Source organism: Ailuropoda melanoleuca, chromosome 1 (assembly GCF_002007445.2).
Source record: "Ailuropoda melanoleuca isolate Jingjing chromosome 1, ASM200744v2, whole genome shotgun sequence".
Classification (NCBI taxonomy): Eukaryota; Metazoa; Chordata; class Mammalia; order Carnivora; family Ursidae; genus Ailuropoda; species Ailuropoda melanoleuca.
The window spans coordinates 191,249,182-191,393,360 of NC_048218.1; the positions used below are offsets into that span (position 1 = coordinate 191,249,182).

At 44.5% G+C, this 144,179-nt stretch overlaps 1 long non-coding RNA gene and 1 pseudogene across 1 annotated transcript; one reads left to right on the top strand and one right to left on the bottom strand.

The window, feature by feature from the left end:
- Positions 1 to 25,196: 25,196 nt before the first annotated feature.
- On the bottom strand, positions 25,197 to 107,870 carry LOC117802303. The gene is made up of 4 exons (XR_004625426.1): positions 103,804 to 107,870; positions 92,295 to 93,032; positions 77,023 to 77,083; positions 25,197 to 28,458 (listed from the first exon to the last, which is right to left on the bottom strand). It is a non-coding gene; the product is annotated as an uncharacterized LOC117802303 (long non-coding RNA).
- A 33,533-nt stretch (positions 107,871 to 141,403) lies between these two features.
- On the top strand, positions 141,404 to 142,257 carry LOC100479964 (annotated as a pseudogene).
- Positions 142,258 to 144,179: the final 1,922 nt, after the last annotated feature.

Genomic DNA, 144,179 nt, shown 5'->3' on the forward strand with positions numbered 1-144,179 from the left:
CGAAAACGAGTAAGCTGAAACATCAATAGGGGCTCCTTCCTTCTCTTTCTAGGATGTACACAGGGAAACGGTGACAGCGACTGACTCCTTAACTTGGGTGAAAAAGTATCTGCTTACTTGGTTGAGTCTTTCAGTGACATTCAACGACCAGGAAGGATGGTCATCCATGAACACAGGCTGGCTTCTGTTCCTCTGTGTCCTCCAATCTCCAACAATCAACCTGATTGTTCTGTATTTTTAGGCCAGGATGCGGGGAGGGCTGAATTTCTGTAACTCAGGGTGTTGCTATTTTAACCATCAACAATTTTAAGGTCCTGCACCTTAAAATTGAAAGGAGTCTTATTTTTTGGCCAGTTCTTGCTCACACACAGAAGACACACCTAGAATTGTTCAACTCTCCATCTCCAGCATTAACATAATCACCATTCAAGAACAAAAATCCTTTCTTGGCTTCTCCTGGCCCACAGGCCCTAAGAATGGGTCTCCATTTCAAAATCCAGTCTGTACCCACATACTTCACGCTGTTTTGGAGCAAGCTTGCCCCTTTGTATTTTTCCTTCCAAATCTGATAGGAAAGTTGGAGCCCGAAAGCTGAATCAATAAACCACACCGCTAACTCCTGTGTGACAAAAGCAGAACCGAGCAAGCACATTGTTTTCACTGAAGTGCAATGCCAGTCCGTTCTTGCATGAGCAAGCTGGATTAAGAGAACTCCCCTGGAGGCTTCAGGATTTCACAAGAAGACGGTATCTGCCCGGGACACTTCTTTAAGAATGTGGCTGCAAAATGTTGCGGACATCAGGACACGGCAGTCCTGACTGGAGTACTTAGGCCAGACTGGAGAGGCGAGCTGGATCACTCAGTTCTAAGTCATTCTCTTGTTGACTTGCACGCCTTTAAAGAATACTTTCTTGCAAGAACAGACGAACGAGCAGGGCAGGATCAGGGGCTGGGGTCCTGAGCCAAAGTCCTGGCTGTGCTATCTACGAACAAGGGGGTCTTGGGCAATCCTTGAATTTTTCTGAGCCTTGGTATCCTGAACTAGAGAATGGAGCTACACATTCGTCTACTGGAGTGGTTGTGAGGGTCACAGGGAATTCGGTACATGGAAACAGTCTATAATTTTTAAAGCACTACACACATATTAATCATTTTATTAGATGGGTCAGAACTCTGGAGTGCCTTTCCAGGGTAAAGGCCGAAATAACCTCAGGAGGAGATGGGAAGGCATTTTGAGAAATAACGATAGCTTCCATTTTGGGAACGCTTCCTCTGGGCCAGGCCCCGTGTGCTTCCTCTGGGCCAGGCCCCGTGCTTCGTGCGTTCTGTGCATTCTCTTGACCTTCCCAACCACCGAACAAGGCTGGCGGTTTCTCCCTTCTCCTGTGAGGGAACAGATTCGGAGAGGGCACACGACCTGCTCTTGGTCACCAAGCTTATGAATGGCCTGATTCCAAGCCTGGGCTTGTAGACCCCGTTCTTTCCTGCTCAGTGCTTTATAAACGTTGTCCCAGCTCATCTTCCACGGCCACCCGGACCTCTGAGCACACACAGGTTCCCAGGTCCGGGGTTTTCATCAGTGAGCACACAAGCAGATCAGTAAAGCCAGCGTTGGTCCGGAATAGCAGAAGCAGCACCAAACAGCCCACCAAGAGGGAGGAGAAAACTTGGACGGGCAGGACCTGGCTAGCACCGAAGGGCCGGGGGGCCGGGACTGCAGCTGCACTTCTGATTTGCGGTATGGCCTGCAACAAGTCCCACATTCTCGGAAACTTTGTTTTCTCATTTATCTCAAGGAAGCTCAAGTCCGAAGAGCATGGTGGACTAGCCCAACAGATCCTGCATGCGATTGTGGACAGGGCTAAAAGACCGTCTCCAAAATACAGCCCCGCCGTTTCTCCTTCTGCTGTTCCCATTTCCGCAGGGCAGTGGGGCGGGAGGGGCCGTGCAGGCTTCTGGATCGGGTGTTAAGCTCTGCAGCTAGATAGCTCCCCACACCGCCTTGGGGGAGTTACTTTGACCCTGGGTCTCAGTCTCCTCACCTGTCGAATCAGGGTTAACAGCAGTACCTGCTGCCCAAGGTTGTGAGAATTAAGATACAGAAGGAAAAGCACCTTGAATTAGAAAGAGCACATGGTAAACATCCAGTCAATGACTATGATGCTAGAAATAAGAAACCACTCCTCCTTCGGCACATCATAGGCAGAGATGTGTCTAGGAGAGCTGCCACGGTTTGTAACGGCAGGGCTCACGGGTCCCGCTTGCCTCCGTTTTGCCGTACGTGGATGTGTGCCAGAGTGCAGCTACAGAGGTGTCTGGAGAATACTCAAACCTGAAAAGATGCCCCAGGATGTCCAGATGGCATCTCCAGCTGAATTAACTGAAACGAGTGTTTTTAGTATTTTCTAACTTCTCCTATTCCCATTCTAAGACCCCGGTATGGGATCAATACTCTTGCTTTTAAGCGGGAGTTCCTATTATATACTTTTTCCAATAGTAAATCGGGAGCTGAGTGTTTAAGAGAAAAGGTAGAGAGAGCAAACGCTGGTGACCACTTAAAACAATTTTACTGGGGAATCACCCGGGAACAAAGGCTGATTTATGAGCACAAGCCTTACTTACACAGGGATGGAAATATCTGTTGACAGATATTTTCCAGACACAGAAGTCCTCAGGAGGCATTCGTTCACGAGATCGGCACCTGGAATTTAAATGACAGCGTGAACCCTTAGGAAATATCCCAGAGCAACAGAGGAAGTAAAAGTCAGTTGTCTTCTCTTATTGCTCCACCAATGTTCTAAAGAGATGAATTAAAAAAAAAAACAAAAAACAAAACGAGAAATAAACAGCACCTTCTCTTTCCTGCTTAAGACACAGAGCTTGGGGAAGTTCCTGTGCCGTGAGGGGCCTCATGCTGGTGTTCTNACAAAAAACAAAACGAGAAATAAACAGCAACTTCTCTTTCCTGCTTAAGACACAGAGCTTGGGGAAGTTCCTGTGCCGTGAGGGGCCTCATGCTGGTGTTCTCTCTGTCCTGGGGTGGCCGCTGCTATGGAAACCGTCTGCCGGCGCGAAGCCGTGCATTTTGCAGATTGTCAGGGTTTGCTCAGCAAGAATGCGTACGAAATAATATACGGAATAAGCCTCTAATTCCAATCTCGGGAGAAGGCATAGGAGCAGCCTGCCCAGAAGACGTGAGGAGGTTTCTATTTTAGAAGTTGACTCTGCAACCTCGCGCTGCAGAGCACGGGCTCCAGAAGGGCCAGCAGAGGGCAGCGCGAGCCTGGAAGCGCCACCCCACGGCTTCAGAGGCGGGCGGAGGGCTATTTAAAACAGAAACCACAAGACTTTCTCCCCTCCGTGGTCTCACTTTAAAGCTGGAATGCACCTTGCACCACATCACAGGACAGGAAGCCCATGAGAGGTCTTGGCTTCTGAAAGCCAATCATTCAAGGGCACTTTAGTCTTCTGACATGGGACCTGCCACAGCAAAGGGTGGGTGGAGGGGACTGCCTTTGTAAGAGCTCCAAGGAGGGGTCCTCACGCGGGGCTTAGATCCCACAAGCTCACACCGCACCCGCGAGAGGCTGAGTGACTCAGCAGTGTGATGGAGAGAAGTCCGTCTTGTCAAGCTACCACCTATTGCAATGTCTAAGTTAATGATCACACCCTCCACAGATGAACTTAAACATAGCTGAGGCCACAGAGCAGGCCGCACTTATCAGCAGACGGGTGATACGGCCTAGGTCCAGGCATCAGAGCCCGCGGGGGAAGGAAACCGACTGTGGTTCACGGGTGTGCTCTTTAAGCCAAGTGCTCCTGACCATGGTCTCGGAGTGACTGCCTGTGCACTTGAAGATGCCATCAAAACAGGGACCTATTATGTTGGGAGCATTCTTGAGAGCTGGGGCTGAAATTCAAGATCTTGACAGGAGAAATGGTTGAGAGAAGCCATAGCTATATTTGATACTGTCTTGCAACAGAAAAATGAATCTAAAAAATTCAATCGGAGAGATACAAACGAGAAGGAAGAGCTTTCAGGGTTAAACCTAACATTCAAACCAATGTGGACTATAAGATCACGGACGACTCTGAAATATTTAAATGCTGTTATAAAATAATAGCATGTTTCCACAATTGTCTGATCACAAAAACGAGGACAGGACCCAAAGTCAGAGAGGAGCTCTCTCCCTTTTTAACAGTAACTGAGATGTGCATCAGATGGTGAGGCCTGCCAGGCTGCTGTTTTCTGGAGCTGTTCAGTATTTGGAAAAGCATCTGACATGGCCCCGCTTTAACTGACCGTGTCCTATAAACACACATGATAAAGCCTGATTCTGAGCATCTTGCCCCCAACCCCAGCCATGGCTCCTCTGTGCACACGGTACCTGAGGCCTCCTCAGGTTTAGGTCTGCGCATTATTTACAGACAGGAAGACCGGAGCACAGAAAGGCTTGGTTAAGAACACCGCAGGCATTAGTGATAAGGTTTCTCAACTATGAGGATAGGAGTTTGACAAATGCATTTTCAGCTTCCTACTAGCATCCCTGCCTCCACTTAGGGGCACTGGAAATCTGTGCCTTCCACAGTGGTTCTTGGTGGTTCTAATGCAAGTGCAGAGCTCAGGCCTGTACCAAACCTAACCCCACAGGCGAGAGCGGCGGCCAATGAGCATGCTTCACCACTGGGACTCCTGCAGCTTTCTTGAAAGAAGTCAAGGTCAACCTGCCTTCTCATCAGGACAGCCTTGGTCCTAAAGGGCCCCCAAAGGAGTCACCCCACCTAAACCTGTAAGGTCTTAAAAGCAGACCTCTATCAATCCCTGCTTAGAATCAAAACTACCAATAAGCATCTTTTCCTTATCTTTGCCTTTCCTCACCGGCCCCTGCTTGTCTGAATTAACGTGCTTATTACATGTTGCCTATTTATTATTTTTTAATTTTTTAAATTTAAATTCGATTAATTGACATATAAGGTCTTATTGGTTTCAGAGGCAGAGGTCAGTGAATCATCAGTCTTATGTAACACCCAGTGCTCATTACATTGCGTGCCCTCCTTAATGTCAATCACCCAGTTACCCCATCCCCCCACCCCCCCTCCAGCTGCCTTTTAAGTGCAATGAAGTGACTGCCTATTTAATGACACATTTATTTTTAAGATTTTATTTATTTGACACAGAGAGAGTGAGCCAGCGAGAGAGGGAACACAAGCAGGGGGAGTGGGAGAGGAAGAAGCAGCCTCCCAACGGAGCGGGAGCCCGACTCGGGGCTCGATCCCAGGACCCTGGGATCACGCCGAGCCGAAGGCAGACGCTTAATGACTGAGCCACCCACGTGCCCCTCAATGGCACATTTAAACTGGAAATAGAGACAAGCAGCATGAGGTTGGGGACCAGAAAGACCTGGATTCAAATTCTCCCTCAGTCCTCTGTTACACAATTTACCCCTTTCTGAGCTTTGGTTTCTTCATATTTGAAGTGTAAATCATAATGTTCTCAGAGTTGTGAAAATAGAACTAACTCAAATAAAACACAAGGGACATAGATCTTCAATAAATGTTAACGCTGCTCCCAAATTCCCCTGCGAGGGGATCGCACATCTAACATTTTGGGTACAACTTCCGAAGGTAGATACACCAGTGTGTTACATTTGGTGTGGAAGACTAACCTAACGTTGGACATCAGCACACAGAGGCTCTGGGTCCGGAGACTTCAAGCTCTCAGGGGAAAGGGTAGCATGTAGGCCAAGGATGTCCCAACAGGGATTCAAGAGTCTAGGAAAAGACATACAGTCTGCAACTGGGATGAGGATGTTCCAACATTTCCATCTGCCTATTCCCGCATCACTGATCCGTGGAGCTGACAATGTACCAGGAGCCGTATGAGGTTCAGAGGGTTCAAACGTGTGCAAATAAGGCAGATGAGTCTAGTGTAAGTAAACATATAAATAGATGAGGACAGAGCATAACAGGACTCCAAAGGAAAATGGCACGCAACAGGGCAAACACAGGAAGCCCAGTATGGGCGTGGGGCATCACACTGGGACAGTCACATCCTTCACCGAGGGACCAGCCAACAGCACTGCAGCAGAGCCTCAAGTCCCTGCTCAACACTACTGATAAAGACAGATCTGTTACAATCAATGGATTGGCATTCCCTAATGGCCTCCTGAGAGCCCAAGCTCTGTGCTAGACACTACCAGAAAAATACGTAAGTAAATGATGGGACTACCCTTGCATGGGACCTTCAGCCGTGGAATGAAGTCTAATGTATTCCACAGTGCTGAGGCATGTCATGCTGACAGAGACAAGGGTCATTTAGGATTAGGTGAGCTTGAGATAGGCTGTCTCGTGCGGGGGCTTCCCAGAGGAAAGGGGCCTCAGCTGGGCTCTGCAGGGTGGTCTGAGCAGGTGGAAAAAAAGGGAGGGCTTCACGGAGGAGATGGTACATTGTGTTAAATGTACCAAGGAGGTGAAGACTGATGGGAACAGGGAAGCCACTGCCATTTGGTGGGGGTGGGGGGGACCTTCGGGGAGTGAGACTGCACGGGGACTTGAGAGAACACTGATTGCAGGAGAGAGACAGACGGTGCACTCACGGGGGAGTTTGGGGATCAGGGATGGTGCAAGATGAGAAAAAACATGAAATGTAGGACAAGCAGGAGAACAGAGGTCTGTGAAGACCTAGCACGTGGGGAGCACTGGAGACACAAAGGGAGGACAGTCCTCAGGCAGCTGTCAGGCTGACAGGGGCACAGACAAGTCAAAGGCCATATCAAGACAACGTGAGAGGTACCAGGAGATAGGGAACTCCAGGGGCTGTGGGAGCCACAGGGGAGGCACCAGACTCTGGGGTCAGGAGAAGCCTTCCCAAGGGCCCCCCATTCTCCATCTCCAACAGAGGAATGGGCGAGAAGAGATGGGGTGGTCATTTCCCATGGGTTTCCTAGCGGGGCTGGGGGCCCCTTTCTCAGGATGCCTGGACGAAAGGAGTCTGTCTCCAGGCACCCATTTGTCTGGAATGCAGTTTTGGCTAGGGACAGAAAAGACTGAATGATACCTTGTAAAATGCCTTTCAGCGGGACTGGAGTCCGTTCCCTGACCCCAGGCCTCTAGAAGCCCAGACAGAGACGATCATGTCCCAGGATGCTGAACTACACTCGTGCTCAGGTGACGCACACGTGGGCCGAGCCGAGCCGGTGCGGCAGGCCTGCAAGTGCAGGGGCCACTCACTAGGGACTGCCCAAGAACAACCACAGGGAGAAGGGGGCTCTCGCACCCTCCCCCCGTCCCTACCGCCTCCCACAAGCAGGCTCTGAATCCAGCACCACCCCAAGTAAGAACCAGCAAGCGCAGGCAAAGCGAACACAGAAGTCTCAGGAAAACACCACAAGCTGCTTTCTAGTCCATGGTTTCCAGTTGCCTGTGGAATGTTGTCAGGAACATTTTACCCACGGCTTAAATCTCAAACACTTGCTGCATGATAATTTTTTAAGTACACACAAATATAACAAAGCAAGAAAAAAAAAATCCAAAGTGTAATTTAAGTCAAAGCACAGCCCGCACACCGGCCCGAGTTACTCAGGCAGCGCCGAGGTGCAGAGCGGGACAGGCCCCAGCTCCCAGCACGGGCGGCCCCCGGCCAAGGCCACGTGGACACAGGGCACCCGCACAGCCAAACACCTCTCCGGCCCAGCTCTGTACAAAACGAACAGTCTACCTTACCAGTGGAGATAAGATAGGTGATGCAGGAGAAAAGCATTGTTACTTCTGTCCAGAATCATGCTAAGAGCTGAACACGGATGATTTTCCCTGCACATTGTCTCCATGGGCCGGAAGGAGGGAAAGAGTGGCTTTTGCTGTTACTAGGACTGAGAATGGTTCCCTCCTATGCAAAGATCTTGTTGGGAGATGCTTCACCTATGACACATTTTAGTTTACACTCTTAAGGCAAAATGCGTTTTGTAACACTCAGGCCATTAACGTAACAAAGCAATAAATGACAGGTGCTTGACTGCTTCCTGGAAGAGCCCTGCAGGATCTGCTCCCTAGAAGGGCTCCTGGGCAGGAATCTGGGGCACAGCCCTGCTCTCTGACTGGCTTTCCGCCCTTGAGACAGATTCTTTCATCCCTTGGTTCAGGCTGTTGCTCTTATACAGATAAAGGCAGCAGCCTATTCCTAGGCACCTGGGGAAGCGGCTGGGGGAGAGCCGGCGCGGTGGGCGCAGTGACCTGCCTGCCCTGTGCTTTTCCGGCTCCCGTGGACAGTGCAGGTGGCCTGGGGGCCTCGGGAGAACCGCCCTGTGTCGGTGGGCCTGGCAGGGTCACCCACTGGCTCACACCCTGGCTTCTGGGGAAATGAGTCTTTCCTGTGGGCTTGTGGACACCCTCAAGTCCCCCGCCCAGCAGGAGCAGGGTGGGCCAGCGTCTCTTCCAAAGCCCTCCTCCTCCAGTCTGTCCCGCTTCTCTACCCCGCTCTTCCCCCATGCACCCCCTTGATTCTACTACCAAGAGGCACCCTCAACCTTCTAGAGCATCTTCTAAATATGACATGTACTCAGTGCCCAGAAGAGTACAACATGTTCTTAGAACACTGCTCAATTCTTTCTCCTGTGGGAAGGATTCAGAGTTTGTTTTATTAAGATCGAATGTGGCATAAGTTAATTCTCACCCGAGAGAGAGAGAGAGAGAGAGAGAGAGAGAGAGAGAGAGAGAGATGTATCAGGTCTCTTACTCTGGCATAGAGATAGAAATGTTATTGTTACTTCCTCCCGGGAGCTAATAAATTCACAACTCTGACAGAAGAGATTTTGAAACCGCTGCTAATGACAACTAAATAACCAATTTGTTTCATTTTGTAAAAAATGAAGTTCTCTGTTCCCACCTAAGCAGTTTTCTAAACATTCCTCAAAGGGCAAGCGGCCTCTCCTGGCTGGGAGGCCAAAGGCACCTGGGAGCCTCCTCTTAAGGCTTGGACAAGGGGCTGTGTGGCCTGAGGAAGGAGGCCGGGCGCAGACTGGCCTCTCCTTCAGCTCTGCAGAGCCCCTGGTTCAGTCTCCTGTCTGAAACAAGGAGGCTGTATTTGATCATCTGCCCTTTGCTCTAAAATAAGGTGATTCTGAAGTATGACATTCAGTGTCAGGCTGGTTCCTGCTTTGGACCTCACCTCAAGGGGTTTCAGGCGTAAGTCCGTGTGTGGGGAGAGAGGAACATTCTGAATCATTCAAAACCATTAAGAATGTTGGCGCCGACTTCTGAAGGGCAGGATAAACAAACCCGTGCCCAGGCGGGAACTCACTTACTGGATGTCTCTGCCTTTTTAACTCATCAGCGCCCGCGTGCTTCCCAAGTACCTTCTAGTGGCTTCGATGCTTCCTGCTGTCACGCTGGTCCTACTACGGCACCTTTCCAAAGGCTGGGTATTCATATGTCTCGGTACTGAAAGCTCAGACATGTCTCCCTATGTTCACCTGATGGGCTTTTTTGCAACCTTTATCCAAAAGCAGGTTTGTTCTCCCACCCACATGGGTCAGGGAATAAATCTCTCTCCTTAAAAAATCCTCTTTCCCTAAACTGCACTCCAAACCCAGTGAGTCTAGACATTCTTTTGACTGAAATGGATTCTAGTACAATCAACGGACCTCTAACCTCCAAATGCATTTGGATGCAGCCTTTACCGATCTGAAATCACAAAGGCCGCAGGGATCAGCATGTACTTCTGGTTTCTGGTAGAACCCGCCTCCATTCTTCTGCCTTACAAAAAGCTAGGAAAGCTTTCAATGTTCCATATTTTTCTGTGGCTAATTTTTTAGACATCCAGTATTCGTGGCAAGTAAACAGAAAAATAAAGGAGGAAACCTGAGTGCTATCTCTCTGGGCCCCAGGGAGGCCACGGCACACGTACATAAACTCAGAGGACACCCAGGTTAGGTTTTTGCCCTCAGAGACACTCAGCTGTATAGAATTAACTGGGCACATGATGGGTGCAGTTAAAAATAAATAAATAAGTAAATAATTCAACTTTGAGGCTAAAAAATCCCATACCCAAAAAGTGATAAATGCGATGCTACTTTCTGTAAGTTTGAAAGCTCACAGTGGTGACGGCAGAGTCAGGCACACACGACATCTGCAATCAGACAACTGACTGATTAATTGTCACCAGACTTTTTTATGGCTTCATAGGAACTGAGTAAGCTGGTGGTATTTCCTAAGAATTATTGTTCAGTTGTGAAAACAGAGAGCTTTTTGCTTTGTTTTTTGGAAAATCCTGGCCGGATGAAATGATGACTAGGGAGCTGACTTGCACGTCTTTTGCTACTCGATAAAAGCTTATTCTGCCAGGCAAGGAGAGATATTAGAGTTAACTTGTTTTTCATTTTTTCTTTCTTTCTCTCTCTCTCTTTTTTTTTTGACTGAGGTCATCTCTATTCATTGGTGTAGTAAACAAGCCAGACTTTTTTTTTTTAAACCTCCTTTCAAAAGCAACAGTACATTTTTATCCTCCCTGGGAATGAAATAAAAGCATCATCATTTTAAAAAACAACATCCATCGAGTATCTACGAATAATAAAAAATGTTAAAAAAAAAACCACCCTACATCTCATTTGATCATTTCCTAGAATATTGACAGCTTACGTAGCTCTCCATTTTTGTCCTTAAAGCTCTCTTAATTCACAAACTCAAACAGAATTTTAAAACATCATTTTAAAATCCTCTTCATTCCGTTTTTAAAGATATCCGTAAATGGATAATTCTGGTGTGTTTAAATAAAACCACCATGGGCCATAACTGTCATTGTGAGAAAAACTCTCTGTGCTCTGCCCAAGGCACCAGCTCGGGACTCCCACCCATTAGGATCAGTTCCTTTTTGGATCTTCCATGGGCTTTAAGTCCCTTTCTCATCAGCTCGGTGACGCGCCCGACGCAAGAAGGAATCCATCTCCCCTTGCTCCCGCGGCCGCGCTGAGAGCCCTGACAGCCGGGCGAGGTGCAGAGTTCCCGGTGTGCCCAAGCCGGCCTCCCTAGGGCACCGTTCCCAGGCTGGTGACTCAGCTCTGGAGGCCACCTGCTGCGTGGGTGCTGCCACCTTCCGGGTCATTACCAGTCACGAGGGGAGAGCAGCAGGGTAGAGCTGAATGGACCCAAAGGATCAACAGCTCAGAGCCAGGTCAAGGGCAGCGCCAGGAGGAAAACCTTTGTTTTACGGAAGATCCGCCCCCTCACAGGTGAGGCATTCAATCACAGAGGGGCTTCACACCTGGATCCTAAGTTCTCCGTCTCCGCAGGAGCTTCAAAGCCGTGACAGAAAGCGAGGGCAGGGCCACAGGGCAGCTCCCACTTTCAACACCACTATGATTAAGTCACCACTGCATTTCAAGAGCAATAAATGGCGCCCACTGCCCGCAAGATACCCGAGTGCGTTTGAGGCCTTCCCACCAGCCGAACCCAAACCGCCTTCAGGGCTTTCTACTTCCTTGAGATACCCCCCCCCACCCCCAACTAAAATAAGCTGCCTCCACTCCCCTGCTTTGCAGGGCTCCCTTGCTAGGGTGTTTTGAGAAAACAGAGGAATTGTTAGCAGTCACAGACACTGAGCTACTCCACCTGGGATTCTTTTTCATTCTTTGCCCCTTGGGAGGATCCGTTAGCTATTGCCCACTTGCCCCGAGGAGCCTCCCTGGACCACCCCCCCGGACCACCCCGGCGCGCACCACACTCCTGTCTTAACCGTGTACAGTCCACGGACGTTACAGAGTCCTGTACTGTGTGAAGCCCTTTCAACCACACACGAACATTTAAGGGACACGTTCGCCTGTCAGATGCTGTGTCACGTGCTGGGAGCATGAAGAAAAAGGCACGATCCCTCCCTCGGAGGGATGAGAAGGGCAGCGCCTTTCGGCACACGTGGGCAGCCCCGGGGGACAAGGGAGCTGGTTGGCGAGGCAGGGGGAGTGGCAGGTCTACTGAAGAACTCGAGGCTGAATCTTAAAGGGAGGGCAGTTTCAAAGGAAGAAGAGGTTAGACAAGGAAGGGAGATGAGGAGGAGAGATCCCTACAAGGGCGCCTTCTCCTCAGCATTGCTGCAGCTTGGGGTTCAAGGGTGGGGGGCCCACGGGTCCGTGGGAGGGAGGGACAGCCCTGGAACTGGGAATTTTACAGCGAAGAGGCACTTCCACATTCACTACCTTGTTTCATCACCGCCACATTCTTGAGCCATTTATTTGGCAATGAATCACACACCTCCCTGTGACATGTTCATTTCTGCTATCTCGTTCCTCAATGTCTCCTGCATTTTTTGTCTTTGCCCTTCTCCTGGACTATCAGCTCTCTGCAGGCACACAACAATACCTTCTTTCTGGATGATTCCAGAGGGACCAGCACAGCAGCTTACACCCACCAACATTCAATAACACGGGTCTTAACTGAAACTTTAGGATGGGTGTTTGCCGTACTGCCTGTCAAGCACGTCATTCAATCTATCAGCAAATAATTCTCGAGTCCTTGCATTCAGATGGCCCTTAGGGCACATATAAGAAAGGGTGTGAGATATCAGTGAGGTGGGGTCATGCCGGGAGCTCCTGGACTGCCAGGCTAAGGAATCTGGAACCCCTGCACAGAAGAGTTTTGAGTAGGGAAGTGATAATGATTGAAACATGCTCAGAAGAGATTACTCTGGCAGTAGGATGGGCTAATGCAGACAGGGAACAGAGGTTAGTGTTACTTACCAAGGTGGGAGTTTCTCTGCCATCTGCATGGACACGAGGGCCTTTGTTCTAGGGCTCCTTGGGCTTAACTTTGTTCTTTCCTGAGCTCTATCACCCCTAAGAGGAACACTTGCTGATTTGGCTCTTTGCCTGCTTTTCTTCCCCTTCCCTTTATTCTTTTCTAATAATTGGTGAGCAACAGTTATATGCCAGACACTGTGATATAGAGATGAAAGTCTAACATCTAATATAGGGCAGAGGGTTTCCTGGAGGAGGTGAAACAGGAGATGAACCTTCAGAAAGCGTAGGCATTAGCAGTTAAACAGAAGAGGAAGAGAGAAGAGCACATGCAAAGATGCAGCCCAGGGCAAAGAAGCTGGGCTCGGGGATCTCCGGACAGATGTGCTGGAACCTGGAAAAGGAGGAGCCATTAGAGGGCTCTAAGTAAGAGAAAGATGGATACACATTTTAGAAAGACTGGTCTGGAGCTCGAAGGTAGTGTGACCCTGGAGTCAAAGACAGCACAACGTACAGATGTGACAGACGCAGAATGGTTAAGCCCTGGAGATGGAACACGGGCAGGGAAACGGTGACTGAGAAAAGTCTTTGTAAAACCTTTAAAACGGATTCATTTCACACGGGGGGGTCCAGCAACAGGTAACACACACTGCCTGCTGCTGGCCACAAGGTGGCAGCCACACACAACCATTCTTGCGGCCGGCCCTCCCAGGTTTGTTTGCAAAAACACTGAGGACATTTGGTTTTGACCACCAGAAAGTGGCTGGCCTTTTCTGGGCTTTCTGGATGAGCAATTATGAGTGATAAAGAATACTTACCATTCTCATAGCTTAGTTCACTGTGAAGTCAAGTTTAAGACATTAGCTATTCGGGGTGGCTTCTCCCCGCCCCGAGAGCTGACAAAATTTCAGGTTTGTGACTTGCAAGACCATCACAGCACAACTTCACTGCCCTTGTCTTGTGTTTCTACCCCCAGACTGGTCACCTGGTTAGCCCCACCCTCAGACCTGTAATGCCACCTGCCAGTCCCCAAGCCTCCGGCAGGGTAGCACTATAACCTTGTCTTGCCCGGAGGTTGGCCGGGGGGAGACATCCTTTAACAATGTGGTTCTTAGCAGAAGACTGGATGGAGCCACCCAAACTGAAGAGAACAGGGCTCTCCACCACGCAGGGCAGAACAGCGAAGTACATTCTGGAAAGGAGCCACGAGCTTTGTAAGCTTGCCCCAGAAACACACTTCTCCTCCCTCTGTAAACCTTTCACGGCAGAAGCCATAAGTATCAACCGACTTGGGGGGGAGTAGCATGAAAACTAGTGCTCTTCTTCCCTCCCGGTGGGGCTATTGTAAGGGCGGCCAGCTGAGCCCTCGCAGAAGCGTGCTGAGAGTCTGAACAGGGCAGGTTGAGAAGGAAGTTTCAATGAAAGCGTTTTCATCCAGGAAACCAGTGAGTGAAGAGCGTGGCCGCCATGACTGAGTCTGACGGGGACCCTCGGAAGCGCAGGAAAACTGGCGAATGCCACCTGGGGAATCCAGCAAGCGTGGGGGGCACCACCATGGCCTACCTGAGGCCCCTTGTCTCCACAGCATGGAGGTGATCTGAGGGCCGTGCTGGGACGCGTGTTCCCCGTGGGACTGAGTGCGGCCGCTGGTTCTGCTCAGGTGAGGGCTGTCGTCTAGGCCTCCGGGGGAAGGAGGCGCCAGCCTGAACACTGCTCCACAGCCGGAAGGGCCCTGGGCTCTCACCTGCCCCTTCAGCTTCCCTGGGCCACCACTAGCTCTGAAAGGCTCTCTTGTGAACACGCTGGCCACTTCCTATCTGCCGCTCGGAGGTGGAAGAGCCTGAAGAGCCGGGAGAAAGCCGCAGATTCTATCACCTGGATCACTGCGCCACTTTGCAGCGCCTTCCAGGCATCTCGCTTACTGCCCAAAGTCCTGGCAGCGGCCCTGTGGGGTGGGGACTATGACCACTCCCATGTCATGGATGAGAAAACCGAGGCACAGAGACATGAAGTAATAACTTCATGTGCCCAGAGTCACACAGACCCAGTGGCCCGACTTCAGAGCCCACGTGCTGTCTGCAGTCTCATCTCATCAGCGGTGGGGGGGAGAGGCCAGGCACCCTGGAGAACCACAGCGGGCACTCCGGGGTGGGATGCATGTGGGGCGTGGGAGGGAAGAGGCCAGGCTCTGGCCTCCTAATCCCACCCCAGGGCTTCCCCTCCATGCGTCATTCTTCCACGCTTGACGGCCGGGAGAGGCAGATGGGGCCTCAATCGCAACACGGACCAGCCAAGCAGAAGCTCCCCAAGAGAAGCTTTCCCTGGTATGGAAATCAACTCACACTTCCCTTGTCACACACAAAAGCCCTTCGGTTCTTCAAAGTGATTCTGGGGAGGGCCCCCCTCCACCCGAGACAGGATCCCTTCCATCAAGTCCCCTTAAGTTGTACTTGATCTATCACCTAACCGAAGTTTTTAGTTGATTCAACATCGCCAGTGGTTTAAATCCGCGCACCGAAAGTTAGAAGAACCTCACTGCAGAGGTCACGCTGCTCTCGACATCAGAACTGCAACGCCTGCTTGAATCACCTCACCGGAAAAGAGAAATAGAGTGAACCATGTCCTTGGGCCCCAACTTCCAGGGAAAAACCACACCTGTGAGGCAGAGGAGTGGTCCCCTGGCCACACTGGGGCACGGGAGCCGCCCCCAGAGGCCCTCTGCAGTAACGTCACACATTCGGGCCGCATTGAGGGGCCCTGAACGCCGAGCCCCTAATGCGGGTTTCAAAGCTACTCCTCTTTCAAGTCAGCAACCCACCAGCCTCATGAACAGTCTGAAGTACGTAATGGAAGCGACACGCGTCACACACTAAATTAGAGCAGATGCACTTACCGCTGAGCACCCTGATGGAATGACTTGGGGAGGGGGTGGCGGGAACCGTGTTTCCAAGCAGCCCTGACACGCTAAAAATACCTCTGACTTCTCCTTTCATGGTCTGGTCGCTGTCCCAGACGCAAGCTCAGCACCGCCTGGTCCACAGAACCCGTTACAGCGCCGTCTACCTCCGCTTCTGGACAGAGGGAGGATATTGTCAGGCGTGAGCACGAGGTTACAGATGACCGTACAGCAACCTCGCACCCAGACACAGCTGCTGGAGAGAACTGCTTCACACTGGCACCTCAAGAAAACTTGGAAAGGAGAGTCCTTCTTTTAAGGGGGGAGAAAAAGAAGGAAAAAAAAAAAAGGATTGATCACTTTCACTCCGGACTGGCGATAACAGCTTGCTCCAGAGATCCAGCTACACGCTGGCACCGCAGTTCCTGACGATACTCAAGCAAATTAGATCCTACAAAGGAAGCCTGTGCGTAATATGCCTGTGGACAAGCCTCTCTGACCTCCTCCTGCAGCTTCAAAGATATTCTGCTCTATTGCATAACCCATAGCCTTGAAAAAATCAGCCTTTCCTGCCAGCAGCTTCGCTGCATCCACCTGTCCCTACAGGTAGTAAAAGATTAGAAAGATCAGAACCACAGTGTTTACACAACACTTTCCAGTGCTCTCTTCCTTCTAGCCCCCACCCCACCCCCAAGTTCAAAGTTCATTTCTTCTAAACTAGAGGCAGAGGTGGTTCACAGGACACACAGGGAAAGAGTGAAGGAGATGAACGCCTGCTACCAGGCCTGCCCCCCCCCCCGCCCTGTCACAGGTGGGGAGGGGTCACAGGCTGAAGGGAGGCCCTGGGGACCTTCGGACAGCACCTCAGCAGGGGAGGGGAGAGGGGCTCGTGAGGCAGGCAGGCTCCGAGGCCACCGGATACTCACTTGGGATCCCCAAACTTGCGGAAGTTTAAAATTAGAAAGGGGGCCCGATGAGGGTCCCTGAGGAAGCAGGTTCAGTGAATTCAGTGGATGACCTTCCCCAGAACTGCAGGGGGCGGGGGAGCGGGGAGAGCAACTCTGCAGGTTTCACTTTTCAGAAGAACCAAGATTGTGTTTTTTACTCCTATTGCCTTGCTGTGTTCACCACCCAGTTCTCGAGCTCACAAGACCTGCGTGTGGGAGCCACAGCAGAGCTAACCCCATCCATTTAAAGTCATTTTATAGTCCCTTGGGCCTATTTTTCATGCTTTTTAGCACCTGAAATGACTCCTGGTTTCAAGTTCACTAAAATCTGCTTTCACTATTAGTCCTTATTCCCCCTGACAAGTGACATGAACAGGAGAGGAGAGTGGCAGGCAGTCTCTTGGGGATGAGGGCTTTCCCAAGAGCCTGGGTGATGCCCTGGGCTGGGGACACTTACAGGGGTTGTGAAAAGACCCCACGAGACTTCTGAGATGGACAGATGCCTTCCAGAGCAGGGGCAGACCAAACGGAAGGCCGCCAAGGGGCAGTACCTGCTTGCCCCTCCAACCCTCATCCTGGGCCACACCTGCCTCCTCGATTCCCAAAGGCCAAACGTCCCCCCCCACAGAGCCTTTCAGATGTTCTCTATGCTTGGAAACTTCACCCCCAACTCCTCCACCCACACACTCCTTTCTCAACCTTTGGCTCCCACCTTAGAAATTACCTCCTCAGAGAACCACTCAAAAGGAACCCCCCCTTTCATCTTAAAGCACCTTTTCCCTCACAGCACATAGCCTGAGTGTTTTGTTTTATTGGACTGCTCTTCTATGCACCTACTCAGCTTCCCCGATAGGACAAGAGACCACACTTGTTTTAACCCCCACCACCACCATCATCATCCCGATGCCAACCAGAGCCTGGCCCACAGCGGATGCTCCCGAGAGCTTTGATGAGTGAATGAACAATGATACGAGCCCCCTCTGACCCCCCCCCCCGAGTTGCTCTGATCTCTTGATAACCTAGAGAAGGTCCCTCTAACCACATCTCCATCTGTTCCTGACCTTCCCCACCTCCCCCACCTCGCCCAATAAAACCGTAGTAAATGCTGGTATATCTTCTGACTGCAAATAACCAGGTATAAAAGGAGAAGTTCATAACTGACACTCCCAAACAATCGCTGAAAGGATTTATGAACTTGGCCTAGAGTTCTACCCTGGTGGCAAAATTAACTTCTCTATGCAATTAAACATTCCTCCCTTGGTCACAGTGCTGGGAGGACCTAGACCAGAGCAGAGCTGAAGATGAAACCCTGACTTTGACAGCTTAGGATATGCTGCCCCCAATCTCTCTCTCTCCCTCCTCTGATTGTGCCCTAGTCCCTGGGCGACCTGCTTGTGGGAATGACCCAGGCCCTGCATCCCAGGTAAGTCATTCCCATCTAGTTCTGCGTGTCCAAAGATGCTGCCCACTCACTTGCTTCCACTCTGCTCCCCTGCAGGCCTGTGGAGAGCACCCCAGTCTGTTATTAGGATCTGTTCAACTGTTTAATTACACTGCCCCTCCAGCCAGCAACCTCTCTGCAGCCTCTTCCTTGCTAACCCAGTCAGCCCCCAACTCACGTCCTCTTGCGCACTTTCTCGCTGCCCGGGGAACACACACCTCTCACCCAACTCAATTCTCACTCCCCAACGCACCACGAGCTTACATAGTCAATATGCTCAGGGACTTCACCTGAACTCCTCCAGCTCACCACTTTTCCAAAAAGCTCAAACCCCAAGGAAAGAAGGGCTGCAGCTAGCCTGAGCTAAACACAAACAAGAGATTCACCGTCAGCACCTTGAAACTTGGAAAGAATCCATCACATGTCAGTGTAAGGCCCTCACTGAGAACTAGTGGGAGGTAGGAAGATGCCAAGGGGGAAAGGGAGAAAAATTAAAGTCTGTCAATCCTCCCTCTGGATCTTGTTGGTTAGGGCAAGAATGACACTGTTTTGTTTTGTTCTGTTTTTTTTTTTAAAGATATTTATTTGAGAGAGAGAGAACGCACGTGCAAGCAAGAGCAGGGGGAGGGGCAGAGAGAGAAGACGACTCCCCGCCAGGGAGCCCGACATGGGGCTCAATCCCAGAACCTGTAGATTATGACCTGAGCCATAGGCAGACGCTTAACCGACTGAGCCAGCCAGGCGCCCCAGGGATGATACTGCTTTTGTTACAGATTCTAAAACCTGTTTTACCTGGAGGTAATACTCACATGGTACCTTAGAGCACAAGATCTGGGGTGAGAAGATGGAAGCTCAAATCCAGTAGTCCCCACCCTTACCCGTGGTTTCACTTTCCAGCTACCCATGGTCTCAGTTACCCGTGGTCACCCAAAGTCTGGAAGCTGACGATCTTCCTTCTGACTTATCATCACAAGGTCAATGACAGCTGAAGGCTACGTCACAGTGCTTATGTCATTCACCTCACTGCATCTCACCACAAATCCGTTTTATCATCTCACGTCATCGCAAGAAGGGTGACTACAATACAGGAAGATATTTTGAGAGAAAGACCACATTTATGTGACTTTTACTATAGCATATTATAATTATTCTACTTTATTACTAGTTATGGCTGTCACAATCTCTTACTGAGCCTAACTTACGAATTAAACTTTATCATAGGCATGTACGTATAGGGAAAAACAAAGTATTTATAGGGTTTGGCACTACCTGCGGTTTCAGGCATCCCCTGGGAGTCCTGGAACACATACCCCCAGCAGAGAAGCAGGGACTATTCTACTGACCGTGTATGCACACCAGGGCAAGCAGACATTTCCAGCTTAGTACAATGGGGATCAAGAAATCTACTCCCCAGAGCGGCTGTGAGGATTCAGTAACGTAATGTATATGAAAGTACCCTATAATCCGCAAATATCAGACACTGTATCAGTTCCCTTTGTCACCATGTATGTCATTTCTACCTCTCTCTCATTCAAACACTTGTTGAATGTCTGGCATTGTCAGGCATGGGTCAGGGTGTTTAACCAAAAGTAAACAGAACCAATTCTGGCTCTTACGGTGCCAATGCCAACCAGGGAGGACAGACAAGAAACAAGAAGTCAGAGCCTCCTATGTACGTGCACAAAGGGTAAGCAGAGGGTGCTGTGGAAGCATGCAGTGGCCCTCACCTGGTCCTGAGCAGTCAGGGAAGGCTACCTGGAGGAGGGTTCATCTGAAAGGAACAATAGTGGTTGGCTAGGAACAGAGCAAAAGAAAGAGCTTCCATGCAAAGGGCAAGCATGACCAGCTTCATTTGGCTGGTCCAGAGCCCACTGAATAGGGGTAAAGATGGGGGACGGGGGGAGAGATGAGGGCGGAGCACCAAGGGCCTTTGTGCCACATGCTGGAAAAGCAGCTTTCCCTGATGAGGAACTTTGTAGCCAACCCAGCAACAACAAGAGTATCACACAACAACAGAGTCCGGGGTCCTGACAGTGGGCCTGAATTTACTGGAAGGCACAACAACATTAACGAGCTTCTATTCACTTCCAAAAAGAAAAGAAAAGGGATTCCATCATGGGCCATGCCAAGTTATTTGTTCAGTAGCTGGGATAGCTGCTTTGTTAATGACCTTTTTTGGACATACTCTCTAATAACCAGCACGTTTACTGGAGCCGTGGGGGTGGGCTGTGGTTATACGCACCATTCGTAACAAGCTGTAACCGAGTTATCCAGAACAAGGTGCGGCGCCAGAATGCCCCGCTTTGGGGGATGCACCACAAAACATAACTGACTGCATGACACTGGCCCACAGGATAAAAATGCCTCCAAAATAGGAAACATTTATGGAAACAGAAAACGATACAAATTAAAAACTTGGGCTCAGGAGCCAGACTGCTGTGATCCGAACCCTGGCGCCCCCACGTACTCACTGCATAATCTTGGGAAAAACGACTTAACTCCTCCGAGCCTTAGTTTTCCCATCAGGAAAGTGGTTATGACGACAGCACCTGCCTCACAGGATTGTGTCTTAAAAGAGACACACGGTGCTTGGCCAACAGTGCTAGTTACGGTCGTTACTACCGTGTCATCGGGCATCTCCCGCACCCGTGCTAGAGCAGGTCTCCTCTCACCTACAGCTGATGTGATGAGAAGTGCAGACCTGAATACAGGAGCGAATTATCCCTGCTGACCCTGACCCCAGAACATGGAAATGTGACCGCAGTGCCCTGGCCTCCCGGGTTAGTCACGGTGGGTACAGATGAGGTCAGACACTCTCACACAAGAAGAGGGCTCCTTCAGCTTCGCGGGAGAGGGCTCGCGGTTCAATCAGCCCGTGAGGAACGCTACACGGGAAACTCCTCCTCACCTATCCCAAACCTGGTTTCTGGGCCCTGTGTTGACTTTTTGAAGAAATCCTTCAGAGTAACACCATGGTGTGTTTCATTCGCGCTTTCTCCTCGAGGTAGCTATCTTAGAAGTTCAAGGATGTACCTCACCTATCTCGTGTGTTCCTTCCTAACCTGTTAAGTAATCCCATTGGCTGTGAACATACCCAAACTTTATTTTATGTTTTAACTTAAACTCATCTTAAAGCTATCTGTATTTCTGGCATGTTAACACCTTTGCAGACAGCAGGTTCGATACAGGCGTGCCTCACTTGCGAAGCGGCCTCCCCAAGACTCCAACGGCTAACTCTGGGGTCTGGTAAATTAACTTCATACTCACTCTGTAGCATTTAGGATCTCGCCACCTTATTTCCTGCAGATCTAGCCTGGAAGCGAAATTTTAAAAAGAGCTGTGGATTGAGGAGATGATTCAGAAACCCAATGCATAGCTCGGTAGCGACTGGTGGGAAGAGTCAGTCTTCCTCACATTTTAACTGGAAGGAAAATAACAGGTTATAGGAGTGCTTTCCAACTACCCTCCCTTGCTCCTGGCAAATTCGGGAACGCCAAAGAAACTCAACCCGCTAGCCCTGGCGTATCTGTGGCGTGAAAAGCAGCCCTGGGCTGGGAGCGGGTAGCATGGTGGGGCTCCTCTGGGCCGGAGAGCGGGACACGAGTAAGGATGGGGGGAGTGGCTTCTCAAAGACAGAGCAACAGGAAATGGCCCGGCAGGTTTGGGAAGCAACAAGCCGACTCTTGCTGGACCACAAACACGTGAGAGGGGACAGCGGCAAGAGAAAAACGCAGCTTATTTCATTGTTCTTCTGAAAATCATTCACTCGGGCGCCTGGGTGGCTCAGTCAGTTAGGCGCCTGCCTTTGGCTCAGCTCATGATCCCAAGTCCTGGGATCAAGCCCCACATCCCTGCTCAGTAGGGAGCCTGCTTCTCTCTCCCCCTACTACTCCCTCTGCTTGTGCAGGCACTCTCTGTCAAATAGATAAATAAAATCTTAAAAAAAAAAAAAAGTCATTCACTCAAAGAGGATGCCACTTTTGAATGCTGATGTTATAAGAATACCAATTTAGGTTATGTTAAATTTTTTCTGCAAAGCTATCCTTAAATGCCTAAGCACTTACGTTGGCTAGACTTCTAAAATCCCACAGCATTGCTCACTTAGAGCGGGGAATTTAGAACAAAGGTGACACTGGACCACCACAGAGTGAGTCTCCTGGAGGTCAAGGGGGAACGTGCTCCGTAAGCAGCTAGTCAGCGAATCGGCTTCCTGTGAGTAAGGCTTCCTCTGAATGATCCCGGGAATGCTCCCTCATTCCTTGCACAGGACCTAACGGCTTTAACATCCTAGTCCCAGATCCAGGGTCCAGAGACCTTCATCAGTGGTCCTACCCCCTGGAAAGTATTATTCAGAGAAACTGGGAAAAAAAAAAACAACAAAAAACGGTCTTCCCAGATTTCTGAGGAAGGGGTGGATACTGACCTAGATTCAATGTTCTAGATTAAAATCACAAATTTTGAATAAAGAAAAAAATGTTCTACATAATCTAATAAAATCAACTTATTTTACAAGCAGGAAATTGAGGCTCAGATGGTGAGAAAAACCAAACCGGTACAAAAATTAAACCACCATTAATGTCCAGTGGTGGCCAAAGACGAGTCTTTTAATCAGGCTGTGCATTTTCCGGTCAGCCAGTTGTATGCCACGCTAAGAGGCAGCTGTGGTGGTCAGTTTACTGGTAAGACGCAGCTGCAAACCCATCTCTAAGGCTGGGATGCAATCCGTCCTCAAAACTCATGGGAATTTAGGGAGCTCAACAGTTAGGCTGGGAAAGGTGATTAAGGTCCTTGATAAGGTTTTATCTTATCACTCACTGTGAACCAGGGACACTCAATGCCAGACATCAGTAGGGAAGGTCTGGGACGATACGCTGCCCTGGGCAGAGCAGTCTTCATGCTAAGGGTTCCCATGGCAGAGCCTGATGGCAGCCATTTGGGAAGGCGACCTGACTCTGGCAAAAACTTTCTTTCAAAGCCCACTGCTCCCAGGCAGCCCCCCTGCTGGCTCGGCCAAGTCCCACTCACCGGACTTCTACAAGCATGTCGGTGCCCACTGTGTGCCTTTCTAGTCCTCTCTTAAATGTATTCTTCAGCTCCAACCAAAAGAACAAAAAGCAAGTCTAATGGGAGGACGGAGCCTTAAGAGGGAGTTACGTTTGAAAAACGAATTCATCGTATGTGAATATAATCATAAGCCTTAATAAATAAAACCATATTCATAAAATTAGACCAAAGCGTATCTTGGAAAGCAGCTTCTCTTGGTATTTATTCTGATGTTCACTATTTTACTGTACTAGTATAAATACTGTACTAATATAAATAGCTAAAAGTTTCTTGGAAATCAAACCTACAAATCAGAGAAAAAACAGAATGAAAGAAAATGTCTTTGATATTCCACCTGAATTCAAATCATGACTCAGGAGTTTTAAAAACTGTCACACGAACAGATACATGATAAAGGGAAAAATGGCAAAATATTAATTAGAGAATCCAGCTGGTATATAGGTGGTGGGAGTCACTGTAAAATTATTTCAACCTTACTGTATACTTGAGGCTTTTAATAATAAAATGTTGGGACAAAAGTATTATCACACCCTCCACTCAGGTACCAATATGCCCCCAAATTCATGGACTCTTACAGTTAGATATAACAGGGAAAGGTCTTCGAGTATAAAATAAAGGAAGCACTAAAAATTAACTGGGGAAAGACAAGTGACTCCATACAGGATTCTGGGGGATTGACTACATGAAAAAAAAAATCCTTTACGCTATAAAAAATGAAATTATTTTTTTTAAAAAATCAGAAGAATATCTTCTAACTCCTGGGCAGGAAGGAATTCCTAAGACCATGTTAACAGGAGGGTCACAAAGAAAAAAAAAAAAAAAAACCAGACAAAAATCACTTATTTAACTACACAGAATGTAAATGTTCTATCTCGAAAAAATCATAGACAAAATTAAAAAATCAAAGAAGCCGAGAATAGTATCTGCTCAAATATCACTAACACACGCACGCGCACACACGCCCCTCAAATAAATAAGAACAGCTGCACTTTGACAGAAAAGTTGGTAAGGGACATGAACAGAAATTTACAAAAAGAAACAATGGATTAATAAAGACATGAAAAAGTTAACCTTTCCTGAAAGCAACTACCGAATGCCATGTACCTCGCACAGAGTGGGAAGCCATTAAACAGCTGCCAAGGGGCACCTGGGTGGCTAAGGCGGTTAAGCCTCTGACTTGATCTCAGCTCAAGAGCGGTCTTGATGTCAGGGTTGTGAGTTCAAGCCCCACGTTGGGCTCCACACTGGGTATGGCATTACTTAAAAAAAAAAAATAGCTGTCGAATAAATGAGCCAAAAATAGTGTAACATTTTTCTCTAAAAGATAATACTCAGTACAGATGAAGATATGGCGGGAGGTGCATTTCATTCATTGCTAGAATGTGGGTAACTTGGGGGCGCCTGGGTGGCTCAGTCGTTAAGCATCTGCCTTCGGCTCAGGGCGTGATCCCAAGGTCCTGGGATCGAGCCCCACATCGGGCTCCTCCGCTGGGAGCCTGCTTCTTCCTCTCCCACTCCCCCCTGCTTGTGTTCCCTCTCTCGCTGGCTGTCTCTCTCTGTCAAATAAATAAATAAATCTTAAAAAAAGAAAAAAAAAAGAATGTGGCTAACTTGGTACAAGCTTTCTAGGAAACATTTCAGCAAGGGTTATCAAGAACCTTTAAAAAGTTTAATTCTGGGGTGACTGCCTGGCTCTGTCGGTAGCGCACGTGACTCTTAGTTTCAGGGCTGTGAGTTTGAGACCCATGTTGGGCATGGAGCCTACTTAGAATGAGAAAAATGAATAAATAAATAAAAAGTTTTAATTCCTTCAACTTAATAAACTCACTACAAGGAATCTATCCCAAGGAAGTATTTTAATATATTATTTAATATTAATATGTTGTTATATGACATTAACATATTATAAATGTTTTACCAATATATTAATATTACATTATTTAAGTACATTTTAATGAAAAATGTCCAAGATTTATGTATTTAAAAGGACAATTATTATAATGTAACACTGGGTTTTAAAAAAATGGAAGTGCCAGGCTCCTGGGTGGTTCGGTCGGTTAGGCATCTGACTCCTGATTTGGGCTTGGGTCATAATTTCAGGGTCATGATTTCAAGCCCCCACATCAAGCTCCCTGCTCAGTGGGGAGTCTGCTTGTCTCCCTCTCCCTCTGCCCCCCCCCACCCGCATGTGCTCTTGCACTCTCTCTCTAAAGAAAAGAAAATGGAAGCTAACTAAACACGCTCCAATTTTGCACTGTTAAATATGTTTTTAAAGCATTTTTAAGCACGTGGAGAAAAAGCTCATTTAAGAAATGGGATATAAAAGCTCCTACACAGGATGATGCTAATTCTGCAAACTCTGTGTGTGTGCAGGAAAATATTGAAGGAAATACACACCAATATTAAGAGAGCTTTGGGTGATGGGATCAGAGATAATTCAAATTCCTTCTTTACACTATTTCATATTTTCAAGAAGTTTTACTACACATGTTAGAAAAAAATAACAAATACCATATAAAAAATTTGGGAGAGTGATCCACTGCTTTAGAAACAGGTCTCACACAAGTCAAGACCACCAGTAAGATAATGACTTTGAGCTGGACCCCTGGATCCAAATCCATACAAGCCACCTGGCCACTCTCCTGGTGTCCTACACCACCACTTGTCCGTGGGCATTTTGCCACGTCCAAACACTGCCTTACCTTCCCTCAGACCTGCTTCCCCTCTCATGTTTCGTCTCATGGTGAATGATCCCGCTTCATCACCTCAGCCACCATCCTTATTTCGCCTCTCCCCTTTCCCACCTCACTAACGCCCTCTGAATCCACTGTCCTGGGCATCCCTGTCGTTCATCTCCACTGGAAGGCTCCGGCTGGAGCAGCTCTCTCGCTGTCTGGTCTCCCTGCCTTGCCTGACCTGGCCTGTTCCTCACCAACTCATTCTCTTCACTGCAGCCATGGCCCCCTTTCCAAGGTCTGGCCTCCTCACCCTCCCAGACAGAGACCTTCAGGCAGACGGGGTGTGGCGCCTTGGGCCTGTTGTCAGGGACTCCCCTCCAGCTTCACCGTCTCTCGCTGTTCCCCCCACACCCTCCACCGGACCTCACAGCCTCTGACGCTCAGCGCCTCACCACAATGCTTGCCCCCGCCCCTTGTCTGGCTAACTCCTCAAAGGCTGTCCTCCAAGAGTCAAATCAGACATCACCTTCGTCAGGAAGCCTCACGGACGGCGACTAGGTGTTCCCAGGTCCCACAGCAAGCTGATTCATGCAACTGCAGCATCCACTGTGATCTGTGTTTTTGTACCTCGGCCTCCTCTCCCAGAATGTGAGCACCTAGCAACACAGGCCCTCAGTGTTTGTTGAATGAATGAATGAAGACATGTTCCCACCATCTCATAGTTACCTATTCTCACCTTGGGAAAGATCTCAACCCAAGATTTCCTCACTTCCCTCGGCTCGCCACTCATCTAACTTGACCATCGTGGCAACTGAGGTTGTCTTTCTTATCTATTCATTAGTCAACACATTTATTTATTACAGACCTTATGTCCCGACCACATCTCTTTGGTTTTATTGGAATCCATTTGCTCCTGCCCAGACTATCAAAGGATGGTCATTTAAAGCACTGCAATTTACTGAAAGTGAGGCAGTGGGTGACCCACCAGGGATAGAAAGATAAATCAGACTCTCACTACTTGAAGACTATTAGCAAGAAATCCCTGAACCTTTTTCAGACTGAAACTCTGTCACTTTATCTTTTGCTGGAAGGGTGTACAAAACTTCTGTTGCTTGTGTATCTGCTCTTCACAATTACCCAAAATCTTTTTTTCAAATGTGACTCAGGCTGGACACAATAATGAGTGTGACTAATGCAAGTCTTGTTTTCTTACCCTTTCATGTCATACTTCTGTTAATACACCCAAGATTCATGTCTATTTTTTTCCACAACAGCCTTACAGTACTGACTTGAATTTACCTGATGGGCAGTTAAGGGCTACAGTTCTTCTAAACGGTGGTTTTCTGCACTCAACTAAACTACCTTCCATCTACCCCCACCAGAGTTCTTGTGCTGACAGAGAATCATTCTCCAGTTGGTTACAATTGTTTTCAATTATATTTCTGGAGTTCGGATGATTTGTAGTCCTAATTTGCTAACATACACAATAGAAAAGGAAAAAGAAAGAAAAGAGATTTCATTGTGTATGAGAAAAACTCGCCCCAACTGTTAACCATGAGTCTTAAAGTCTCTACCAGCATTCATGATGCATTATACACATTTCATAGTTAAATGTTTGGGAATCCTGGGGTATCCGTTTGGAGGTTCTGAGAATATTATCCGTTCTCTTTATTTATTTAATATTAGTCACCTATATTCTCCACCTTTCCTTTTTTTTAAAGCATGCTCCCCCTCCAACCCCTGCCCCCGCCCCCAGAAAACACAGAGTGACTTTTTTCTGACTTGGATGCCTCCTCTTTGAAATCAGAGTGTTTACTGGGAAGTTCAAGAATGGCAGGATCACGTAAGGTTTGGCTCTGGGCTGGTGTCCTTAACCTGGGGGCCACAGATGAGCCTTACTGAGCTGCAGATGTCCCCCAAAACGCAGGCAAATGTTTATGTGTGAATGTGGCAAAAGGATTCATAGCTTCCATCGTAATCTCAAAGGTGCCCAACACCCCAAGAGGGTGAAGAACCCCAGCTCTAAGGCACTCAGACATAATAACGCAGTAAACTGAAAAAGCCACATCAGAATGACTGATTCAACTCTCTACTCTGACATTTCCAAAGAGAAAGAGAAATTCTACAATAATTATATATTAAGCATCTTCTGCATTAATGGAGAACATGACTTAAGGGTGTGATTTGGGAAATCCGGCATATGCAAAATAATACAGAGGCAATAATCTAACCCTTCGAGTATCAACCACTTCAAATATGAGTTTCTACTTCTCACAAAGTTTGATATACTTTGTCTTCTTTTGATACCTTTAGCTTATTTAACTGCATTATTTTTGCTAGAATGTATACTGTTATCTTCCATACTTGTGTTTTAAAGAACATCACAAAAACCACAATACAAATATGTCAAAATCCAAACTGCCTTCATGGCAATATGCTGCAAAAATCAATGTATCTTAGCTTGTAACTTCTATTGTCATCTATAGGTCATGCCATCTTTTATGATTATCACCACATCCAAAGTATATTCTACAGGTAAATGTGAAGTGTAGCATAAATGGGTCAGGAAAAGATGCTCTTTAAAAGCTTATCGTCCAACGAAATGCCATTTAGAAATTCAGAAGCAAGAACCAGTGAAAATCAGAAACTGCTGTCATCCATACTCACCACTGGGCAGAACACAGAGGATCCTGAAGCACAGGCTGGACTTGTCCTGGAAGGAAGGGATTGAATTCCATTAGGAGAACAGGCAAGCAGAGACAGCGAGTGGCAACACTACCTTTCTCCAGCTCATCTTATTTGCAGACACGCAGATTTTGGAATCTTCCAGGACTAACAATGAAAACCACACTAGGTTGTTTTCCCAATTCCTATGAAATGAGTCAGTAGGTCAAACAATTTCTCCACTTGGGAGAGAGAACAATTCCTTCAACTGCGCTCACTGTTTCCAGCGAGCGTACTCCTTCCCTGCGCCCCCTGGATAAAAGCGTGGCCAGGAAGCCACAGAGAGCCCACCACATGAGACATGTCATAGGTACTGCCGGGAGGTTAGTCTTTTTCATGGGATAATTTCTCCTTGTGAATATTGAGGACAAAAATCCAGTTAGGAGGAAGATATGGGTGAAGTCTCTTCATTTAAAAAGAATTGGCAGAACTTTTTCTCTGTTGAGACCGTGCAGTCATTTACTTCTCTTTCATAAGATGACAGAGTGATACGTTAAATATAGAAGAGCAGTAACTGCACCTCGAAAAGCCCCTCACAAACCGATTCCCTCTGTAAAACGTCCTTCCTCCTCAAAAGGACTGCGATACTCAAAAAACCCAATGATTATCCAATCAATCCACATTCTGAAAAACCCTTCACAGGCTGCTGTGAGTCCCGTGGTGCCGTCCATGAAATCATATAAAGCAGAAGTATTTAGGAGCTTGCTAGCAGTCTTTTGAATCCACAACTCAAGAGGGTGAACACTGGTTTATCAATAGTCATCGGAATCTACCACCTACTCACCGGAGAGAACATTTCTTGTAGTTAGCGACCTTCTGCCCTGGAAAGCACCAGCTACCAGCAATGAATCCATAATTCTGAGAACTCACACATTCAGGAAAATACACGGACATGTGTCTCTAAATACAGGTACAGAGATCTTCTGTGACAGTTCTTCATTAGGAGACTGGAAATACTTTTGCTTTCTGTATCGAGAGTACTTTCTTTCCTTTTAAAGAGGAGGTTTCGTTTTGATCTTGAGAAATTCTGATAAAACCACCAACTGAAAACCTGCCATTATAAGCGAGGGATTTCACAACGTTCATTCCAAAAAAACTGTGGCTATTCATTTCTGGAAGTGATTCACTGCGAAAGAATCGTTGCTGGCGGTGGAGGGAGCATTCATTTTTAGAAGGCAGCCTGCCCTCTGAGCAGTGAGCACAGAATCCTCAGACACAGCAGCCACGTGCCTTGCTGACCCCATCACGGCTCCCTGAATCACCGTCCCTCAAGATGACGCGCAATGACCAATTTCCTCTTCTAACTCCCTCGCGATACAAAAACCCCTTTGGTCTGTACACCCTGAATTAATCCTCTGCTCTGGTGGAAATGTGCAAATAAATCTGGGAGGGCTGCAGCCGTATTCTCCACCTGTCAACGCTCAGTCGCTGGCGAGTAACCAGCATATGGATACTCACTTCCTGTGAGTATTTCTAAAAGAGCTTATGATATTTCCTTTGGAAAAAAAAAAAAAGTGGGGAGGCAAGCAACACAGGGAGAAGTAACTCCAACAAGCAAAACTAAAAGCATGCAACGTGATCACTGTTTACCAGCCACGCCTAATTTTAATTTGGTTTCTCAACCCCCGTGTAATTAAGACAGCCAAGAGAACAGCATCAGGAGAAAGAAGAAAAAAAAAAAAGACATTTCACAAATGCTTAGACCTTCAGTGCGCGTGACCAGAAAAGTAATTTTAGGATTCAAGTGAACCAATCCAAAGCTGGTTAGAGCATTAACCCTTCAAGGAAAAAGAGAGTTCTTTTCACTTGTTCCCAAATTTCAAACACGGAAATCGTCTCTCCCTCTGGGTGCTGAGACGCTGAAGGACAGGCTCTGAGTGCCAATCCCAGGGTCTGTGAGAAGAAAGAAGTTTTTCAGATTTGTGTGTGATGGGGCAGCAAAACAGTTATTTATAGGACTCAGTCACATTCACAGGGTGGCCATGTGGCTTTCACACCAAAGCACCCTTTGAAAACGGGCCACGAAGGGCTAAAATAGGACTTTTTGTATTTCTTTGGTGTCGGCCAAACCTGATCATTTATGTCAGAGAAGAGTAGAATTTCTTAACAACTGGGCAGATTGAGAAGGACTGCTTTTATCCCACCTTAGGGAGTATCAGTGGTGACAGAGCTCATTTTCTGAGGGGACTAGTAGACATTTTACTGAAAGAGGAGCCTAAAAAAAAAAAAAAAGCCCGTCCTTTATTTCCAGGCTGTTAATGTGCTTCTGTCTTGGGTGGAAATGGTGGGAGGGCGAGCTCCTGAAGGTCGGAGGAGAAAAATATAAGCTTCCAGTCGGGGCGAACGGAAGCCTAGAGACCAATGAATCAAATGCAGACACACAGCTGTGACATGGTGCTTCTGGCCCTTGATTTCTGACATGGTAACACTCTGCCACTTTTAGCCCGACTCCTCTATTTCTCATCTTTGAATGCTCAAGGTAAACATGAAGAATACACATGAAATTTTTAATAAAGCCATCTATATTTAATACTATGGAAGGAAACTTTCACCAATGTGATATGTTTTTATAATCTTCGCCAAACCGGTATTTTAAAAAGAACAGTATGGGAACCACTCGCATGATAGGCACATAATCTTCAAACTGAGAATGAGTAAAAACAGCATCGATAATTGGTGTTAAGAATTTAATTCACACCAACAACACCACACAACAGTCGTCGTTCTGCCCTCACTCCCAGACCTTATGAACCCCCTCAATGGCTAAAGGAACATTCTGTAAAATGTCAAAAGAACAGAAACCTATCTATTATAGGGAGAGCAATTTTAAGTATCCACAGTTTCAAAAAATCCTGTTGCTCCTGAGCTTGGCGAAAGGAAAGCAATGATCAGAGGCCTGACAACTACTCAAGTATTAGTATATCTAATTTCCTCACTTACTAAAAAGTCGGCTTCTCTCTCCCACTGGGTCATGGTCACACACACATGCCCGCAGGTCTCAAAGCTTCTGTGCACTTTGTTCCTGTTTCAGACCGTGCTTTATAGGCAAGTTCCTCTCTTAAGGCCTGTGTGGCCAATGCAGACATTTTAAGAAGAGAAAGGAAAAGCAGAGCAACGCAGAATAAAGATCATGAAATACATGCTTGGGTGGGGGGCAACACACAGAACACGAACCCAACAGATGTGGCCACTGCCAAGAAGCTGCTGCCCGTTAGGACAGCCTGTGCACTGTGGGGCCTGAGAGGGTGACTTCTCAGGTTGGGTATTTTGAACGTGACTGAATTACAGAGACTCTCCAGGTCTTGCTGCAGGCTGCTGTCCTGTGGACATGACTCAAGCGTATATTTACAGATCCCGTGCTCCCTCTCCAGACCTCTGGGCCCGCCGTCCCCCACCCCCACCCGTTCTCCCCAGACAAAATAAAACTCTGGGACAAACGTTCTTTATGTTCAACTTGACTCAAAGTTCTCTTTTAAGCAATGCAAAGGAGTGCACTCTCTAGTGGCACTTTTATAGAAGGGGGCGTGGCTTCACGTGGGACGAGCAACAAACTGCGGGTAGTCAGAGGGCCCATGTTTGAGTTCCGGCTCTTCCTTTGGCTACGCTTTGCTCTGGCCCAGATCACCCAACCTCTTTTAAGCAGTTTAATCATCAGTGGTAAGAGCAAAATGACAGGCCGGGCTGGCTCAGACACTACCAGGAGCTAGACACAAACCTACTCACTGAATTTTCACCGAGACCCCAAATTCCATTACTATCCCCAGCCTACAAGGCAAGGAAACTGAGCCCTGGTGAGTTTAAGGACTTGACCAGGGTCATGCAATCAGTAGGCAGTGAGGCCAGGATTCAAAACCAGGGAACCTGATGTTGGCCACTCTGCTCCGGAGCCTTCCATGGGCATGTCTGCCGATCACTGCCGGTGGGGAGGAACCTAGCGCTTAGGAAACTACCCAGTAAGCTATACCTCGAGGCAGATTTTTCATCATGCCACATGCAAATATTTTCTCTGCAGATTTTAAAGGAAATTAATGACAACTAAGCCCCGGTAACGCTAACACGTTTGTGTGTTCTTTGAGAACAGCTTCGTATATCTGCAAACTACTTTGCAAAATCTGTGATACTCAGTTTAGGGGTAGAAAGTATTTAGAAACCATGTTTTCAATCTGTGCAGTTAAGGGAGGCTCATGGTCACATGGTTAAAACTTGAATCTCCATCCAATTAACTCCCAGAGCGGTGCTGTGTCACAGCCCACGGGGGCTGGCGGTGCACGCGCAACTATGAGACACTTCCCGGGCATTTTCATCTGACTGCTTGGCCTCCATTCATTCATGAGATGCATGAGTGTGTGATACTGATTCTCAAAACAAGCATCGGTTACAAACTTTCTTCTTACTACAAACTCCTCAGGCTTTAAGAAGAAAAGAGAAAGATGAGGAAAAAATATTTTCTTTCTATTATTATTATTATTATTATTATTATTAATTTAAGTCAGGGAAAAACAAAGCCTCCACTGAAGGTCTCCCTATGAGGAACATAACTGAAGTTCTACCCAATTGTTTTTCTTCTTTAAACTAGCTCATAGGCAGACTCTTTGGTGTTAAACAAATTGTCTTTCCTACATGCTCACTGAAACGTGGCCACAAGAGTAGGAGAAGTTGGGGGACCCCTCTGCTTCGGTGGTAAATGATGATTTAGTCATTTACTCTTCAAGGAAACAGAAATTTCTTATTCAGGGTCTTCAAGGATTTTCATGCTATATATTCTATAAAGTCTGGCCCTATTACATTTACTCAGAACTTTCTGAATGGTTCCACATCATGTTGGGTCACACCGAAATACTGAAAATGCCTATTCCTAAGACAAAGACATCTGTTGACAAGAGAAGTTAAGAAGAGAAAGAAATAAGACCACATTCTGGTGTGATTTCCATTTCAGACAGCAAAGATTCTGGGAAATCTACGTACATTAGATTTATAAGCCAGCATTTTTCCCCCCAAAGACTTACCTGGCATGAAAAGCTACTTCCTGTACTATAATCATAAAGTCAAATGTTATTTGCTCCTATCATAACCATTCACATACTTCCTGTCATAAAAACTTGAACTTTGCTGGAATATTAAATAAAACATGCCAAAAAACTACAGGTAGGAAGTGACCGTATGAATATATACTATTTAAGTTCATATTCCAATCTAAGCAAGGGACGAATCATCCTTTCTATAAACCAGTATCATATATTATCATCTTGGGTGACTAATCCCATTTATGGTCCACAGAATGAACTTTAAGTGTAAAGAGAGCCTTCTTTATTTACTGAGCTTAATCAATAGTATTGTGGCAACGTGAAGGACATCTCTCAGAGGTACTGTGTGTGTACTGGGCTGCAAGGTCCTTGCAGAGTTCCTGGCCTGGAGCTAAAATCAGGAAGATTCAAAATCTTATATAGGGTAGATGTGCACACTTTAAATAAATGCACATGCACATTTTTCTTTGATGCCTTCATACTTCTAAAAGAAAACAAGCTTCTAAATTCCTAGGCTTCCGTGTCGTTGGAGGGAAAAGCAGAGCCAGTTGCATACACACAATGATAGAAGAAAAGTGTGCACGAACAGATTTGTTTACAAAACAGGGCCCGGCAAAGTCTGTCTCTCAGTGCCACAGCAGGATCCAACCAACAAAACAAACACACAAATGCAGAAGAATCTATGGGGACAACTCTTCCTGCTGATGAAGGTACAAGGGTCAGGGATTTACAATGCACCAGTGTGGCCTGGTCTTGAACTGGGAATATGTCACAAAGAACAGGTGCCTACAACTTATACATAGTACAATGGTTTCAATGCGTCTTCTTTGGAATTTAAAAGTCTCAAATTTATTTCTTCAGCGTTGGCATTTTCTCCTACTTTGAATCCTACGTATTTCCACCCGGACAGGGCAGTTCCTTTAAGCTCACCAGGAAACAACAAAACCAACACATTCTACTTATTTTACTTTAATTGTATAGCCATCCAGCCAGGTTTGCGAGTTCAGCCTTTGACTCCCTTCTTCATGGAGCCAAGTATAAGCAGCACCCATTTTCAAAGTCTTCCCCCTCCCTCTCCCACTACCAATAAACATGGTGACCTTTATCACTTTGTTCCTGGACAAGCATGATGGCCTCTGTAATGGGTTCCCTTGCCAATGAGCAACTAGGTGATGGAAAGGCACAGTAAAGAGTGAGAAGATGGGGCTCTGGGTTCAGGTCTGCCAGATACAAACCATGTGATCCTGAGAAAATTGTGTAATTTCCTTAAACCTCAGTGTTCCCATCTATAGCATGAAGAAAATGGCTATTAAATCATAGGATATAATCCATCAAGTACAGAGTCACCAAATATGATCTTCGGAAATTTAGCTTCCTCAGACCACTGTACACCTTAAAAATCTTTAGTGATTTTGCTAAAATTTAAGTTCTTCAGCCTGAATTAAACGCGAAAGTCTTCTACAAACTGGAAGGCACCACACAAAGCAACAGGAACCTTAACAGGGGTCATTTCTTGAGTTGCACGCACAAAGTATTATCCAGGACTTTTATATATTTTTATACACATGGGTTCTAAGTCCCATGGCCATTCTGAAAGGTTGGTTTTATTGCTCTACATTTTATATCAAGAACTGGAGGTTCTATAATAACTTACCCAAGGTTACATAACCTCGTTATGTGCCAGGAAAGTACACACAGACCTACACTGGGTTGATTATCGAGCCTACTAAGCCATACTGAGTGCTTTATTTGTTTTTTAAGATTTATTTATATATGTATCTGAGAGAGAGAGCACGTGCACACAAGTGCAGGGCGGGAGGGGCAGAGGGAGAAAGAGAATCTCAAGCAGACTGCCTGCTGAGTGCGGAGCCTGATTTGACTATAGGCTTCCATCCCATGACCCTGAGATGATGACCCGAGTTCAAACCAAGAGTCAGATGCTTAAGCGACTGTGCCCTCCTGGCACCCACTGAGCGCTTTATCTATAACATAATATGAGGGGGTTTCTCCCCTAATTACTTGAGTCATCATTTCTCTGAGTCCCTGGAGTGACCAGGCTGTATAGGGAAGCACAGGTCATCATAATATAAAAACACTGACAAATAAAGTGATCACCTAATGCTTCGTCCTCAACACCAGCATCTACCTTGCTCACTTTTTAGGTTGTTAAGTACCACAGAACATACACGCAAATGCAGTGTTGTTCACTTGTGACAGCTAACTTGCTCAACAGTTAACAACAGAGGAACTCAAAGTCAACAGAGATGATCTCATGAGCGGTAGTCTCGTCAAGAGAATGGTCTCTATATCCAAAGACTACGAGAAGCCCTTGGGAAAATGTGAATGCTCTCACCGAAATCATTCTGATTCTGCCACAGAACTCGCCGTCCAATCTTTGTTCTAAGAAATAACATTACTGATNAGGGGCGCCTGGGTGGCACAGCGGTTAAACATCTGCCTTCGGCTCAGGGCGTGATCCCGGTGTTGTGGGATCGAGCCCCACATCAGGCTCTTCTGCTATGAGCCTGCTTCTTCCTCTCCCACTCCCCCTGCTTGTGTTCCCTCTCTCGCTGGCTGTCTCTATCTCTGTCGAATAAATAAATNGATTCTGCCACAGAACTCGCCGTCCAATCTTTGTTCTAAGAAATAACATACTGATGAATCATATCCCAAATTTCTGTTCTATAATGTAAACCAAACTTAGATTCAACTTCTTAACTTTTCAAGACTTAGTCCTAATAAAATCTCTTAAAAATTTTTTACTGTTTGTTTTAAATGTTTGATTCATCTGAAGTTGATGCTCTTAGTTTTCTGGTACCAGTTATCTTCAGATAATAAAGACCTTCTGAAATGGTAGTAAAAGGAAGAATGAAAGAATTACTGATAGGCAAATGGTTGTCAACAAAAAAAAGACCGGACTAATTTTCCGGTCCATAAACAAAAAGTAATGTCCCAGTTCTCCTCTCACTTGGCGATTCTCTGACTCATCTGGTCCAAAGCACCCACGAGGAAGCCGTGCATCAGCTCCACCACTATATCTATGGGGGCACAAATGTGGCAAGTCTGACTGTCTAGCAAAACCAGACTGCAGTCCAGCGAACTTGGTGTAAATCCCAACTTTACAAGACTCACTACAACCATTCCATCTCTCTCCAGTTTCCTGATGATCTCTACTTTTTTTTACCCCAGAAGACAATATAATCTGGAAGAATTTTGTCTTACAAGACTTCACTTTGAAAAGGCCCACTGTATCAAGATCCTTCCCAACATAAAATGTGCATATATACTCATATATAGAACTAAATGGTTTTGCACAAGAAACGGCAAGTGTTGGCAAGGATGTAGAGAAAAAGTAACCCATGTGTTCCGTTGGTGGAAATGCAAACCGGTGCAGCCACCATGGAAAACCATATGGAGGTTCCTCAAAATATTAAAAATAGAACCACCCTACGACCCAGTAACCACACTACTGGGCATTTAGCCAAAAAATACAAAAACACTAATTCAAAGGGATATACGCACCTATGTTTATTGCAGCATTATTTATAAGAGCCAAATTATGGAAGCAGCCCAAGTGTGGATAAAGAAGAGGTAGCATATATGTGTGTGTGTGTGTGCATGTATACACACACACACACACACACACACACACACACACACTCTGGAATACTATTCAACCATAAAAAGAATGGAATCTTGCCATTTGCAACAACACGGACAGAGCTAGAGAGTATAATGCTAAGTGAAATAAGTCAGTCAGAGAAAGACAAATACCATATGATCTCACTCATATGTGGAACTTAAGAAACAAAACAAAAGAGCAAAGGAAAAAGAGATAAAGAGACAAAGCAAGAAACAGACTTTTAACTCTGGAGAACAAACTGATGGTCACCAGAGGGGAGGTGGGCGGGGGGAGGGAGGAAATAGGGGATGGGGATTAAAGAGTACACTTATGATGAGGAAAAAAATACAACTAAATGGTTTTGGTTCCTGCAAATATCCTTCAATCAAAGGTTCAGAAAAGGGCTATTTTGAGAATGACTTAATGGGATTTATACTATAAAACTTCAAATGCATATTGACTTAACCAAGACGACTCTGGAAACAAAGTGTGATTATTATGCCTTTTCTAGTGACTATAATGTCCACTTCCAAGAATCTAATAAAATAATGTCTCCCATGCCAGAAAGAAACCCAAGAAGGCATGTCCTCCGAAGACTGAGTCTCAAATTGGTAAACTCTGACCGTAAGCAATCAGAACACTGTTGGTGAGCTTTTCACCTTGCAAAATTGTTGTCTGCTGTAGGGATCTCGGCCTGTTCCTAGGGACTGCAGTTCTCTTTATAGCTCCCTCCCTCTGAAAAGCAAAAGGTGTTACTCTTCATTAAGAAAAATCACGAGCCTGTGATCTACACAGCACGGTAGAGACTCTTTTTCCTATAGGCAAAGCCTATCTAGAAGCTCAATAACGCACAGTGCAAAATTAATATGTAAGTATACACAACAGCCTTTTGAGATTTCAGCAATCTGAAACTCGGGAATGGAGTGAGCAGAAGTGGGATGGGAAAGAAGAGGGGGCAATTCACTAGTTCTGAAGTCTTATGATTCCGAAAGATGTTTAACACAGGACTGGCTTTCCAAAAGGGATTTTCTAGCACTGACCCCAAAGGCGGCACGATGACGTTGTTGCAGGGTGTATCACCGCAGGCCACTGATGAGGACATTCTCTCTTTTAAGACAAAGCAGAAGCTGAAGATACAAGCAGGCAGTGTGGAGCAATGCTGCACCTGCATTCATAGTCCTTGGAAGCAGTGAAGCCCGTGCTTCAGAAGCTCGGGGTGCAATGCTTGTTTTGGAGAGCATCCAGCAGAGAGCATTTGGTTTCCTCCATTTAACCAGGTCACCCAGGCATGGAATGCACAGCTCTGCCAGACAGAGAGCGTTTTGGATGCCTGAGAAACAACAGCTTGTCCGGGCTACTGATGCGAAGAGAGGCCATGGTTTCCTTTTTCTCTGCTTTGAATGGCGGCCTTGACGTCACAACAGCAAGGAACCACTGGAGGGACAGATAACAAGGCGCAGGCCAAGAGCGTTCGGCTCTGTTGTAGGGCTGCTTTAATCTCATTCTGGTATCTTCTCTGGCCACAGAGAGTCGGCACGAGCAAAGGTGAAGGGCTGATGCTTAAAAGTAAAGGCAGTCTCTGGGCTGAGGAAACAGACCTTTAGCCACGCTAATCACCACCTTCAAGAAAATTCCACGTGTTTTGGACAGAGTAGACTTCCCAGGGGATGTCTGCAGTGATTTTGCTGATGGTGTGGACATCTGCGCTTTCCCTGAATATCAAAACAGAGCTCTTCAAAGAGGCGTGTTAAGTCCTGGGAAATGCAAGGAGCTTGTAAGAGTAGGCAGACAGTCCTTGCAAGAGATTTGTCCTGTGTTCTGGGATAAAAATACCCTTTTGGGGATTTTATAATTTAAGTTCAAGCAATTAAACATGCGCATTAGTACCCAACTGCAGGTGTTTGGACAAATGGTGAATGCTGTTCAAATGCTGGCAGTTCAACTCACCGTTATTTAAAATGAGTTGTCTCTGTTAGTCCTCAGAGCACTTTGAAAAGCATGATCTTTCATGTTTCAACCTCACATCAAAATTATAAATTATATTTAGCTACGTGAGTGTCAGGATCATTTATTTCCAGTATAAATGCAATGCTAACTACAGACATACCAGGCAATGTGCAGACAGGATGTGAGAGCATCACTCCACTGCTTTCATGAACAGAGAACAGTCTTCTGCTGCCACAGCCCTGCCTACGGTCAGTCCTCTGCCTTGGCAGCACCAACAGCTCTCACCAAGCCCAAGTCCTAGCCTAAATCCACAGTGCTTGGGGTCCTTCGGGACAGATGAAGCTAGAAAACCAAGGGCTGAGGGGTTGGTTCTGAGGGTGTGTGTGTGTGTGTGTGTGTGTGTGTATGTGTGTGCGCGTGATGCATGGCGGACAAAGCATACGGAGAGCAATGGGAACACCTGCTCCCATGACTTCTGTGCTCGTATCTGGAAAAGCAGTTCAGCAGAAGGAACAACATTTCTGAGCTACCTGGCCCCTTTTGTCAGCTTTTTCATTTCTTAATTAAGATGAGCTGCACTCCTAATGTGGCCACTGGGTCAATCCTGTTTCAAGAGAATAATCTGCTACAAAGACTTACTTACTTTCAAAGGTGAAAGAGGGTAAAATTCTGATCTCCAACTCTCATTTGAGATCCCTACAACAATACCACCACCCTTCTGCCTCCGGGCTGTCCTGAGCAACCCTCACCCTCTACAGGTGTCTCAGGCCTGTTCTGGAAGCTGGTGTTTGGACTCAAGTGATCTTACCTGGGTAGATAACAAACTCTGTCTCTCATTGCCAGTTAAAAAACTCCCAGTATGTTCAGTGATTAAATAATGGAGAAGATGCAGCAAACATTACTTTTTACCTATGTATTTTTTCCCAAATGCTGGTTATACCAAGAGATGAAACTTACTCTAGCCCTACCTGTGTTTTTATTTTGTAAGAGCTCTTTATGATTTAAGAACCGTAATTAAATCTCCTCTGACTTATTAAACCTAAGTTTTCAGGAAGAGAATGAAGAGATATCTCAAACTTAAGGAAGACGATTTATTTCTGTCTAATGTAAAGGACGAGAGAATGAGAGGGAAAAATAATTTTTTGCCATCGGTATCTTGATTAGAATCTTCTAATGTTCAAATTCCTGGTTATAAACCACAGTAAACAGTCAGTCATTCATTAAGGAGCAACTATTGAAAAGGCGATATTTAAAAGAGGAAAAAATAAAACATGACGTGATTAAAACCCTATGCACGTCTTCACTTCAAGGCAAACACTGTGCCCATCTGGGTATTTAGGAGGTGCCAAATATCATCGGGATCTAGATTTAATTCATGTCATAAAGAAAGCACCCTATTTAATTTGTTCACAAAGGACCTAGAACCTCATGGAAATGATGGTGGTGATAAGGACAGTGAAGTGAACTATTATTAAAATGAGGTACTCATTTTTAAATTATTTAAATGCAGGATCAATCACAAACGTGAACAAACTTTCAATGACCTAGTGTTCCACTCCTAATGAGAAAGAGTAATTTTGAAGATAATTTTCAGCTTTAATAGGTTTCTGCTCTAATTTGCTCCTCTGTTAGGAAATCTTTAAAAATTAGTGGGTTTAAAAACCCTGGCTGCGTTTAGTCGGGAGGCCAAAGAACAAGAGACAACATTTGTTCCCAGGGGCCTCAAAGACAGAGCCTGAGAATTTACAGACACCAGACACATGACCCGAGCTGAAGGCGCTGCTTTCGCTTGTTTTAGCAGATGTTCAGGACTGTGGAGAACCCGAGTCCACAGCCGCCTTTTCGAGTGAGAGGAAACCAGACACGCAGCCCCCAGTACAGGTGCAGAAGCACCTACGTTTAGAAGTGAACGCTGAGCTCCCCCCACCGACCTGCCTTCCAGGGTGGCCAGCCACCTTCAGGGCTGGCGGCTTCCTCACGTCCACACTCTCTTGCCCACTGAGTCTTGCAATGAACCGCAGACCTGATCCCTGTTTTCAGTCCAAGGACACTGATGGGATGTCTCTCCAAATTTTCCTTTGAACCGACAGCTAGAAATGACCTCTCCCTTTTCCAATCCCCCTTTGAAAAGTGACAGAGAATATGTATATCCTAGCTCTAACTGTATTTGCAAAATTAAAATTCAGAAAGATTTTTCTCCTCCAGTCTATCCTAACTCCACCTACAGTCGTCACCCAATCCTGTAATGCACATGTGAGAAATTCGTTTTCACAGACTGTCACTTGCGCTTGTTAGAAAAAACTTTCCACATGAGTAGTGATGTCCCTGTGTACTCTACGTATCTATGCATCAATGTATCTATCTGCCTATCTGTGCTCTACCTATGTGAAAACAAACTCCTAATACTAGTGTCCAAGAGGGATTCTGTACTAGATACTTTATAAAACCAAGGTCTTTATGCTCACAAATCTACCCTCTAAAAGGCAACAACAGAACGGCTCTGTCGTCCTTAGTTTCTGAGCATGTACACAGAGAGTTACAGGCAGGTGTTAATCCAGATTCTTCACTGGATGTGTTCTTTTCCTTCAGGGCGCATCATACCCTGCAGCTGCCTTTGTGTGCTTCCACAAGCTCCCTGCTCCTTCCACTAGCTGTACATTCCGTGAGGGCAGGATTAATGTCCGTGTTATCCTTATATCAACACTGCGGACCCATGGAAGGAGGGGGGGAGGGAGGGAGAGAGAGGGGGAAGGGAGAGGAAGGGGAGAGGGGGAAGGAAAGGAAGAAGAGAGAAGCAGCAGGAAAAGCGGGGGAAGGGAAGACATCGTTCCAGCAGCAGCTATGCTGGTTTTGGTAAACAGACGGAGGCCTTCCACAGTTTCATCAGATGTTACATTCACAGAATTTAAAATTCTTTGTAACTATAACCTCATCAAGTCTCATTACCTCAAGTCATCTTTTTTTTTTTAAGGTTTTATTTATTTATTTGAGAGAGTGAGAGAGAGCACAAGCAGGGAGGAGAGGGAGAAGCAAGCTCCCTGCGAGCAGGGAGCCCGACTCGGGGCTGGATCCCAGGACCCTGAGACCATGACCTGAGCTGAAGGCAGATGCTTAACGGCTGAGCCACCCAGGTGCCCCACCTCAAGTCATCTTTTAACATTAAATTAAATTATTACTTTTGACACGGAGGCATGAAAGTGAGGAATAATTCGCTTCTAGATCTTTTGTGTTGGGTCTATACAACAGCCACTGAAGCAGGTACTTCTGCTTACTGACCTTTTCAGTTACCTGTTCACAAACGCAAAGCCCTTTCTCTAAGTGGATGGTTTAAGGATTGTGATAAAGGTCCAGCATTTCTTTCTTTTTTATTCATTCAATGTATCTTGGAAACACAAAGCCTCACTTTTAACTTTGGACACGTTTATGTACAAGGAAGAACTAGTTCTCAAAAAACCCTTCTCATTTTTACCACTCACGTAACAATGTAGTTTCTGGTAAAAGGACACCAGTCCATGAAGAAACCATGTGCCAGTAATAAGCAGGGTCATGGGGTCAGGGCAACCTCAGACCCGACAGCCAGGAAGGCAGGTGTGTCACTGACAGGATTCTCATGAGCCCTGATCGCCTGGCTTGGGGAGGGAGCGCCCGAGGTGTTCCTCAGACAATGTATCCCACAACGGGCACTGTCATCCACACAGGACAGATAAGGACTTGCCCAAGCTCACACAGCCCCAGCTCTTAAAGGCTGTGCACGCCTCCCCGCGGGCCTCCCTGCTCAGTCTCTGCAAGGGACACGGGTTGCAGAAGTGGCAGAATCCCGTGCCCCGCAAACAAAGTGTGAACACTGACTTTTTCCGAGGGAAAGAACAGTCCAAAGAGACCAGTATGGTTTTGAAGCATCTTGTCCAGGAACAGTTATGGCAGGAAATTTAACCTGCTGACCTGAGAGCAGCCCCCATCTGCTCCGTTTCTGTCACAACTGCGTAAAGCCCTCCCGTTGAGGCCGAAGACAAACATAAACTTGCATCCTCAGTGGCCGCCCTGGGAATCGTGAGAATTAACCGAACTAACACGTGCCTTTTGCATCTCAGTATTGTGGGAGGTCTCCTGTGATCATCACCTTTGTGAAAAATACATCCAAACCCAGCTCCGACCCGAATGTGGTCAGACCAACCTCTCAACGTGCTGAACCTTTCGCTCAGTTGCTTCCCCATCAGCTTATCAACATATATTACTAGCTGAGGGTCCATAGTATGTCTAGCATTCTTCTGGTGACAAAAGTAATACATCACTCCCTGTACTTTCTGCACTCAAGTCGTTTATAATTCAGACATCTGTCTTCCTTCTCCTGGATGCCTACATCTTTTCCTTGACTGACGTGGCTTTAGAAAATACGGCCCACTCACAAACCCAGGGAGCTACCTGCACGGCCCCCGTCACGCAGCAAGAAAGGCAGACAGGTCTCCCTCCTGACAGCTGGGTTCACCTGGGCCCTAACCTGTTATCACCCGTGTCCTAGGAATGTAACCTTCACCATCACGCCCTCCTGATGGCAATCAGCTATAACTTGCTCACTCTGTGGGTAGGACATCGTGCATTCCAGCTTCGTGTGTAAGAGTATTTCCTGGTCCAGCTGTGGCCCGTGGCCACAGCCAGTCTTAACCCCTTCAGCAAGCCCCAGTGGGAGATGGACTTGAAGCCAATGATCTATAATTAATCCTAGTGCCAATGTGGGTTTGTCAAAGGCCCCCAGAGCAAATCGTGTTTTCCCTGGCTAGGGCTTGGCTTCCTTGCTTTAAAAAGGATTCTTAGTATTTACTGCAGTAAAATTAAGCACTTTCAAATTTCTGCCAGATCCCCTGGAGAAATATGGTTTATTAATACCAAACAAATGTGATGCTTGAAAGGCAGGAGACCCAGATTCTAGTCCCTGGCCCACTACTGACTCACTGGGTGGCTTCGGGCAAATCCCTTAAATCAAGTAGACATCATAATCAACAGGCACAGAATGGACACTTGGTAGGTGGGCAGTGCACTGTGAGGTCTGAGGCCAGATTCAATGGTGAAACTAAGTCAGTACAGAGAAAGCCCTTTGCTAGGGGGCGACTGCCCAGAGCACCATTTCTGTAGCTGAGATCAAAGTGGCCACCCTGAAAAATGACCCTACAATTTTTTTTAACTCTTAAAACTGAAGAAATTGGGTGAAACTTATTTAAAAGAGGGGCAGTCCAACATAGTAAGTAGCCAAGAGCACAGCTTTTAGGTGCCAACTCTGTGGATCTGAATCCCGGGTTTACCATTTGTGAGCTTTAGTTTTCTCATCCGTAAAACAGGTACAAGTCATATCGACTGGTCACACAGGTGGGTGTGAAGATTACATGAGTTAATACTTGTACTGGGGAGGTGAACATTAGCTTTTAGCTACAAGTTAACAAAGCAGTAAAATCAAGTAAAATTAAGCATGTATTCTTCTGGATTACAAAGCAAATTTATATATACATGGTTTCGTTTGCAACTCACTGCATTTGCAAATAACTTCTACACTACCAAGCTCGTAAAATACTTTTCCCCCTATTTTCTTTGAAGCTCATATTCTCATTTATGCTTTTACAAGTCACACTGCAGCAAAGTTACCAGGCAGATTGGAAAAAAAATAAAAACAAATAGAAGCTTTAAGAGGGAAAAAAAATTCTAAAATAAAAATCTCAACTGATGGATTAAGTAGCATTCTAGGAACAGCTGGAGAAGTAACGATTTAGATTCCATCCACATGCTGGTATCTCTACCTCAGACCTCTCTCCTGAATTACAGGCTTCAATATCCACCCGTCTAACCAACACCTCCATGAGAATTCTAACAGCCACCTCAAAGTCAACAGGTCGACAATAGAACTCCTTGTTTTGCTCCCCTCGCCCCATAAACCAGGTAAGGGGGAAAGCAGGGTATATTCACACACACTGGAATACTGTAGCAATGTATACAAAGGACCAGCTGCATCCCCAACAACATAAATGAATTTTTTAAACATAATATGGAGGAAAAACACAAGCTGCCAAAAACCGCACACGTTTACATGTCTCAAAATACCTTTAGCAATGCACATTTATGTGACAGAATACATATATTTGTTTAAAAAAAAATCAAGAGAACCTTAAACACAAATTTCAGAATTGTGAGGAAGCCAGAGAATGGTCTAAATGAAGAACAGAGAGATCCGAAAATATTGGCAATGTTTTGATTCTTACATTGGGTGGTGGTTCACTAGAGTGCATTTTTTTTATTGTGCTTTAGAGCTATTTATATATATATATATACACATATATATATACACACACATATATATACACATAATCTTTTATACATATAAAATTATCAAATTAAAAAGAAATACAACCCATAAAAATGAATTGTGTTGAAAGTTGTACTTCAAAACAATAAACTACGCAGTGCAGGTAGGTAAACCTCCTAAAAATAGGAAGAAATTAATGTATACTAGTAGCACTGGTTATGGAATATAAGTACTTAATCAAGGTGACTAAAACACACATGTAGCAGGCGGAGCAAATGCCAAGAAAAAAATATTCTGACCAGGTTTACAGGTCAGAGCAAATTTATTCATCAGGAATATCCTTCCTGGGGTGCCTGGGTGGCGCAGTCGTTAAGCGTCTGCCTTCCGCTCAGGGTGTGATCCCTGCGTTCTGGGATCGAGCCCCACATCAGGCTCCTCCGCTGGGAGCCTGCTTCTTCCTCTCCCACTCCCCCTGTTTGTGTTCCCTCTCTCGCTGGCTGTCTCTCTCTGTCAAATAAATAAATAAAATCTTTAAAAAAATAAAAAAAGGAATATCTTTCCTATTTTGCTAGGCTTGCTTTCTTAAAAACAAGATGAGTTAGTGTTCCTTGTTCAGCGAGAGGACAATCTGAGGCCGCTAAGGATGAGGCTGTCTCCCAGCCCTGCCCCCATCGAGGCTGAGGTTTGTATAGGAGAAGCTCAGAGCCACACCCGATGAGGGTCTATGATTTTAGACTGCTCTTCTTTCCTGCATCAGTACTGATAGCAGACAGTTTGTTGGAGCTAGACTCAAAATACGTTTTCTTCTGTCTAGAACATCTAAGTTGCAAGTCTTAAATGAACACGGTATGAGAGTCTGTTTTAGAAGGAAGTGACCGAGCTCAAAGCAACACTAGGCATGACGTGCCTTGTTTATCTATCTGTTCAAACAGGTATAAAACAAAAAGAGGCCTGTGCATTTCTTGTCCTTATTTTCAAATAAGAGCTGGATCTATTTGAATGGCCAGGGAGGAGAAGATAGTTTGATTTAGAGTTGGCATGGGTTTAGGGGAAGAAATGTCTTTGTAGCTGGTCCTAAATATTATGGTAACTTGGACTGAGTTAGTCTCTGAGGGAGAAGTCGCCACATGTTATAACAGAAGCCACTGGGCTTGGCAAGGAAGGGAATGAAAGAATTGCAATTAAAGCAAAACCACTTCTCCATCATGGCAAAGATGTGCTGGCCAGGACGATTCCCTGTCCTCTTTTTCCAAGGCCGGTCCCATTAAACACTGCCCTTTTAAATCAGCCTTCACCATATTCTAGAGTACTAAATGCTGAGATGAATTTTAATTTCTAATGAATTCTTAAGGAGAACTTTTTATTCCTTCCTACTAAAAAAAGAATAAACAAATCAACAGACCGATTCAAAAAGAGGACTGCCAGAAAAACAGTTTAAGAAGGTTGCGAAGGTACATTTTTCAAATTTATCTCTCATTTTTGTGGCTCTAATAAGACTGTGTTCTTTTGATGTAAGCTCCACATTTAAATTTTTGAAAAATTATAAAATTTAAATTTTGAAAAATTACATTCTTGCCTATATCTTGCCTTGCTATTTTGGTGGGTCATTCCCAAACATAAACTGCCCTACTGTGAAGCTTTCCAAAGCTACAAGGAGGTGCATTCTGGGACAATGCAGGCTGTTAATGAATTTTTACTGAGTGAATCTGCATTCTTTCCTGGCCTTGATTTGGATATAAATCGTAAGGCTTCTTATAGTAACAATAATGGAGTTTCCAGCCAGCCAGATTTCTTTTTAAGGTGAAAAAAAATTACAAAAGGCATAAGCCTTGATTCGTAGATTAAGTATGTACACAGACCCATGTATCTTATGAACTATATAAGTCCAGAGGTGACTCTGCTAGGCCATACCATTTGTTTTATGAAGAAAGAAAGAAAATTCACACTATTTACTCCAGGTCTCCAGAAATCATCTTATACTTGCAGGATTAAAGGCAAGAATCTGAGGTTAAGTATTGTATGCTGCTTATTTTTATATTTTTTGATCAAACTCATCATAATTTAGTATTTCCAAGAGGAAAAATAAACTTATATAATGGTGCTGACTACAATATCTAGTTTCCGGTTATGAGAAGCAAAGGAAATGAGCTTTGAGAAAAAAAATGGGACAAAATACAAATATAAATAACACAGTGTTGCTTTACAAAGTGGCTTTCCATCTATTTCATTTGAAAAGAAAGGAGATATGTTAACTAGATAAGTGAGGAACTAAGGGGGGTGTGTGTGTGACTACGTGAGTGTGAGCGCCTACGTGAGTGTGAATAAACATGGGTGGCTATGAAAGTGCATGCACGAGTGTGTGTGAATATGAGTGCACATGTGAGCGTGAGTTCACATGTGAAAGAGAGAAAAGACACAAGAGAGAAAGAGAGGGAGAGATCTGGAATAATGGAAGAAACGGAGACTTTAGGAATGTCTTAAAAACATATAATTCGGCATTTCCTTAAAAAGCACCAATATTATTTAGGTGTTGTCCTAGATCGGTATAGAGTACAAGCTATGAAACAGCAGTCCTGAGTGCTATGACAGGCATGGACAGAACATCATTTAGAGGCCTTCGGGGAGGGAGATTTATCAATAGAGCCATGCAGCACCTTGCTGAAGGCCAGGCTGATGTGCTCATCGAGTAAATGTCCGCCACCAGGTGCCGGAGGGCTCACTCCACCGGAGTCAGAGGACCCCCAGCAGGTCCGGGCTCTCTCCCTGGCCCACAGCTGGTTGGTGGTGATCACGGAGAACAGAGTGAGTTCGTCACTCCACATCGTGCATGAGGTACCTACTGTGGTCAGGTAGTGCACTTGGTAGATGCTGAAATATGGCGGTGAAGCCAGTGAGGAAAGGTTCCTGCCCTCATGGAGCTTACAGTCCAGCAGGGAGGAGCGGAGAGTCCCAGGGAGGGACAGCAGGGAGACTGGGAGCATTGGCTGGCGTCATTAAGATTACTTTAAATCCTGCTCTGCTACTGACCTTGGAGACATTCTTGAACTCCCTAATCAGGGCTTTCTTTAAATGCGAAATGGGATGATAACGTTGAGAAGACTCCATGAGGTATGTCTGTAAAGCACTTGTACGAGTTCTGACAGACACCGGGCCCAGGAAATAGCAGTTAGGAACCCAGGGACAGACACACAGAAGTTTGCTATCTCCTTCCCCAGAACAACCCTCAAACTAATGGACAAGGAACTAAACCACATCACCACTTTATCACATTTCTGTATGATCGTGGCAAATCAGATGGCCACCAGCACTACTAGGCTAGACAGGAAACTCTAGTTGCTAAAAATAGACCCCAGCAAGAGGCCCAAATTGCTGCTGTAATGGGTATGTTTTCTGTTTCTTAAGGAAGTGCCAGCAGGTATTATCAGATGGCCTCTTATAACTTAAATAACTTATATGCATTTTCTCTTTTAAAGCAAACCCCATTAAGGGGCGGGTGCCTGGGTGGCTCAGTCAGTTAAGTGTCTGCCTTCGGCTCAGGTCATGATCCCAGGGTCCTGGAATCGAGCCCTGCACTGGGCTCAGCAGGAAGCCTGCATCTCCCTCTGCCTCTGCTGCTCCCTCTGCTTGTGAGTTCTCTCTCTTAAATAAATAAATAAAATCTTAAAAAATTTTATAAAACAAACCCTATAAAAAGTACCACTACCACAACGAATGTTCTGGATGATGACTCCACAGGAGAGATGAGGAGCTATGCTCAGGACATCCATGCTGAGAAGCAACAGACGGGGCGGTTAGGAGCACCAGCCCTGGAGCCAGGCTGCCCGGGGCGCCAGGCGCCCTCTATCACTCACTACCGTGCAGCAAGGACCATGTTGTCCACTGGGACTCAGTGCTTAAATCTGTCACATGGGGACAGTATTAGAGCCTATCTCGCCGGGTAGTTGTACGGATTAAAATCACAACCACCTACAAAGGAATTAGATTAATACCCAACATACGGAAAATAGTCCATAAATGTTAGCGACAAATACGCAAGGCAAATCCAGCAGCTTATTATCTTGCTAATAAAAACATGAGAGCCAACTACTGAGACAACAACTGAAACACAGCAGAGGAAATCAAGTTCTTTCTTTGGTTCTCCCATCAATTTTATGCATCACCATGAATACACCACGTCCCCTCTGCAATTCGCTTTCCTCATCTACACAACAAGTTATATACAAACAGAAGCATAAATATGTATGTGTGTGAATGTACGTATATACACATACACACCAAGAATGCCTAGAGAGACCTGGGGCAGTTTTTCGTTATATCACAGCAGCTGAACTACTTAAAGTCTGTACTTCCCCATCTATGATAGGGTTCTCCGGAGAGACAGAAACAAGTAAGATGCGCGCACGTGTGTGCGTCTGTCTCTGTGCAAGTATGGCGGAGAGAAAGATGGAGAATGACAGAGAGATTTACTTTAAGGAACTGGCCCAGGTGATTATGGGGGTTGACAAATCTGAAATCCTCAATCACGCTGGTGACCCAGGGAAGCGCTGTGTGGCTGTCCGAGCCGGAAGGCCGTCAGGAGACGGAATTCCTTGTTCCCGGGCGGGGTGGGGGGCGAGCACCAGTCTTTTTCTCTTAAGGCTGTCAACTGCATGAAGGTAATTATGGAAGACAATTTGCTTTACGGAGAATCTACTGACTTAAATGTTTAACCTCATCTAAAAATACCTCCAGGTGACATCCACACGGGTGTTTCACCAACTATCTGGGTACCGCGACCTAGCTAAGCTGACACATAAAATTAATGATCACACTCTCCTTACAAGAGAGAGGATGTTCAGATGGTTCTCTGATGCGGGAAAAGCCCCTAGAACGCACAGCAATTTCACTCTTGGCGATCAGATTAAAGCAAGATATTCGGATGAGGCACCCACATCTCTTGAGGTGAATTCAAAGTCTGAGCAAAACCTGTAAAGTAGGGACGCCTGGGTGGCTCAGTCGGTTAAGCGTCTGCCTTCAGCTCAGGTCATGATTCCCAAGGGTCTTGGGATCGAGCCCCACATCGGGCTCCCTGCCCAGCTCCCTGCTTCCCCCTCTGCCCCCTGCTCCCCCTGCTTGTGCGCTAACAAATAAATAAAAATCTAAAAAAAAAAAATAAGCACAAAAACCCTGTAAAGCAGACGTAGAAGATGATGGCATGGGGACAGCAGAATGAGTCAGTCCACACAAGGGACAAGCCTTTAGAACAAGGGCTGTAAACTCCGTCAGAGCCGAGCCTCTGTAACACAGAGGAGTGACACAAACAGGGTGGGGGGTGCGTGGAGGACACACGGCACACCACATCCACAGAGCGGCCCCTCCGCTGCTTGCCGCAGAAGCCTCCAAGTCCAGCATTCTTTCTGCAATGGCCCAAGGATGCAGCGTGGCTCAGGGGGAGGGCCGTCGACTTCCGGTCAGTAAGGGGGCCCCAGCCCCAGCTGGACAACTCGTCAGCAGCATGACCTGGAATGAGTCACCTATGACACCCCAGGCCTCTGTACTTACATTGCAGAGTTAAGGTGAATACTCAGGGAATCATGCTTAAAATGTGATGGCATGTGTATGTTATATATTACACAGGATATACATGATTCGTTATTTTAACATGTCTTCGTTCTCATCTTCGCTTTTATTAACCATCATTCGTGTCTCACTTACTGTGCCCACGGCACTGCTTTACGACTCACGTAGTACTCACAATAACCCCAATGAGGCAGGTACTCATCGTTTTACAAATGAAACACAGAAAGGGTAAATAATTTGACCAGCAACAGGACACACGGTAGAGAATTCTAGAAGACTGTCAAAGAAATACCAAATAGGGGTGCCTGAATGGCTCAGTCATTTAAGCGACTAAGCCTTCAGCTTAGGTCTTGGTGCCAGGGTCCTGGGATCGAGCCCCGCATCAGGCTCCTTGCTCAGGAGGGAGCCTGCTTCTCTCTCTCCCTCTACCCCCCACTCTCCCTGCTTGTGCTCTCTGTCAAATAAATAAAATCTTCAAAAAAAAAAAAAAAAAAGAAATACCAACTAGTAAGATTCATTATTGGATGTTACAATAGAGTCACTCCTCGAGCTACCATAAGCCTCTTTCTTTCCACCAAAAGTGTGCTGCAAGTGGGGGTTATACTTGCTGCTCTACCTGATGATCCCCATACGCCCCCCAACTTCTTGCCTGCCCTTCACCTCCGTCGCTCCAGGGAGCTGCTCTCTCACAGGCACTAATGACTCGGGGCTCATCGAGTGAAGGTCGCTCCCCATCCTTTCCTCCTGAGCCCTGCATTAGCGGGGCGTGGCTCAACACCTCCTTCTTCGGTGCTGACCTTCTTTGGTCTTCCAGTACTCTGAACTTCCATGTTTTCCTCTCTGAAACCACCTCCCTGATCTCCTCCCACCCCTGAACTCCTCTCAGAGGTCCGGCCCTGGGTCCTACTCATTTTGTCTTTGTGCCCTTGCTTTTCTTCGCTCGCTAATGCTGTCTGTCACACCATCCGTGGAAATCACATTTTCAGGGCACACCTCAGTGCCCAGCCTCTGTGCTTCCTCCACACGTGGTGACTAACCTCCGCACTGACCCTCTCTGCTCCGAGTCCAGCCAACAACCTTTGTCGTGACCCCCACCTCCACGTGAAAGCCCCCTCATCTCCCACAGCCGGCCTCCACCCTCCACTCCACCCACCTGCTCTCACGACCTTGTTCTCTTATCATCCCTCGAACACCCTCACTTGGGCAATAATAAATCTGGACATCCCGCTCTCTGGCCGCAACCTTCTCTCCTTCAGCTCTCGATTACTGTATTCACCAATTACGCAGGATACCAGTTACTCAGGATAACCAAACCTAACAATTCTAAACCCCAAATCTGACCCTCCCACCGTGGCCTCTAGTTAAGTACCAGCAACAACTCAGCTGTCTGTCAGAAATCTGCATGTTGGGGCACCTGGGTGGCTCAGTCAGAGAAGTGTCTGACCCCTGATTTCGGCTCAGGTCGTGATCTCATGGGTCATGAGATGGAGCCCCACGTCAGGCTCCCCCATCGGCGGGAGTCTGTTTGAGATTCTCCCCCTCTACACCTCTCCCTACCTGTGCTCTCTCTCAAATAAATAAGTCTTAAAAGAAAAAAGAAACCTGTAGGTTGACTTTTAGTCCTCTCTCTCATCTTCCATATCCCCAAATTCCAACATAGCTACCACCCTCAAATATCACCCAGCCTCCCTCTCTATGCAGATCACCATCATCTCTCACCCAGATTCCTCTCTCCAACGGTCTCCTAACCTGTTTTCCTGCTTCCAGTACTTGCTTCCCTACAGTCTATTCTCCAGCAGACAAAACACTCTTTTATTTATTTATTTATTTACCTACTCGTTTATTTTTATTTTAAGTAATCTCTACCCCCAACGTGGGGCTCAAACTCACAACCCCAAGACCAAGAGTCGTATGCTCTTCTGACCGAGCCAGCCAGGCATCCCAAAATGGTCTTTCTAAATATGAGTTCTAATCATGTCACCCCAGTGCTTAAAATTAACCAACACTTCCCTGCATTCCTAAGATAGTAACGTGGGGGGGCGCCCGGGGGGCTCAGTCAGGTGAGTTCTTGATTTCAGCTCAGGTCGCGATCTCAGGGTCACGGGATCAAGCCCTGTGTTGGGCTCTGTGCTCAGCGCGGAGTCTGCTTGAGATTCTCTTCCTCTCCCTCTGCCCCTCACCCTCGAAAATAAACAAATAAAATCTTAAAAAGAAAAAAAAGAAAGAAAGAAAGAAACTGGCTTCCTCAGCACAGTTTCTGGGGTGTTTCTAGTGACTGCCTGCCTCTCTAGGCTTACCTGGGGTACTCATCTCATTCCAGTCACATTACGTCCATTCTTCAGATGTACTGTTTCTCTCCTGCCTCTGGGTGTAGTACATTCCATTTCCCCTGCCTCAAATATGCCTTTTTTCGCTTTATCATGGCACTCATCGTTGGGTTTCATGTTAACTACTACAAGCTCTTCAGCAACCTTCTGTGTCCCCAGACTTGGTTACGTCCCCTGGATGGCTTTTCCTACAGGGAATCTGCACATCCCCCTACATTATACTCAACCCACAGAGTGGTGACGCCCTCACTAGCCTGCAGCTCTGGGAATCAAGACTGTGGCTCACTCACTTCCCACTGTATTCCTCTCCCATGTAGCACTGGTCCAAACGACACTCAACAAGTATTTACTGAATAAATAAACATGCAGTTCATTCTTAAACTCCAATCCTCCTGACTTTGTCCTGGAGATTCAGTTCCGCGTCTCCAGTCACCTGATGGGACACCTTACCAGCACCTAAACTTCATCATGTACAAAACAACAGAGATCACCTTCTGTCTCACGTCTGTTCTCTTCCAAACCGAGTTGGGTAGAGAGAACAAGGGCGTGGAAATCAGGGATGTCGGCAATGCCCTGTTCTATATCCTATTAGCTGTGCAACTTTAGACAAATCTTTCTCCAAGCCTTGGGTTTCTCATCTCTGCAATAAAGACAAAAATAGAACCTTGTAGAACTAGATACGACTGAATGAGGTAATGCATGTGAAATGCTTGGCAAATGGCAGAAAGTAATAAATGGCGCCTGGGTTCTAAAATTTGAAATTAGTCTTGCTTCCATCCTTCCTCCCCACCGGCCAACCTCTGTTATCCGGGCAGTTCTTAAATCTAGTTTTCTCCATCCCAGTTGTCCCCCCTCATCTGGGCCCTCTTCCCCTCCCCTCCCTGGACTGTCTCACCAGCTCGCGTGGCTTCACGCTCTGATTCTCTCACTAGCTGACCGCCCCACATACTGACACCAGACGAGGCTTCCTCCAGGAGAGCTCCCACTGTCACTCTCATGACCAGAACTCTTCCACTGCTCCCCAGTGGCTTCAGATTAAGTTTAAATCATGTAGTCGTCTGACATTCATGGCCTTCCCGGATCTGGCCTCAACAGACCTTGGCTGCCTTATCTTCTCATTAGTCACTTTTACACACATGGTTGCCCGGCAACAACAAATCAGTTACTACCCACTCTGTCCACTGGAATTTCCCATCCCTGTCTCTAGGCCTTTGCTCAGCTTTCCTTGGACTTGGACACTCTCCCTCTAAGTCTTCAAGTCCAACACTACCCTTCCGTCAATGTCCAGCTCAAATGCCCCTTAATCCATACAGTATTTCTTGATCATCCTGGCCATAGCAAAGCTTTCTTTTTTACAAACATGTGGTGCATTTAGTTCACTCTCTATATTCACACATTTATCTCTCACTCTACATTCATTCTGTCTCCTGTGCACGGAATCTTAGTGCAAGCTCTTCAAGGGCAGCCTTGTGGCCACGCCCACAAGGCCATGCACAGAGAAGCACCCAGGAAGTGGCGGCTGAGTGTACAGCCCCACAGAGTCCTACTGGTAGCACCAGCACCTGCGATCTATAGCCAATCAGCTCACCTGATCAGCTCCTAGAACTGTGCCTGGCATAGAGGGACATTACACAGGAAACTGCTAAATGAACTTATCCACAGGGAGATCAACTATTGTCTACAGGACAAATTCCGTCCCCATGGCATAAAACATGAAGAAGGACGTGAAGAAGACTTCTCTCTCCCACAATACTCAGAAATGCCAGTGAGCTTCAGGTCTCCCACAAGCTATACGGCTGTCCTTAGCAATAACTATGGCACATCACGCTTTGGTATACTGAGTATTTCAGAAGTACCTAGTTTTAACATGTAAATAAGAATCATTCTTCAAAACGGTCTCCTTTGGAGAATAACAGAGCTATTCTAACAATTTCAAAATATATAGAGTCATAACTTTTGGGGGGGAGGGGCGGAGAGAGAATCTTTTTTTTTTTTTTAATTTTTTTAAAGATTTTATTTTTATTTATGTGACAGAGAGACAGCCAGCAAGAGAGGGAGCACAGCAGAGGAGTGGGAGAGGAAGAAGCAGGCTCATAGCGGGAGCCTGACGTGGGGCTCGATCCCATAACGCCGGGATCACGCCCTGAGCCGAAGGCAGACGCTTAACGACTGCGCTACCCAGGCGCCCCCGGAGAGAGAATCTTAAGTAGGCTCCACACCCAGCTTGGAGCCCCACTCAGGGCTCGATCTCACACTCCTGAGACCATGATCTGAGATGAAATCAAGAGTCGGACACTTAAATGACTCAGCCACCCAAGTGCCCAAGACACCTTTTTTTTTTTTTTTTAACCAGAAGAAGTTTTAGCTACAGTGGCGCCTGGGTGGCTCAGTCAGTTCAAGTGTCCGACTCTTGATTTCAGTGGTCATGATCTCAGTGTCATGAGACTGAGCCCTACATTGGGCTCCATGCTGGGCATAGAGTCTACCCCACATTGTTTCCCTCCCCCTCTCTCTCCCTTCTGCTCCTCCCCCTGCTCACGCTCTAACAAATAAACAAAATCTTTAAAAAAAAGATTATTACAGAATGAACACCTTTTCTCATAAGGCTCTCAACTGGCTGAGAATTTATTTCGGAAATAAATTCCAATCTCCTCATCCTTAAAATAGAAAAGGGTTTTTTCAGGGCTTTCATTTCCAAAATTCTATTATGTAAGCCCCTTTATAAATCATGTGTATAATTATTCTCATTTTTCCATCAAATTTTATTGTAACCCCACCATGGGCCCTAGCAACACCACGTGGGCCTCTATTAAGAGTACCTGTCAGGATACAGTGTTACGTCTGTATGTGTCATTTATCCCACTCAACTGTGTCTTCCTAGAGGGCCAGGGGCATGGCATGCTCATGTTGGAATCTGCAGTCCTTACTACTGGAACATAGTAGGTGCCTCAGTAAATGTGTACATGAATCAATGACTCAGGTCAGTTATTTGATCATAAGTCTGTTCATCAGACCTAATGTCTGGCTCCTTCCTCTATCCTCAAAGGACAGAGAATTTCTACCACAGGGGGTAATAAAAAAAAACAAAAAAAAAGGATGGAAGGCTCTTAAGGCAATAGTGAACAAAAGCTTCTAAGTGTGTCTTTGGCAAAGATGGCACTGCTGTAAAAGCAGCTTAAATTCTGCCCAGTTGACAGGGTACTTTAAGGAGGCAGAATTCATTGTCATGTGTGTGTGTCCTTTGCTATGTGCGTTAAAGTATTAATCACGTTACTTCAGAGTCACACTTTATAGATGTGCTTCATTCAATCTGTTTATTTAGTTCCCCTGAAATAAATACAAGACGGGTAGAACCAAATTAGTTTTAAATCACACCTTAGCAACGACAGCTGCCAGAGCACCTCGTCAAGATGCTACAGTTATTACATAAAAAAGACGAAAAGACCTGCCTGACCAGCATGGTGTACCCTTCAGTGACTGGGAAACGGGCTAGTTTTCATTCCCCTCCAATCATGCAGACTGAAGTCAGTGTCTTCAGAGCCTACATACTGCTCTTCCCAGATTCAACAACACAAGCACATCTATGAGAAAGCTCATGAGAAGCTGATGACAAACTGGGGGGAAAAAACTTTAAGTAAAATTACAGACATGACTCTCACATCTGGGCTTTCCAAACATCAAGGGCTTAAGAGACATAACATTTCCTTGTCACAGAAAGTACTAAAACCCAGAATATTCTGGAAAGTCCAAATCTACTGCCTGGGCAAGCTAAACAGACTGCGTCAGGACTGAATCTTTTTAAATGACTGCTGACACTTTGCTTAAGTACATAAAAACCGAAAACAGAAACATTTTAGAATTTTTCAGTTATAATAAAGCTTTTATCAAAGACGAAGTATTACTTCATAGTCTCTTAAATATTTCCTGAGAGCAGCACGTATTCCTTCCCTTTAAAGAGGTGGAAACTGAGGCAAGAAAGCTGAATCACTCGGTTAGAGCACTCTACCATTTCAAAAGCAACGAAAAGCCATAACCCCAAATTAAATTCTCCAATAACCTATTCTTATGAGAAAGGGGCTAAAAGGCTTACTGCCTAACTAAAGGATAAACAATGTGAACTATTTCAATGACTGGGCCAGTAAGCCTTAGTGCACACTGAGTAACAGGGACACAGGTTAACACCCTTGCCCACAGTCTCCCTTGTGATGACATGTGTGTATCATAGTTAACGGGTGGCCTTGATTTTGGTAAGAATAGTATTTCTCTAGATCCCCTCTGGACAGTGACATGCTGCCATCTTCTGATTATGCCCAGTGAAGTGTAAACATTTTTTCATGAACAAGTAAAATCAATAAAACTAAAAATCCCCACTTTTCCTGCCAGTAGCGTCCTCAGGAACAAGAGGGGCAAAGACACCAACACAGAGATTACAACGCTCTCAGACATAATTCGAGCAGAATTCTAAATGGATAAGCACATGTTATAAACTTTTTTTTTTTTGCAAGTGCCTTGCATGCTTATGTTACTATTCATTCTGAGATAGATCATCAATGACCTTCTGGGTCACTGACTAGGGAGAAAGCTGACTATAAAAAAGAGTGGGAGAAAAAATAAAGGGGGGGGTGCTTCCTTCCACCCCAGGCCCCCTACTGCCTTGAATGAAAGAAGACAGATGGCAGCCACCTTCCCCTTTAATTAGGAGGGGCAGCTCAGAAGGGGACAGCCCTGTTCACTTGGCACCATCCTTTAACAAACCTCTTCGATGGTAATGCTCTGCTCATTCACCCTTGTTTCAAACTGTTCTCAATCTTTAATTTACAAACCAAATCTCGGTAAATTTAATTGTGATTAAACTACAGCTCTGAGCACAATACTATACATAAAGAAGGTATTTAAAGAAGTTTGCTGAATTAATAACTCACAGACATTCACATTAAGGAGAATGGAGTGTTTTAAATGAAAAACAAGACACCCCAGGCCCTACCACCACCACTTTGGAGATAAAATGTGAATTCCCAGAGCACAGAAGCTCTAACTTAAATTCACAGTATTCCACACTAGATTTAGAAATAAGATCCCTGATTTCTGCTTCCAGGGCCGCACCATAGTTACACTGCCTCCTTCTACCTTTTAAGTGTCATTGTCTGAGTTGAGAGAAGTCAAGAAAACTCTACGGTAAAAACAGTCCATTTTATGAGGAAGGATAATCTAGTTACAATTCGCAAACTACTCTGCATTTCCATTTGTACTGCATTTTCAAAACCACAGAACTTGGAATTAAAAATGTATTGAGCCATGCAACCGCTCTGGAGCTAGGATCACGTAAAATGCAAACAAACGAAACTGGAAGATAGGGGTCAAGGGTCAGAATTAGGCTGGTGTCCTAAAGCCTTCTGCAGAGGTGATGATGCCTCTGAATTATTTGCTGAAAGCCACACATTTTCTATAAATCTATAAGGCATGACCCTTTTTAACATGAAGGAAAACTTCAGTTTCTGTTGACAAGTTTAGGTCTTTCTTTATACGTTGTTATCCCATTCTTACATGAAGTCTGTTTTTTGTTTTTTTCCCAACATCATTAAATAATTTGTAATCCTCAGCCCCTTTCCATTTCCTGACAGGTTTTTAAATTACAGCCTCTTGTCCAGGCACCATTCCCACCCAGTGTCTACAGTTCCCACAGGGGACTCTCTGTTTTCACGTGTGTCTCCTCCTACACGCACTCTTTCTGCTTCCCAATGGAAATAAGGACAGTGGGATGTGCTCCTGGCCGTACCACTTAAAAACCTTTGCCTCTGTCATTGTCATTTAATTAGTTACACCAAAGTTCTTGGGCTGTTTAGGAAAAAAAATAAAAAACAGAACTTTTTGTTTTCTAATTGATAATAAATTTCAATCTCTTGCTATCTCCTACAAGCAAGCCAGCACAGCGCTAGATACAGGAAGAGAGACAGAAAAGATAAAAGAAGCAATCAGCTATTTAACAAACTTCATATCCTACTTCCCAATGAAGGGGAAAAAACCCTGGCATTTGCCAGATATTGAGTGTCTAATATAATGTCAGCAAGAGAAAACATGTAGGAGCGATTGGCTAACAAAGAAACAAACAAAACTTACTCTGTTTTCCAGCACAGTGAGCAGGTCGGGAATGAGACGAGGGTAATTCCTTCCTCGAGGCCCCTGCTTTCACTTTGAAAGCTGTGTTTATGCTTACGCCCAGATTTGCTGTGGCACTCCAAAATGCCTGCACTTTGCAGGACGCCCCAGGTTCACAGTTCATCTCAGAAGCCCCAAGCAGGAGTCCCCAGGACAGATGGTGGTGACCTCTGGGCACCACGCGGCATCACCACTGTCGTCAGCGCACACACACCCAGGACACCCACTTGTTACCTCAGGAACCGGGCCACCAGCAGATAACTGCTCAGATGAGTGTCCAGAGTCTCCAGCCTCTAGCATTCTCAGGTTCAAGGTTGGAAAATGCATGGAGACGAGAACAACGCAGTCAGCAGTATTCTGCGCCATTAACTTTCTGCTACTTAAATGCCTGTCTGAAGAAGAGCGAAAGGTACACAATCACAAGGAATATTTTACTAGTAATTGTGATTGGCAGTTACTTGTACTGGGTCATAGCCTGCTCTCTAAAACTGCATTTAAAAAATTCCTAGATCAGAATTCGTTTCATTTCCTCTGTGAAAACTACAGAAAACCAATAGAAAATAAAAACAGGGGAAAAGTATAATTCTGCTTAAAAATGTGACCCTTACTAAATCTCATCTGCTTAATTTTTTAAAACCCCCAAAGTAAAACAAACAGAAAGCATATAAATTCAGTTTGTTTTGAAAAATTACTTTATCCCCGTACTGTCCAGCTCATAAAAACAAACCTCCTTCCAGCAAAACGGGACACTTTGACCTTGTTTACTGCAGTGTTTTGAAACCGCCGACTCGTAACTCCTGACATCACCGGACGTGCATTAGCACCTTTACTGCTGTTGGCTGCACACGGGGCTACCCCCCCGATGGTCTTCCATCGCCCCTGGTTGAACAGATCCTCCCCAGAACAGTAAGGATACTGGCCTTAGCATTAAACCCCTGAAACTCACGTGAGCTTTTTAAAGTGTCCTCCTCTGGTTACTTTTATAAGAAAACAAAAGCACTGACCGTCTGATACTTTTTAAAGTCCCAGCACCCAGACCTAGTACGGATCATTCTTTCTCCTGACCCTCTGCCTGCCCAAGAGAAGAGCTTCCTTTCTCACCAATCACCGTATTGGCAAGAATTTCTGCCACAGAGCTTTATGAACGGAAGACCCCGACCTACTTTCTCCCAACAGAAGATTCCCACAAACTTTCCTAGAGGATAATTTATTTTACTAAATTTTAGAGTTTCAAAGTGTATTGCATTTTAAATTTTGACAAAGTCATATTATTCCATTTTTTAAAAAATTTTATGGAATGTGCTTTTGGTGTCGTAGCTGAGTGTTTCATTTTTAAAAGAAATCATTTTCTCCTCTAAGTCTGACGCGCTCCCTTCCACGTACCTCAACTCTTATTCTAGATATATCCGAATCAAACCAAAGGACAGTTGTAATCCCTGGAGCAAGTCACCATTAAATTTTGGGGGGAACATCTCCCATAAGCCACCTCTTTAAATAAAACTAAATTCTGGTCCTACAATGGCAGTGCAATTCTACAGAGAAGTAACCAACACCCAAGTCTAACCTATCTGAAATCAATCCATTATATTCTTGTTCTTTTCCTGAAACAACAAAACACCAAGTCCTCAAACTGTAGTCACCAAGATATAAACACGAAAAATACATATCTGAGCAATTATGGCCTTTGCTGGTCAGAGAGAAGCAGGAAAGAAAAACACCCAGAGTTAATAAAATTAATTAACTCTAGCTAAAGGACTACTTAAAAGCCCCTCCAAATGTCATGCTGTTGCTATGACAACTTCAAAACTGCTTTGAGAAAATGTGAAGGATTTTAAGATCCATGATAAAGCAAGTGTCATCCAGCCTCCGAGAAATTACTTTCATTTACAGCAGGCAGCAGAAAGGCTAAATGGCCATTTACAATTCTGAAATATCAGATCGTTCGTTACCTTCTGAGAGATGCTGCACTCTTCATTCAGATCATGAAAAGAGTAATAATAAGTAAATGAACAGCTCTCTCAGTCATCGGAACCATTTTGATTTCAGTCCTGCAACTCTACTACTCCCACGGTCTATCTAGTTGCTACATTATTTTTATAATGAAAGCAAAGTCTGATTCAATCTGAAAGGGAGGGGACAAAAAAAAAAAAATTCCTAACCGTCTCTTGTTTCCAAGTACAAACAGGCAGGCACACACTCACTCCCGATTTTTTAGGTGTCAATAATGAAACAGAAAAAGAAAACAAGCATTTCTTTCCCTTAAAATTCCTGCTTTTAGGTATTTAGACTGATTTACGTTTTACGTAATCTTGATGGCTCAATCAGGAAGTGAAAATTTTAAGTGCGTGTGTTACAGACGGGAGGAATCATGTGACCCACAGCAAAGAAAATTATGCAGCAGACTAGCACACTAAGAAAAATAAGCTTATAACAGGGTTTTAAAAATACTATCTTTAGGATTCACTGAGTCATGAATATATTACGGCCTTTGAGAAATAATAATTTGCTGGGAAGCCTTGAAAACAAGCCCTCAGGACATTTTTTTAAAAAAACCTGATGAGATCAAAGCAATTCACCATAAGAAGTGAAAGTTTAATTAATAAAGGAACAGTTTCTGTGACGGTCACATTCATCCAAGGCTGATTTTAAAGGCTATTTTTCAATGTTATTTAAAGATCAGGCAATACATAATTGTCATCCAACAAAATATCAGTTGCAGCTACGTATAAATACTTATGCTTTATTTAACGTATAAGTGCTGTGTGTTCCTGGAGCACAGAGGAGAAAACCCTTTGGATTTATCAAGCTCCACCCAAGTTCTATAGATTTCAAGTGGTCACTGTATTTTATTACAGCAAATACACTCTCAAGAGGAAAATGTCAATGCACTGACATTTTCATCTGTGGATCTAAACTAGTAAAAGATCATCATTAAATAGTATCTGAATTATCCTTATGTGTTAAATAAATTATGCCACAGACATCAAACCATGTTCACTGGCTCTGGAAATCAAAAAGTGGGAGATGAATGTTAAAACATTCATAACTGCAATGGGTTGACTGACAGATGTTTTGTATTATTATACAAAAACTACTTAAGACCTATTCTCTGAGCTACTTCTCTAAAACAGAGTATGTTAATGTAAAGGTATTTGAAATTGGAGAGGCTTGGCCTGTGGCTGTCTGTTTCTCAATGCAATTTCTGTTACTGATAATGTTAACAAATAATTTATTAATGCCCATAATAAACAACATGGTTGAGATAGGTATTTGTAGCTCCTAGACATTACTTGTATCACTTTAATGTTTCCCAATTTTTGAAATGCTTTTCACATTTCTATTTCAGCTTTTTAGAAAAATGTACACCACAGCTCTGGGGAAGTGGCAGGACAAGGTCTGAGTACTTCCTAGCTCAACTTTCTTTAATTCGTAAATATAAGAGATAGCTGGGCAAAACAAGTAATTACTAGGAAAAGCAGAAGCCTTTCAGAAGGGAAGCTTGATTAAGAACAGTTAGGAAAAGTAAGAAAGTAAGAAGCAAATTCTCCATGGTAGAGTATTAAATGACATGGGGATCACTTTACTGAACTTGCTATTATACTGGTTGGCTGAATTAAGGAAAGATGAACTAGTTACCAAGAAATATCCCCCAACAGATTCGCAGCACGAATGAGCTCTGCCACTTGCCTAGACCATAACTTATTGAGAATAAACCTCAGGGAATATACATCTCAATTCCCTAGTTCCCAATAAATCAGGAAATTAGGGAAATCAAGAGACTTTCTTATGTTGCATAGGCTGGCCGCTGAAACTGGACCCAAGATTTCTGACTTTCCTAGGCTAGGGTTCTTTTTCACTATGTGCTGCCTTCCATCTATAACCTGAGGTTCGAGTAAGTCTCCAATGAGCAGAGCCCTGGTTGCTTATCTTAGTGAAGAACTGAAGTAGGGTGAAGACTTAGAAGGGCTCACTCTGGACCACTTAGTTCCTAACTCACAGGCCCTCTGACCCTTGTTACTGCTGCTGTCTCGGTCCTCCACCAGCCTGTGCTGAGCATCATTACTTCCTGAGCTAGAAGGAGACAGGGTAAATTCTGGGCGGAGGGGTGAAGCTCTGAGAGATGGTAGCAGTCCCTCTTCCTGGCTCCTCCCTTCCACACGTATATCACAGCCTCCTCATTTTTTTTTTCCAGTGGGAAAATCAAGACACTAAAATAAGAAAAAGCACTTGTTTGGGTTCACATCTCAGCTCCACTGGGATTTTAGACACACATGTGAATGAGAGAATATTCTAGAAAAACTAAAGTCAGCTCCTACTTTATAACCTTCACCAAAATTAATTCTTTGAAGACTGAAGAGTTAAATGTAAACAGGGGTGTGGGGGGTGGGGAGAACACAGTTAGAAGGAAACATTTCTGAATTAGAGATAGGAAAGGAATTAATGAAAAAAGTAACAAAAGGCTACATAACGGGAATCCAGCTGACTACACTGATCTGTACAATACGTGTCCTGTCCCTCCAAAAGCAGCTGCAGTGGAAGGTAAAGAAAAAACTGAATACTTGCAACAGAGGAGTAAACTCTGTCTCATTTATCAATGTTTAAGGTAAAAGGTATTAACAGACCAGGCACTCCAAAATATAAAAGTCCAATTAACATGAAAAAGTGTTGAATTTCACTAGCAAACATAAAGCTTTTTTCTTCAGCCATCAAATTCACAAAGATGGACAACAAAGAGAGTAACCTGGTGGAGTGAGATGAGGCCATCAGTCCAGGAAACCAGCAGTGTCTTTTTATAAGCCTTAAAACTGTTCTGACTCAGAACAGGTCTATAATTACCACCTCAAGAAACAATCACAGATATACAGAAAGATAACTGTACAAGGACATACTTACAATGCCCTAAAATTGCTATTAAATATCTAAAAGTGGAAGGGAGCATAAGACTAAGTAAACGAGAGCAAATTCACGTGTTTAATGGAGAATGCTTCGTAACAAGATACGATGTTAGGTAAAAATGCCAGATACAAAGGTGTGTATGAGTATCATATCAGTGTTGCTAAGGAGAAAGGAAAGGGGAGCGGGAGGGAGGCACAGAAAAATGGGGACTACAAAAGCTGATCTCAAAAAGACAGTGGAAAAGAATAATTTAAAAAGCTGAAGAAGGGGCAGAGAATTTAGATTTTTCATTACTTTCTTTATATTAAGATACTGAGATACTACATTTTCTAAAAACAAACCTTGTTTTGGGGGCATCTGGGTGGCTCAGTCCATTGAGCATCTGCCTTCGGCTCAGGTCATGATTCCAGAGCCCTGGGATCAAACCCCTATGTCAGGCTCCCTGCTCAGAGGGGAGTCTGCTTCTCCCTCTCCCTCCACTGCTCCCCCTGCTTGTGCTCTCTCTTCCAAATAAATAGAATCTTAAAGAAAAAAAAAAAAAGGAAAGAAACCTTGTTTTTATAATTGGGAAAATGTTAAACTACTGGACACCTTATAAATATTTTTCAGCCATACAAAATAATTAAAATATTTGCAAAGACTTTTTTAACAAGGTAATGCTTTTACTTTATTTTTTAAAAAGATTTATTTATCTGAGAGTGAGAGACTGCATGCGTGTGCACGAGGGGGGGGGCAAAGACAGAGGGAAAGAGAATCTCAAGCAGACTCCATGCTGAGCACAGAACCCAATGCAGGCCTGATCCAACGACTCCAAGATCATGACCTGAGCTAAAACCAAGAGTCGGATGCTTAACCAACTGAGACACCCAGGTGCCCTGAGAATGCTCATACTTTACTAGGTGCAAAAAATAAATACAAAAAAAATATGATCCTAAATATGCAAAAACGCGCAGTAAAAAGACAAGAAGAATATGCAACAGGATGTTAAAAATAGTTGCCTTTCAGTAGTGCTGCGTGTGATATTGTTTCCATACCTTACATCTTTTTTACCATTGTTATATATTGCTTTCATGACAATAAATACGTCATAATTACAGGACCGATGGATCAAGAAGATGTTACTATAAACAGTTACATTTCAACATACAGAAGGTCTACAGTCACCAAAATCTGTCCTGTTACTAAGGGATTTTTATCCTTTTCAATTTAAGAACCAGGGGTACACCCTTTAGAAAACAGGCACTGGCAAGTGTGTAGGAGGTGGGAACAAATCCTACTTCGTAGTCGTCAAACAGTTTTCTCCATGTAACAGCTCTGTGAGGGTCATACTGAAGCATGAGGATCTCAACAGCAGGACACTATTAGGAAAATAGTAAAGAAGGTCAATGGGTGAGGGGTAGTAAGTGGCCAAAAGAGGAAGGCAGGAGTCCATGAAAACAACAGAAACATCAAGACAGAAGGTTCAAGAAATCATTAGATCCAAAATGATTCAAAGGGTCTTGAAGAGATACATGTGTATCTATGTTCACAACAGCATTATTCGCAATAGCCAAAAGCTGGAAGCAACCCACGTGTCCACTATCGAATGAACAGATAAACACAATGTGGTCTGTGAATGGAAAGGAATATTACTCAGCCCTAAAAAGCAAGGCGAGTCTGACACATGCTACAGCAAGGTTGAACCGTGAGGCTATTATGCTAAATGAAATAAACCCATCACAAAAGGGACAAATACTGTATGAATCCACTTACATGAGGTCCCTAGAGCAGTCAATCCGTAGAGACAGGGGCGGGAGGAAGGGAAAGGAGGAGATGCTGTTTAATGCGGATGGTGCTTTAGTCTTGCAAGATCAGAGGGCCCTGGAGATGGATGGTGGTGAGAGCCATTCGACAACCTGAACAGACTCAATGCCACTGACCTGTACACTTCTAAATGGTGAAGCTATAAATTTTATATTGTATTTTACAATTAATAATTATATATATACAAACACTTGAAAGAAAGAAAGAAATCATTAGAATGAGAAGTCCTGAAAACAGCTTCTGATTTGGCCATATAAACAGCACAGGTATCAAAGTAAGACAGACCTTATGTCTGATATTAGATTCTTTCAGCATAATTACAGAAGTCAGCTCAGCAACACAGAAGATCAAAACTGAAAATAAGAAGGGACATGATGTGTAACTTGAAGAGAACGTACCAGACCTCTCTGTGGTTTTTTGAGACCCTCTCATTATAGCCAGCTTCAAAAATTCCCCACAACTAGGAAAGAACCTGCAAGCCCAAGCAACACGATGACGTCTTCTCCTCAGCTAACAGGAAAGAACACAGCTGTGAGGGAAACTCTGAGTATCCTAGAAATGTACTCTATCCTTGCTGCAAACTGCTGTCACAGAACTGAAGATCTAGGGGTTGAACAAAGGCCCTCAGGTAAAGCTATTCCAGAGACACAGACACCCAGGGAGCTTGCCCAGGCTCACCTAGTAATGCCGGATTTAAACACAAACCCCTGGGGCGCCTGGGTGGCACAGCGGTTGGGCGTCTGCCTTCGGCTCAGGGCATGATCCCGGCATTATGGGATCGAGCCCCACATCAAGGCTCCTCTGCTATGAGCCTGCTTCTTCCTCTCCTACTCCCCCTGCTTGTGTTCCCTCTCTCGCTGGCTGTCTCTGTCAAATAAATAAATAAAATCTTTAAAAAAAAATAAAATAAACACAAACCCCTGGAGCACAGTTACGGTTTGTTATGTCTTTGTTTTTTTTTGTTTTTTTAAGATTTATTTCTTTATTTGAGGGAGCGAGAGCAGGGGGAGGGGCAGAGGGAGAGAGAGAATCCCAAGCAGACTCCATGCTGAGCGTGGAGCCCGACGCAGGGCTCGATCTCATGACCCTGAGATCATGACCTGAGCTGAAACCAGTTGTCGGATACTTAACTGACTGCACCACCCAGGTGCCCCTGTTATGACTTATTTTTTAAAGGGTGCCTTATTAAAGATAAGAAGAATAGCATAACTGGAATGCTCTTTCTGTTAAGTCATTTTATTAAATCTGTTCAAAAAATATTTATTGACTACATGGTAGATCCTGTATACGATTACGAGTCACTTGGCTAGGTGCTGGCTGGTGAGCAGGGTGGCCTCACCCTTCCTCATCAGATTAGCAGTTATTTAAAGGAGCCACAGGGCACTATTGGTACACACAGAAGGGGCTCTGGTCTGGTCTACAGGAATGGAAATCTGTAAGAAGTGACACTTTCAGTAACACAGGTTATTATATCATGGTTGCAAGTTTGATTGATTACTACTATGGGTCAGTTAGTTTTCGGCACTTTCCACAAACAAATTAACTTTCACTACAGTCTTACAGAGTAGGATTTTAAAGGTGAGAAAACCAAGGTTCGGAGCCATCACACAGCTCTCACATGGTTGGGTCGGATCCGATTGCACCCTTATTCAGAATCCGCTTTGAGGAGAACCCAAGCTGAGATGAGACAGTGATGCAACTTAGGTCAGAACATTCCGCAAAGAGGGGAGCTGCTGAGTAAGAGAAGTACGGCAAACAGAGCAGGAGAACCACAGCGGGGAGAGGCTGGAGCTGGGAAGCACAGACAAGAAAGTGGGGAAGAGAGTGGTAGGAAGCCTGCTATCAGGAACTCTGGAGGGCCGAGGGACTGACGTCCAGTGGGGGTTGTTAGGTTCTGCTGTGTGGAGTGGAACATACTCTCTTCTCCATCTCTGCCTGAATTCTAGTGCTTTGATGACTTCTTTATGCATGCGGAGAGAATACAAACCCCACAGAAGTCCAGTCAATTTGGGGACAAGAGGTTACAGAAATGGGTGAGTTCAGGTAGAGAAGGGATGCGATGCAGATGCTTTTCAGAAGCATCACTCTGGATGCGGTCACGGAAGCGCAGGCAGGGAGAACGGAACCGGGGGAGACTAGCGATGGCAAGGAGAGGGGTGCTAAGGCAGTAGCTGTGGTAGAAAGTGATGAACGTCCGCAGGGACACAGTGGAGACAAAGCAGATGGATTTGAGAACTTGACCAGATTTGGTTTCTTTGTGGATTTGTAAGGGGAGGAGCGAGAAAGGTAAGTCACAGGTTTCAAGCCTGGGTAACCTGGATCAGTTTGGAATCCGCTGGATATGAGGTGTTAGCAAAATGTCAATGTGGAGGGGCACCTGACTGGCTCAGTCAGTGAAGCGTCCGCCTCTGGCTCAGGTCATGATCCCAGGGTCCGGGGGTCAAGCCCCACGTGGGGCTCCCTGCTCCTCAGGCAGTCTGCTTCTACCTTCTTCTGCTGCCCCACCCCCGATCATGCTCACTCTTTCAAATAAATAAAATCTTTATTAAAAAAGGTATCAACGTGGAAATGTCCAGTTGGTGTCTGAATACAAAGCATGGAGATTGGAGGTGGAGAGGAAGAACTTGCAAAGGGCCACGAGGAGAACAAGCCAAACGGGCAGGCCAGGGCAGGGTGTAGGAGGCCAGAGGAGAGGACACCAAACGCTGTCACTGCTGTGAGATCATGCAGGGAAGCTAAGAATCCAGACATACCTGATCCATGTGGCAACAGCAGGCTAGGAAGGCGACTACTGGCTTTGCCCAGAGAGTACCAGTACTCTCTCTGGTACAAAAGCCAGCCTGGAGTAGCCCAAGGAGGGGGCAGGAATGAGGAAGTGGAGGCAACAAATATGGGCAATTCTTCCAAGAAGTCTGGCTCTGGCAGGAGAAGTGAATGCAGAGGGAACCCAAAGGCAAGGCAACACTGAAGATCTGTGTGTGTGTGTCTGTGTCTATGTGTGCGTCTCTGTGTGTGTTAAATTAGTAAGACAAGACATTAGGCTTAAATGCTCATCAGAAGTGAACAGCAGGTATCAAGTCAGAGAAAACGGCTCTGAGAAGGTGAGGGAGGCTAGGGCTGGGATCCAGAGCCATGGGCATGAGGAAGAAGGACTCCTCTTCCACTGCAACAGGAGGCAAGCGGAACAAGGCAGGCGCAGATGGAGTGTGTGGACGGGGCAAGAACCCGGGTGAGCTCTCCTCTGGCTTCTTTTTTCTCTGTGACATGGGAGGGGCTGCAGCTACAGAGGAAAGGAAGTGGGGTGACGGAGTAAACAAGTAATGTGTGCAGGAGCTGCTGGGGGATGAGAGAGGGCTGGGATGGCAGGGAGGGAAAGTGACCTTGTAGAATGTGTTTGTCCCGTATGTCACATCAGGAGAGCCGCACCTGTGGCATTTGCCAAACAAAACCGAGAACGTAAACAAAAGCTCGATGACTTTGAGCAGACTTCATGAGAAGTCTCATCTTCAATACTGTAAAATCCTTCAATACTGTAAGATCCGGTAAGTCAGCTGTAACAGTATCAATTTTCCTCAGGCCTTAACCACACAGGTACGACAAAGACAAATACTTCACATAGACTAAGATGGCCATCCCATGACAACGTGTGGAAAGCTCATATTTCATTCTATGGTCAAACCTGGTTTGTATGAGTAACCAAAACATCATTATTTCACCTGGAATTACATCATCAACAGTGCATTAGCAACCTTTGCATTTGGCCTGAGCTGGATTTTGCTTTTGGGTATGTGCACACAGGATTATAGTGAGGGTCAGACACTTCCCTCCTTCCAAAGTCCTGAGGGGTGGACGAGTGGGCAAAAAGGCCTGTCACAGCCACTTCTCACAGACTCGGCTCTAGTTCCGGCTCTGGCCAGGAAATCGCTAGAGAAAGCAAAAACGGGGGCCAGGAGCTGAGCACAACTATACAAGTCCAAACACAGGCTAGAGAAGGTGGTAGGTATTTCAAGTGAGTGGATTTTTTTTTACTTGGGTTAACTGAGCAAAGCAGGAAAGGAAGACATGGGCTTAAAAGAATATCTTTCCTTATAAAATCTTTTTACAGAGACAAAAGTAATTCTAGTAATTAGCATGAAGTGCCTCTTGTATTTTCGGGCATATATCTCCCAAGGAGATCAAAAGAAAATTCTTTAGTTCTACACCCTTCTGGGGGAGAATGGGAATTAACAGTAAAATCTGATCAATTCAACCAACTGGGAAGTCTCCTGTGAAGGGTGAGGTACCTAAATCATAGGACAGTGTAATATACTTTTGCTTTCTGGTTTTTCTTTCTAAAAAAATTTCCTATTTGCATATGTTTTTATTATGAAAGTAATATAATGTTACCACTGGCCAAAAGCTACATAGTGCTCACTATGACCCAGCACAGCTAAATCTTCAGACACTCCTATTGTCCGGGTTTTAGGGCAAAGCACAGAGGCATAAGTCCTTTGCCTGTAAGGGACCAGGAGAGCTAGTGTCCCCAACCTGACAGGCCAGCATCAGAGTCCTGTGCTCAACCACTGCACTACAGGACCATACCATGAAAACATGAAGTTAAAATTCTAAAATTCAGGGTGTCAAAAAGAGATTATCACCATTTATTTTACCTTTTTAATAAAATAACTTTGGTATGTTTTCTACTCTATTCATCCTTTGATTTTCAAAGTAAGGAATCTTTTAAAAGAAAATAGTGTTTTTTACTATATTCAAGTAAAAATACTATGTAAAACTGTTTACCAAAACCATTCCAAGTAGAGATTCTACTCATAGGCAAGATTTGTTTCAAGTCAGCAAATCTATTTTTGCATACAATGTGCACAAGTTATTAAAACAAATTTTTCTTCACAAGCTTCTTTACATCATGAAAAATTTCCATCTTAAGAGTAGTATTTTTTAGGGGCACCTGGGTGGCTCAGTCAGTTAAGCATCTGCCTTCAGCTCACATCATGATTCCAGAGTCCTGGGATAGAGTCCCACATTGGATCACCTGCTCAGTGGGAAGTCTGCTTCTCCCTCACCTTCTGCCCCTCCCCCTGCTCGTGCTCTCTCTCTCTCTAATAAAATAAAATATTTTTTTAAAAGAGTAATATCTTTTAGTCTGACCCACACTTAATTATAATGAGTTCCAAATCAGTCATGCTGAATCCAAGCATATCCAGTTTTCAAATAAGAAAAATTACTGTTTAGTTCTCTGTGAAGTTGCCTGCAGGCTGAAGCCGGATCTCACAGATTTGATAGCATTATTTCTTTGCAGATAAGAGATTTTATTTAATGTGGGAACGCTGGAACTTCTGGAAGCCTCAGCTGGATTAGTAAGCAAATAATGGCCCCCATACAGCAACTGTCAGTGACTTTTGATGCAAACGTTCCATTATATAGAAATCCAAGGCTGCTAGCCACTTGAGGCTTATTAAAGTTGACCAACATGAACTCATTTCCTAGACTTAAATGCGTACATGTAGTCTATACAAACATTCTTCAGTTTCCTCTGAAATAGACCAACACATAGGTGCCAAAATAATTCAATGAGGAAAGGAAAGTCTTTTCAACAAATCATACTGGAACAACTGGGGAAACGCACAAAAAAAAAGAACCTTGACCTCTACCTTACCCAATACACAAAAAATTAATTTGTGATGGTTCACAGACCAAAGCACAAAAGTTTAAAATATAAGGTCTCTAAAGGAAAACACAGAAGGATACTTCACAACCTTGGGAAGGCAGATTACTTAGAAGATAGTACTGATAATATACGGGGAAACTTTGATTAATTGACTTCAGAATTAAAATCATGTGCTCTTAAGGGGCACCTGGATAGCTCAGTCCGTTGAGCATCTGACTCTTGCTTTTGGCTCAGGTCAGGATCTCAGGGTCCTGGGATCAAGCCCTGCATTGGGCTCCCCACTCAGCAGGGAGTCTGCTTCTCTCCCTCTCCCTCTGCCCCTCCCCCTGCTTTCTCTTTCTCTCTCTTAAATAGATCAATCTTTAAAAAAGAATCTTCTGCTCATCAAAAGACATTTTTAAGGAAATGAAAGGTAAACCACAGACTGGAAGAATATATTTGCTTCACAATTTTCTGAGATACCTATAAAGATTTCCAGGTTTTATATGTATATAAAATCTCTTATGAATCAATAACAATAAGACAAACAATGCAATATAAAAATGACCCCCTCAAAAATTAAAAATGGGTAGGGGCGCCTGGGTGGCACAGGCGTTAAGCGTCTGCCTTCGGCTCAGGGCGTGATCCTGGTGCTCTGGGATCGAGCCCCACATCAGGTCCTCCGCTAGGAAGCCTGCTTCTTCCTCTCCCACTCCCCTGCTTGTGTTCCCTCTCTTGTTGGCTGTCTCTCTCTGTCAAATAAATAAATAAAATCTTTAAAAAAATTAAAAATGGGTAAAACATGAAACAGATACCCCAAAAAAGAAGGTCTATAAATGTCCAATAAGAACATGTTAGTCATCAAGGAAATACATATCAAAAATCACAAGGGGAAACCACTTCATATCCAGAAGAAAGGCTAAAATCAGAAAAACCAACAACATACAAATGCTGAGAAGGAACTGGAGCACCTGGAATGCTCATCCACTGCTGGCTGGGGCATAAAATGGTACAATTACTTTGGAAAACTGCTTGGAAGTTTCTCATGAAGATAAACATACACGTCTGGTATGGCTCAGCAATTAAGCCTAAATCTCAAATGGGATGTGAGTGAGAGAGGACGCGCTCACAGCAGCTTAAGACCCATAACAGCCAAAAAGATGAAGGCAACCGAAATGCCTGTCAAGAGGAAAATGGAGTGACAAATTGGGTCCATTCATGTAACAAAATGCCAAACAGCAGTAAAGGAAGAATGAACACCTGATACACAACACAGAACTGGGGTGAGAGGCCAGACCTGAAAGAGTACATGCTCTATGATCCCATCTATACGATGGTCAAGAACCGGAAAAAAGAATTCTATGGTGATAGAAATCAGAAAGCATTTGCCACCAATGGGGATGGTGAGCGCCTGGATGGGGGGCACGAGAGAACCTGGATGGTAGAAATGTTCTGTATGTTAACTGTGGTTTGGTTACGTGAATGTATTTGACATCGGTGTGTTTCACCACGTGTAAATTGTATTACATCTATAAACAAGGAGGGCCAGGAGCACCTGTGTGGCGCAGTCAGTTAAGCATCCAACTGTTGACTTCAGCTCAGGTCATGATCTTGGGATCGTGAGACTGAGCACTGGGTTGGGCTCCACACTCAATGTGGAGCCTGCTTAAGATTCTCTCTCTCCCCCTCTCCCTTTGCCCCTACCACCACCCCCCTCAAAAAAAGGGGGGGGAGGGCAGACAGGGCTCCCTAAATGTCTTCTTACCCCAAGTTCTGAAGAATATGATTTGATTTGCACCCCTTGGCCCCGCCAAAGGGAAATTTTATCTGAACTACTTTCAGTGATAGACAACCAATTTGACAACTATCATGGCTGTCTCATTTCTTCGGGACCACCTACACTGCCTCCAAAGGAGGAGGAGGAGCTTGCTGGGCTTCCTCTCATCCAATGGTAATAATCAATNGTCAATCAATATTCCAGGTTCCAGAACCAGTGTAAGAGTGTTCTAAAAGCTCACAGAATGTTCTTTTTAGGCTCATCATTTTTCAGTATACAACTGATAACCTGTATTCAAACACATTCCTCACCTCCAGCAGGTTATGGGGGATAGATGGAAGAAAGTAAATTTGGGAAGAAAGGTACCTACAACAGGCTGATGATACTTTTTCTAGCCAATACCAGAAATAAAATAAAATTATAAGCATGTCCATATCTGCTTCCAGGGGCATGGCCTCAGAGGGCCTGCTCTTGGATCCAGAGCTGTCCAAAAGGCTCTAAGCTGGTGAACAACTTAAAGGAAACAGAAGTCAGACACCAGAGGACCTTTACAATCTTCAGTTGTCTCTATACCACCACACAGAGAGTAACTAATCTAACTGTACTATTTTGCAAACCCTAGAGATAGATTTGGGGCTCTTGGTACTACACCAGAGGTCAGACAGGCCTGAGAAGATTCCGCTTCAGGTTCAATTACGTTGGGGTCCCTCACTATGGAGGACTTCTGGGGAAGATCTCTAGGGATTTTTCACAAGAAAATGGTTATTTTTTTCCAAGTAAAATGAAGGAATGATAAGATTGGAAACATCAATTCAGAGTTTCTTCTAAGACACAAATGAATATCACTTGTGTCAGGGAAGTTAAAGGACTAATTAGCTACCATCTCATTTTTCCCATCTGCATCTACTACGCATTTTCAGGAACTACACAACAAATACAAGAAAGAAATGATCAATAACAATCTGGAATTTTTTTCACAAAGGAAATGAGAAGGAGGAGATGAGATGCTTCTTAAAAGAAAGGGGAGAAGTACTTTGAGGGTCTATCCCCTAAGGAATGTAAGTTCTAGAAATGAAGGAATGAAAGAATGAATGAAGGAATGGAAGATTCTCTCCAGAACTCCCATGCCAAAGGGCAGAGAAGAAATTTAAAAGTAAGCATACCCACATTTATACTTGTCTTAAGATCAGCAACAACCAACACTACTTGCATAGATTTTTTTTAATGACGAAGTTGGATGTTTTACAAGATGCATCTTTTCTTCTAGCAACAAAGCTAGAAGAGTCTGAGAGGGCTCTGTGATGAATGGTGATTGCCTCCATGGCGGGAAAACCTTATCTGTATAATAACATCAGCGCATTGTTCCTTCCCGGCCAAGTTATTCTGAGGATTACCCCAATACCCACTGCAGTTCTTGTGCCCCCATCGTATCTTTTCCTGAGCTGATTTAATTCTTCAGATATACTTCTGACAAATCAACAAGTGCAAGAACTTCCCATTTATTAGGGACTGAATGTTTGTGTCTGCCCCAAAATCTGTAAATTGAAATACTAATCTGATGGTATTAGGAGGTGGGGCCTCTGGGAAGTGATTAGGCCATGAGGGTGGAGCCCTGAGGAACGGGCTGCGTGTGCTTTTGAAGGAGACTCCAGAGCTCCCTCACCCCTTCCACCACATGAGGACACAGCAAGAAGACAACTGTCTAGGACCAGCCTCCAGAACTGTAAGGAGGAATAAATTTCTGTTGTCTGTAAGCCACCCAGTCTGTGGTACTTTGTTACCGGAACCTAGACTGACTAAGACGCCATTTCAAAATGGTGGTGGTCAGGGCACATGGAAGGCCCTACTGCAGTTATTTAAAAAAAAAAAAAAAAAAAAAAAAAAGAAAAAANGATATACACCCGAACAATACAAACACTATCAGGGGCCTGAGAGATCTCAACCAATGTCTGGAAGCCAGAAGTACCGACTGGTAAAGCTGAAGAGAGGCAGCTTACGGCCCCAGAAGTCCTCTGACAGGATTACTGTTGAGGAGGGGGACCACTGACCTCCCCAGTGAAACCCCAAAGAGGCTCTAGACTCAGAAAGAGAAAGTACAGTGTGGGACAGAAATGATAAGAATGGCAGAAAGGAAAAGATTAACTGTAAGTCCAGTATCAACGATCATTCCTTCCATGCATTACCCCCTGTCTTTACCGGAAACAACAAAACGGATAGACCCCCAGGCAAAAACTAAAAATTAAAAATTAATTCTCTAAAGAAACTAAATTAAAATGCCTGATGAGGACCAAACAGTTAGTGTGGTTCTGAGAACCCCAAAGGCAAGCCCTCTGCACCTGGACACTTGGTGGCTCCCCAGCACAAGGGCGGGCTTGGGGCCACCAGCGGGGAGGCTGCCTGTGGGGCAAGGTGCACCCACATGCACAGAGCCCGGTGAGCCTCATGTCTTCTCAGCTTTATACGAATGAAGAGGCAGGGACGGAAATACATCTAAAGAGAGCCTGCAATGTGGAAGGAGAAAGCTAAGATAAACAACAGAAGGACCCTGGAAGAAACAGAAAATTCAAGGGAGCGAAGAGACTTTAGAAGGAACTCAAAAAACAACTTTTATTAGTGTCCCTAGAAATATTTAAGAAGCAATAATTACATCCATAGAACAAGAAAAACAACACAACAAAATACCACAAGAAATAACAATCCGAGAAAAAAAATCTACCAAATTAAAATTGTGGCCCCACAAAGTCTGAGTGAACGCCGGGGGCATGCTCTTGGGTACCATAACCTCACAGCTGTGGTTCCAATGATTTAATTCTACCACGGAGACAGTACCTTACCGAAGATGTGCTGTAATCACAGCACAGTCAGAAGTTAACATTGCAGACGCAGAACATGTCCATGGTAAGGAGACAGGGCTATGGAGACCCACTGTTGAAGAAAATCTGAGTCTGTTTTTAACACCTCTACTAGCCTGCAGGATGACCTACGCGCTTCTCTCAATACCTGTCTGTCCTTTCCTACAGAAAGAGGGAAACCGAAGGTCGTGTTTTTACAGTGACATAATGGAGACTCCTGGAAAGTATTACTAAGGAAGAACTAGCTTCATGTGAAGACTTCAAGATACTAAAACATATTATTGGGGTGCCTGTGCTATCTTCTCTGGGGAACTTCACAGAGAAGATAAACATCCCTCCCATCTGGGTGACTTGCATACTGTCCTTCCTGAAAGTAGAGAGAGGAAATGGAATATTGGTTCAAACCCTACTAGTCTGAAAGCCCTGTTTTTAGAACCAAAAATTCTGTAATGCCCTATTTACTATTCTGAAATAAAATTCATTGGTAAATAGTAACTGGTATACACATAATTTTTAAAACATCAACATAATACTCTAAAGGTAACATAAAGGAGAAAGTAAAAGAAAACCAATTTATAATAAAATACTGCGTATTCAATACATAAATAATGTTTTAGGTTCAATTAACTATGTAGTGAAATAGATGCTATAACTTACTTATAAGGCGTAAGCTTGGATTACGAGGAGCCAAATCAGAGGGCCTTCCATCTTAAAAGTACTGGAAAACAAAACAGGAGCAGTATGGGTGGACAATAGGATGAAAATGAGTATATTTTGTGCATATTAAAAGTATGTAAAAGTTATCTTGTATTCTTATTTAAATGGAGTTAGGTCTAGGCTCAGGTAATTATAAACTGATTTTTATATCCAAGATGGCAGCTGAAAGTCATGCGAGACACCGGATAATTCTTTCTGTCTTTTACGCCGTGGAACATCTACAATCTCTGACTCCCACCCATTAAAAAAAAAAGCCCTTCACTGTAGAACCAAACACCATCTCATTCCTACTATAACCCCTAGGGGGCGGTACTGTCCCCGTGAGAACCCCTGGCTACATGAGCTATGGGAGTCTGCTTCCAGCTTTCCCGTTCTATCACAATGAGAATCAAATCCTGAAGGACAAATCAGCAATATACTTAAGAAATATATTACTTTGCTATGGAAAATGACTATGAAGAAGTTAATTTAGGTTAGGCATATGCCATTAACTAGAGCCATAGTCAATATTCTTTCCCCTCTTGAATTCAAGATAATTGGTTACTCCATATAGACTAGGGAGTGACAAACTGTATCTTTGTGACATTTATTTACACAGCACAAAGTGATTTGGATTTTAGAATTTTTAACATTAAAATCTGGTTAATTAATAATAAAAAGGGAGTTTTTCATAGAACTCTACAACTCTCATTTCCTCAAAACAAGAATTAATGCATTCTTTCACATGTGGTCATTACAGGAAGGGGGGGGAGCCATTTACTGTAAATGCTTTTCTGATGCAATTCTACCACCTCTTTCAAAGGGAGAATTCATCCAAGAAGCCTTAGTCATTTTTTCAAGAAAAATGCCACTGCACTGAATGTACACAGACTAAACCACATGCCTGAGCAAAGAAGCGGAGCCGATCCCACCACCAGAAAACATGGAGAGAGGAAAGGCGGGGCGGGTGGGGGGAGGGATCTCGTGTCAGAACAGATTAAGCAATACATCTCAAAATCTGGCCATTAATACAGGGAGAAGTCTGACACACATACAACATCACTGTTTCATAAATCAAATGCAAACATCGATTTCCCCTTGCCCAACTTTTAAAGCTACTTCCTAAAAATATAAGACTTCAGCTCTAAACCAGGAAGCTATGTGTAATTAGTATCTTAGCAACTATAGTTGTTTCATTTAAAAAAAATTTCATGCACAGAAAGAAAAACGGAATCCTCACTTCAATATCTGAAAATGAAACTACATTTTGAAGAGGGTGGATTTCACATTAAAAGGATGATATACTGAGTAACCCTAATAAAGCAATTCCGAGGGGGAAAAACGTAAGGCAAATACTTCTGAGCTCTTCTCAAAGAGAGGACTAATTCTTCTAAAATCTCAAATCCACCTAAAGGAAAGAAAGGAATGATTTCTCCAATTCATCCTTACCTGAATTACCATTAATTCTTCTAACAGCCAGATGCACCTACTTGTTTCTATGGCGGAGTCAATGCTAAGCCCAAAGCCAAGCAATCACCCAAAACGCAAAGCATTTGCTGCTGGAGCCTGAAAATCCCCTTGATGAATGAAACTGCACCTCGTAATATCCACGTTCTGAGCCGGCTATTGGCTACAAGAAGGCAGCGCGTGTGGAAGTCTGATTTGCCCCCTCCAGGGCATGCCTCTCTTATATCCCATCTCAGAAAGACGACCGACACACAGCTCCTAAGTGAGTCAAAACTAGAAAGGGTTCGTTTTTCAGTAGCATTCTAACACTGCGGAAACCACGGGGAGAACAAACCACAGTGAGACTCCTTCACTAGGCAATGCCAATGAAAGAAAGAATTATTATGTCAACATTGGCAATTTACAAACGAATCTCAAAACACTGCCAAAGTTTTTCGTGTTATATGACTGCCTAAGAATTATATATAGGTGTAGGCATGGTACACATTACTTTTAAGTCAAGAATTCTGAGCCATGGTTTGGAGGCTCAAAATTACCAAGAAATACTGAAAATTCTCAAAAGAAATTTAATCTTTGTGCTACACTAATAATGATGAACCAAGAAATTAAAACCAAGAATAATGGAGCAATGGTGTAAACCGATCTTTCTAGAATTAGGGGTTTTCAGCATGTAGTCCCTTGGACCATGTGCATCAGAATGGATTGGACTTAGAATCTCTGGGGTAGGGGTGCGTGAGTGGATCAGTCGGTTGAGCGTCTGACCCTTCATCAGCTCAGGTCATGATCTCAGGGTCCTGAGACTGAGCCCCGTGTCAGGTTCCACACTCAGCGGGAAGTCTGCTTGGAATTGTCTCTCACCCTCTGCCCCTCCTCGCCCCCTCGTCTAATAAATACATAAATCTTTAAAAAAAAGAACCTCTGGGGTAGAGCTCAGGAATCTGCATGTTAACTAGATTCTAGATTAGTCTTACATACTTTGAAGTCTGAGGACTGCTGAGGACTACTCTTCCTGTCAATGGAACTGAATAGCTGGTTATAGTTGCTGTCACTTTCCTTTCTTATTCAGTTATTCTGTCTTTGATTACTGCTGAAATCAGAAGCAATAAGAACGCTAAAGTCTCTTCAGAACAATTTGTGACTTTAACTCCCAGGGAAAGGACAGCCAGTCTGGGTTCACCTGAGCCGACCCCCGATCCCTCCTCATCGCTCCATTAAGAAGAGAAAAGCGCAAGCCGCAGAACCTGAAAAACACAGTACTCAAGGCTGAAGTGAAGATTACGTTAAAAGATGCTGCCACTGGAAAACCAAACAAACAAACAAACAACACACTGCTAAAAACAAGAGGAAGAAAATGAAGGAGAGAGGCCACTCGTGTTTACTGACTGCTTACGATGTGCCAGGTACCAGATCAAGAACTTTCTATCAGTTTGTTTGCCACAGAAGTCTCACCAAAAAGGAACTTCTTCAGAAGTGTACGAACACACAAGTTCAGGAGTCTACATCTAAGAGCAGGGACACGCCAGCAACGCATGCCCTAACCTGGACTTCACATTGGCCTTCTGTGCCCACCTCCACGCGCATCATCCCCTGCACATAAAGGATGTTTTTTAAAGATAGATTTATTTATTTACTTTGAGATAGAGAGAGAGAAAGAGCACTCGTGTGTGTGGGTGGGAGAGGCAAAGGGAGAGCAACTCAGGCAGATCCCTCGCTGAGCTAAGCGTCGGGAGCCCGACATGGGGCTCGATCCCACGGCCTGAGATCATAACCTGAGCCGAATTCAAGAGTTGGGTGCTCAACTGACTGAGCCACCCAGGCGCCCCCACATAAAAGATTTTTTTAAAAAGGAAACTGAGAAACGTATTTAAAATGATGCCATCTTTCCACAGTACTTGCTTGTGGTACCTTCTTTATCCAACCTAACATTGTGGAACCTTCCAGAATATTTACAGTAGCTTTCAATCACCTGTTCTCTACTTTGACCAGTCAAATTTACTTCAGCCCGAAGTGCTGGGGGGAAACCCCATCATTATAACTTGAACAGTAAAATGTTTCTTGAACATCAAGAGCAAGTATGAAAATTATGTTTCACTTTGATAAAAAGGGTTTTACCTTCTCCTCCAATACACATGAAGTTTGTAAGGAAATTTTCTGGATATGGGGACCCCAACCACCATATTTAGAAATAAGCTCTCCAGTGCTCCCCTCTGTGTTTCAGGATGACTAGGCACTCAGACGTCTGACAGTAAGGAAGCCGACTTCAGACCTTCAACTTTTTACCATGAGCTGATGTAGAGTGTATCTGGTGTTCCCAGTATTTTGTCTAACAGGAAAATTTGGGTCAGGACAGCAGTTCTCAAACAATACATTAGCTCTGGATCCAAATTTTTCCCCCAAATGAAATCTTAGGAGAAAAGTCCAGTATGGGCACCAGATGAAAGTGGAGCACCCTTAGCTGATGTGGTGGACAAGGGGGGAAAGTCCCTCCTTGGGGGCTTATTTGGGCCCACTTACTCATCATCCCCCAAGGTGGCTACTGAGGCAACACTGCCAAGAGCTCTGTTTTTTTAACAAGAATATTTATTTATTTGCGAGAGAGAGAGAGGGAGAGGGAGAGAGAGAAGGAAAGCGGAGGGAGGAGCAGAGGGAGAGGAACAAGCAGACTCTGTGGCAAGTGCAGACCATGATGCGGGGCCCAATCTGATGACCTTGAGATCACGACCTGGGCTGAAACCATGAGTCAGACCCTCAACCGACTGAGCCACCCAGGCACCCCCGCCAAGGGCTCTATTTTATCCCTGCTCATAAATTGGTGACTTTTTAAAACTCATACTTTATTCTATGTATGCCTTTGCATCTCCAAGTGGGGCACACGTAATAATTTTTTAATGTTAAGTCATATTTCAAATGCTGCTTACACTACATTAAACTTGGGAATTCTACTTCATATTTGGCTAATGTGGACCCTAACACAAAAATTATGGTCTCTACTTGTATCTCTGTGGCAAGGATACCCTTAGCATATTTACATGTTCAACATCTTTTTTTTTTTTTTTTGGAAAGGCAGGCAGGGTAGAGGGACAAAGGGAGAAAGAGAGAATCTCAAGCAAGCTCCACACCCAGCACAAAGCCCGACATGGGGGTCAATCTCAGAACCCAAGATCACGACCTGAGCTGAAATCAAGAGTCGGGCGCCTAACCGACTGAGCCACACAGGCTCATTTTATAAACACAAAATTTTGTCAAGGTAATGCATTTTAAATGAATAAGAACATTATCAGGACATATAAGATCCTCTGCTGTGATTCCACTTTCATCAGTGGCCATTAGCTTGCTACAGATGGTACAATAAGTTTCAGACTACAAACGAAAACGCAAACCAAAAAAAAAAAAAAATTTACTTGGAGATTTAATATGAGGAACGAATTTAAAGTGTTGCAAGGTAATCATTATTTTAAAAATCGTAATACCAGATCACACAGAAGACTGAAATGCCTTCAGGAAGAGCCAATGCCTCTAATATTCTGCTAACAGCCTTTTCTTTCTAAGTATTTTCTGACAGATGTTCTCCAGTTTTATTTTAAAGGGTTAATGTGTCTCCTCAGGCAAAGACATCACATTTCCAGTGTTCTTGCAAGACAATGGCCAGAGTGAAGGGGCTGTCCTGAGTCATCTGGGACCACCAACTTGAATGAGGGAAAGGCCCCAATGTTCTGTCCCTCAGAATAAACATGGTATTTAAAAGTAGCCAACTCTATGTCCAAGACAGTGTCATAAACATTCACATACATAGAAGGGATGCAAGGGAATTACGTTTCAAAATTCATGATTAACCATATTTCTCATTTCAAAATACTGTAAATTCTCCCATGATTTTCATTTTAACTTATTATTAAAAATAACCATGGGAGCACTCTACTAATACTTAGATGATTTTAAAATAGTCAACCTCTTTCCAGGAACCAAAAGCATGGGTAAGAGAAATAAGGACTATAAATAGTCCTCAAACACCTGGTTATGTTCCCCAAATGTATCTATGTTGGTGGTTTAGAACTGAAGCTACTTTTCCCTTAGGAATGATGCTAGTAGTGATAATAGCCAGATCAAGACACAGAAACTTATTTCACTTATAATGTATCTGTACTACTGTTTACCTGAAATGAAATGTATATTCTGTGTTGCAATACTAGTAATTATATAAGGAATAAACTAACAGAACTAAGAATGATTTTTATTTTTCTGTATGCAAATGTGTAAGAAAATTTAATCAGGAGAGGATGACCTACATTGAGACACTCAAGATTACTCAAAAGTTGATGACATTCATTATTACGCCTTATTTTACCTCCAAATATACTACATTCTTTTCCTTTGATAATGATTATACCCCTACCCTTGAGCTTAAAGCTGTGACTAGCATCACTGGAGGGGCTCTCCAAAACTGAACAGAGGGAAGAAAGAAAAAGGCTTAGAAAAAGAGAGATTTACTTGAAATATAGAAAAAAATGTAATTGTATGGGTGGACTTCACAAAGACTAAAACGTGAAAAAGGGAGTGGGAAAAGAAGAGGATTTAATACGAGTTCCACCAAGTAGGATGGAAAAGTGTTGGATTAGACCTCTTAGCTGAGCTAGGACAGCCCAGCTATTGTATGGAGTGGGGGAGTCTGGGAGGCTGACCATAGGCAACGTGCGACTGGTCATGGGGGTGACCAGAATGTGCGCGAAGCAAGTGTTTATAATGTGGGAAGGCTTTGTGTGGTAAACCTGGTAAGAATTTGGTTGTCAACCTTTCAAAAGAAGCAATTTATTTGGCCTGGCTGGTGACTCAGTCGATGAGAACAGAGTCAAGGCTCGGCATGGGGTAGGTAGTGGTATGTGCTTAGCTTCACGGTCACAGGGCATGAAAAGCTCTGAGCAGTAGTCTCTCCAACAAACGGTGCCGGCCAAAAGGAACAAACCCAGCCTATAGACAGCACAGTGTAACAACTCTCTAGTTCTAACAACAACTCTCTGTCCTAACAATCAATCATTTTTCTGTAGGACACTGTTAACTCCTTATTTAATTAGGGAGGGGTGGGATGGAATAGAAGTTAGGTATCACGACCTGAAAAATGTGTTACTATTATCATACCTAACCTTAAACTATTTCCTGAAAATGATTACTGGACCCTATCTTCTAGTGATATGAGCTCCATGCAGTTTTTCTTAAGTAAGTTTTACCCCCAATGTGGGGCTCAAATTCACGACCCTGAGGATCAAGGGTTTGCTCACTCCACGGACTGAACCAGCCAAGTGCCCTGAGCTACATGCATTTTTAACATCACAAATATGCTAAAAGTAAATCCGAAATACAGTAATATTTAAAGACCTTTTAGGTCACAACACAAACTTCGGCCTTACTAAATAGACGGATTACACTTTTGAATGTGAGTGTGAGCGTGAGTGTGACTGGGTGTGTCTAAAGGTGGTGAATTCCCTTTCCGTTACTGGGCAAGTGCGGACAGAAAAGGAAGGGAATATTGGTTACAAAGGTACCCCCCCCACCCCCGCTATTTGGTTCTGGACAAAAGTCAAACTGGTCTTCATGCAGTGTTTTTCAAACTGGAGGGTGAGTTGTAAAATAAATTCGATGCATTGCAAGCAGCATTTTTATAAAAACGAAACAGAATAGAATAAAATAGAAAACAAGGGTTTCTCACACTTAGTGTAACTACTATTTTATAGAACAGTTGTTTCTTTTATGTGTGCGTGTTATGTGTTCTTTTTCATGATGTAAAACATAATCCTTTCTGTGAGTCCCAGGAAAGAAAACAGTTTATTAGGAAAGAAGATTAAAGATCATGTTTGAAACGAGGTGGGAGGCTACACGTGCGGATTTAATTTAATCGGCGCTGTGCCTACGTCACTCATCTCGGAAACTGACCCACAAAGCAAGATGCATTTACATTACTAACCAACAACTGTGAAGATACCATGCAAGTCATTATCACTCATTCATCAGTTTAGTGTCTAATCTCTCAAGTCAGAGGTTATGGAGAGAGGATGAGATTATTAAAAACAATTAAGTAGGGTCATATAACACAGTAATAGCTAACACATGCTGAGGGCTTACTATACACCTGACAGTGCTCTCACCGACTCATTTACATGCCATTAACTCATCTGATCTTCCCAAGAACCCTACAAAGGTAAATATTAATACTATCTGTGTTTTACAGATGAAGAATCTGAGAATTAAGTCAGTTGCCTCTGAAGCAGAGCGGCATCTGAACCCAGAAGTCTGGATCGAGGGCCTTCACGCTTAACTGTATAGCATCCTTAACAGTTCAGACCACAATCATCCCTAATTGAGAGGAAGTCTGTGACACTGGGGAGGACACAGGAAATAAATACACCCCAAAGGCAAACTTGCACTGCTAACACTCTAGCCTCAGCTTTGCTGTCCTCCTACTTTCTCCTGTGGTTAAAGTCCACCGTTGATGCCACCGACAACCTCCTTTACCCTCTGAAAAGCCTGATGCATTCTGAACACGCTTCCCCGCAAATTAGTTCAAACTCCATCTCTTCTCTCCCTCCCTAGAAAACATGTAAAACTGCAACTGAGTGCGTCCCTACTTTTCAGTAATGAATCGAACCCTTATTCACTTAAGATTAAAAAGAATTCATTCTTGGGTGCTTCAACTTTCCCATTAGCCAATCATTTCCAACCCATCTTCCGTGTCTTACCTCCTCAGACCAGTGAGCAGCTGGCAGCCCTCATGTTTACTGTCGGTCTGGGTCACACGGGGCTCGGAGGGGCGTTTCTTTCTTTGCACCCACTTGCGTGACTCTCCTCATTGGTTTCAAACAAGATCCAAAGTTATTGCCGATACAATATACACTGTGAAAGGTGCACCCTTGTGTTTCAGAAAAATATGAAAGAATTATGTGCCAAAGCGTTCTCTTTTTTGTCCAGTCTACCCATCCTTGCCTTCAGGGTATATAGTAAACCCTATAGACAGAGCCTAGACAGACAGTAAATTAAGTAAAAATCAACACTATTCTTGGTAGCATGGTTACCTTTCCTAGCTACCAGGTCCACGAGTAATAAAATAACACAGCGCTGTTTCAATGCTGAGCAAACACAACGCGCTTCTCCATGCTGAAAGGAGAAGGAAGTACTACTCTCCTCGTCTTCTACCATCTGAATTAAAATGGCCAGTGCAAATGAACCCTGGAACCAAAGGGAAACCATGTTCAGATCTTGGTCTGACCTCCCCACTTTGGCTATGTAATTTTCTTCATAAAAGCTCCTTGTGGCGAAACATAATTATCTTTCAAACTTAAATTACAAAAAATTAATGCCTAACACACTGTTACGTGGAAAGCTGAACTATGAGAATAATTCAGGATTCTTTCAAAATGTTAATGCAGTTCTCATATAACTAAGACAAAATCTGAGGCTCAAGTATATAGTGACAATGCTTTCGCAGCCTTTGCTTCTATACACATTCTCCCAGAAACCTATTTAAAGTAAGGCAATGGTAGGGGCACCTGGCTGGCTTGGTCAGAAGAGCGCGCGACTTGATCTCAAGGCCATGAGTTTGAGCCCCATATGGGGTGCAGAGATTACTTGTAAGTAAAAAAGTAAACTTAAAAAAAAAAGTGAGGCAATGGTTTAACACTTATTAAAAATACATATATGTAGAGTTCAGTCAAAATAAAATTTCTAACTGAGTAATAACCGTGTCCACGCCAGTGTCAATGTCATAACCCAAGTCAGAAATATGATTTTACTATTTATCACTATAATAATTTTTAGGTTATTTTTAGGTATATTTAAAGTTACTTCTTTTCTAGGTCAGATTATACTGTTTATTTCTAACACATATTCATTGTGTCTAAAACCAATACTTTCCACAGGGGCTAGGACACATTTTCTATAGTTTTTTTTTAAAAAAGGATGATTCAAGTATGTAGCAATTTAGTTGATCAGTTTCTAAGAAAGATAAAGACTCTGGATAAAATACGACACTTTTTACTAGTAGTATGACATACTGGGATTTTTTGGGGGGCGATGATGTTCATTTTGCTGCCAACTGACCCTGTTTCACTGCTTGGGACCGAGAGCATTCATTTTGAAGACAGCCATAAAGAAGAGGGTAGTGCTTGGCCGTGGGAATCAGGTTTTCTTAAACTGGGAAGCTGAATGACTTCTGGGGCAGGGGGAAGGGAGTCAAAGGTAAAACTGTAGCCTCAGCACGCTCAGTGCACTAGTAAGTTAACGGCCAACACCAAAACTGCTTCTATACCAGTAAAAAATAATACGGCTAATAACCTGCACAGGAACATTTTGTTTACTGATGGGATCTGCCAGATGCCTCCCGAGGATACACGAATTAGGGGTGCTCTCTAGGTTGTGAAGGGGTACATACAGCTAGAAACACATGGAACTCCCCAGGGAGCAACTACTGTTAGGAAAGGAAGTGGGTCCAGGTTGAAAAGTTATCCTACACAAGCTTCGCATTCACAGAGACACAGACAGCATCTCTCTTCTTTTCCTATCTGTGCACATGTCAGCCTGCCCCCCAGTCTAGCAGAGTGGGGAAAAAAACAGGGTATAGGACTAGGCTCTGCTTCCCAGGGCACTTTGCTAAGACACGTGCTTTCCAAGTAGTTTGTTAAAAACAAAAGACAAAGACGACTGAGGTTTAATACCCATTTTTGAAAATCATTCAAGTGAATGAAACCCTTTGACCAGGGATATGAGAGAGATACATATATACATGTCAAAGTACACTTTATCTGACCATATTATTTGTCAATTATACCTCATTAAGGGGGAAAAAACCATCCCACTAAAACTTCTGGTGCAGTAAGTACTCTCTCCCTGTCAGGATCAGTTTTGCTTCTTAATAGCTCTGTGGCCTTGTGCAAGCCGTAGGAGCTCTGGGGAACTCACTTTCCTTATCTGTAAATGGAAAAGGTTAAGGTAAACGGCCTCTAACCTTCCTTTCAATTCCAAATTCACAAGCTCAAATTTAAATTATTTTCCAACTTATTTTCCCCTTCCAATATCTTTGATCTTCATCCTACACTAATTTTGCCTTAAAAGAAAAAAAGGGGGGGGGAATAGTGGGGGAGGGGAGCCCAGGAAGGCTTGTCAAGACAGAGTCTCACTTTAACTTCCTGCTTTGCCCTGAACATTCATAGTTTTAAGAACAGGCAAGTGAATATGAAATGTAATAAACTCCCTATGTATTAATTCTAAACACTTGGCAACATTTGCAGTGTGTTTTAAATTATAGAGATATTCCTCTTTTTCACAATTATATATTGAGCCACTTCTAAGTCCAATGCCAGCTCCCCTGTGTTCCAGGAAACAAAGAGCCTTAAAGCAAAAACTAAACAAGAAAATAAGTTACTGCAAAAAGAAAACTTCTGATTAACCATGGTATTGTTTCTTCCCATTAAGGTGGTCAACTGAAAACTGGTCATATATATTTATTTGCCCCTTCAACGAGAGGTACTGGATTTATTTTCTTCCAATTGTTGATGTATTCATACTCAAAACACTGAAATCCTTTGGAATCTGTCTGCCTTAAATTTCCCACTGCAATAGCAAAATACACTATGTACTTCTGAAAATACAGGATTCTCGGGAAATACATTCAGATATTCATGCTGATTACACAGATTTTTAAAAGGGAATGTTACTTCTAATTTTTAAAATTTTACAATATTTTAAAATATTACACTAGTCTATCTCTGAGGACTAAACAGTAGACTGGAGACTGCAAATATTTACTTAAAAATCTTTAACATCAGGATTATTAAAGTGATGCTCCAAATTTAGAAAAATCTGAGTAACTTTTTTTTTTTAAAGATTTACTTAATTAGAAACAGAGTGCGGGTGGGGAGAGAATCTCAAGCAGACTCCCCTCTAGGCTTGGAGCCCGATGCGGGGCTTGATCTCAGGACCCTGAGACCATGACCCAAGCTGAAACCAAGAGTCAGACGCTCAACCGACTGAGCCACCCTGGTGCCCTGCAGTTACTTTTTAAATCTATTAAAAACCCCTTTTCTAGGGCGCCTGGGTGGCTCAGTCGTTAGGCTTCTGCCTTCGGCTCAGGGCATGATACCAGTGTCCTGGGATCGAGCCCCGCATCGGGCTCCCTGCTCTGCTGGGAGCCTGTTCTTCCTCTCCCACTCCCCCTGCTTGTGTTCCCTCCCTCGCTGGCTGTCTCTCTCTCTCTATCAAATAAATAAATAAAATCTTTAAAAAACAAACAAAAAACCCTTTTCTTTTAGTTGTGGTATTTTCCTTCCTGACTATCACAGCTCATCAACAATATAAAATCAAAAGCTTTTTCCAAAACTTTTAAGTTAGCAACATTATTCAAAGCCAACCAGCATTCAGGGACTGGCGATGCCTCACTCCTGACAGGGGTTAGGTAACGGACTTCTTTCACACACTAGTCTCACTGAGCTTCCTCGTAACATGCACAGTCTGTAAAAGTGGGATGATGGGGTGGGGGGATGGGGTAGCTGGGTAACGGGCATTCAGGAGGGCAGATGATGGAAGGAGCACTGGGTGTTATACAAGATTGATGAATCACTAAACTCTACCTCTGAAACTAATAATTCATTATGTGTTAATTAACGGAATTTAAGAGAAACACTAACACTGGGATGACAGCAGTATCTGTCTAGCCTCAGGCTCCTCACCCAATGCTTAGCACATAGGAAATACTCAATGCTGGGAACATCACTGGACCAAGCAGTTCACTTCCCTTATTTCAGGACAACAACCACATAACCAGACGGGAGCACTGAAGTTCAAAACTCACCAGCCATACCACACTTTGCTTCCTCTCTGATGGTTTATAGTCTTCTGTTTCTCTTATTCATGCTTTCAGAAGAAGTGCTTGGCTACCTGATGTGACTTCTCCCACTTTTCATGATCAATCTAGGGTCCCTGATAAAAGGAGTAACGGTTTCTATTTTCACCTCAGGTTCCCCTCTCACAACAGGAATACAGGAAGATGGCCAGAAAAACTGGGCGAGTATGAAGTATTTTTTAAAAATACATGTTATTCTTCTGCTTTGGGGTTATTAATCTCAAACAGAGTATTTTATGTTCCCAAACGCTGTTTCTATTTCTGCCGTAATTTCTCCCCTTGAACCATTAATAACATTCTTTTCTGCCATTCCCTGAAGCTGCAGGTATGGTCTTGTTCGAGGACACTTAGTTTATCTCCTGCAGTGGAGGGGAGAAGAGACAAGTGCTGTGAGGGGGGAGCCAGGGCAGGGGTGAGGCTTTAGCTCCCTCTCCCACACACTCTCAAAGCTCTTCATTAAAGGGACCGATGTACACATTCTGGCGTTTTTTACTGGCTTCCAGGCATGCACTGTGTACCAGGACGTGACAAGGACAGAAAACACAAGTATGTTGCCTCATTTATTGTCTATAAGATCTTAGAAATAGTCCTCAAAGACAGGTGGACATTAGTTTTGTTTAAAAGAACCACCTTGCAGGGGACCTGAGTGGTTCAGTTCAATTAAGCGTCCAACTCTTGATTTCGGCTCAGGTCATGATCTCAGGGTCAAGATCTCAGTGCGGTGAGATCGAGCCCCACGTTGAGCCCTGAATTGGGCTCTGTGCTGGGTGTGGAAATTGCTTAAGACTCTCTCTCTCCCTCAGCCCCTCCCTAGCTCGTGTACGTATGCTTTCTCTCTAAAAAAAAAAATTAGAATTAAAAAAATAAAACAGCCACTTTGCACATTAAAATCTTTAAAATCTATTGTATGCACTGAGTAATCTTAGGTGTATATAATTATGATTTCTTTATAAATAAGCCTGCCTCTGAGATCAACAACAAAAATTCTGCTAAGATAAGCATTGCAAAAAAATCACTATGATATTCCAATTAGGACATCAAAATAAAGAAGCAACAGATTTTAGATTCCTGTTTTCTAGCGCTAGACTTATAACTAGAACCAAATGTACCGCCCATATAACAAACCAAGCTGCAAACCTAAACCATTTAAAACTTAAGTTCTTAACTATCTTGGAAGAGTGAATTATCATTTCCAAAAGTTTTAAATGGATCTCGGCTTACTGGGCGCTTTACTAAACTATCAATTTGTGGTCCCATGAAGAACATACGAAGGGAAGGAATCTACCATGAAATCCTTTTCCCCTTTAGGTATCAGCTTCTGAGTGGTTGATAGGATACGAATACTTTTCAGTTCCTTAGATGTGGAGCTGGAGATCCTTAGAATGCTTGAGGGGATTAGGTGAGTGACCTCAGTGCATTCCGACATACAAGCCTACCTTCGTATCATGAAAGCTTAAGGTCCTAAAAATGACAGTATTTTTTCAGGACAGCAAAACAATACAACTCTACATCTGAGCCAGCAGGTGTCTCTCTGCAGCCCACAACGCCAACCAAAAAGAACAGGATACAGAAGACCCCTGAACTGCTATAATTCTGTGATCCTGGGACCAGGTAAGGGCATGCATTGTGAGATCAGACCACCAGAAAAGGTATGTTTCTGAGCAACTGAATACGGGATCTAAGCAGATACAGGTAAAGTGCTACTTTTTGACAGTTACATTTAACAGGCAAGATAAGATCTAATAGCAGAGAGGAATTTGTTTCACTCAAAACGGTAAAATGATTCTTGGCTATTGGTCAGGAAAGAAAGGTCAAAGTTCAAACGAAGAGGGCTGAGAAGCGAACGGCACATGAAAAATACAAACAAAAGCTTAGTTACAAAAGGAAGGAGATGGGTGCCTGGGTGGCTCAGTTGGTTGAGTGTCCGACTCTTGATTTCAGCTCAGGTCATGATCTCACCCCATCCCCACCCCCGGGTGAGGCTCGGCACAGAGTCTGAGTTTCTCTCTCTCTGTCCCTCTCCCCCGTATGCACACTCTCTCTAAAAATAAATAAATGAATCTTTAAAAAAAACAGAAGCAAAAGGAAGGAGAGAGTTTTGCACATAAAGAATTAAAATAAGGCAAGTCTGAGGGAGTGTTTAGGGGTAACAGAGACTTGTGCACGTTACTACAGAACATGGAAAGGAAGCATGTGCCCCTACCGCTACCTAAAAATACTGCAAGTCTGTCAAAGTACAACTGACCAGCAGGATATGAAACCTATTCTGTAGGTTATGAGGAGCAATGGAGACAAAAGCAGCAAGAAAAAAGAGAAAAAAGGAAAAAAGGAAATTATATCACAGCTCACAAATAGTAAAGATATTATTTTGGAAAACCATACATCCACATGTACAGATGTGTGAGCTGGGTCCTCATGTAACATCTACTTCTTCCTGTGGGCTTCCAGTACAAAGGTCTGAAAGCCACTACACACGGAGTGCACCACAGGGCCCACTTCTCTCAAGGTGACAGTATCACCTGTAACACCTCCAAACAGAAAAGTAACTTCCTGGGGCACTTGGGTGGCTCTGTTGGTTAAGCATCTGACTCTTGATTTCCAGCCAGGTCACGATCTCAGGGTCCTGAGACTGAGCCCCGCATCGGGCTCCGAGCTCAGCTCAGAGTCTACTTAAGATTCTCTCTCCCTCTGCCCCTCCCCACCTCTTAAATAAATAAATAAATCTTTAAAAAAAAAAAAAAAGTAACTTCCAAAGGTAATATCCCCAAATCCCAAAGGGAAATGTGACAAAACATAAAACAACAGAGTACTGAAAGTAAACTATTTAAAGTTGGGGGGAAGCAGCTGCAATGCAAATGCCATCTAGAGAAATGTCTAACTTTACCTAATCAGACTGTGGACCCCACTCCCAGCGTCTCCTCTGGGTCCTGAACCAAGCTGACGTGTTGAGGGAGAGGAGCCAGGGGAGACAGGAGAGCTGCAATGAGAGGGAAGGTGAGATGTGGATCGGGAGACCCCAGCCTCTCCACAGCAAGGCAAAAAGGCAGGAACCGTGCAGATCCAGACAGGTGGACACAGGGGAGGAGAAAGGTGACAGGTCAACTTTGCAATCTCATTCCCCAAATGATAAGGAGCTGTTTCTTCAAGAATTTTTTAAGACCTTGTTTTCTTCAAAACGGAAGCAGATCTGACACTTAAAAGGTCATCATGAATGAAAAATCAAAAATGAATGGGTATTCAAACACTGTGGGTGCTCAAAGGTTAAGACAGTAAGTTTCTCAGGCCAGCATAATAGGTCCCACAGAATTTACCAATGATGAAAAAAAGAAAAAAGTAATTTACCAATGATGTTCCCAATTGGTTTAGGAGCAAAGGGTTTGTTTTTGTTGGGTACTTTTTGGTTGTTGACTGGTTTGTTTCGGGCTCAGGCACACTTAAAAGAACTTCACAAGAGCAAACACGTATAGTGTTTACTATATGCCAGGAACTCTTCTAAGGACGTCACAAATACGAATTCACTGAGTTACTGTATACACAACTCCTGCCAATTTCAGTTACCTACCCGTTCAGTGGCTCCCTCTGTTCCATCTGCAAGTATACCTCTGTTTCTTCCATCTTCCTCCTGAAAAAGATGAGGAAAATACAGTGGGTGGTCATAAAGGCACACATGTGTTGTCTATCACTGTTTGACATCTTCTGAACTCAGGAGCACCAAAAGGGCTTCATGAAGCCTTCGTCAATTACTCCAGCTGCGTAACTTTCCTGAGTTCCTAGGCAGAACCGCTGAGACACTATCACTGTACATCTAGATTAGAGGAGATTTGGAAAACAGATACTTCATGGTTAAAGGAAATCAACATGCCATATTATAAAGTTAGATGCACAGGGAAACAATTTAGGACAAGGTTCTCCTTGACTCTGAATCCTTCTACATTTATTTTGCCTTTTCAAACTACATTTCCTTTAAAGTTTTTTTTCTTTTTTTAGGTGGGCAGCACCTTTCTGCGCTGGGGAAAATAATTGCTGTTTTAAGGGCAGAAACAACTGGTGAACAGAGCTAGCACAGATTTACTTAAAAATTTTTTTTAAATGACGATGGAAAAGTATTCATTGAAAAAGAGGGTACTGCCTAGGGAAGGTAGCTGTTCAGAGCATTTTCACCAGGTGACATGTACCTTTGGGAATTCAGGACTGACAGGTAATTCATGACTGTCTTTCAAATCTCTTGCGTCCAAAAGTCTATCTCCCTAAGGTTTCAGAAATGATTACGTTTATCGGTACTGATTCATGCTAACAAAGCTCATAAGAGATTGACATATAAAGCTATTAATACCTTCATATTCATGTACAGTGAAAACTGTAATTGCCAGACAGTCTGGACACTTGCTCCATCCAGCTTGACCAATATATTCACGTTTCCTTAGTCAACAAGTATTTCCTGAAATCTCAGGTATAGGCACCTTACAGGCAGATGAAAGGTCAAGTCGAATTAACTGAAGACTGTTCAGCAAACATATCACAGCAATCACAATTTCAATGCCAATGGCCTCCAACATTCTCCCTCCAGACAAGTGTCCTTCCATCGCCGGTACCACACCACCCTAGTCCAGGCGCCATCATCCTTCTGGACAAACTCAAGACACTCCCATGTATTTCCAGCTTCCACTCTCCCCCTTCCAGTCCATTATCCACCATTATCTGGTGCGTCCAGAGTCTACATCCAAAGATCAAAAACAGCTCACGGCTCAACCTTACTCAAACCCTTTCAGTGCTGTATGTTGGGCTCATGATAAAGACCCAAAAAGTTGACTTGAAGGCCTCGCTCTGGCCCTGCTCACCTGCCTTGCTTCCTCCAGCACCACCCACCCTGTCATCTTCACCCACTGCAGCCACTCTGGTCTACTTTCACTCTCTTGAACGTGCAAAATCCCTCAGCACCTCAGAGATTTTGCATACCTCATTTCCTCTGCCTGGAAATTAATACACAACATTCTGTCCCTTCCCCCCTCAAAGCACACACTTGCCTAGTAACTGGCAGATCCTATGTTGAATGTGCCCTGACCCCAAGACTGGGACAAATTTCCCTATTTGAAGCTCCCACAGCATCTTGATCTTTTCCTTTGTAGCACTTATAGTAACAGCTTATAATTACACATATATGTGCTTATTTATGCTTATTTGCCCCCTTAGAGTAATAAGAAGCTCTATGCAGGTGGATACTGGGCTCATTTTATGAGCACATTCCTCAAGAGTGGACATTCAAGAAGTATTTTATTGAAGGACGGAGGATGGCTTTGGGCTGTAAGAACCTGTTGCATCCATCACCAAAACAGAAATAATTCTGCCAGGTAGACCATACGGCTTTCCTGATTGGGCTCCATCCTCCCTAGTGTGTCCTCCCACCCAGGCAACACCAATAATTACATGGGCATTGTCTACACTCGCTTCTGGAACATTACTGTTACCTTGACTTCCATGGCCACAATAAATCTTACGATACTAAAAGACAAATAGCACAAAGTTCAAGATACATTTGGGTAGCAACTCCGCACAGAGGACCTGCAGCAGTGGGTTACTAAGAAACGCTATAAACAAAAGGGAAAACATAAATTGTGGCCAAAGGAAGCCCTCGATGAGACAACACCAGCAAATATCCACGCACACCCGTGTGCACACAAACACCTGTACGGTCCTTGGGGGAGGGGGAACTGAAGACTCTGAGTGTGCTGTGGGATCTTGCCACAAGTGAAGGGCTGACAGCAAGAAGCGTGAAGACTCCTGAAGGAGGCCCCAGATACTGTTCCTCCTCTTCCTTCCTGGGCCCCGGCACACAGGGGACCTGCTGTGTACTGCGTTAGTCTCCCATTTGCCTTACAAATCAACAATTAGCTGGCATTTGCTAACGCACTGCATAGAATGCTTTCGATGGCTCATAGCTGTGGTTAATATTTTAAAGATGGGGGCGCCTGGGTGGCACAGCGGTTAAGCGTCTGCCTCCGGCTCAGGGCGTGATCCCGGTGCTCTGGGATCGAGCCCCACATTGGGCTCCTCTGCTATGGGCCTGCTTCTTCCTCTCCCACTCCCCCTGCTTGTGTTCCCTCTCTCGCTCGCTGTCTCTATCTCTGTCAAATAAATAAATAAAATCTTAAAAAAAATATTTTAAAGATGTTCTCCTAACATTTCAGTCCTCGTATGTGATGTGAATGAGAACAGTACTGGTAGGAAGAAATCCCACAGTGCTCTTGGATCTAAATTCATGTCTAGTCATGAAGCCAACTTCACTCATTCATTCCACAAACAGAACGCACCTCAAATAAGCCAGGCTCTGTTCCAGGTGCTGTGAACACAAGACGTACAAGACAAAATCCCTTCTTCTCAAGGAAGTAATATTCTAGGAGGAGCCAAACGATGAACACATATTAAGTAAAACATAAATTATACCCAGTGTGGGGGGGTGGGGAGGGGAGATTAAATTTTAAATAGGGCCGTCACAGAAAGCCTCACTCAGAAACGGACATATGAACAAAGTCCTAAAGAAAGTTTGGGAAGGAGTTATGTAGATAGATTGAGAAAGACAGTGCCAGACAGAGGAATCAGCAAGTGCAAAGGCCCTGAGGCAGAAGTGCAGCCTGTCTGAACTGTATATGCAAGGGAGATGGTAATAGGATATGGGGTCAGGGAGGTAAGTCATGGGCCCTAAGCTTTCATTCTGAGAGCCCTGGAATGCAACTGAGGTGTGTGGGACAGAGGCTAGTATGATCTGGCTGCTAATGTCAAAGACAGACTGAGGAGAAAGCAAGAGGGAAGCAGCAAGACCAGTCAGTGGGCTACTGAAATAATCCAGGCAAGAAAGTCCAGCCACTCAACTAGAGTACAGCCGTGACAAGGCTTCTAGAAAGTTGATGGATTCTTCAGGGCTGTAACTCTAACTCCTGCAAGGGCTGATTCTAGTAGTCTTAATCCTTTTACCACTAAGAGGGTTTTTTGGTTTTAATTCTTCCTTTCATAAAAGAAAACTTAGTGGATTTTTATCTATATACAAGTAACATATGATCATCACAGACAGTGGAAAAAAATCAAACACAGAAAAATCTTTGCATCACTTGATGAAAGAAGACCAAACAGACGAACTTCTTAAAGCCAGACTTGGATCAGTATGATGTAATCCTGACCCTTGTCAGCTGTACCTGTTTAAGTTCAAACCAGAAAAAATGCTTGGCACATCACTGAGGAGGCCACACTTTTTTGCAGACTTTCTCCCCGAGAAACCCATGATGATAACGTGATGTAAAGTAAAAAATGGACATGATGAATTCTTAAAAAAATTTTCATGAAGTAGTTTTTACTCTCTGCTCTTTGGCTAATGTGTGTGTGTGAGGGGGATGGGAGGGAGCAAGGCCTACCTGTCGGCATAGAAACCACTCTGCCCCAGGGCAGAGAAGCAGCGCCGTCCTCAAGCCAGGGGGCAGTCATCTGCGTGGTGAACAAACCCGGTCCTTCCCTAAACTGGGCGCTGCGGTGTAGTCAAACATGATCAGTGGGCCTGGTCTCCAGCTGCACACGAACTTGATCTCTGACTGCCAGCCTGTAACACCTACCGAGGCCAGGCCTCAGCTGTTCGGCTTTCCTCGAAGTGCGCCGAGACAGGTCAACCAACTACTGTCCTCGCCCTCTAGGGCAGCCTTTTCGCAACAGCACCGCACACAGGAATTGCCTGGGGGTCTGCTCACATGCAGAGTCTGTCTTGTACCTCTGGGCGGGGGCCTGAGAGCCTGCACTTCTAGTAGGCTCTCTGGGGGTGCCGAAGCTGCTGGGTCTCTGGACCATAATCCGAGTACGCAGTGGCAGAATATTTATTGTCCTGTCTCCTTCCCCTCTCCCTTCTCTTCCCTTTGTAAGTACTGGTGACAGAGCCGGAGACATCGGCATTTAAGACTGACTCCTGTACTGAAAATAAGAATCTGCCCTCCAGAGCGTGGGATAATTAAATCCCAGCAACAAGCAGCTTTTCCGAGGCATCCGTCGCGAACGGATTTGATCTGAACCTCCCACCTGACCAACCACATGAGGTTCTCTTTCTCTCCTCCCTCTCCTTCACTTATGCCCTCCCCACATGGAAGGAGTGCCCCCACATAGGACCACCGTCATCGGTAAGCTGCCAGCTTCAGCATGACGTGAGCGTGTGGAAGAACCAAAATTACTCAGCATTTTTCACGTCACCCTTTTTTTAGTAAAGACGTTAATCCACAGACAATGGCGGCATTGGCTGAGAATGCACAGAACTTTCATCACGGGGGGAAGTGCACCGCCACGGCCTGCCTCAGGCACTGCACTACGGGCTTCTATGACAGTCAGCCCTAGAGAGCCCTTCCACAGGACCTGATCCCTCCACTTTCTGGCAGACGGGTCTCAAGGTACACACATGGCCAAGTCTCTCCTTCAGAAGATAACTGATATTTTCTAATCACAGATAATTCATGTGGAACATGTAACCCGAGCTACAGCACGCCTCTCTCAGCCCCTCGCCCTGAGCTAATATTCAGTGCATCCTCAATAATTTTTATTACCATTTCACAGGTATAGATTTCTTTGTTAGTTTGCTTCTAAAGCAGAAGATAATACTGGTAAGATTGTTTAAAAAAAAAAAAAAAAGACTTTCTCTAGGACAAGAATCCGCAGCACATGTGTGAGACAGGCCTACTTCTTTCTCTGAAACCCTAAGATGACCAAAAGGAGATGAAATGATTCAATGCATCACGAGGGCTGTGCCTAGAAGGGCTTGTTTCTGGGCCAGCCCCGACTGGAAATCTCAGCTTCCACATAACTTCCCTTGTCCAGGAACTTCACGCACCTCTTCCCCGTGCAAACACGCTATACTGGCCACACTCTCAGACGAGGAGGCCCCTGAGGGCAGCATCACAGGCACTTACCTGTGTATTTGCAGCGCCCACGGTAGTGGCTGGGACAGTGAGCAGATAAAAAGTGGAGGAAGGGAGAGGACAGGAGGGAAGTGAAGAGAAGCTGCTGCCTAAATTATCACCAGTTACGTTTATCACAGAAGGACTTCTGATATTGAGGGGGAAGGCAGTCTGAAAGAACCCATTCTATGTAGATTTTCTTTTTTTTTTTTTTTTTAAGATTTTATTTATTTATTTGACAGAGATAGAGACAGCCAGCGAGAGAGGGAACACAAGCAGGGGGAGTGGGAGAGGAAGAAGCAGGCTCATAGTGGAGGAGCCTGATGTGGGGCTCGATCCCACAATGCCGGGATCATGCCCTGAGCCGAAGGCAGACGCTTAACCGCTGTGCCACCCAGGCGCCCCCATTCTATGTAGAAAGACATGAATTACTGTGACATTTATAAGGTGTATCATTTTACATATTTTTTTAAAGATTTTTTTTTTATTTATTTGAGAGAGAGAGAGGGAGAGCACAGAGGGAGCAGACTCCCCGCTCAGCAGAGAGCCCAATGTGGGGCTCGATCCCAGGATCTCAAGATCACGACCTGAGCCGAAGGCAGACGCTTAACTGACTAAGACACCCAGGCGCCCCTGTATGTTTTAATCTAATTATTATTTAATCTAATAATTGTCTAGAAATAGTCCCAAAATTTTGTTTTTGCTTATCTCTATAAATGCACATATATTCTTGTTATTTAATAATATAAATAATTTCCTTACAAATTTGTATATAAAAACAATCTTTCATAGTTACTGGGAAACCTGCAGAAAATGGTCCATGGTATTTCCCTAAAGTTTGGAATAAATGTATCATTAAAGCAGGTACAGAGGTCACTACTGACAAAACACCTCAGTAATACTTTATATTTATAGGTCTTTATGTTAAAACTCTGCATACCAGAAAGCAAATGTGTCTTCAAACTTTCCCTAATTCATGCAAGCCTTTACCCTAATTACTAAAAAATACAAATAAAGGGAATTTCTTTTTTTCCCCCTTTTTTAAAGATTTATTTACTTAAGAGAGCAAGCCAGAGAGTACATGCATATAGGGGAGGTTAGAGAGAGAGAATCCCAAGCAGGCTCCACACACAGCACGAAGCCTCACACAGGGCTCTGAGATCTCACCCTGAGATCATGACCGAAGCCAAAACCAAGAGTCAGACACCCAACCAACTGAGCCACCCAGGCACCCCACAGATAAAGGAAATTTCATTTCACCTCTTGTTCTCATTTTCTTAAGAATCTTCACCCAGGGGCGCCTGGGTGGCTCAGTCGGTTACACGTCTGCCTTCGGCTCAGGTCATGATCCCAGGGTGCTGGGATCGAGCCCCGCATCAGGCTCCTTGCTCAGCAGGGAGCCTGCTTCTCCCTCTGCCTGCTGCTCCCCCTGCTTGTGCTCTCTCTCTGACAAATAAGTAAATAAATAAAATCTTAAAAAAAAAAAAAAGCATCTTCACCCAAGTTAATCGGCTTCTTACACTACCACTGGCAATACTCAAAACGTGACAAGTCCATGCTCTGTGGTCACTTACATGAAGGGCCATTCTGATTGGGACTTCTCAGGGGAGTGACAGGTGAATAAATCTGGGAACTATGGAACCGTTGGCTAATAACAATAATTACCATTTGGAAGGATTTCCATAAACCGCACCACGCCTTTCTCAAAGAACGTATGACAACGGGTGAACCCACACCTGAGACCGGCAAACTTTCCCGCCAAGCCTGGCTCGGCACCAGCACCCGCACCCCGGATCGAGTGTCTTCTCTCTTCCTCCTTCCCCCTCGCATACAGCTACAAACACATCCCCACCCTTACCTCCCCGGCATCCTGCCGCCTTTAGCCCCACTTGGTTTCCTGTGGTACTGCCCTGGGTGGCGAAAGAATGGTTTCTGGACTCCCAGGCGGCTCTGGGACAAGGCCTGACAAAGCAGCCTCAGCCTCCTCCTGGAGGGTGGGGGGCCATTTGCATATGAACTGCCGCCCCGTTTCCTTGGTACAGAGGGAAGCACAGTGCACCTTCCCCACAATGAGAACCTTAGAAGTTGGTGAAGGTCTTTAGCTCATCTCATGAGGCTTAAAAAAAACAGCTTTAAGATACAGATTTCAGAGGCATTAGCAGAAGCTTTCTGGCCTAACAACAAGTCACACAATCGGATCAACTTCTTACAGCATTTCTTTTCTTTCTTTTCTTTTTTTTTTTTTAACAAAATATCCTAAATTTGTAAAATGGAAAAGGGCAGGATGGCACAGCAAACTGCCAGATGCTGACTGCGTCGTCTCAGTTTCTTTCTGTCCTACAGGTTTTACCACAGCAGTACGAGGTGGCCGGTGCTGGGTGATGGGGAACGTGGATCTGTGCTGGGCCTGGAGCACAGCGACACCCAACCAGCCAGCACGCTGAGCGACAGGATGTCTGGTGGTTACTCTTGATCTGGGGCTGTTGGTAGACAGGGTGTAATTTTCAAAACAAAATTTTTTACTTTTAATTTTTGCCAGTTCTTCCTTATAACTTGAGCAAACTAGAGGAGAAATAAAGGAGGCAAGACTGCAAATGGCTTTCTGCCGCCTCGGCCATTCCTCGGCCAGCCACGGGGGAGAAGGACGCTTCTGAGCTGGGCTCATCGGGAGTCCGACTACAGGGCAAAAACCCCCACACACCCGTCCTTCCTTGTGGAAGCCCGGTTAGGTTATTAGAAAGAATTTACCCAGTACCAACCTATCCCTACAACAGGCCCGCGTTCCACACCCTGAGAAGGAAACAGAGGAAAAAGGAGGACTCATTCCTGAGAGCTCTCCGTGTCCCACACGGTTTCTCGCAGTCGCTGCTGGGCAAGGTGTGATTACGCAGGCTTATGTAAGGTCAAGTCACTTTCTGAGCTTAGCTCTGCCCAAGGAGATCCCCCCGCCCCCGAGAGGCCCTCCTTCCACCTCATCCCAGACTGCCTCCCACAGGAGAGGGCCTGATACACACCTGTTCTCATACTCAGAAACTAAGAGCATACCTGTTCTAATGACAGCACTTCAGTAGGACAATGGGATGAAGTGTTAAGTAGACTAAAAAGAAAAAACAAGCCAGGAACCAATAACTGAAGGTCACACAGACCACATGTCCTGATGTGGCACGTACCACAGGAACCAGCCTCACCCATCTTCCCAGCACGCAGACAGCAGGTGCCCCGCAGGCAGGAGCACCTGTGATACATCCCAGTGCAAAGGCAAGGGGAGGGGGTCTCTATCTCGGGCTACAGGAACCAACAAAATTCCAGGGCACTTCCGGGAGGGCCCTGCCGCAGACCCTGAAACTGGGGCAACACGCAGGGAGCCTACAGTTCATCAGCATACACTGTACGCTGTCTCCCTGGGCTTGGGAGAAATGCGCACAAGTGCGATACCCAGAGACAAATACAAGGCCAAACTTTAGAAAACAAACAAACGGGGATGGGAGAGGGTTCCCCTGGAGTTGGGAAAGACAGAAAATGAAAAATGAAAATGTTTGTTTCTCTATTTCTTCAATGGAGAATGGAAAGAAATGACCAGGAAGCGCTGGTAAAGCAGAGGGAGGATGACCCCAGGCTCAAGCAGGAACAGAGAGTTCACAAAAGCCTGGGTGTGTACTTGCTTCCATTCCCGCCCACCCACAGTTCCTGCAGCAAACAAATTCTTGGCTGAGCAGGTATGTGTGGGAGGCCTGATTTATTTTCCAACCAGTAGAGCTTTGCCCAGAATTACTTAATCAGAAAATTTCAAGGTCATACATTCAAATATGATGTTATAGCCTTACAAAAGAAGTAACTCTGGGGTCTGTGGGGCAGGAGGGGGGGTGTGAACAGGAGAAAGAAGGAATTACTCATCTCATTTGATCTAGTTTCTTATCCCCTCTTCCTTTATAGCTATTCTACATTCTCAGAAAATAGAAAAATGAGAAAAATGCGTAGCTGAAAGAAATAACAGCTAATCTTAACCTAATGCTTACTCTATGGCAGGCACAACTCTCAATGTTCTGTATATAGTAAAACTTATTTGACCTTCCCCAATCCTTTGAGGTGAGTACTATTATCATTATAATCGGTGTTTTCAGATGCATACAGAGGTTAAATGACTTGCCTAAGGACAACAGCCACCAATAGTTGGGCTGTGCAACGGAGGGGGCAGGGTGCGCTCTGTGTTCTTCTCCCCACTCTGTGTTCTGCTCTCCTGCCCCTCAAAAAGGCAAAATCGTAACAAGAGCTCTTTTCTGTTACGGTATATCTAACTGCTTTTCCCCCTGCTGTAGAGTTTTCTTTAGGCTACTTTCCTGAGAGGAATAATTATCAGAGCCAGTTCCCCACCTTGGAAAAGGACAGTACCAACCCTGCTTGTTTAAAAAGCCAAATAAGCTGGAAAAGTCCCAAGGCTCAAACCACAATTCCCTTCACACACTGCCTGGTTAGAAAGCAGTTCTAGGCGAAGCTTTTGATCCTTGTTAAAATGTAAAAGTTCTGGGATGTGCACGCTTTATGCTGTTATCAGTTTGTGGGAAAAGCGGCACTGTTATCTTTTTAAATGCAGTTCAGTGATAAGAATGGAAGGTGGTTTCCAGACATCCAAGTCCCTGCACCAGTGCTGACTGGTTCACTGCTGGGCGCCTAGAACTCTCCAGGACCTGCACATAAAGGTACTCAATACACCCGTGTGGGTGAATAAAGGAATGAATGAATGGCTATCATTGGCTCAGAGGCCACGTTTAGGGCAAATGTATGGTGCGTGGACCTATTAAAGGGGCAACCAAGTTGAGCAAAGTATCACTGGGAAGGTCTAAATGTGAGCGAGTGAATCACTGACAGTAATAACTTTGAAGGAAACCTCAGGCATGTTTAAATATATGAAAATGTTCCTTTTTGAGCTTCTTATGAATGGATTACATTTTTAAAGGCATATAGAGCTAATTTACTAGTGAAGAAGGTTATCTGTTTAAGAGAGAGTGATATCTACACTATCTTTTGCCTACAATTATCCTCTCCAAAAAGGTGAAATGCCCTGGAGTATCATTTCTTCTCCCTAATATTCTCATATCCAAGACCTAAATATCCTCAAAGGCCTCCTCAAATGTCTTCTCTTCCAGGAAGCCTTCCCTAATTTTCTGGCCAGAAGAGCTCACTTCCCCATTTGTACTCAACAGTACTTTGTTCATTGTGTAAACAAACTCAATGTTCTCAACTGTCGTATTTTTCTGTCTGTGACCACCTAGTTGTCCCCAACTTCCTCTGTATTCCGTGGGAAACCAAACATTTTTCCTAACGTAAGTCAGTCAATATTAGACGAACGTTTTTAAAAAGAGCACTTCTATGGAAATGCTCCAAGGATACCACCATCTGTCTCTCACGTTTGAACGTATTTTAGATATTCTAAAAGCTACAGTCGTTCTGAATGACACCAAAATGGTGGACACGTACCCACTTTTCACCCACGGCAGATACACAGGTCCCACCTAACGATCCTGTCTGGGGAGCCTTCGCAGCCCACCTGTCCATGCGCACGTGGGCTTCCTGGAAGTGTGACATGAGTAAGGGAAGTTGTACCCTCGCCTCAGTCTCACGTGCAGGCTCTCGTGCGGTTGTCCAAGGGAGCACGCAAGTACGAAACCACAGCCGGTGCGGGGCTCCATTACACGCCGGGCGGGGCTCAGGGGCATCCGTGCGGCTCTGCTTTCACCACAGTCAAAAAATCCTTTGTGATAATATCCTACTTGAGAGAGGGTAAATATTTATTCTCAGAATTAGAGGTTTCCTGTATGACTTTAGATTTATGATAAGGAATGTGCGCAATTGTTTCCATAGGTTTCGGTACAGGGTCAGGGCTCTGAGACAAATATTCCCTACCGCAGGCTGGTGGAAGTGAAAAGCATCCTGGGATTCCAAGACAAGTTATTTAAAAACAAAACACACACACACACACACACACACCCTGTTACAGGTTGTGAGTAATTACCTGTAAGAGCAGATTTCTTAAACATGATGCATTTAAAGCAACAGATACAATTTTATTAAACACAGAAGTTGATGTGAATACAGCTATTACACAGTGACTATCAACACCAGATTTAAATGTTTCCTCTTTTCGTTAAGAGCCTCATGGTTCTGACTCTTCAGTAAACATTACACATGTAGACTTCAAAAACTTTATACTAGCCCTATGTCACTTTATCTGTTCTACATGGCAGAGTTTTATATAAAATTTTATTTGAGCAGGGGATTCCCTGCTCCCACCCAAATCTGAAAATGTCTGTCAGCGTTTCTCAAACAGCAGTCTGTGGAACGGCTGCGGTGGACCTGGATTTTAATATATGGATTCCTGGGCCCTTTCCTCAATAATTCTCTTCCAAAAGATAGGGAACAGAGATGAGAATCTGGTCTAAGGCGGAAGGAAAAAGAAAAGAAAAGCAAGGGGAAACTACTGATCTAATCAACATGTCACCATCTTCATAGAATTCTCGGTCAAATGCTTTAGTAAAATCAAGACAAAATATGTCAACAACATATCCTTAATATGTGGGCTCCTTCAAAACAGGAAATAAAGTCAGTTGAATATCTGTCCTTTAGTGAAGTGCTAGACCTACGAATACCACATGCTTTTCTAAAGGTTGATAAATCATCCCTTTGACTCTATGTTTCACTGGGGAACTGATAGTCAAAGCATCTGGTTAAGCTTCCAGACACTCTTGCTTTATTTAAAATTTGGACAAAGGTGGTTTTCCTTCTTTATTTGACCCCTTTCTAATTCACCATGATTCTTCAAAGGTAGTCAACACTGGGGCCTTTCGAGGTTCTCTGCCCTCTTCAGCAAACTAGAGGCCGAGGGCCACTAATTTGTAACAGGAGTCACTGGATGTCTCCCCCACTGAGCTACACTCCCCAGGGGACCTCTGCAGCTCTGTCCTCTTTACGGGGTCAAAGTTGTTCCTCTTGCTGAAAAAGATGGGAAGAGTGAGACAGCGGTGATGCAGGGCCACAGATTGTTCAGGCGCAAGGGCACCTGGGTATAAACGACTACACTACACCGAGGTCTTCAGATAAAGGAAATACACTGAGTCACCGGCAATGGGAGAACCCAGCGAGCATGTTTCCAGGGTTTACTAACCAAACATCTCTGTTCACCTGCATGCTCACCTGCAGATTCTCCCACTCACTGGCTGCAGGCACTTGGTCAAACCCACCCAACCACCATAGGCCACAATTTCCTTACATGTAAACGTGAGAAGAATACCATCCAGAGTTGTTACATAAACTAAAGTTAGTAATAAATTACATAACAATAAAAATTATTTAATAATAAAGATATTTAATGGTCTTCTAGAATAGCACCTGGCTCCAAATAAACACACAATAATGTCAGCAGTAGTTGTAAACAGGTTTTTGGTTTTTTGGGGGGAGGATGTTTTAGAACAAAAAGAGGATAAGTCCCTAGGTGGGTGGACTAACCTGGGGGCCTCTGAGTTTTAAAGGTGGAGACCAATGGAATTCAAGTGCCAGAATCCTCCAAAGCAATGGGTATGAAGGTTGTGGGCTTGTGGGATTGAAAGTGAGTTATTCAACCCATAGGACTGATCTTCCCCAAGCTGGGAGGGGAAAGGTTTAGGGTCCCATGAAGAGCAAAGCCCTGACCCATTTACACAGCTGCTGGACCAAGATTTCAGATAAAGATGTGGGCACAGTTCTTGTGGAGACTAACACCCTTTTAGTGAGCTGGCCAGGGGGGAAGCAGAGCTACTAACGAGCCTCCCTTCTGGGTGATGTCAGGGGTCCAGGGCAGGTGCACAAACAGTGGTAACCAGGAATAGATGAGGACCTGAAGTCCTGGCTCTTCTTCTGGGAAGTGAGGGATCCTAATGACAACTGAGATTGGATTTCCCACACACCCTGAGAAGTGGGAAGCCTCACCTGACATAATTTGATTTAGAAAAATGACTTAGATCAGGCCAGTAACAACTAAGCTAGGATGATTGTCTGATTACAAAGGCTTCACTCCTGTTACCCACACTGCCTTTGTTCAAAGCATGAGTTCCACTGGTAGTGTCTACACCAAGGTGAAGGTTAGTACATAATTTTCCAATTAAAAATACTTTTTAACTGAAAAACAAACTTTTTGGTAGGACTCCTGGATGGACTAGATCTATGGGGTTGCACTGCTTCCCTCTGTAAAGAGGAAGGTCAGAAGAAAGAACATACTGTGAAAACTGCACAGAAAAAATGCAGGTTGGATTTCGGTATCTCCAAAGAGATGTTTAAGCCCAGTATAAGAAACCGTTCTGGAGAAATGAAAGCACCCAAAGTAAGGGACCACAGCCACACCTCTAGGTTCCCTGGTTCAGAGGAAGTCTTGGGAGTGTTGGTAAACTTTGATCCCATTTCTACCAGCTAGCACTTGACAAAAGTTGGCAGACCAGAGTGTTTGGCCCTCTATCTACCTTGGCTTTGAAGAAGAATCTGATACAAGCAGAAGTCTTGTTGATAGCCAGATATGAGGGTTTTGATAAGAAATCCCTGAGGGATTAATCAATTCAACTTAAACCGAAGAATTTTGTTTTCAAGTTATAGCCATTAACAAAGGCCAGATTTATACAAATGACTCAATGCCACGGACCCACAGGAAATAAAACTGATCCTTGAACAACTTGGGGTTAGCCATCCCCCCACCTCGAACAGTTGAAAATCTGTAGATAACTTCCAACTCCCCCAAAACTTAACTACTAATAGCCTACTACTGACCAGAAGCCTTACCCATAACATAAACACATATCAATTAACATGTATTTTGTAGGTTATATGTATTACATACGACATTCTTACCATAAAGCTAGCTACAGAAAAGAAAATGTTATATTACATACTACATTCTTACAATAAAGCTAGCTACAGAAAAGAAAATGTTATTAGGAAAACCATAAGGGAGAGTGGGCACCTGTCTGGTTCAGTCGGTAGAGGGTGCGACTCTTGATCTTGGAGCCGAGAGTTCCAGCCCCACGTTGGGTATAGAGGATACTTAAAAATAAAATCCTTTTTTTTTTAAAGAAAGAAAATCATAAGAATGAGAAAATACATTTACAGTACTGTATTTATTTTTTAAAAAAATCCATCATAAGTGGACCTGCTAAGTTCAAACCTGTGTTGTTCCAGGGCCAACCGTAGTTTTAAATTAATGTCTATTTCCTAGTTGTGAAATACATGGCTTGAGCATGTGTGAAAAGATGCTAAAAGGACTTCTGTTTGTCCTGCCAGAGGTCAATGACAGAAATAAAAAGTCACATACCAGTGTGTTGGAATTAAGTGGGTTTCCCTTAGAGGCCGGGCCAGGACAGGGTCCCCAGAAGAGTTAGGTCTACTAAAGCCTTGTTGGCAGACCGGCACTATGGAATCACCTGGAAGCTTATCAGAAATGAACACCCAGAGCTACCAAATCAGAATCTGTATTTTATTTTATTTTAAAGATTTTATTTATTTGAGAAAAAGAGAAAGCGAGAGACAAGCGGAGGGGGAAGGGCAGAGGGAGAGGGAGAAGCAGGCTCCCCACTGAGCAGGGAGCCCACTATGGGGCTCGATCCCAGGTCCCTGGGATCATGACCTGAGCCAAAAGCAGACACTTAACCGAATGAGCCACCCAGGCGCCCTGATATCTGTATTTTAATAAGCTCCTCAAGATCTGCATGCACATGGAAGTTTGAGAAGTACTACACTTAAGTACCTTGCTTTCGGAAATGCTATCGTTTGGTATAATTGGCTTTCTGTTCTGGAACCGTAACCAGATCTTTATCATAATCTGTCAGGTCTTTCTCATAAATTAAAAAGTTCCTCAGAGGGGCACCTGGTGGTGCAGTCAGCTGAGCATCTGACTCTTGGTTTCAGCTCCGGTCATGATCTCAAGGTAATGAAATCAAACCCCACATTGGGCTCTGTGCTTAGTGTGGAGTCTGCTTGAGATTCTCTCTCCCCCTGCCTCTGGCCCTCCCACACGTGCTCTCTCTCTCTTTCTCTAATATAAATAAATCTTTTTTTTCTTAATTTAAAAAAAAATGCTCCTTGGGTATTTCAAAGGAAGAGAAAGGCTATTACTCTCCTTGGAAAAATGACCTGACATTCATCAATCTTTAAGACTGACTCCAGATGAGCTATGTCACATCAAATGTTTTCCTCGATATATTTTAATACCACAGACGCTTTGTTTTTAATTTTTGATTTCTGATTGTCCTGAAATGACAGCAACTCCTAGAACTTAAAAAAACAAAAACAAAAAAACAAAAACAAAAAACCTCCTGGGCGCCGGGGTGGCTCAGTCATTAAGCGTCTGCCTTTGGCTCAGGTCATGATCCCGGGGGTCCTGGGATCGAGCCCCGCGTCGGGCTCCCTGCTCGGTGGGAAGCCTATTTCTCCCTCTCCCACACCCCCTGCTTGTGTTCCCTCTCTCGCTGTCTCTCTATCAAATAAATAAATAAAATCTTTAAATTAAAAAAAACAACCAACCTCCTAAACTTAAAAAAAAATTAAAAATTCCTTTTCCCCTCTTACCACCCCTTCTACTTCTGTTATCAAGTAATTAATAGTGTATTACAATGAATCTTAAAATATATTAATGGGGAGTTTGATGAAAACAATTTGCAAAAGAGAAATACTTGTAACAAAATCTCATCCTCTACTCAACTGCCTCAAGCTGTTTCGATTTGTCAGTCATTTAGTTTAGATTTCTAAATCTGAGCTTCCTTAGAACAAAGGGCGAACTTCATTCTCACTGATGTCCCGTACCCAGAGTGGCTATAAGTAAAGGGGAAGGACACTTATGGTTCACCATTTAGGTAAAACTTATTAACATATAGACAATTTGCAAAAAATAATCATATTCCTTATCCAAACAGAAGCAAAAAAAACCCCCCAGAATTACAGGAAAATTCTGCATGTCCACATTTAAAACAAATTTTAAGTTATGCTTGGGTGTATGTGTTGATGGGGGAGACCACAAAAAATAGCTGAATCGCCAAAATAAATAAATACGTAAATAAGTAAATAAGCAAAGATTATAAAGAGGGGATCATCTAAATGCAAATTATGCAAATTAGCCTTAAAAAGAGATGAGCTGTGAGCTGTGAACTGTGCCGTGCCCTCCCACACCAACTCCAGGCGGGGACTGCAGGGACTAAAGGGATGTTAGCAAGCATGAGGCAAGCAGAAACTTGACAGGCATTTGGATGGCGGGGCTTCTCCTCTCAAACATCTACTGATATGCAGCTACACATATAGAAGACCAAGCAAGCCAGGTAGAAAAAGAGATCAAAACGTCCCAGATGACAGATGACCGGATGAAAGTGGGAGACATGAGTGAAGCTGTCCTGGATACTCTAGCCCCAGCCACCATTGTGCTGCAACCACTGCAGATCATCAGAGAGAGGCCAGCAGAAGAACCACTCAGCTGAGCCCCGGCCAGAGGCACACGCAAACCAAACAACTGTGTTAATCCAGTAAGTGTGAGGATGGTTTGTTAAGAACTATATCTGGTTTAATGTGCAAGAGTCTTATGAAAGAAATCTAGGGTGATTTTTTTTTTGACAAAAGATAAGCTCATACTTGAGAGAATATTTCTCCTAAGTTCAAATGGGGTAAGTAGCTGAAGGTGTCTCTTTCAAAGGATTAGAGAAAAGAAAATTAATCTTTTCTCTATAAATATAGACATGGGGCTGAAATATCACTAACACAAAAGCAACTAGAAGAATATTATGGAAATCAAAGACCCTAAAGTCAGTTTTAAATACCAAAGCACTTGGTAGAAGTTGGAAACACTTCAGGTTAATAAGCCTAGGGCTGAACTAGAGGTTTGACAACTGTTTAAATCTGGAAAATTGTTTCTATTCTAGATCAGGTTTCTATTCTAGATCTTCTGCAACTGGAAAGAAGGAAGAGATGGGAAGGAGGGAGGAAAGGAGATATGGCAAAAAATCAGACGTGTTTATCGAGGAATTCCAAAAGAGAGGAAATACAAATTAAGTGGTCTAAGCAGAGAGTGATTGTTATCTATTTGAAACAATGTTTTTCACATTACTAAAGCACTTTGTACCTATTATCTTTTACCAAATTCACAGTAACTTCCAAGGCAGAGATTCTTAATTTGGGGGAAGGGAGTTCAAAGACTCCTCTGAGAATCCAAGGAAAAGAGTAAGGGCCAAGAAATATGTAACGATGTATGTAGTTGTAAGGAAAACTATCTATGGATTCCAGGTTACAAATCTATGTTCTCTAGTGAAATAGGTATTAACCCTAATTTCACTGATGAATAAACACACACATTCAGAAACTGAGTTACCTAAGATCATACAGCAGGTGATTGACAGGGCCAGCAGTGCAACCCCAGAGCTTACACCACCAGGCTCTTGTTTCTGACTTTGTTTTACAACCAAACAGGCTTGCTGCCCCTGAGGGAAAATAAATTCTTCCCAATTTCCGACTTAAACAGCGTAAGAAATGGAGAGGCATCTGGAGGTGGGGGAAAGAAGGTGAACAGCCAGGGGAGACCAGCCCCTTCCTGGCTATAGGAACAGTAACGGAGTCAGTGGAACCTCATTCCTTTAAGATACACCAGGCACCCCCAAAATACTGAAGAAGTGCCTGTCATCAACAGCGGTTTCTGCTAAACTATTTCTACACAGCAGTGCGTCACCGGTTTTCTAGCTCTAGAGTACGTGGGTTCAGATCCTGTCTCGTGTCCCCACCGGCAAAGCCCCTCTGCGGCTCCTGCAGGCTCTCCTCGAAGTGGGAGGGCCCCGCGGGCGCTGAGGGGGGCAGAGGGCGAACAACGCAACTTCTGTGCTCAGACCACTCTTGAAATTTTTCCGAGGAGACTCTGCAGTCCCGTTACCCTCCCGTAAGGACCCTAACATGTCACAGTGTGTGGCTATTAGTGGCTACCCTCATTGTGGAGAGTTTCAACCTCTGAGGGGAGCGTATAAATCTGATGCCATTACTTAGGACTCAGCAGTCTGGGCAGCAGCTCTCTGTGCCCACGGGGAGCTCACATCAACCTTATAGACTGTAAACTGCACACTGAGGTCCATGCTTGAATCTGGGGGATACCATACCCAACAAGCACATTACATCTGATTTCTTTTTTGGACAGTCTAGTATTACATACTTCTTTTATCCCCTGTCTACTTCAAAGCATTTAGAAAAATCCGTACAAGAAAAGACTAGGGAGCTCTTCTGCAGTGTATGTGATTGTGTCACCATTTAGCTGAAAAGCCTCTTGCTGACCCATCTCTTTAGGGACAGTCACCAAGTTAATTTTCCCCTTCTCCGTACCCATGGGAAATGCACCCAAAACAGTGCTATCGACCACCGAACTTAAGAGTACTGGTGAAGCTGCTACCAAACTATTTTACCATTTTCCAATATACCTGGTGGCAACTACCATACTTGGACCAAGAACAGCAGGCCATCCAAACACAAGTGTTGGCTCTCGGCAAGTCTCGGAGCTACTGGCAGATCAGTAGGCATTCATCTCCAACCTCAGTCTTTCACCACAAAGTTCTACTGTGTAACAACAGTTCTTAAAAAGACAAATCTTTTCAAGTATCTGTCTGCCTCTCTAGTCCCCAGTAACACTGATTTAAGCCCAACCCACAATTGCCACCTTTTGCATTAAAACTCTCCGTAAACCAGATCCATTCTTTCTCCGGGAGAAAGATGGGAACCCCCATGGCACTCCATCCCCACTGCCCCAACAGTACCACTGCCCTCCACCTTGTAACCTTGCATGGCTTTATTTCTTCTTTATGCAACATGAGCATCAGACCTGTGTGGTTTTGCCTTTGAGTGCCTAGCATCTCGCACATGCATACATACACCATGGGGTGTGTGTGTGTGTGTGCACGCGCGCGCGTGCTGGAAGGGCATGTGGACACACACCAAGATCACTGAGCACCTACTGTGCCCCACGCACTGTGTTTTACCTACGCTGCTGCTTTTTATTTCTACAACACCTCGATCAAATAGTCATTCTGCAGATTAGGAACTGAACTGCAGAGAGGCTAAGGCTTGGCCCAAATTACAGAGCTAGTCAACAGCAGAGCTGAGTTTCAGACCCAGGTCTGACTGATTGTGGGAGCCAATGCATTGAAAAAGTTAATATGCAGTAAGTATTCAGTAAATGATTTAGTGGGCAGCATTTCTGTTCGGGGCACTGTGCTGAGAACTACTGGGGATCGAGATGCTTTTAAGTTCAACAACTGTAAATAACGTGCAACAAAGTAGTAAGTGACAAGCCAAAAAAGGGGTTTGCACAAATGCTAAAGATGTTCAGAGGAGCACGAAGGCACGTTTTTGGAGGTAGGTGGGTGAGTGAAGAGGGTGGGAGTAGAATTAAGATAGTCACAAACAAGAGGGTGCAGTATTGCAACCTGGATTTACATCGGATGAGTGAGTGGTAACAGGACTTTAAAGATGAAACTGGGCTCACTCTACCATTCTTCCTAAAGTGGGAGCGTGGACTGACAGTCACATGCAGTAAGACTGCATCCTTGGTAGCACAATTCCATACACCTGCTTTTTATGCAGTATCCACTCTAGAAAGATTCAGTCAATACTGATGGCAGAAAGGACAGGAAAAGGGTAAAAGGAATACGGGGTTTGCTCGTAGGCTTCCTTAGAATATTTAATCAGCTCACTCCACATTCCACATGCAGTCTGGTTTTCCAACGCATATTAATAAGTCCTACCCTGGTCATTCACAGCCTCTCATTAGGTTGTACACGCTCTGCACTCAATCACGTCTTCATGTGTGCTCCATCTTCATGGCCGCAGCCCCCATCACTCACAGCAGCAGTCGTACCCCCAAAACTAAGTACGAAGGTATTTTAATATGTTTATCTGTACATCAAAGGGTTTTCCTTTGGAACAAGCTTTGTATTTAAAAACAGGTAAAATTAATGAAAGGGGGCCCATCTACCTAAAAGGGAAAAGGGGAGCCACCTACCTGCAAAACAACATGATAGAAATATAAAGGCAAGGATAACTGTTACACTAAAATGTCAGATCCGCTTCTAAAGGGAAACAAGCGCTCCTCGAATAAATAAACGTGTTAGCAGAGAAAATCAGCCAGCTGTATTATGCCCGAAGCAATGAAAACCTGTTTCCTCTTTTCCTTCTTGTCCTTTTGAAAAGACAATATGCCACAGTAAGACTTTTTTTTTTTATAACAGCATTCATTCTTGTGACAAATGTCTGTTAAGGTGGGGGAGAGTTGGGGGGGAGGAGGAGGAGGAAGGACAGGAATAAAAAGGCGAAGAAAGCCGAAAAGAGGGAGAGGAAACTGTAAGACGCCATCTGCTGACCACAGGGAGGAAAGAAAGAGGAGAAGAAATTTTGAGAGCGCCGCTTCCAGACTGGTGCCTCTGAGGAAATGCAACACATCAGCTTGTCATTCATCTTCGTGAAACGGAAAATTTTACTAGGAAAATAGGTGAAACAAGTTTTTTCACTTTTGTGTATTTCATGTCCTGGAAAGTATGATTACCACTGAATCAAATGACAGACCACCACCATTCCCCAAGTGCAGAGAGAATTACACCCAAACTCTTTTAAACATCAGAGGAGGGGCACCTGGGTGGCTCAGCCCTTAAGTGTCTGCCTTCGGCTCAGGTCATGATCCCAGGGTCCTGGGATCAAGCTCCGTATTGAGCCCCGCATCGGGCTCCCTGTTTAGCAGGAAGCCTGCTTCTCCCTCTCACACTCCCCTTGCTTGTATTCCCTCTCTCGCTGTCTCTCTGTCAAATAAACAAATAAAATCTTAAAAAAAAATAGCATCAGAGTAGTATCATACTGAAACCGAAATGTCCCAATGATATTTCAGCTTACGCAGCCAGAATGAGCTGAGGGATGATTTCTTTGGCTAGAAGAATTCATCGAAGTTTTAAAGGAGCCTGGGACAGGAGAAGACTATAGAACACTACAGGAGAATCATTATTTATAAACAGGATGTGGGTAGATGGCACTTCTCAGCCTTTAAGAACCATTTGCACACGCAGCACCTGAGGGTCACCATGCACCACGAGACAGAGGACTCGTGTGGACATCACCGTGGCTTTAGAGCTGAGTGCGTTGTATGGAAGTTCTCATTCCACAGCACTTGGGGCTCATTAGTTCACAACACTAGTATTGGCATTTAACCTATGACACAATGTTTTCATTGATTTATTTTGTCTATATACTATTTGACTGTTTTGCATTACACAGAATTTAAGAAAGGCTGATATTTTGTTACCAAATTATGTTTTGTTTTTTATTGTGGTCTTAGACTCTTGGTGCGCAATAGCTACAGTAGAACTTAAGAAAAGTGGACACAGAGCCGTATTACAGAGAACATATAATGCCTTTTTAGGTCATGTTGTGGTAACTATTCCTTGAAGCAATTATGTCAATTTCTAACTGGACTTTATGTTGTGTTACTACAAATGAATGTCAGCTTGAGGACTGAAAATCACTAGCATTTTTCCTGTTGAAATTATTGAATTATTGACAACTTTTAAGAATTTGTTCTACAAAAGTTTTTCAGAACAAATAATCCATATAAAGTTGGGGTTCTTTAAGGTTCTTTTTAATTGAAAAGTTATTTGTTTTTAATTCAAAAGACTTATAAAACATCTTGGAGGGAAAAAAGAAATACGGATAGACCCTAATATATTTTCACAGAAGAAAAATGCACTTGGGGCTTGGTGATCGATGCAACGCTATGCTTTAGAAACTTACACCTGAAAGCACTGAATCCACTAACGTGCTCTCATGGAGAACCACAAAGGGTTAGGGGCACAGAACCAGTTATGTCAGTTTCCAGAGAAGATCCTTCCATCAAGAGAGAGCACACGTGGTGTAGTGCAGAGGGGCCTGGAACAGCGGTCAGAAAAGCGTGGCTCTCATTCCCAGTCCTACCGCTACCAACCTGGAATCTTCATCCCTGCGTCTACGCTTCACCATCCCCAAAAGGAGAGGCCCGACGTTCTCTCTGAGCCCTTCCTGCCCTGTGTTACTATCAGCCTCACTAGCTAAGAAAACAAACACTCACACACACAACAGAACACCTATCTACTGAGAACAGGATTCTAGACAGTGTTGTTGTAACTCGGGACTACTGAGTTATGCATTAACAAGAAAAAATGGGCTCTGTTCAGACCACCGTCCTGAATTTAGTGCTTATCCAGCCCAAGGATATCTTCACATACTTATCTCTATGCCAATAAAAGTTAAAGGGTGGGGTCTTCCTGAACGTGTCTCTTTATGCACATGTTCCGAAGTTACTCTAGGGTATATACCTGGAAGGAGAAAGGCTAGATGTAGGGTCTGCTCACGTTAAACCCATCGACACATCCTTAGTCCTAAGTTACTCACCCAGAATGGCTCCTTGCATCAGAATCTACTCTTAATTCCAATTCTTACTGGTTTCTAACCCACATGGAGTTTTGCCCTTTGTAATTTACACTGAACCCAGCTTTTACCGTATGACTTTGCCTCCCCACTCCCATCCCCCCACCCCTATCACTTAGGGGTTCTAACGTACTACTTCAGCCATGCTGCCTCAATCCAACCCAACCTCAGGACCTCTCCAGCTAGCAGCACGAGGCTATGCATGGTATGTGAATGGCCTTCCCACAGATACCAATATCCCCAATTTCAAAGGCCACCACTTGATACTTCAAAAATTAGCAAGTATTTATTGAGTCTTTGCTCTGTGCATTGCACAGAGACTGAGCATGTATTTGCAGAGTCTGAGTATCATTTATTTCCCTATACAGACTCAAGTGAGTGCTATATATCAAAAGGCTTCAATTAACAGATTACAATGAACCAGCTGCCATGAGAAGCCCCAATCTGAAGTCTGGTGACATTTCCAGGTAAGAGGATAAATCAAACAGGTGTGCATGTGACAGGTAGGCAACCTTCCTGCCCCCACTGTCCACCCTACTTCAAGGTGTATGTTGGATTTGGGGAGGTGAAGAGATTTTCTGCGTGGCAAGGAAGATTCTGAACCTTGTTCTATCAAGTACCATCCTGCCTCCTTCTCGTGCCGAGGGGCCACTACTGACAGGGACTTGGCCATTACATCATGCCCCTGGCAAATCATTTGCTCTCTAAAATCACTTAGAACCTTCAGTCTCTGAATCTCATTTGCCTTACCTGTAAAAGGGAGATAAATGATACCTACCTACCAGACTTGTTAAGGAGAGTAAATGAGAATGTGTAGAAAATACATATGCAGTGGGGTTTTCTACCTTGTCCCCTGAACAGGGCTAGAGAACAAAACCAAGAACACAGGCCAAAGTCACCATATGGCAGATGCCCACTCAATACAAGAAAGAACCTAATAATAATTAGAGCAATTCAAAGACAGAGGAGCAGTTAGGTACCAAAGTTCAAGTAGAGGTTGTTAAGACCTACTCAGTCAAAATAATCTGGGGCACCTGGGTGGCTCAGTAGGTTAAGCACCTGCCTTTGGCTCAGGTCATGATCTCTCAGGGTCCTGGGACTGAGCCCTGCGTTAGGCTCCCTGCTCAGTGGGGAGTCTGCTTCTCCCTCTCCATCTGCCCCTCCTCCCTCCCCACATCACGCGCATGTTCTCTCTCTCAAAAAACTAAAAATCTTTAAGAAAAAAAAATCAAAATGATCTTTCATTAACCTTCTCCCTTCTGAAGAAAGAATTACTCTAGTCTGAGTAGGAGAAAACACTGTGGCTTAATTATTTTTCTCTAAATTTGAAGACTGTAGATAGTATTTCATAAAAACATAAGATGAATACTAAAAATTGATGCCACAAAAATTTATGACAGGTGAAATTATGACACTTAATAAAACAAAAAAAGAACCTCTCCGAAGAAAAGAATCCAATTTCACGTAGCAATTAATGAACAAGGGTCTACTAATTTCACCACAAAGAAAGAAAAATCTAAATTGAAGCGAAATAATTAATTTGGACCCTATGATGTCAATGCTCTGGGCCTTGTAAAAAAACAACTTCAGAAATCATTCTTTCCAAACCCGTAACTTCATGAAAACCAGACCAGGGCCATCTCTGGCAGTTAATAATGAGCACTGCCTGACGGGCTCAGGGCAGCTGCCAACCTACAAAGTATGGCAAGGGCTGCAATATTGTCTGTTCAGTTGTTAATCTGGTCATCGCTAAGGAGTCCCTCCCCCACCCCCTCCCCCACAGGAAGTAACTCCATTTCTGCATTCTCTTGCAAAGAGAGCTTATTTAAGTCATTTCTAGCCACACAAAATGATTTTTCACAGCAGGCTGACTGGGATTTTTGGGTTTCCCCTGTGACACTCTCTTCACTGAGCAGCATCTATGCCTCCCTCCCTCTTCTGCTCATTTTTGTACCAATCCCAAACGCTTTTGCTCTTATCCATCCCAAGCGGGAGGAAGCACTTAAAAAAAAAAAAGTCTTGAAAGTAAGGAACGAACTCAAGTAATTTCCACTAGGAGCCCAGCAATGGCACATGAAGAGACCCTGGTCCCATCCTCACTCACTAGCTGTGCAGACTCTGGGAAATGACTTCACCTTTCTAAATCTTAGTTTCCGCAACCAGCACACGAAGAGGCACAACTAGAGGACCTAACAGCCATTCAGACCCTAAAGTTTTGCTGCTCTGAACTATACACAAGCAGAGACGTGCTACGCTTTGGAGAACACGGCCCAGCAAATAAGAGCAAACAGGATGCCAAGCAAAGTCCCGTGTTCTTAGGCGCAAATCTTACATTTTCTCAGGAATCCAACCTACTCACACAGCAACTTCCAGTACCAAGATTAACTGCTTATTGAGAGAATCATGAAGTAGTTTCCAGAACATGTTGAATTTAAAAAAATACAATTTATATTTCCAAGTACGTTTCAGAAACTGGGTTAAATAAGGTGAAATAGATGTCTCACCTCAGACTTTTTTTTTAGGATTTTATTTATTTGAGAGTGTGCACATGTGAACGCACCAGCTGGGGGGCGGAGGGGCAGAGGAAGAGGGAGAAGCAGGCTCCCCACTGAGCAGGGAGCTGGACACGGGGCTCAATCCCAGGACCCCAGGATCATGACCTGAGCAGAAGGCAGATGCTTAACCCAAGGAGCCACCCAGGCCCCCCGTGACCTTAGACTTTTAAAATGCTAAATGTGCATTGTGAATTTCCAAAAGAGGTGTTAGAACACAGCATTTTCCCAAACCTGTTTGCCACAGAATTCTTTTTTATACAGTGAATCCTGCAGATCCAGGGTTCTCAGGAATACACTCGAGACTGCTGTTCTAACCAATTAAGTGTCCACTGTGAGATTATAAAAATGAATGGACTTGAAGCATCGCCCAGGGCACCACCAGGAGCCCTGGCAGCAGGTCAAGATCCCCTGCTCGACTGTGAGGTCTGCTGCCAACTAGTTGTTTGCACTGGACCCAGTTTACCAGCCTCCCCAGACCTGCTGGGTCCCACCTGTGCTCCGGGCATCAGCTGCCAGCCTGCCCACTCCACCCCAGCCCCAAGCAGCATGGCACACAGCCACCTCATGTCTCTGTTCTCCTGTCTACATTGTGCAGAAATGCTGGCTGCAGAGGCTGCCCCCGTGTGACAATCCAAGTAACTCATATCCTTCATCCCACTATCACCCTAACTTCTATATTATAACAGATACGGGGGGGGGGATGTTTTGGAGTTTGGCACAGTAAGGAGAATTCTAAAAAAAAAAAAAAAAACCCAAATTTTCTTGAAATATCCTTCGATGTCGATATAACTGAAGAAAATGAACCACACGGTCTCTCTTCGAACTATCCTCTTTTCACAGAAATGTCCTAATTAGCAAATGACAATTAAGCAAACACTGGAAATTAGAGGAACAACACAGCTTTCTTTGAAATTTGAAAAAAAAAAAAGTTTTCCTGATAAGTATTATTGACTGAAAACCAGTTAACATGTTTGTCACTTTCAAAAAGCCACAAATGAATTTCTCTGAAAAACCCAACGTCTTTTTGAAAAAAATCCACAAAACTGGGGCTCTGCCAAAGCGTAAGTGTTACAAAACCATGTGCCACATGCCCTTTACGTTTCACGTTAATTACTAAAGCAAGGATTAAGCTCCTGGCGATTTGAAGTCAGAAAGATCAGACATGGATTCAAATGCTGGCTCTGGTGTTTGGGCAAGTTCCTTCATTTTTATTCAACCTCTGTCTCCTAATCCATTAAATAGGACCATGAATACCTAGTTCACAGGAGGGTTAAGAGTTAAATAAAATTGAATTTGCCTAGCAGATTAGAGACCTACAGTCATTAGATTTAGGTTTGGCTGGGAGTGTCTGCAAGCCCAAAGCATCTGTGGTTTAAACAGGAGAAGTCTCTTTCTTTCTCAGGTCAAAGTCCAGGAAGGTGAGCGTGGCACTCTACCCACCACGAGTGACGTCAACTTCATGGTCCACGGTGGTGGCATCCACATTCCAGGCAGCAGAATGGGAAAGGCATAAATAAAGAGAGGGCGGGGGGGGGGGACACATACTGTCCCTTAAGGAAGGTTCTAGAAACGACCATGTGATAATGTACCTCCCATTAACCAGAATTTAGTCATATGGCCACAAAGCTGCCAGTTATGAAGTAGGGCTGCAGTGACTATAAGGACGGGTGTTATGGATGCTGAGGGGACAACCCGCAGGTTCGGCCACAAAACCCAGCAACGGCAGCAACGGCTCACCCCTGGTTCGGTGGGAGCGGTGTTGAGCCTGTACGCACTGGTACAGCCACACCAGTATGCAAGGCTGGCATCTGTGCTCAGCATGTGAATTCCTATTGCTGTGCTGGTTGTTAAATATTGTGAAAATTATCCTTGCCTTTGGCAAGTCGCCGCCTTAACCTTCCACAAGTAACAAGATCACCTTTGTAATGCATGCTGTTTAGGGCATCATTTTTCCCTACCTGGTTTTCCCTTAGTTTTCTTCCCTGAAAAAGTGCAAATCCCAGCATTTGCTGTAACAGAAAAAGATCAATTCTGCTCAACTCCAGGGTTCTGTTTTCAAAACCTAACACTTCCTTTTGGCTCTCTGGGCACTCCACATTTGATGTCATGGTCTCCTGGACGCTGGGATACAGAGACGTGCTGTGGAAGAAAGCAGCTCTGTCCCCGCTGCCCATGCCCCCCCCCCCCCCCCCCCCCCCCCCCCCCCCCCCCCCCCCCCCCCNCCCCCCCCGCTGCTGGACCCTCCCATCCCTCGGTCACTGACAGCGGGTGGGTTGTAGGCAAAGGATGCGGGAGGAGACGGGGCAGGGCAGGCTTCCAAGTCCATATTCAGTGCACACGACTTTTATGTGGGCGGTACGTGCCAAATAAAGCTGAGGTACAATTAACACCAGTATTCATCTTGAAAGACTGGTGCTGAAGCAGGGTGCCCCAGACCTACAACAATCTCCTTTCAAACTCATCTTTCTGGGATAATTATTTCCAAGAGTTTAAATCAGCATTTCCTAAGCTGTGTTCCACGAGTGTTAAGAAAGGCTGCATGAAAAAAAAAAAAAAAAAAACTCAGTACTAGGAATATTTTTTCTCCTAAAATGTATTAAGTTCGAGGTACCGAAACAGTTGTACATAGCTTTAATGACTGCAAAATAACCAGCCTGTAAGAAATGGTCTGCCAAGCCTTTGACCTGGCATGCCGGGAGGCCTCATGAGGGTTCATCTGATGGTCACAGGAACCTTCAGACCAGCCCTCTGCTCCTACTGAACTACAGAATTCTTTCTGTCCTAAGTGACCCTTATCTCCTAAGCCATCTATTCTCCCTCCCGCACATTTTAACGATGTTTTATTTCGTCCTTCGTTGTTTATTGATTTTTTTTATTAAGTAACGTTAAGCACATAGTTACAAGGTACACAAAGAAGAGAGTACGGAGTAAAAAAGTCATTCTGTTAAACCTCTGTCTCCCTCTTATGCTGTCTCCATTCCCAGAGGGAATGCGTCCTGTGAATCCATCCAGATTACATATTTTCTAACATAAATGTCAACATAAATCTATTTTTCACAAAAGGATGCCTTTCCAATATTTTCTTTTCTCACTTTAAAAAAGTTTAAAACTAATTTGTTGTCAGCACTCACTGTGACTAATGCGTCTAAACACTTGATATTCTACTTTTTTTAAGATTTTAGTTATTTATTTGACAGAGAGAGAGAGCAGAAGTAGGGGGAGCAGCAGGCAGAGGGAGCCCGATGTGGGACTCGATCCCAGGGCCCGGAGATCATAACCTGAGCTGAAGGCACACGCTGAACCCAATGAGCCAGCCAGCCTCCCCCAGTCACGACTCACTTTAGGATACAAAGTGCTGAGGCACCCGGACGGCTCAATCGGTGAGGCATCTGCCTTCGGCTCAGGTCATGATCCCAGGGTCCTGGAATAGAGTCCTGCATCGGGCTCCTTTCTCAGTGGGGAGCCTGCTTCTCCCTCTGCCTGCTGCTCCCCCTGCTTGTGCTCTCTCCTGCTCTCTGACAAATACATAGACTAATAAATCTTTAAAAAAACTGAACAGTGACATTTACTGAATATACAGGTGCTATTTGACAGTGTATATGCATCGCCAATTATCAAAATAATATTCTAAACTTAAAATTGGTTTTGGTACCAATTTTCTTTCCCACAATTAACTTACAATGGAACACTAATTCTCAACAGATGGAGGACACGAGTCTTCAAAGGGGAGGATCGGAATCTCGAGTGGGAAGGGCGTGGAAGCGCAAGCTCTCCACTCACTCCCATAAACTCTGAGATATCCTCCTGGACAGAGTCCCCCATTCCTCAACTGTGGGAAAATCACTGCATTTAATGAGAAATTATTTGAAGAAAGCTTCCAGTACAGGGCTGTCCAACAGAACCTTCTGGAAAATGGCAGTGTTGCAGATTCACGCTGTATACCGGCCACATATGACTAATGAACACCTGAAATGTGGAAGTACAACTGAGGAACTAAATTTAATTTAATTTCAATTTAAATAACCACACGTGCCCCGTGGCTACCATTTTGGACAGTGCTGGTCTACTGAACAGTGAGCATACTAAACAGGAAAAGATTACCATCCCTGTGACAAAACAGGAGCAACTGGAAGTGTGTGTGTGCGTGGGGGGGGCGGGCGGTGAGCATTGCAGAGGAAGCTCAAGCTAAAGCTTCCGAATTTTCTTTCTTTACATGACCAAGGCTGACTGGGTTATTTCCAAAAATAATTCACTTAGTTAAAGCTGGAACAAGCATTAAGGATGTGTTGCAATTACCTCTAAAATCTGGAATTAAAATTCTTTTAATTTACGAAAACTCTACGTTTGATTATGCACTCTGTTTTAAATTTTTCCTGGCATGATGTTGCGTGTGGATCACACCAAATTAACAGTTTCTCTGTTAGGTGGAAAAAACAAATTGCAGAAGAGTATGTACAATATTATGCCAACTGCACAGATATATGTGCATGTGTGCATTACACACATATACACACACATTTGTGTATGAATAGAATTCATCTAGAACAGTGCCGTTCAACAGCACATTCTGTGAGGATGGAAATGCCATCCATTCTGCCCAGCACGGGTGCAGCTAGTCATAGACGGCTACTGAACACCTGAAACATGGCTGGTATAACTGAGGAAGCAAATGTTTAATTGTATTTAATTTTAATTAATTTAAATTTGAATAGCCACAGGTGGTAAACGGCTACCTCATGAGATGGCACAGTTCTAGGAGAATAAACCTCAAGCTGTCAAAGGGCTACCTCAAAGGGGTTATGACTGGAGGGAGAAAAATGCATTTTTACTTAAAACTTCACACACCGCGGTAGTGTTTGAATTTAATTATTTAGCTTTTTCCACCTGGCATGTAATAGCTCATTAAACAAATGAACAGGAAAGGAAGGTGTTTTAGCTTGGGCTGCTGTAACAAAATTCCACAGGCTGGGTGGTGGCTTAAACAACAGAAATTTATTTCTCACAGTTCTGGAGGCATTAAGTCCAAGGTCAGGGGGGCAGCAGGCTGGGGTTCCGGTGAGCGCGCTCTTCCTGCTTGCACATGGTCACCTTCTCACTGTGTCCATACATGGGGGGAGGGGAGCAAGCTCCAGTCGCTCTTCCTCTTCTTACAAGGACACCAATCCCATCATGAGGACCCTACTCTTTATGACCCTTCGATGTAAGCCTAATCACCCAAAAGTTCACCTCCTAATACCGTAACATTGGGGGTTAGGGCACACCCACGACTGATGTATCAGCAAACGGTACCAACTCTACAGTCGGTGTCCCCAGTCCCACCACCTCTTATACGCCCCACTACTACCAACCCAGTGTCACCTAGACCATACCACACTTCCACTCTTGGCCCCCAACCCCAATCCCACAGCATCCCAAGTGTTCTTTCCAAATGAAAAGTCCTAGCACATCTTTCCCTGCTCAGAAAGCCTCCCCGAGCCACTGGGAATCAAAGCCAAACTGCCCACCACTTAGGCCTTACATGGACCGGCCCCTGGTACCTCTCCACCTTCATTTCCGAATGCTCTTGGCCTTCGTTGCCCGCTTGGCTCCAGCAAAAACACTGCGGCCCACAGAGCTGTTCCTCTGGCGTGTCTCGTCTTAGGTCTTCGAACTTGGAATTCCCAGTGCCTGGAAAGCTCTTCTTCCTTCACTCAGTGCTAGAAGACTGAATGCTTGTGTTCCCCCAGGACTTCTACGCTGAACCCCTAATTCCCAATGTAAGAGTACCTGTACATGGGGTGATTACGTCATGAGGGTGGAGGATGAGTGGCCTTCTAAGACACAGAAGAAATGACCCCTCTCCCTCTGCCAAGGGAGGACACGGCAAGGAGGCAGTTGTCTGAAGCTAGGAAGGGCGTGCTCACCAAGAACACAACCCTGCGGGCACCCAGCTCTCAGACGTCCAGGCTCCAGGACTGTGAGAAATAAATGTCCATTGTGAGGCCGCCCAGTTGATGGTCTTTTGCCCCAGCAGCCCAAACTAATGAAGACACTCCGGTCTCTGGTTAAATGTCACGGGCTCAGAAAGACCTGATGACTTAGCTAAATGGAACAGCACCGTGTCCGGCCACCTCCATGTCCCCCCATCCCCGTATTCAACTTTACTTTTCTTCACAGCATTTCTCAGCATCAGACGTTACAGCACATGCTTCTTGGTTTCTTCGGTGCCTCCCACACCAGAACAAAAGCTCAGAGAGCGCAGAGAGTGAGTGATGTCACCAAGATGGCTACAGAGGTTGTTCCTGACTTCACACCCCTTCACCACAACAACTAACATCTGTTCAAGAACAAGACACCACTGAGAGAATCCTAGAACCCAGGGGTGAGTCTGATGCACCCCTGCACCTCGGAGACCCAGACAGACTGCATCAGAAGGGTGAGAGAAGCAGCTGCATGTCGACCACACTGCCCCACTCCGAGGCCAGTGCCACACATCGAGAGGTCTCCCATGGGCCACCAGGTGGTTCAGTGGGAAAGGCGAACCCAGGAGGGACACACTGTAGGAGCCCCCCACTCTGATCTCCCACCATGGGGGCTGTAGGGCAATGGGAGGTGCTCAACCACTGGACATCTGACTCTGAGGGGGTTGGGGAGGGGGCTTGCGACAACCAGCACACGGATCTTGGCAGATAAGGCTCATACCCGCACTGCCCTAACAGTAACCCCAACCAGTGGCTTTGCTCATCTGCAGGACCAGGCTGGGGGCGCACCCGGACCGGGGGAACTTGGCAGCATGCAGATCCGCCAGATTCAGATCCCCAAATGAGGAGTTTTTCCAGTGCTTCGTTGGCAGTAATGCTCAGTAAACATTTACTGAATACATTAAGTAGTTCTCACAAAACCATCTCTTAGAATAATCTGTGAATTGGCTGTCTGGAGTGAAGCAATAAAAACAAAAGGAGTCACAGTGGGGGAGAGGGTAGAAAGGACTCTGATCAGAACAGGGGATACTGACGCTCCTCCCCCACTCCACACCAACCCCAAAAGACCTGAAGCCCCACCCCCGTCAGCATCCAAGGCCCCGCCCAGGACGGCAGCAGGTCTGGCTCCTCCAAGGGATACCCGGGCGCTAGTTTCCAGCTAACTGGATTGGATCAAAGTGAACCATTAACATGAACACAGTTATCTTCAGTGATCCAGAAAGTGGTTCCTTTATACCCTGTGACAAATAATCCTATTTTTTCCCCTCTTTCGGCTGTAGGCACTTAACATTTCAGACCTACGGTGAAGCAGAAGTTTGAATCTGGCTCTTAAGAAGGTAACAGACGGGCAAGTAAGATATTTTTGCATAGAATGTTACACACCAGACGCCTAGTGATAACAAATGCACTATAACTGAATAAAGGTGACATAATTTCCAAGCAATTCCACAGAAACAACACAAGAATAAAAACACCACAACCAATGACTTCCAGCTGGTTAGAGCCCTCCAGCGCCTCACTAGTATTCAGTGCGTCATGAGTCTATTAGTAGACCCTACTGTTCATGGTCAGCCCTCGGAGAGAGGCGAGGCGAGAGACGGTGGCGAAGAGCAGGAGCTCTGCAGCTCAAACGTGGGGCTGTGCTTCCCACGGGGTGACTTGCTGTTTAAGTGACCCTGACCAAATGACTTCACTTCTCAGAGCCTCAGTGTTGTGCTCTGTAAAACGAGGACAAAAAATCAGCAACCTTACAGGATTTTAAGATTATGTGAAGGGATGTAAATAAAATACTCAGCACAGACTTTAACGGTCTTTATTGTAATATAACTGGAATTCCGCATTTCCATGTTTCTCTCTGATGATCACCAGAAGGGCAGTGCTGTCATTCTCCTAATGTTTGCATGCTCCCCAGGTGCCCAGCTCGGGAACTAAATAGTTAATAAATCAATGAATTGTGGCTACTTAATGTTCGTAACTTTTTTTTGAAGATTTTATTGATTTATTTGACAGAGAGAGGACGAGACAGCACAAGCAGGGGGAGTGGGAGGCAGGGGAAGAGGGAGAAGCAGGCTCCCCGCTGAGCAAAGAGCCCCAATGTGGGATTCGATCCCAGGACGTGGGATCATGACCTGAGCCAAAAGCAGACACCTCACCAACTGAGCCACCCAGGTGCCCCTAAATGTTCGTATTTTTATGTGAAAGCCAACCAAAGAGATGACACAAAGAAAGAGAAGTGGGGGAGGGGGCTGGATGAGAGGAGTAAGGAGCTGCTCAGAGGCAGCAGGTGGGAGAGGCAGTGATTACAAGGAGCAACAGGCAAGTGGGCAGCAAGCCTCCAGAGCGGGTCAGAGAATCAGCACACGGAGGTGTAGAAAAGAAGATCTGAGGTCTACTTGGAGAAATGGGGGCCAAACACCGACCTCACTGCACCCCAGTAACCTGCAAAGGCACTGGTGAGCCACACCAGAGACAACGCATGCACAGCACTGTGATAATGATAAAAGTGACCTATCCAGGAGATTCCTGCCCATTTCTAATCTGAAAGGTGTCAATCACCCTTTCCCCTGTGTGTATGCAGAATAAACCCTAGGGGACTATTTCTGTGGTGTGCAGAACCATGGAGCAGCCAAGAGAGATGGTTACCGTCTACGGCTCGACGATGCAGTGAGCCAGATCGCAGAGTGAAGTCCTGCAGGCACGCGAGCATGCGCACACGCAGCAGGAGAGCACGAGGCACCTGCCACCCCACAACAAATCCCAGCTCTCTCCAGCAGAAGCAAAGGACAGCAATGCAAAAATGTGTTCCTGTGCTTGAAAGAGGAAACAGACATCGGTTTGACGAGAGATCAAACAACAAAGATGACTAAGACAGTATGAAAAGTAGAAGAAAAACCAGGTTGTTGTCGGCTCATGGATGCCAAGGGAAGGGAGGAGGCTCGGTGGCAGGGAGGACTGAGAGCCCTACGGCAGGAGTGCATCGTCTGACCAAAGGAAGCAGGGAGGAGGAGCCGTCCAAAGTCTGAAGACAGCTTAGTAAGCGTCAGCATGAAGAATGAAGAGTGGCAGAGTGCTAGGAGAAGAACAAGCAGCCAGTGGTGCACAGTACTGGACAACGGCCTGGATGACCGGAAGCAGGCACCAGCCAGCCCAGCTGCGGGACTTTCTCCAGCACCGCTCAGGAGCCCAGGGGCAAGCAAGAGGACAAAATGGTCAGGATGTGTACAGCTTGGGCAAGAGACTGATTTAGTACCTGGACTACGGATTCTAAGTGGTATCAGGACGAAAATAAAGCTGGAAAGGTACAGAGCAAAGGAGGCAGCAAACTAGAGGTCTCAGTGGGATCAAAAGAGAGGTGGGGTACAAGGTGGTTGGGCAGGGGGGATGTGGTCAAACAAGAGGTTCCGACAACCTGATCGGAGCCATGAGTAGACAGGGCCTAGGGAGTGGGGAGAGGGGGGAAGTTGGGGAGAAGCCCCCTGGTGATGAGAGGCCCATGCAGCTGGGGAAGTAGGTGGGTCATCCAGTGTAGCTGAGGCGGGGTGGGGAACAGTGAGGTGGTCACGAGTGAGGGTGGGTGTAACGAGAGAGTCAGCAGGTCATGGTTCCGAGGGGGACAAAAGATGGTTATCCACAGGGCTTGATGCTCGGAAAAAGCAGGGGTTGTTACCGGAAGGGAGAAAAGCGAAAATCTAGTGCCACCGCGCCAAGCACGGGGGCCAGCACCCCACCTTCCAAGGAGTCCTGCCACTCCGCAATGATAACATTAACCTACCTAATGGTAGCTCCTGCCAGGCATCAATCTTTTCCCTGCATTTATTCAAGATAAATACTAGTTGGCTATTTCTTCAGGTTCGTAGAGCTTTCGAAGGAGGAAACCTTCAGTGACTGGGAAATTCATCTGAGAATGCACTAAGGGTCACACGTTGACCCACATGCTGACAGAGTATAAGTAAATTAACGCTTTTATTAGATTTTTTTAAAGGCCAAGTTTTTAAACATACCTTACGCTAACTAATTGGAAAAAAGGGTTTGCCTCAACATTGGAAATCTATGCCCTTGTCATTATTACACTGAAGATCGCAGGGATCCGGTGTATTTTTTCCTATCCCCCTGTCACCAATACTCTGTCACTGGTTCAACCAACGAAGCCATTTATGATGCAATACTTCATGTCACTAGAGAAGGATTTCAGGGCTCTCCCACTCCTCTGAACAGATCTGCTCGGGTACTATCTGCTTCAGGAAAATTTCCTGGATACCCACATGTCTAGTCCCCATTGTCCCAACTAGATGTTACCCTCTTCTGCCAGGGCATGCCCTGGGCAGGTCTGTTACTGCATCAAAAACACCTGACTGTTCCATGAGACAAGCCGTGTGACCAAGGACAAGTAACCTAACCTCCGAACTTACGCGTGTGTAGAAGGGTAAGAACTTTGCAGGGCTTTTGTATCAATTCATGAGTTGAAGTTCATGCCTAGAAAGCACTTGTGACAGTGCCTGGCATATGGTAAGAGCCACGGAAGGGTTTGCTATTAAGGATATGTATTTGCATGTCTCTCTTTGCAGACTTATTAGCACCTTTAAAATAGAGGCTAAGTCTTAATTGCTATCCCCAGTGCCTAGTACAGTGACTGGCAACTCTGAGACATTCAGTGGATGAATGCATGAATCAATCGATGGGCCAATTTTTATCTCCCAAGAAATGCGAAAATGTAGATATTTAAAAATAATAAAATGAAGGGTTACCTTATTTGTAACCTGCCTTATTTAAAAATAATGTAAGGCAGTTCATGAACTATAGCCTGACATCTCAAATAGGAAATGAAATGAAACAAGTTAAAATTAAAGCTAGAACTCCATTATCAATACTACTAAAAAGTCAGTGGACTTCTTAAGCATTAAGTACACTTATATACATTTTTGACTCTAAGAATTAGAAAATTTTCACTTTTGTTGTAGGAGGAATAAAAAAAGCCCAAGGCCTTGGCTTCCTACCAGGATTTGCTATCCTAGTTTCTTCCACAGATCTAGGAACTAGGGAAGAGGAAAAAGACCGTCACGACAAAGTTCACCTACTTCCTCAGGGCCGCAACAGGAGAATCTCAGAGCTGTGGGTGATCGAAGGGAATCAACTGAGGCACTCATAAGAAAATTCCAATTATTGTGACTAAAACCTCAAAACGTTCATAAAGCCCGCAGGTGCTCAGAGTGGAGACATGGCTCCTCTCAGTCTCCAGCAGAAAAGAGCCATTCTGCATACTTCCTCGCGTTTTTAACAATTCTATAGAACACCCGATCTAGGATCACAACAAAACCGTATTTAAAATGAGCACTACTAATATGTTAATATTCTCATTCTTTTCAGAGGATTTCTAACACTTCGGCAAACAAGACCGTTCCATAACTAGCAGGACTTTCCTCTTCCACAGGTGCGTGAAAAACACCACCGTATGCATGAAAATGGCATTTCATCAAAATCCGTGGGAAATAAAGTCTGGGAGTGTTGGTGTTTCCCAGTGGAAGAGAAATGTTTATCTTATCCTTATGGTCATCCAAGAAGAAACCTATGTAGAGAGGAGGAGAGTGAGGAGTGACAGGGACATCTTTACAAGTCGAGGCTGTGTCTACTTGCTGGAGGAGTCCCCCATCCCCCATTCCCATTCCGGCACACGCCAGCACCCTTCGAAGGCAGACTGGCATGATAAACACAAGTTCAAGCATGAATACTCAAGGGCGCAGCAAATGATGAATAAACTCTTCTCCACATGCCGAAAGTTCTCCTGACCATCACGAACTCAGGCACATCCAAAGATCACCTGCGTTTCCAAGTAACTTCACAGCTAGCTGAAACCACTCTGAGCAGTAACTTTTCTTGTACTTTCCCAAGTAAGCCAGTATTCACACCTACACACGTTCCCTTCGGAGAAAGAGTGTTTAAAAGGTAAAGATAAAGCACAACACACACACACACGTCTTCATAATAGTGTGTTTTTCCATAATTAAGTGTTAAGCTTTTTTTACTACTTTTTAACAAACGAAACAAAAACTGAGGTCTCAATCTGACAGGCAGTGCACCCGAGGATTAAAATTTCCCAGTACGTACCTCCTAGTTCCGCATCCTTTCATGACTGCATAAACGGTTGCCTGGGAAGCCTCCTCGAAGCGGTTCAAATAAACTCCTTCCCGAGCTCACAGGCAGGACTCACTAACTTTGTGCCCACAAAGTCAGTCCTCCTGAGTTCTTAGAGGCAGGCATTCTTGCAATCTGGATAACATTAAAAAAAAAAAAAAGGAGAATAATTACATATTTTGAATACAGATTTCTAACAGCTAATAACAGGTCCCTATTCCCATCAAGTTTAGAAGACAATCGCAGATTCTCCAATATGCCCATTCAATCTCTCTACCAGTTAACTGTGGAGTATTGTTTTCATAGCAGCATGCTGACATGATGACTGAATGTTACAACAAAATAGAACAGAGAAGACTCTAGAACAGTAAGGCCATGGACGCAACAAAGGTGAGTAGAGTCAGAGGGGCGGGACAGCCATCCCCCAAAACACTGCAGACCTACCCCCAAGGTCAGGTTCCCTGATGTTTCTTGCAACCTGTCTCCCCCTCTGCCCACAACGACACCACGACTTCGTCAACCAATGACAAGAAAACACAGCACCAATCCCCCATGCCAACAGATATGCCGCCTGGGGCAAGGGCATCCCTGAAGCCTCTATTCTATCCCCAGCAGACACACTGAAGGAGATTCTAACTTCAGACTCCTGGGAAGGGCAGAACCTTATGCAATTACAGCAAACTGGAGCAGGAATACTGCTGCTAACAGCCTCCAGGCCAAGGCCAGATGACAGCACAGTTCTGAGACTGCTTCTGGTGCCTCAGGACAGAGATGGGACCAGGCCCAGCAAAGGAGAAGGGCAGGGCAATGGGGCCCGGGGGTGGACGCGGAGTACTTCCATCAGAAAGGCCTTGGACTCCTTCCCCTGAGCTCCTAACCCGGCCTGGGTGCTTCCGCAACACCTTCTCAGAATCATCTTAACATGATCGTATTTTCTTTCATTGCGATAAGAACAATCATCACTTAAAACTGAGTTAAGTTAAAACCAACTCTGTTGGAAGAAAAGCCAACTACTAACTCCCTCCTCTGCTCCCCAGCTACCCAGCCAGTCTCAGAGCTGCCCCAGGCTGTGGGGTGAGAGGAGGGGCAAGGGAAAAGACGCACTTAAAGTCAAAGCCCTCAGGAGCGTTTCCCTGGAAAATGAAAATATTCTGCTAACTTCTATCCTGCTCCGGCAGCCTCCCACAGCGGCCCATCCGTGCCCATGCTGATGGCTGGGGGCCCCCTACTGCCCTCATGATAAAAATCCAAACTTTTCTCCACTTAGGTTATAAAGCTGTGCCCCAGCAGAACCTGAAAACTGGCCTGCATTCCACGATGACCTGAACCTCTTTAAGAAAAACGGCCCCAAACCTGGTCAGCAACAAAACCAGGTTGCTTACTATTCAGTCACAACATCTTAGCGGGAAGAAATCAACAACATTCCAGATAAAATACTTTTTTCTGATGCAATTTTTTAGTGAACTTTAAGAAGATTAAGGCTTGCTCTAGGGAACTCATTACCATTCACCCAGATGACTGTCAATTATCAACTAGACTAGTTAAGAGTGTAAAGATTAGTAACTAGACATTCTTTTCAATGATGACTCAATCATTCTTTCTTCCTATGACAGACCCCTACGAAGAGTGAATCTTGGGGGTACTCCTACCAGGGGCCTCTTCCGTTGCACTGCAAAACTGTAATAGAATGTTGGCATGAGTTCATAACTAAACTGTCTGAGTTTTCTTTAACAAACCCTACCTAACCTCAGGCAGGTCCTAACGCTGTGAGTTTCGAGCATGCTCCTTAGTCTCCAACATCTACAGGCCTTTGAATACACACAGCAACCTCCCCCAGGAGCACCCCCAGAGCCTGACACTTCCCCGGCTCTCTGTCTCCCCAACAGGTTATCACAACCCCCATCTTCTCTCCGTTTACTGGTATCCATCCTTCCAATCCTGGGTCTTATGTCGGTTTCTCCAGAAGGATGTCTCGAGTATCTGGACCGCAAGCCCTCCCTGGTGCTTTGCATCAGAGCTGCCCCCACACGGCCCTCCATGTCCCTTGCTGGACTGGAAGCTTACCAAAGACGGCACTGGGCCTTTTTATTTCCATACGCCCACCTCATCACGGAGCCTGGATCAGAATGAGCACGTAATCAATGTTTGTCGGATGAATGAACGTTAACAGCCCAGGGCAGGAGTTGATCTTCCAGGCACAGGTGTCCCATCCACTCATGCCACCAGCCCACTTGTAGACGCTCTGGGTTTGGATCAAGTCAAAATCAGATGGATAACTCGACATTAAGACGGATGTTTCTGCATCTTAGTGTTAAGGACAGAGATGCAGTTGCAAAAACAAACGTCCTCCAAGAGGGAATCACAGTGCAGCTTAGACAGCAGGCCTGAGATGCACTGTGGTTCTGAAGACAGCCCGCCTCTGCCTGAGGCAGCCCACGCGGCACACCACGTCAGGCCCGGCACAGAGCACGACTCACAGACCCCGCTCAAATCCACTCAAAAGCACAGGCGGGCCAACAAGGGCCGATTTAAATGTGAATTCTCCTGAAAGTTCACAACTAGAGTAGAGGGAAAACACGGGATTTTAGAGGATAAGGAAAATTTAAAAGGGGGAAATTAAATATGGGTAACAATTTTAAAGCATCCTTACAGCTCTGAACTGCTTGGCACAAGAACATAAAAAGTTAGTTTTCCATGGAAACATATTAGGTAAGTGTTGGGGATATAAAGGCCTGAGGAGGAACCAGGATAATTCAGGAGGAACTCTTTTTTTTACTGTTTGTTGGCTTTTAAACAGGGGTGGGAGGACCTTCCAATGCCTGCAGGGAAAGGGAGCCTCTGTTCCCCACTGACTACCCCCGATCTTTCTGACCTCTGGAACACGGTCCCTGAGAACAAACCTACTGAGGCCTGGGCAGGGGCTTCAGGACAGGGCAGATCTCGCCCAGGGGCCGCTTTCTGTGCACAGATGTGAGTTTTCCTCTCCTGCAGGAAAACCAGCACTCAGGACTAAACTTTCCAAATGGACTTGTAGAGTCGTGGGGTGGACGGCAGGCTCCTGTCTACTGCTGGGGGTTTTCACCTATTCCTGGGCGGGGGAGGGTGACTGAACAGATGGGGGTGTCCCTACAGAAGCCGTGGTATCCCCTCACACGAGCTCAGGGAAGTAGAGGGCACAGCACAGGTGGTCCACACAGACTTTCCTGCCTGCCCTTCTCACAGCAGACCAATGACACAGGAGATGTCATGACTCTTAGTCCCGTATATTCTCCCAAAAATGGCTCAGTACTTATTGTCTTTTTGAAGATCACTTCAAGGCCTTAGAAACTGACCTGAACAGTAACTGCAGGAAGCATACTTGCTAGATCTGAGCAGTAGAAATATGCCTGACAAGGAACACAAAGGACAGGAGGGCCCCCAGCTAACCAGACAGGACTCAGTTAGTGCAGTTAGTGCGGGGAAAGGCAGGGAAGGAGCTCCCGTGTCCAAAGCTCTGCAGAGTTCTCTTTACTTGCTGTGAAAGAAAAAAGCCAGTGTATACCCAAAGATTTTATATTTAACAGATCTTTAACTGACCTGAGAACAAATTAATTCTTTGTATTTCACTTTACAATGCTCAGCCTTTCTCACTCTGGCACATCTGTACTTAGAAAAAAGAATGAGTAATATTAAAACACAGGAACGGTACACTGAACAGCCCTCGCACCACTGAGACACAAAACGTATGCAATACTATTCTACCTTCTACACATATATAAAAACCTTAAAAGAGGCTTATAATAGAACACATGGGAATCCCCCACATGAATTTAAGAATCTTTTGACGGACTGAAAGTAACCTTGAGGGGCCGGGGAAAGGATTTCCCGTGTGGTTGATTCAAAACGTTATTCTGTTTCTGAGTTGTCATACCAAGTGGTCCTGAAGTGAGCAAAAACTCTTAAAATGTTATTTTTTTGAACTTCTCCCCCTCGTACTGAACTCCACGACTGACTTAAAGACCAAATACTCTAACATACTCAAAACGATTTCTTAGATAAGCTCACAATTAAGAAGGAACATGGAGTTTTAATGTTCTGAAAACACACTCTGACCAGTCCTGCTCAATGAAACATTCACACCTCTCTATGAAATTCAGTGTCTGCAGATGTGGATTTGCAGACTTGCTCATTTTGGGACATCACGAATTTCTCACAAGATTTTTTGAAACATTAAGAAGTTCCCTAAGAGCACATAAAATGTGGATTCGATGAACAAAAGCCTAATTTATATACCATTTTAAGAACATTCCTATCCGATGCTAAAACAATGATATGGTATTCTTTTTAAAATCTTTTTTTTCCTTTTTAAATTCTTATTTAGAAACTGACTTGAAGCGGAAATGTAAATAAAGTCATTTGAGTTGAGTGCAAAAGGAGTAATCGGACAAAAAAAAAAATCAAAGTCATTGAGAAATTCACCCCACACACAACATGACAACAAGCGATCTGTACTCTAAACTCCTAAGGTTCAGCTGCTTTCCAGGTGACCGAGGCGTGTGGGAGCCCAGCCTATAATGGTATCAGGACAGGTGTCCTAGAGCATTAAAACTCACAAATCTTTAACATAATTTTATACAGAGAAAAGCTTTCCATCACATTAAGTAGAATAAATAATATTGTGGTGTTTGCTAGTTAAGTTTCAATACGTATAAACATGTTCTGATGCTGAACTTTTTCCCCCAATAGCCAGAGAGAAATGACGCTCCCTTGGGCTAGAAATCTAAAGCACACACTGGACAGCCACCTGATTAGAACAGAGCAGCCTGTTTGGTACAAGGATGTAGCGTACAGGGCAAACAGATTTTTAAAAATATTTTTTTAAATAAGATCTATGCCCAGTGTGGGGCTTGAACTCATGACCAACAGAGCCAGCCAGGAGCACCCGGGGTTTTTTTAATAAAGATTTTTAAATAAAACCAACAAACCAACCATAAGTGGAATGGAATAAAGAGTCAACACAGCTAACTACTTTCTTAGGGCTTTCAACACAAAATCTATGCATGTGGAACACAAAAAAGTAACAGGCGTGGTTTAAACATAACACAGCGCAGACGGAGGAGACAATTAACAAAACTCTTAAATTGAGTCTACACTGTGCGTAGTGGTCTGCTTCCAAAGAGCGGGAGTATGGAAGAGGGTGGGGAACAAATGTATAGAGAGAAACCTGCCAACACTACTCTGGCCAGGGGATCAAGGTCAACACCAGGAGGCTAAGTCAGGATGAAGGCATGTTCCCTTCATACAATGTGGTAGGAGGAGCACTCCACTTTTGTGGTTTTCCTTTCCAGAAACCCCATAAACCCCCACGTAATCAGGAAAAATATGAGAAAAACCCAGACTGAGGGACATCCTACATCCTACAAAGTATCCGACCAGCATTCCCCACACTGACAGTGTCATCAACAACAAGGCAAGTCTGAGAAACTGTCACAGACCAGAAGAAATTAAGGAGACGTGACGAGAAAATGTACTGTGATATCCTGGGTGGATCCTAGAACAGGAAAAAAACATCAGGGAAAAATCAGTGAAATTGGAATAAAGTGTGGGCTTTAGTTAATAGTAATGTACCAGTCCTTGTTCTTGAATTGTGCCCAAGGCAGCAGGATAACGCAGAAGTCAGCAACTGGGGTAACTGGCAAGGGACATATGGGAACTCTCTGTCCTATCTTCGTAACATTGCTTCAAATCTAAAATCATTCTAAATCAGGAGTTTATCTGAACTTTCCACAACTGAGTCCAGGGCCCTGATGTAGGTCCTTCAGGGGTGTGCTGCTGCACGGGTCACCCCAGCCGACACGGGCCAGGGTCCTGAGTTGTCCTGTACACTGACCATCGCTTCGGCCAATCTGGGGACCTGTCTAAGATGCCAGGAGAGCACAGATGGTGCACACGCGACGAAAAGAAACATCTCTGGAGTGCCTAACACCCCCATGTGAAGTGAAAAAGAGGCAGTTTTATGCAAGAAAAAAGACAAAGGCTAAATGGGTTGGCCCAGAGCCATCAGTGCTCTGTGAAAACACATGACAAACCAGCCTTCATCCTTCACTTAGCAAATACCACTGCCAGAATCCAAGCAGGTGTGAAAGTGTTACGCAGGCGTCCCTCCTGCCCGACAAGCTTTGCATCCTATTTCTCTACCATAAAAAAGGTAAATCGGAGAAGTCAGGGCACAGATTTTCTTTTAAAGATTTGTGGGAGAAAGTGAGCCATATTAAAAACAGCAATAACAATAACACTTCTTTGACCAAATAGCACATAAATTATTATCTATTTTCAAGAGTCTGTCTGGACAGGGAACGTGTGGCGCCATGTGAGCCATGTTCTGTAAGGAGGAGGCAAAGCCTTTCAAGTGCTGCTCAATATAGAAAAGCATTTTGTCTTTACAGAATAAACATGTGGCATGATTCTGTTTGCTGCGATGAATTTCTTTAATTGCCTTGAATTTTAATGGAAAAAGAAATCTGGGGATTTATCTTCTCTAACCAAAAAGTTCCAGAATTTGCAAACTAGATGAATATGCAGTACTTATTAGGCCAGAAAATTTAAATATAAATGCCTTTAAATTTTTCAGAAAACTAATATACTGTCAATCAAAATTATAACAGTTTTAAAGGAACAGTGACCAACATGTGGGGGCGCCTGGGTGGCTCAGTCAATTAAGTGTCCACCTCTTGACTTCTGCTCAGGTCATGATCTCAGGGGCGTGGGATCGAGCCCCAGGATGGGCACTCCACTCAGCAGGGAGTCAGCTTGAGATTCTCCCTCTCCCTATGCCCTTCCCCCGTGCATGTGCATGTGACCTGTCTCTCCCAAATAAAAATAAAATCTTAACAAAAAATCTTAAAGTTCATGTGAAAGAAAAATAATGCAGGAATTGTCCAGGAAAATCTGAAAAATAGTAAGAACGATGATGATGATGATGACGAAGGGGGCCCTGTTCTACCAGCTCTACCGTAATTCAAACTGTGTGGTACAGGTTCAGAATTGATAGATCAGTGGAAAAGAATAACACATCTGAAAACAAAACAAATATTAAAAATTGGTTCACTTTTTCAAACATTTATCAAATGTACTGTTGATGGCTGCTGGATGGTGAAACAAAACAGGCTAGGTCAGTCAAACCAAAAGGACAAAGTATGCAAAAACTGGTTAACCACATGGGGAGAAAATAAGTTAGGTATCTTTCTCATATCTTACACTGGAATACATCTCAGATAAATATCTAATTACACAGAATATCCTAGCATTACCAGAATAAAACATAGCTGCGTGTATAATTTTGTGATGGGAAAGACGGAGTTCTAGAATAATCACTGTGAAATATGTTCATCTAAATGTCAATAGGGGCACCGTTAAACAAATGACTGTCTAGCCAAGGAATGGACTGTTATGTAGTCATTAAATTGTTAGTGAAGATATTTATTTATTAACATGAAAGTGTCAGTATTTAGTAGAAAGTAAGTTATAAAAATTTTGTGTACAGTAAGAAGACCTACGTACAAATATTAAGTAAGACATCGACAGGAAACATCTAGTGTTTGACAGGGATGTCAATTCTCCTCAAATTAATCTATAAATTCAATGCATGAACTCAATCAAAGGAAGGTATTTCATGGAACGGAACTCGAAAGTGCATATGGGAGAGCAGAAGACAACAGGCAGGGACCATTTTAAAGAAGAGCAAGAAGGGAGGATTTCTCTACGAGACAACAAGACACCACCAAGAAATAAAGAAAATAAAGACAGTGTGAAATTGGAGCAGCAAAAAAAGAAGTGGAACGGAGCAACAAGAGAGCCCCAGAAGATCTCCATCGATGGAAACAATACGACAGGACCGACCGAATCACCAGACGGCAAAGATGCATGTTAGTAAGGGCTGCGAGGCAAACTGGCTGTCCAGAGAAAAGTAAAATGAGGTTTCTGCTCCCCGCAATATACCCACAGCTCCACTGTAGACGGACTGCAGGTGAGACTGTGCAAAGCAAACTTTAGAACTTTCAGTTGAAAACAGAGAATATTTTTACACGACCTAGCCTGAGGAAGAATTTTAAAAATAAGACACAAAGACATGATGCCACGCAAAAAGGACTGATTAAATGTGACTGTGTTAAAGGGAAGCTCCTATTCAGCAAAAAATATTATTTTAAGAGTGAACAATCAAGCCCCAAACCAGGAGAAGATATCTGTACACATAGAGACAACAAAGAATGAATAAGGAAAAATATATTAAGACTGCCCACAGATTAACTTAAAAAAAAAAACAATAGGAAAATGGGCACATAATTGGAATACACACTTCACAGTAGAAACCCAAGGAGTGAACAAACACGTAAATTCTCAATCTCACCAGAATTCAACAAAATTCTAATTAAAACCACAATGAGATATCACTTCATACCCATGAAACCGGCAGAATCAGCCTGACCATGACAAGTGTTCTGAAGGTATAAAGCAAGGTACAACCACTTTAGAGAACAACTTCATTATACTGTAGTTACTAAATTTGAAGTCGTCCATATCTTAGGACCCAGGAGTTACTGGTTTTTATAACCAGTTTTCTGGTTATACAAACCACGAAGTGCATGCACTAAGGAGATAATGTTCATAGCCACATTTTTTTCAATAGTGAAAAATTACAACACTTCAACATATGTCAATAGGGAAATGTGTTTAAAAATTGTGAATTTAGGAGCACCTGGGTGGCTCAGTTGGTTGAGCACCCGACTCTTGGTTTCAGCTCAAGTCATGATCTCAGAATCATGAGATCGAGCCCCACGCTGGGCTCAGTGGGGAATCTGCCTGAGATTCTCTCTCTCTCCCTCTGCCCTCCCCCTACCCATGCTCCCGCTCTCTCTCTTTCAAATAAATGAGTTTCTAAAAAAAAATTGTGAGATATTTATAACACTGAATACTATTAAGACAATAAAATGAGTGACTACAGCTATAGACATTAATATGAGTAAATCTCAAAAACATAACACTGGGCCAAAAAGGCAAGTCCAGTACATACAACATACACTGTAATGAACCCTGAGCTCTTGGTGCCGCAAGGCCTCCTTTAGCGCTGCCGGGTTTCCTCCCCCAGCTACTGGGAGTGCTGCCGGCTGACAGCTCTCAGCTGCGAAGGGTCGCCTCACCCAAGTGATGTCTCCTCTCCAGGGGCAGCCTGCATCCAGTTACTGCTCCATGCATGGCCCCTCACTCAAACCTGGGACAATTCTGAAGGCGATCCCTCCTCCTGTGCTCCCCTCAGGATGTGCTGAGGCCTTCCTTGTGACTGCACTGCGGCCCAGCCTCTCTCTGCACCCCACCCTGCTTCCACCTCTTTCATGGGTGTTAATCCTAAAATTTCCTTAGTAAACTTCCCGCATGTTCATCTCCTTCCACAGAGTCTGCTTTCCTTGGAGCTCTACTTGCTTTCAACAGATACAATTTATATCTTGTTTGAAAACATGTACCACACAAATTTAGGAAGACGGAAATCATACCAAGTATATTTTCTGACCACAGTGGAATGAAACCAGAAATCAAAAGCAGAAGGAGAACTGGAAAATTCACAAGCCTGTGAAAATTAAGTAACACGCTCTTGAACAACCGATGGGTCACAGATGAAATGCAAAGGGAGATTAGAGAATATCCTGAGAAAAAACAAAAATGAAAACACAACATATTAAAACTTAGGGGATGCAACAGAAGCAGACCTCAGGTGGCAGGTTCATAGTGATGGAGACCCACCTTAAGAAAGAGGTAAGATCCCATATAAATAAGCTGACTTTATATCTCAAGAACCTAGAAAAAGAGCAAACTAAGCCCAAAGCAAGATTAGAGCATAAATAAACCAAAGAGCAGACAAATAGGAAATAACACAACTAAGAGTTGAAGAGCGACAAAGCTGACAAGCCTTTAGCTAGACTAAGAAAAAAAAGAATGCTCAAATAAATAAAATCAGAAATAAAAGAAGAGACATTACTGATGCCACAGAAATAAAAAACGGATCATAAAAGACTACTGTGAACTATACAACAAATTGCACAACCTAGAAGAAATGGGAAAAATCCTAGAAATACACAATCTACCAAGCCTGAATTAAGAAGAAATAGAAAATTTGAACAGATCTAGAATTTGTAAAGGGGCTGAATCAATAATTCAAAGCTTCCCAACAAAGAAAAGCCCAGGACAAATAGCTTCACTGATTCTACCAAATATTTAAAAGTAGTAAAGCAGGGGCGCCTGGGGGCGCAGTCACTAAGCGTCTGCCTTCGGCTCAGGGCGGGATCCCAGTATCCTGAGACCAAGCCCCGCATCAGGCTCCTCTGCTGGGAGCCTGCTTCTTCCTCTCCCACTCCCCCTGCCTGTGTTCCCTCTCTCGCTGGCTGTCTCTCTATCTGTCGGATAAATAAATAAAAAATCTTTTAAAAAAATAAAGTAGTAAAGCAAATTCTTTCCAAACTGGTGCTGGCATTACGACACACATGTAGACCGAGGGAACAGAAGAGAGAGCCCAGAAGTACACCCACATATTTACGGTCAACTGATCTTCAGTGAGGGTGCCAAGAGGGAAAGGACACAAAAGAGGAAGGACAATGTCTTCAATAAATAACCTTGGGAAAACTGGATCTCCTCACGCAAAAGAAGGAAACTGGACCCTTATCTTACACCACACACAAAAGTCAACTCAAAATGGATTAAAGACAAACCTAAGGCCTGGAGCTGGACCACTCCTAGAAGAAAAGCAGGAAGAGGAGGCCCGAAACAGAACCTCTGTCTGTCTGTCCTGCCCTTAGGTGTCCTGCCCTCAGCTCCTGCACTCCAAACAACCCACCAAGGCCCCAGAGCCTGTCCACCCCAGGAGAAGTGTGACCTTGCATCTGGGTACTCCTGACCTGGGCCAACAGTGCACCTCCCAATAACCCTGGCACAATGGCTCATCTTAAGCAACTGCCTCACACAGTCAATGGGCTGAGTCTAACCACTTGGGGCCGCTCCTCAGGGGGCTACCTGGCCACCACCCACCTCCCCCCCAGGTTGTGTCAGGAGAGGACAACGTTCACCCAGGTGCGACTAGATGTGCTTGAAGCACTGTTTGCTAAGACCTGGTCCCCAGACATCATGCAGAAGAGGTGGTGCTGAAAACCAACTTGCCCAGGGGTCTGGGGCGCAGGTATGGTTTAAGAATCAAAGGGCTAAGTGCCACCATCAAGCAGACAACAGGCAGAGGTCAAAACAAAGTCAGACTTGCCAAAAAGAAGACATCTCCAGCTTAGGAATTGAGTTCACAGAGGGGAACCAGTGGCCAATTAACTCCCTCCCCTAGCACGTCGGTCCCAGCCATTTCCAGCAGCAGGGCTCCTATGTCTATCTGGACTCCAAATTCTGTCTCCCCAGTCAGATCCCTCGTCCGCCTCCTCTTCCTGCATACAGAAGCACTACCCCATGACCCACACTCAGGCTTCAGTTTACAGTCAAGGATACGCTGCTCAGCGTCCTACTTTGGGGCCATGGACTGTGGATCTTATCTGACCCCTATGTGTCACCGGCTTCCTGGACCAGGGAGCACATTCGGCCCCACGGGTCCCAATGCAGTCACCAGCCGTCTCAATGAGTCCTTAGCTTCTCAATCTGCCCAGGGATGTGGAGCCTCAAGGTTGCGTTTTAACTCAACCACTGATCGCTTGGATTTCAAGGACTAAACTGCTTCCTGGAAGCTTAACTTCAATGCTGACTGCTTGGATTATAAAGACCAGGCATCCTCCTGGAAATTCCAGGTTTTGTGAAGACCTGTAGAACCCCATTTTGTAGGTGATGTTTAAATATACGGGGCTGGATGTTCCAGTTCCAGCCACACGTTGGTTCGAAGAGTTAGATGGGATGATGCTGAGACTCACCTTCTGATCGACGTTTCAGGAGTCTCAGAAGGAAGAATGAAGGGCCTTAGAGGCCTTACCAACCAGCAGCCTGAAATGGACAAACCAGTCTACTCGCGATCCTGGCATAGTTGTAGATCACTGGCTTTCCTGACTTGCAAAGTGATCAAAAGCATTCCAGCCACGCGCAACCCAACACCCCCAAACTAAGTTGTGAGGGAAAGGAGGGCGTAGAGGTGTTCCGATGCTTTCTCCAATCTGTGGTTGAATCTTAGGAATGGACAGAGCCTCAAGCTCACTCATGTTTCATGACCAAGTGGTAGCTGGCACTGAACAACTTCTCAGGGCTGTGTGAATTGGGTGACAGATTGTCCTAGATGCACTATTTTAAAAATCGTGTTCTAATGGAGTCCGTATGCAGTTTAAGAGGTAATCAGTGTGTGTTTGACAGAAATGCTGATCTGTGGGTTTTAATCTGTGCTACACTTGAAAACTGTGATCTCTTGTTACTGTATGCAACCTTGAACTCCACCTCTGCAGGGGTTCTTCTGTGATTCAACAGGTTATAATTCTAAGCAAAATTCGGAGCAACTGAGTACTTACCTAAAAAGATTACCTTTGGCTGGAGGTGAGCAAAGAGGACATTAATGCCTCTGTCATGTACTGCGTAAGCCCAGCAGTAAAGAGACAATGGTCAATTGTTCTGACCCTGATGAATTTATAAATTGAGATCACTGTCACGTATGCTTACAGATGTTAACCGGAAAAGTTATACATGCATAAACCCCTATCTTCCTGGATATGGCAGACAGGTACAATTATATTAAAAAGGTTCTAGCACCCACCCCCCACCTCCAAATAGGGGGAAAGCTTCACAACACAGGTCCTGCAACAAAAGCAAAAACAGACAAGTGGGACTCCAAAAACTAAAAAGATTTTGCACAGCAAGGGATACAATCCACAGAGTAGAAAGGAAACCTAGAGAATGGGAGAAAATATGTGCAAACCACATATGGGGTAAGAAGTTAATATCCACATATATAAGGACCTCTACAACTGAAAAGCAAATACAGATTAAGAGAGATAGATAGATAGATAGACATTATTAAAAATGGGCAAAAGACACAGACAGAAATTTCTCCAAAGAAGACATACAAATGGCCAACAGGTATTATAAAAAGATGCTCAGCCTCTAATCATCAGGGAAATGCAAATTAAACCACAATGAGGTATCACCTCACACCTGTTAAAATGGCTATTATCAAAAAAAAAAAAAAGAAAGGAAGGAAAAAACCCCACAGGGGCAGCTGGGTGGCTCACTCAGTGGAGCATGCAACCCTTACCTCGGGGTTGGGAGTTCAAGATCCATGCTGGGTGGAGAGATTACTTTAAAAGAATAAAACAATAAAATGAAATCTTTTTAAAAAAGAACAAAAAAATAACAAGTGGTGGTGAAGATGTGAAAAAACAGGAACCCCTGTTGGGAATCTAAAATGGTTCAGCTACTATGGAGAACAGTAGGGAGGTTCCTTAAAATATTAAAAATAGAACTACCCTATGATCCGGCAATCCCACCTCTGGATATTTATCTAAAACATAGGGTATCAGGATTTCAAAGAGATACGTGCACTTCCACGTTCACTGCAGCATGGTTCACAGCAGCAGAGAGCTGGAAACAATCTAAATGTCCATCAATAGATGAATGAATAAAGAAAATGTGATACATACTTACAATGGAATATTAATTAGCTTTTTAAAAAGGAAGAAATCCTGCCGTAACATGGAAGGACCCTGAGGACATTATGCTGAGTGAAAGGAGCCCATCGCAGAGG